General features: G+C 39.7%; 2 protein-coding genes, 1 long non-coding RNA gene and 1 other non-coding gene across 6 annotated transcripts; all 4 read right to left on the reverse strand.

Moving 5' to 3' along the window:
* Positions 1 to 32127: 32127 nt before the first annotated feature.
* LOC116326983 (ADP-ribosylation factor-like protein 4C) lies at positions 32128 to 33829 on the reverse strand. Its single transcript, XM_031748436.2, has one exon. The coding sequence runs from the start codon at positions 33347 to 33349 to the stop codon at positions 32771 to 32773; it is 579 nt and encodes a 192-aa protein (XP_031604296.1). The 5' UTR covers positions 33350 to 33829; the 3' UTR covers positions 32128 to 32770.
* Positions 33830 to 48568: 14739 nt separating this feature from the next.
* Positions 48569 to 53931, reverse strand: LOC120433483. 2 transcript variants are annotated; one of them, XR_005608594.1, is made up of 7 exons: positions 53860 to 53931; positions 52157 to 52285; positions 51889 to 51993; positions 50815 to 50867; positions 50315 to 50353; positions 49639 to 50109; positions 48569 to 49452 (listed from the first exon to the last, which is right to left on the reverse strand). It is a non-coding gene; the product is annotated as an uncharacterized LOC120433483 (long non-coding RNA). The 2 variants fall into 2 exon arrangements; XR_005608593.1 differs by having other exon boundaries at positions 48569 to 50109.
* A 5739-nt stretch (positions 53932 to 59670) lies between these two features.
* On the reverse strand, positions 59671 to 106451 carry LOC116326977 (SH3 domain-binding protein 4). 2 transcript variants are annotated; one of them, XM_039600107.1, is made up of 6 exons: positions 106168 to 106451; positions 93654 to 93745; positions 82672 to 82894; positions 79370 to 81726; positions 63214 to 63402; positions 59671 to 62395 (listed from the first exon to the last, which is right to left on the reverse strand). In XM_039600107.1, the coding sequence occupies exons 3-6, from the start codon at positions 82793 to 82795 to the stop codon at positions 62171 to 62173; spliced, it is 2895 nt and encodes a 964-aa protein (XP_039456041.1). In that variant the 5' UTR covers positions 82796 to 82894; positions 93654 to 93745; positions 106168 to 106451; the 3' UTR covers positions 59671 to 62170. The 2 variants fall into 2 exon arrangements, with proteins under 2 accessions (XP_039456041.1, XP_039456040.1); XM_039600106.1 differs by lacking the exon at positions 93654 to 93745.
* LOC116326986 lies at positions 93775 to 93876 on the reverse strand. Its single transcript, XR_004199969.2, has one exon. It is a non-coding gene; the product is annotated as a U6 spliceosomal RNA (small nuclear RNA).
* Positions 106452 to 128316: the final 21865 nt, after the last annotated feature.

The raw sequence follows: 128316 nt of genomic DNA on the forward strand, positions 1-128316 counted from the left end.
CTACATATACATAATGATGTATATCATAAGATGACTTAGAACGTGAGTTTACCAAATTTGCTTTGCTTTTTATGAGTACTGTCAGTTTTCATCACGTGTTTTAAGATGCTAAGTTATAGGCTAAGAATACAGATTGTACACCTTTGCAGTGATATGCCTTCCTTAGCCTGTGAATATCACCAGAAACAAATGCAGAAGGCTTTACCAATCAATCCATGTAGTAATGTATGTAAAGAGTATTAGCTTTCAGCTGCTCCGTTATTCCCAAGGGGTCATCACAGGGGATGGATCCACGTATTTGGATTTTATTTCAGATGCCCTTCCTGATGAAGCTCTCCCATTAATCTGGATTTGGGACTCCAGCTAGGAATACACTAGCTTGTGGCCCCATGAGGCTGTACAGTGTAACAATGGAAGTGTTACTTTACATACAGTCATATTACATCTTATTCAGTGAAAACATGAAACCAGCTTTAACACTGAAAAAACACCTTCCACTTTAACAATACCACTCACAAGATGGAGAGAGATGCCTGAATAATAGAGGCATGATAAAATACCAGTGGCGTGTAATATTTCAAGTAGGTGATTATGATCAAAATGGACTCTTCTGGAGCACAAAAATAACCACTAAAAATGGATTTAATAAAAAAAAAATATCATCAATAAAACATAAACAAGGCTTCAAAATATTTTTTCTTAATGTGATATATGAAGATATGGAAATTAAAGATGGAAACCGCAGATTATCTTAGCAGATATTTACATAACACAACTCATTTTTCTGTCTTTCTAATGTCATAAAGATGATGTATCTTTGGTGCCTCAAACTGCTTTAACAACCATCAGTACAACCATTTTTAAAAACTAATAATTTACTGCAGCTGTCTGAAAAATAACAGGGAATAGCTTTCTTGTTTGAAAGCAGTGCTTCACTGTCATTTTGTGGTTGCCCCTTCCAGTAAGCAGTGCCGATGTGTAAAGCAGGAAGCAGTGAGCTGTTATGTGTGGGCTGCAAGAGTGAGTTCTCAAGAACAGGCCTAGCTTCTCTTAAGCACTGTTTATCGCTTTGACAGCTCCCTCCCCAGATCTTAACTCACACCCTCTTTCCCAAACGTTCTGCTGAAAAACACATTTTATGGACTCGGTAAGATTTGAGTCTTGACAGACAAACAAGTCAGGACAGGAGCGTGTTCCAGCACATGCGTGCACACCCCTCACGTGACGTGGCTGCAGCCTCATAGCTCACCGCCGCGTCATCACTTTTTTCCTTCCCGCAGCACTCAGCTGTGTCGCAACTACTAATTTCCTGTAACATCAGCATCATCCTCAGAAGAGATGTGAGAAAAGAAAAGAGTAAAAGAGAAGCCTGCTTGCTTTGAGTTCCGAAAAACACTGCCTCACCTGATTTCCACAAGCTGTCACAAAGCAGAAAACCCACTGTGAGTGACGGGAAGTTGTACATACATGAGCCAAAGTACATAAAACACTGTTTTTATTCAGGTTTTTGCCAGTGCTTAAACTTGTTTTACATTTCTTCATTCCCCCGTGATCGTGCAACTTAATATTTTAAGCTGATATTCAAAGTGGATATTGATGTGTTTCCAAGATCACAACAAAACATGCAACATGTGTAAAACCTAGACTAAGCAGCTCTGAAGCTCCCGTACAGTGTGTCTTTTAATCCTGAATTAAAGGGTACTTAAATTATCCTTTAGGTCTTTTGTGTTTAGCTAATTTCTCCTTCAGTTAATAAATTAGCTAAACCCCCGCCTGCAAGTGTTGGTGCTGCTCAACTCACTGACTACTCAACTGCTGTTTTTTCTTGGTGCCCTCTCTTTAACGTCTATCATTCTCCCATGGGTTACGTATTAAAGGCACAAACAAGCTAGTTATATGATTAGGCTGGAAGACTTGCTGTTTTCAGTAGAAAAATAGTCCCGATTTGCCAGTAATAAACTTTTCATGTGCTTGTAATTGGTAACATTAAATAACATCCTTAATGATGACAAAGGCTTTCCCTTTAAGTAAAAAAGCAGGAGTCATTCATAGGTGGTTTAGTCTGGCAGTGAATTTATATCCTCCATCTGGAGACAGCTCCTCCTCCCACCTTCTCCCTCCCCCTGAGCTCTCTTGACCTCTCGACAGCCACGCCACAAAGGGAGGGGATTCTCTTATCTAGGGCCTGGGTCTGAATAGCAGTGCTTTCCTGGGAAACCTCTACTCCAGTGGGAAAGGACAACAGATCTTTTGTGTTGTTTCTCTTCCACTGTTCAGCCCTTCAACTAACCCCCAACCCCACCCCCCATAATGTCAGGCCTACAGGGACTACTGCCATTACTTGACCACCCTCCTCCTCACCCTCATCTCATTATCTGCTCTCTTAAAATTCTTCCATCTTCCACCTGTAGCGGCCACCGATCCAGCAGACTGATGGTGCTACTGTATACTTGATAAATGTTATTTGAATCCAGAGTGAACCAGCCTCTGCAGTCCCCCCACCCACCCCCATGCTTGTTTGGGAAACAAAGACAGGTCCACCTGTCCCAGTTCATACAATAGCTGAAAGAGGCAACCTCATAGCAAAGCATGTTTGTTCAGCAGCTCTACTGTAACACTAGCTGCCCCAAAAACTGAGATCACGTAGAACATTTAGAACACGAAGAACGTGACCTGGAAACACGGGTTTAGCTCAGTGAAAAAGCCTCAGTAAATAGAAGAGACTAGATTTACTCACCACAGATTTGACTTTTAACCTAAAGCACTTCTTAAACTAGCACAATGTCAGTCTGGATCCTATATGACAGGAAAAAATGTTAAACGTAAATTCTTTCCAGTTTTGCCCGGCTCCCTTTTCTTGTACAGTGTTCACTTTGGTGTCCCAGATGGAAATTTCTGAACCATCACTGTTTGTGCAAGTATTTGTGACGCAAAGAGGATGATGAGAGGGATGGTAGCTTTAGAGGTCCTCTGGCCTATTTCTAGTGCCAGTTGTTATTTCCACTTCTGATAAATACCTCTACAAGATGGATCACAGATCATTTTGGTTCATTCATAGTTTTGACCTGCAAAACTAGCAAAATCTCTGTCTGTATCAGCTATATTTTGTGTACATGCAGAACATGTACATACAAAAGGTGGCCCTAGTTGCTATTGTTATCCACTCGTTTTGGACTCTGTATTTTACAGTCTCAGCTTTAGTGCTTTGTCCATTGTCATATTGGTTTCACAGAGCCAGGAGTGACCTTAGTTCTACACGGGGGAGTCGAATGCTAATTTATCTGCTAAAGCCAACAGGCTAACTACTTTTCCTATTCAGGAATGCAAGTAAATAACTGTAATTTGGCCTCTTAGCAAAAGCGTAATAATGTAATTTAGTATTTTTTTTAAGTTTTTTGTAAAATACTAAATTGATAATTAATAGATAACAGCAATAATCACATCTTAGCATTAACAACAATGTTTTGGTTAAAGGCTTAGCGGTAGAGCGAAGATGAATGAATAAACAGTGACATCCTCACAACATATCGCAGGTTTTTACTGTATATAAAAATGGCTTTAATTCTTCAGCAGTTAATCCAATGTGTGTCTTCAACCCAACAAATTCGCACTACAAGTCGGCATTTTAAGCCCAGTCATAACCTTTAACTTTAATTTGTTTTAATCTATAGCTACAACGACAAGAATTGAACCCAAAAACATGAATCTTTAGTCAGGGAACACTTTATGTTTTTAAACCCATCTACAAACCACTTGGAAAGTCAAACTAAACCTTCATCCACAATAAGTGGAACAGTGGAAGATTTTCACGTGACAAGCAATCCCACAAAACTCCAAGGAGAGTGTGTTATCAAAGGGTCATCTCCATGTTAATGTTTATTGCTACCCATCTCCTCTGTCACTTCAGGTTATATTTAGCTCATGCAGACTTTTTACCCATTTGGGTCAGGGCTGTCTCTGAGGCTGGATCACTTGTGCCTAGGCTTTTTGCTCTCAGACTACAGGCATCATGTGAATTTTAGAGGGTCTTTAGACTGCTCTTCCATTTATCTAATGGCTGCTGGACTTCACTCAGTCTCCAACCGAGCGTGACACCAACACTTCTTTTTAAAGGAGGGCATCATTTTTTCAAAGCTAAGAAGGGTAGATAGAAAATGGCCCTTCTATGTCTGGTTTTATTGTAATGTTCAAATGGAAAAATGAATTTCAACTTGAAATAAATGTTTAAGATTGGCTCACGGTGTGCTGCATAAGACTGGATCAAGGTTAAAATTGAAACTTTGTTGGTGAAAGTTCAATTTGTGTCGAACATTGGGTCCTACTTCTTGCACACTACCATCCACAGAAATGCATGCTGGGATTGCTAATAAAATATATATATATATATGTATATATATATATATATATATATATATGACAATAAAGGCTGCAATGGAATAATATTTCACCCTTACAAATATTTCAATTCAATTCAATTCAATTTCAATTCAATTCAGTTTTATTTATATAGCGCCAAATCACAACAAAAGTCGCCTCAAGGCGCTTTATATTGTACAGTAGATAGCACAATAATAAATTTAGGTCAGATTTCCTGCACAGTGCCACCAAGAAGTTTGAATTCCCTTTTTAAAGGAAGTGAACCATGACACATATCTGATATCCTGTTTGAGCAGAAGTAAAACCTCACATTACTGATTATTCATGATTATTCTGACAGTTATGGTATACAAAGAACTGTCGACTCAGAGCTTGCTTATATAGAGTATAAATTATTATTCTGCAAGACACCATCTTTCTAGTAACCTTACTAAACTTTTTGAATTTCCATTTGATTTCTCCTGCCATGACCAGCATGGTAGGATGACTATTAACAATTATCTCTACTATGGTAATAAAATGTTTTCTGTAGGAGTATTTTTTAATAATAGGACTATAAAACAAATCTGAGAGTCGGAGTAAAGAAGACCAGTTTCAATAATCAGATTAGGGATTAAAGCAGCAAAAGGCAGGAAGAGGAAGCTGAAGACTTGTAATTTCCCCTCACTGAATCAGCGAAGGGGCTTTCAAGCATGACAAGTCTCAGTTTGCATTTTTTACAGGCTCAGCCCTCCTTACATGCACACACACTTTAATAGCCACACATAGTTGGGATGGTAAGCAGGGTTTTCGACAGAGTACATTCATGGCTTGAAGGCTATCCTTGTGAAATGTCTCAATGATTCATGGCAAACAGCTCATTCTATAATTTAGAGGTTGAGGGTTTACATGTTAAACGAGGAGAGCTTTATTTTGAACACTTTAAAGCTTTGCTCAATCTCCAATATAAGTGCAATTTGAAATTATAATAAGCTCACTTTGTAATATGTGCTGGCAAACTGTTCAAAAATCATACAGTCCTATCAACAAGGTCAAGGAGAACTGAATTCATGCTTTTTCTATCTCAATAGTAACTCAATGTTTTTCCACATTAAGGTTTTTGCATTTGATATTTTGTTTTTGTCCTTTTAGAAGCATTGCTAAAAAAAAAAAAAAAAAATAAAAAATGAAAGGCTTTCTGTGCATATGTCAGAATACGCAGGTTGTATTGTTTATCTAGAGAAAAATTCAATAGGAGATGGGATACACCCTTCACAGGTTGCCAGTCTGTTGCAAAGCTAACATGGAAAGAAAGATAACCATTCATGCTCACATTTACAGCTAATTTGGACTTTGGAGGGAAGCTGGGATAATCAAAGTGAACTCATGCAGGCACATGCATGCACCACACAGGGGGGCCTCAGCTGGCTAGCAGATTCAACCCCAGGAACTTTTTACTATTAGGCAACAGTACTAACCACAGTACACACCACCATGACAACTCAGAGTACAATGCAAGTTCCACTTTTGCATAAATCAGTTTTAATGGAGTTAAATTAGAAAATGTGTTCCTGTGGTAGAAAAAGCAGGTAGAGGGTATGGGCTCCTTATAAGGTTTGTGTTCTCTGAGGAATGCTCCTGATGTGGAAAGGATGTTTGAGTCAAAAGCAAGTCTGCTAACATGGCTAATGACAAAGATTCAGTAGTATATGTGCTCTGTGATATCTATGTCTTTGGTAGCTGTTGCAGCCTCATCTCTAATTGAATTATATCATGGCTCCAGAGGCACCAAGACATCTTTCTTCTACTGTGCTTAGGCTGAGGTTACACTTGCTTGTGGACTCACAGACAAGCAGTTTTTTTTTTTTTTTTTTTGTTATAAGATTTTCTGTGAATTATGAAGAACTTTTAGTTTTAGCACAGTCTTTGCGATGAGCTACCAGCCACTTTTTCTAGTTTATACATTTATTTATTGATGCTGACCTCTTTCATTAATACAGCAGCATCTATCATGTAAAAAGAACATATTGTTGAAGCTGCACTCTTTTTCTTATGTTAAGATATCACAAATGTGTAATTAAATGTTTTTACACCAACAGAGAGATTTGCTAGTTCAGCCCATTTAATATAAAAGTGAGCTGTACGTGACCCATGACTAGACTTGTAGTCAAGACTGCCTAAAACAAGACCAAGACAATACCAAGACCAGAGGGTATCGAGACCAAGATAAGACCAAGACCAAGACCAAGACAGACCGAGTCAAGACCAAGACAAAGTCGAGACCAGACCGAGACAAAAAAGTCTTTAAACTGCAGCCAGATGCTGCTTCGTTTACGGGTGTCAGGCATATTTATTTATATGTTTTTGCGATGCACTCGCACAGCTCTCCTCACTGTCTACTGTCTCACTCACTTACTGAGAGGACAGACTCACGCTCCACTTGACTATCGCGTCTCTCACCCTCTCTGTTTTTCACATAATGATATTATCCTATATCCTCGCATGTGATTGGCCACAATGTGGAGGGATTGGAGCATAGCTGAGCCACTGTGTGAGAGCTGAGAAGCGAAAGGAAATTAATTGAGGAGCCGGCTCTCGCTCAGTGGGAGTCGACTCTTCTGATTCACTACAAAGCACTCTCTATGCACGGCTCTAGAGCTGATGCTTTTGCGCATGACACATTATCGAACGTTACGTTGTGTGCCATGGATACTGTTGACTCCAAATCTCCCGACCACTATGTCGATCTGAGACAGCAAGACCGAGACAGCGAGACCAAGACAAGACCAAGACCACGTAAAAGTGGTCTCGAGACCGGACTAAGACCAAGACCGGTCTTGAGACATTCAACTCTACCCATGACATAAAATAAATTTGGCATCCCCACCTTAGATGATGACATTTGTGATGTCACTGTGGCCAAAATGGACCCTCACATATTTGCAGACATGGAAATATATAATGCACGTTTATTGTTTAAGAGTTGAAATTTAAAAACTATCCTCAACACATAACTTTACTTATAACCTCTGGAAAAGTGATCATTTGCAACTTTTTTTTTGTTTCAAAAGTGGCAACTTTGTTATTTGATTGTAAATTAAATATTTGGGAGGTTTTGTTTTAATGTTGTATTTTCTTGTAATGTTGATCATGTTATAATGGCGACTACATCGATCACTGTCCATGTTATATGCTGCACATATATTTAGCCAGCACATGTGATGGACTTAATGACATCACACCTTTTAGCTTCCTTTTGTAAGCTTACCTTGAAAGGGTGTGGGAGGTTTTAAATTCCCCTCCTATAGATCTGCAATGCAGCTAATGTTACAAGTTCAGGACCAGCTAACAGTATCAAACCCCAGAGTAAAGTGCTGATAAACGCGATCTGCTGGCTTCACATCTGTTCTGCCATACCCTGTAATGTTTCACATTTCGGGACAGAACACAAATTTTAAAAAAACTTGATGAGGATTTTTACATCCAGCTTTTTGTTATCAAACTTAAGATGATCATTTCACAGCAGAGTGCATTGTTATTTAAAAGGTCACGTATCTTGAAAGCTTGTTCCTGTAATAATGTAAATCAGCAGTAGAAAAATGTGTTTAAGTAATTGCATTCTTCTCCGGGACTTGAATTACCAGCAGTGATATTAAAACCAAGCAGATACTGAACACAGCAGCTGGCATTCCCATTTCTTCACCCAGCATGCTTCTAACGTGCACATCACATCATCATTTAAACGAAACCACATGCTCCGCTGCCAAAGGTCTGTGACTTTTTTACCACGCACCATATAATGCAGCTCCATAGCAGCTCCTTACTGTTGCTGCTTTCTAAATCTGGTTGTAGCTCGAGCTTCAGTTGAACTGTTTTTGCGCTGCATCATTTTCAGAAATGAGTCACTGTCTCAAAGCCACGACTTCAAATACAAGTTTTGATTACAGTTTTAAAATGAACTGTGCAACCATTTCCCAAACGTCTTATCCAAACACTCCTGATGGGCGTTTTGTGCAAAGGCTTTGGCTCCGGATCAGTTCTGACAAAGCGACCTCAAACAGATGACTCAGTGCATCAGCTGCTCACAGCGGTAAAATTTATGATTGTCTTAAGTGGGATATTGTGATACAGTAATTCCTAAACAATGTCTGAGTAACTGACAGTCCTTTATTGTAACACTGCATTACTTCACCCAGTAACATTACTTCTGGTTAAATATTACAAATTAATTTTATACTCTTTCACTTTATACTTCTATGTAACGACATGTCAGAAAAAAAATCATTTTTACCTTACAAAATATATCTGACAGCTTTAATTAGCTTTAATTACTGGTTACTTAAAACATTAAGACTTTTTTTTCTAAGTAAAAACTTAAATTCCTATTTAATACTAATAATTACCACCAAAGCAAATAATGTATGTTGAATGTTCTTAGAATGACATTTTTGGCTTTTCCTTTAATTGTTTGATTCACTTTAATTATTTCAAGCTCATTGCTTTTCGTTTAAAAATAACTGTAATGATATTTTTGCTTTACTGGGGTTGGCTGCAGCTCAGGATGTCATCTACTAATCGGAAGGTTGGTGGTTCGACCCCTGAGGCAAGATCCTAACCCCAAGTTGCTCTCCGATGCATCTATCAGAGTGTGAATGTTGGAGCTTGGAAAAAAGGAACTTAGGAAAAAACATAGAAAAAGGGCTTGTGTAAATGGGTGAATTAGGCAAGTTGTGTAAAGTGCTTTGAGTGCTCAGTTAAAATAGAAAAGCACTATACAAGAAACAGTCCATTTACCATTTACTGCCTGAATCCATTCAATTTCTTCCACTGGAGCCGTCTCCAGCTGTCATAGGGCAAGAAGCTGGGTACACCCTGGACAAGTCACCAGTCTATTGCAGGACCAATACATAGAGACTGACAACCATTCCCACTGACAATAAATTTAGAACCACCAATTAACCTAAATGCATGTCTTTGGACTGGGGAAGGAAGCCGGAGTAGCAGGAGAGATTTATTCATTTTAGCTGGTCCAACTGGTGACCTCCTGGGAACCGCTGGTTGCTATAGGGAAAAATGACGAGTATTTCCAAACTAATTTGCAAGTGGCTGCGAGAGGTTGCAGCGACCTAGATTGCAGTGTACAGTTGAAATTGGTTGCAAAGCGGTATACAGTACTAGAGAGAAAACCTGATTGTAATTGCTTTGGTTGCTAGCAGCTTGTCATTGTCATCCATAGTTACTATGAAAGATACAAACTGGTTTGCAAACATGTACTACTCGCTAACTGTCAGCGATACTGTGAAGAGTGCAATCCAGAACAGAGTCAATACCCCTTCAAAGTAAAAGTTGCACATTTTAAAACATGTTTGTTTTACCAGGCTGGTTTTTTATTAAAGCCAACACTGCGTGTTGAGATGTGACTTCAGCCAAGTGATGCAACAGAAAGACAAACAGTGCTGGCAGTGTTTCGTGGTTGTGTCACTGTTCTTGGAAACGTGGGCACACAACTGTGAGACTGGCAGGTGTGTTACCCTAAAGTTCCAAAGTGGGAACTACAACGTGGAACTGGAGTAACTTATGATAGTTAAAGACAAGCAAAACACTCACTTAAATCAGAGGGAGAAAATCCAGTTTTAAAAGCACCAACTACACAAGATCCTAACCTTCAAAAACAATCAGGAAAAGATTGTGTTTTTACTTGAGACTGTGACTGTTTGATTTTCAGAGAATTTAGTCTTTGCGTGATGAAACAAGCAAAAGTACTTGGTTAGAAAAAGGACTAAAAAAATTTAAAACTTACAGGACATGGATGGATGGATCAGCAGAACCAGATTTCTCTGTTATCAGTTAAATGTCATAAACAGAATAGTATTTAAAAACAAGGGCAAGCTTCAAAGCTGTCATGTAACCAAACTCAGACAGAATCCAGTTTGACTTTTAAGTCAGTACCTCTCTCCTTGAGAAATCTGGCCTGGATAATCAGGTTTCTTTAATCTGCTTGGCCCTGATAACAGAAACCATAACAGTTTCCTTACAATAATCACTGCGAAAACCCAACTCTAGCACATACAGTTTTTGTAACATGTTTTCATATTGCAAGCTTCTTCTTTTTTTAGAACTTAGCAAGCCTAACCTAAATTTTCAGACCATTTTATCAGCAGTGCTTTAAGGACTCAATCCATATCCAGAATGAACAGTGCATTCTAAGAAAGCAAAGAGCTATTTTACCTTGAAGGCAAAGGGTTCAGGGGTGTTTCAGCAGTAGGAAACATGCAGAAAACATGGAGTCACTCAGCTGGACAAAACCAAAGGTTATAAAAACACTAATTCACCCACTTCTGTCTCTGGATGGAGCTCACCTTTGCATGACCTCTTTCAACATGTCACTGCTTAAAGTACAAATGAGTTTTCCATACAGTTTTCCTTCTACCCCTGCTTGTATTCTATTTTTAAAACCTCGTCCCGTTAATTAGCTTACAGGGCTTAGTGTGTGATATCAGTGTCAGTGAGTTCAGTGAGATCAGCTGCTCATGTTATTAAATTCCTAATGAGTTGCCCAAGAGGCCCTGATGTCACACAAGGACACTTCAACAACACCGAGTACCACACAGATATCAACCCACTCAAGGTTTTGTGGCGTGCTGTCATGACCTTGCATATTCATGGCAAGTTTGAGCTTTTGTGTCTATTTGTGTGATATTTTTTATGAATGTTGTGATGATTTTAGGTATTTCATGGTCAGGTCTGGTTTGAAGACATAACCCATGAGAAACAGTAAAACTGAAGATCAATCTTAAATCATTTAATGGTTTCAAGAAACAGAAAGAGCAGATAAGCAGTCTTTATTTTTAAAACAATAAAAGGCATGAGGAAACCAATCAGAAGCCTGTTAGGAAGCCTTATATTGTTTACTAGCTGAATTAAGGATTTTTTTATGTGTAAACTCCCCAACAGCAAAAGGGTCAAATTTACTAAATGGGGCATAGTGTGTGAGCACAAATCCGTAACTGGCACTCATAGGTGTAATTTATAAAAATTGTGCTGTTTTCTGAACACAGATGCAGTCAGTTTGGGGCAATTATCAGTAAGCTGTGTATGGCAAACATTAATAAATCAGTAAATATTGTCTTATATTTTGTGCCTTGAGACAGGAGCTCCCAGAAATACATATGCAACAGGCTCAGTTGCAAAAATCTCTGAGCTCCCATCGCTTACACACAATCTTGTCACGGTACACTGTGCTGTCTTTGTAAATACCAATAGCACTTTTATTTCAAGCCAAAACCCAGTGTGAGCTGGCACAACTTTACTTAATCTCAAACACTCTTTAAAAACTACTACAAAGAAGAACAAATAGCTAAACACTTTTTAAACAGAAACAATGGCGTGTGGAAGACCCTGCTATCTTACCAAAATGTTTGCACTGACTTTTAACGTGGCAGGGACACACACCCACCACACAAGTGCACACATACTTAAGTGTCTGCTGCACATGCCCCAGGAAATCCAGTTTTTACATTCACCCCAAAGAAGTCTGTTGACCACACAAATCTACATCAAAGCTTATAGCAAAAAATGACTTCCGCACTAATGAATAATTTGTTAAAATGATGGAGTGCAAACATAATTTATGCTTTCATTAGATATGATTTAACATTATTTTGACAGAACCCAGACGAGCAGAGAAAGCAAGCCTCCCCTGACACAAATGAACATATAGTCTCTAAACAGTTTGCCCTCAGTTACTCCTCTTGCAGTCAATCTTTGTCTGGTGTGTGAATGGATTGGGGGGATGGCCGCCTGCCAAACAAGTGCAGTCCCTAAGATGTTTTGAAGGGGGGTTGACATTCCTGTATTTCTGAAGCAATCCAACGAAAAGCCAAAGACAGCTGGACAGGAACCACCTGACCGGTTGCTATGTGAACGCCTTTCTTTGCTTTCATCCTAAAACAATTGATGGTGACCGAGTCAGTGGCCCATTAATCCACGTCTGCTCTGGCTGATCAGCAAAGTCGCAATCTGACTTCAGGTCTGTGTTCTTGTTGTTTGAGCTGAAGGTGTCTGCTAAACTTCACTACAGTCCCTGTCAGCTACTCTTTACTGCCATTGGAGAGAATTTCTTACTTACACATTAAGAAGTGGCTTTTTGAATTTTTCATTAACTACTCATTTCCTTTCACTACAGCTCTAATATAACAGAAACTGGTGGTTACTGTGGTGATAAATATTGATTTAGAGTTGAATAGAAACTTGAGAAAATTAACATAAAATGATCCATCCAACCATTAATTTTCTATATTATATTAAGGTCCAGTCCAATCCTGGGTCTGCCCTGTGGGTGTCCTCCCAGTTGGAAAGGCTTGTTACACTTCCTTTCAATGTGGAGGGATAACAGTCACAATCTTATTCTTTCAGGCACTACTAACAGCCCATGGCTGTAGGTGAGATGTCTTAAGACAAATCATTTCTGAAGGCATAAACACTGTGGCCCTGTCTGCATCAATTTATAGTTGAGAGCTGGTAGCTAGCAAACATTGTTCTGGTTGCATAACCCACTAATGTGATTTCCACACTGCCAGTATCTGTGGTCACTTTTAACAGAGTTACCTCACAGTACCATTTTATCTGTTAATCCTGTCGATTTCACAAACAACTTTCTGTGCATACTGGATTTTTGCCATATAATCCAACAGTCTGGTACAAAACCAACTCAATTAGCACAATGCTACAAGCTCTTGTATATTATCTTGAATGTGTACATGTTGTCCCATGATTAATATCTATTTTCAGTTTTGGTGAAATAAACAGCAGCTTTGTTTAATATGCAAAGATGCCATAAAAGGTGTGCAGAGACCAGGAAACAGTGGACGTTGTAGGCAGTTCATCCTACAGTGTCACAAATGTAAAAAAAAAAAAAAAAAAAAAAAAAGACCATTCATTGGACTTTACCCTTTTATCCAGCTAACAGTCTGTGTATGATTATCACTGTATATACATATTTGAAGCAGAAATCCTCTGTGAGCATGCAGAAGGAAATAATCTCTTTCTCCCCACGGACTCTCCTCCTTCCTACTGAGAGGTGATAATGACTACTTGATATCATCGGTGAGGTGTGAAGCTTGGAGTCACATGTCGGAATGGTTTAATGTGCTTTTCCTCCTTCACATGCCAGTTTCTTCTTCTACATGCAGAACGTTACCATGGTAATGGCCTAAACTGTCAGCATACAGACAAAGACTTAAATGAGATTAGGGATGTGCAGATCCAGAGAAAAGACGGTGAGCACATGAGGATGAAATGTGGGTATTTAGCATTGCGTTTCCAAGTGTAAACTGTAAGCCAGTGTGCTGCTTGAATGCGAACGCACTCACCATTCCCATCTCAGTAAAGACTTGTGTAAACACTTCTGATGAGCATCTTTGCCCCCATTTTCACCTCAGCGGGATGGGCAAGAGTGGAAATTTCTATCTACAGTGAGCATCAGCTGCTCACAGCATGGCACTTTTTCATAACCACAAATCTCTTCCTCTCATAAACTGCTTGTTTTTCCATAAAGGTTTGTTCAAATAAGTTTTTAATTCATTAGCATTTAGCACTGAAACAACTTCAGCAGAATCACAGTGATCAGTGGATTTGTTTGGAGCTAGCAGGACAAATACAGGCAAATAGTTTTTTGGATTTATTTTTTATTTATCAATTGTTGACCACTAGCAAAGAAAGATTCTAAACCAGAGGGCACTAGTTTTGTCAAACTTTCTTTTGCTATACAAAAGAGTCATGGTTTGCAGACACAACACGCAAGGTTTGCCATGTCTGAGAAGCTCTAACCTACACATATGGAAAAAATCTAGTGCTCATGTTGACTATAGCTATGTCAATGTTCCAGTAAGGTACTGCAGCGTGTTTTCTTTGCCTCCAAATTACAAAGCCCAGATTTTGTCCCCAGAGTGTGGACAGGCCTAATCAGGATTGTTTTTTTTAATGTTATCCTTAATGCAGTTCATATTCTTTCTTCAGCTCTGCAACCATTGGGATAATGGTCAATAAAAACTTTATGTGTTATCTCATGTGCCCAAGTTGCCTGATGTCATCAAATGCATGGGACACTTGTTCAAAATCCTCCTCTCTCACATTTTAAGGATAGAGATATGCTCTTATTGTCTTTTTTGACACACCTTGTGTTCCAGTGTAAAGCACTTTGAGCGCTCAGATAGAGTAGAAAAGCATTATATAAGAACCAGTCCATTTACCAGTGTAAGGAAAAACAAAACCGATGAGCAGAAATAAGTGAGGTAGTAGGTTTTACAATCACATGGTGTGATTCAATAGTTTGCAGGTTTGCATGCTGCATGCACTGCAATATTTGCAATTTCGTTTTACCTTTCTAAGACACAGTTTGATTAGGTTTAGCTTGTAATAATAGAATAGAATAGAATAGAATAGAATAGAATAGCCCTATATTGTCAATGTACATATACAGCGAAATTGTGTAGTTTTATTAAACTACACAATTAAAACTACCCAGATTAGATTTAGGGGGTGAATCATGTTAATCAGGTCAGCGCTAAATTGTGATGATCACAATCATATTCTCTGCTATCAGATTATAAAATTTTAATTTTTCTTCTCATTTTTCTCCATATTCTTGGCAATTGGAGGACAAAGTAATCATTATAACTGAATTATCTGCATTTTTTTCCCAAAGCATAGAATTTTTTTGTCCAAAGCAAGAATTAGCAATAGGCTTCAGAGGTAGGCTTGGGTTCATCAACAATGATGACTTAGACCTCAGAGGAGGAGGTTTGAAATGTAAAACATATGTAAATAATGCAAAGTTTTCCCATCTGCAGCCAGCTTCTGCAACATTTCCTTGGTTACCATGGATACATGTCCTTGGTTACCATGGTTATATGTCTCGCAACAGTAACAACACTAGGAGAGCACTTTTAACCACAATGTCTCCATGCCAATTTTACAGATGAAGAGTGTCCAAACAAACTCTGTGAGTCGGCGCTGCACATTAAAAAAAGACCCTAAAGACGTCCACAGTGCACTATGATATGAAGCTGGACTGTGATATATGTGATGACTTGGGACCAGGTTGAGTCTTTCGGCGTTTGAAATTCACATTCTGGAAAAATAATCATTTAGGGCATTGGTTAAAGGTTCTGTCCAAGCCAAATTGGAACAATTAAATCCTTGTTTGTTTGTTTTTTGCTAGTTTTGCTTTGCCTGATCCATGTGGATCGTCTGCCTGTGGTTTTACTGTTCTAGTTTTACTGCCCTCGAAGCATGAGTGAGGAGGTTAGATAACTGTGAGCAGACGACATTTGATGAATCATTGTTAAAAAGGCATTTTACCTAACCTTAACTAAGTAGTTTAAGTTTCCTAAAATGAATCAGACTAGACCATGGGCTAGTGAGACACTGGAACACTCACATGAGTCATTGATTTGAAAGAGTCATTGTTGCTATAACCACACTTTGTTTGGATAGCAGCTGAGTTTAGCTTCTCCACAGATAAACTGACCCAGAGATACACACAGCAACTCAGTCAGTGTGAGACCAAACAAAGACTCAGTTGTTTCCATGTGTCAGCTGCTGACCAGCAAGTCTTCAGACAGCATAAACACATTTCTTGTAAAAGCTTTGCCTCCACTCATGAGTACATTAGGTCATCAAGGATATCACAGTTTGTCACACTGGTAGGCCTATAAAAGCAGAGGGATTTTCATCTACTTTCATTTCCACTTTTGAAATTCTTCTCAAAGGAAGAAACATAAAGGTTACAGATAAAGAAAGCACTAAAGGCATTTACACAGGTCAGCTTTCGGGTTACAAAGGTCATAGGGTAAGAAAAGTTATTTGTTTTTTTTCTGCTCAGTTTCCACTGTGATATAAGGAGCTACTAGCTGCCAGATAGAATATGGTAGAGGTCTACTGATGCTATCCCTAGTTTTTCCCTGACCTCGGTCACAGTCATATTTTGCAAGAAGGGCTTAACACAATAAAATTGTCTTTTTTCTGGCTAAGGTTAATTAGCATTAGCTTACTTGCTACCAGGGTAGCAGCTAGCTTGCTAATCTTGCTTGTTTTTTCTTGTTGTACTGACGTTACCAGTAGGAAAATATTATCTAAAGCCTCATCAGTTTTTGTCCTTATGTGGGGTTTCTGTTATAATCTGTGTTGTGCTTGGAGCTGGTCACTTGTTGACCTAAGTGATTAGTGTACCCATTTGGCTAATGTTCGCAATTGTTGAGAGGTATTGAGACAAGGTGCTTGGGAACTGGCATGAACATAACAATATTTGAATTTTCATGAAAAATCCATCAAGCAGCCTTCACATAGAAATCAGTCTAGACTCTCAGAGGCAAAAAAGAAGTAGGGAATGACTCAGTAGAATAAATTTTAAACTGCATTTAGCCTGATCTATTTAAATGACACATTACGCATGTTTAAAAGCAGTCTGATGATAGTGCTAGATAAATTTGAAAATCCCTCTCTGGGATCACTGGATTATTTTACCTATCTTATTTCTGTGAGTCAGAAGTGTTACATGTTAGTCTAACAGCTCTAGCTGTGAGCACAGAAGCTCCACCCACATACTGATCAAATCTTCTGTTTACAAGGAGCAACCAATCACACAAAAAAGCTAAGCCAGTTTGTTTCAGACAGGGGGTAACGTGAACGGTTGCACCAAGGGCCAATACGAGGTAAATAAAGTTAATTTTGTAAAGGTTCTGTAGTAGAGTCCTAAAACTATATATTAGGCAACATTGAGAATAATAGTCCACCTTTAACAACCCATTCAGAGCAGAAAAAAACTTCAGAATAATTATTACTCTTTTGGTGCCATCATCATGGATAAAATGTGATGTTCAAATTTATCTTCTAATTCTTTTGTTTTATCATCAAGATGAGAAGCTGCTGCTCTGCTGCGAGGCCTTTCTTCTGGTTTTTAGCTTTGATGTTGGTCAATGAAATTAAGTTCAAAACAGCCCCACTCATTTAGCTTTTAATAGATTCCAGCTCTGCTTGTTACATAAGAACATGACAGGGTCATGATTAGACGATACTGTAACCGAACCAGCTCCTCTTGCTGCATTTCATTAAGTCTATAACCAGCTGCTGACATTTTATGGATTCTACAAGACAGCAGACCTTTTTGAAGGGCACGTGGAAATCGTCCTGGAACTTATTAGCCTGAATCATCAATTAGTCCAAACAGTTTGTAGTTAATTTTCAAACAGCCCACAGCAGTACAGAAGTGTTTTTGTCCTTGCGCTTGTTTGCTCTTCACTCCTTGATGGCGAGCTCGCAATCTGCTGAAACATTTAACGGTTAATGTTCAACGCTTCTCCAGAGCTGCAAACAGAAACACAAGTGGCTGTGAGTTAGCAGTAAAAGTCAGCTCGTGTTTACTCTGCAAGGCTGAGCCCTGGTGTGCATTGACATTTGACCTCACCCATCCCCCACTTGGCCAGCAGGCTTTAGTGTTTCTGGGAACTACTCTCAGTAGCACAATGAACTTCTGCCGTCGGTGTTTTTTTTTCTCTGAATTTTCATAATTTCTGAATTTTTAAAACACCAAACTGCAACAGGGTTTCATGAATATTTGATGATAGGTTGCAAATACTAAATACCAGCTGATCTGTAGGAAATATGGGGAATTTCCAGGAAAACAGCAGGTCTGTGAAATAAAACATTACCAAAATAGCATGAATAAATCATTAAATAGGTAGCTAGTGAGGATGTGGGCTCATGATTCAAGATAACATGAACCTTAATGGGTCACCAGAATGGTAAATAGAGTTTTTCTTTCAGTATATGAAGCCTGTATTCTGACACAAGGTGAGTCAATTAACTTTTGGTTGTTTTTCCCTGCTTGAAAAAAAAGATCTTCAAAGAAGGTTGTTGGGTTTCACCAATTATCAAAGGTTTACAAGTGTTTAATTTGGTAATGGGAATGCTGAGGCAGCGGTGGGATTGCGACCAGGATTCCTCTGTGAAGTGATTTTGCACATGTCAGACAGTAACAGAATTTCATATACTGCTGTCAAAGCCACTTTACAGAGGAGCCATCTCATCTATTAAGCAACAGAGAATGAAGTAGTGGAAATGTAAAAATATAAATAGCAATCCAGTTTTGAAACACTGTGGTAAATAAAGAAATAAAAATGTAAGGAAAGAAGATTTCCAAGTGAAAAAAGGGCAGATACACTTGAAAAAGAATTTGTTAAAACTCTTGTAGCATCACAATAGGACCAGCACTTTAAATATCATATCTCACAGCCAAACAGCGCAATGGTTCAAAGGATAGATTCAGGGTTTATGAAGCTTTTAAAAGCAACCCTTCCCAGACTTCCCAGCCATTAGTAGGACACGCCTCCTGTTGTAAAGCGGACACCTGGAAAGGTCTTTTTTTTATAACTGGGGCACAAAGCCAGTTGTACCACAAAAACAAGCAATAAACTCATTAGGCAGTCTCCACCCAAACCTGCAGGACTTCGTCCAAACAGAGCAGTCAGTGTACAAAAACAGATTCAGATACAGTTTAAAGACTTTCTGATGGTATAAAAGCACATTTAGAGAAGTGCTGTGTCCTAAGTTCTTGGTGCTAGAGGCGGCAAATTGCTCTGCAGCCACAGTTATCTCCCCTAGGCCACTGATTAACCATTATTTGTTGATATTAATTTAACAGTTATTAGCTTATTTTGTGGTGGTCATGCAGCCTTGATTAACAGAAATATGGGTGTTTTCTCCGTAATGTAGCAACAAAACCCTAAGTAAGGTGAAAAGGGGGTTTAGCAATAACTTGAGATACTATTTTTGAATCTTTTCACTTCCTCTTTTACTCTGTAAAAGTTAGATTAAGGCAATAAAGCTACTTGGTTAGGAAACGGTCATTTAAGTCAGTTTATCACTGATTTTAATGGATGATAACACATCATGGGAAGCAAACCCCAGAATGTGCTGGAGAGATTTTATATATATAAGTCATTTGGTTTGGGAGTGCCTCAGAATCTTCAAGAAGGAACTGAAAATGTTGATGGTGATCTAGAATATCTTGTTTGCTTGCCTGCTACAGCATAACCCAATAGATGGAAGAAAATGCATGCATGAAGAGAATCCTAGTTAAGATAAGATAAGATAAGATAAGATGGCCTTTATTAGTTAGGTTGATTTGTTGAAAATAAGTTATGAGAATGCAATAAAATACAATAAAATAAAATAAAAACCTATCAATAGAATAAAATAGAATAGAATAATATACAATAGAATAAAATAGAATAGATGTTGAAAATAAGTTAAGGACCAGTAACCATCTATCAGGTCAGATTGTATGTAAGATTCAGGTCAGATTTCATTTGTTTTCACAATTCCTCAATAAATATCCATTAGTTTGGGTCTAAAGATGTAGAAACCAGCAGTTGCCTTTCTTTCTTTCGTTCTTTCTTTCAGAGCAAGGCTGGCTAAGTGCCACATTTTTAAAAACAGATTGAACAAACAGAAATGACAGATAATGTGAGAGTCTCTGGAAAGCTGCAGGATGACAGAAATGAGAGCAGGAGAAAAAGAGAGGGTGAGTGGGAGGAGGCTTAGAGAGTGAACAAAAACGGGGGCAACAAAAAGTCTGCTGCATTTCCATCTGAAAGACGTTTCCCGTGGAAGAAGGATGTCCTTTCAAGGTGTCTGCTGAGGGCAGCCTAAGCAGGGAAGCTAGAAGATCCCTCCATATATGCACACTCTGACTTCCAGATAACCCCAGCACCCCTGCACGCACTCCAACATCAAAGTCACCACCTCAAAGCTAAAGCAACTTATTCCTATACAAAACTAATCTTCCATTCATCTTGCACTCTTCAGGCCCTGTATGCATGTTAAAAATTGTGATGACATTTTATAGAAGTCTGAGATCATTATCGAGCATCTGTTATGTATGATGAATGACCTAATTCTGTTCACCAGAAAAAATAGAAAACATTTACCTCAAATTCAAACCAACCACAGTGTGTAACAGCATCATTACACAAGCAGACATGAGCGCTGCTTTTTATCCAACAATCTAATGTGGCTCCTTCACTCAACTCGCCAATTATATCACAACCTTTTTCACTGGAAGGCTAAATTTCCGCAAGCAAAAGAATTTCAAAGGAACTGCACAAAAAAGGGCAGCAACAGGTCAACAGATGAACTTTTCACTGGCTTGGGAAAAGTACTGATCATTGTTGGGATCAAAATTTCCTCATTGAGAATTAACAGTACGAGGGTAGTGGTGGGAAACTGGGACACACTCCGGTCTTTAAAGCATTAAAAAGCATTGCCACTGCCCAAGAAACAGTTACAGTTATTGATAATTAACAGATCATTTTGGATGAGTCCAAAATTGAATGGGTGATGTCACGCTGGCTGCTGTATATTCTATGTACAGTTTGTTGTCACGATGAAAAGCAAATTAACACAAATGTCTATACATCTGCTCAGAGTATCTGCACATCTGTACGTTTTTATGCACTATCACAGTAATGCAGTGACATGTCAGTAGATTCATTATAAAACAAAAAGGAATTGATCATGACACACATTCAGTGGCACTCTTTTTTTTGACAAACTGTAAGCTGACACAGCTCACAACCTACAGCACTAGCTTTTGTAGCTACTGTACCTTTTTGGTGGATTGAACTTGTGTGAACATTTTTCCACCAAACTGGAGAAATGATTTGACTTTTGTCTTTCACATGAAGCTGATAAATTGCAAAAGAATTTTTTTTTAAAGTTACAAATGCACTTGTCACTGGACACAATTTAAAGATCTCGTAAAGGGAAAAAAATCAGGCTGACACTGGGTTTCATTCAAATTGTAGCTCAACAGTTTATAAATCTCTATCTCCAATTCCTTTTTAATCTATTCTAATGTAGTAAAAATGAAAATGCAGTCTACATCATTCTACAGCATACTCTGAATGATTCATTTGGTCACCCGATTGTCTTCCACTGATTGTCCAGCCTTGCTGTATTGATCAAGAGCTCCTCCCAGCATATCTGAACCCCTCCTTTCAAATGTAGTCTGACTGTTACCTGTGGCATGTGTTGTCTGGGTGTTGGTGCATTCTTTTCCTGTGTGCAAGAGTACCTTAAGTCTCTTTTAGTTTAGCATCAGCAGTGTTTCAATGAAGTCTCCAAATATAAAAATACACATACAAATCCATACAGTTCAACATGATCATAAAACTTGACCAATGTATGTGTGATGTTTCTTGCTGGTGATAGATTACTGGCAGCATCACTGAGTTGCTGTTTGATTATGCAAAGTCTGACAGGCCTCTTTTGTCATCGGATAAAATGCATAATTTATCTTCACTTTACTAGGCAGGAAGCAAAAAGAATAGATTACCATTTCCCTTTGTGTGTATGTGTGTGTGGTACTGGGGGAAGATGAGTCTTGGTGCCAAGATTAATGGTCTGGACTGGTAGCGTCAGCGGCTGGAGGAGCTTTTGTGTCCCTGAAGGCCTCGTCTCCTTATAGAGGCATGTTTCTGCTCTCAGACTAAACTGCAGCAGCACGACGACACATTCATCAGTCTGCTGCTGAACACATCACAGGAACAAGGGAATAAAAGCAACACACAGCACAGCACAATGTGTGGAAAACCTCCCATATCTCACTCATTGTCTCACTGCCTTTAATCTCACATGTCAGCAATGGTACATTATTGATCAAATACAACGTAACACACATCTACTGCATACATTCACATCTTAATTTAGCCCAAATAAATACAACATCATAATAAATAAATATAGCTCAGAAAGATTAAAAAAAACTAAACCAAAACAGAAGAAGAAGAAACAGAAAAAAAGTGAGCTTAGGAAATCAAAATCTGAAATATACCCAGTGGTCAGAGGTAGTCCGCACATATTTACTGTACGCAGCCATTTCCCATATTAATTTGATGACCTTTGCCTCCACCAATGGGAACATCCAACAAGTGTATTGATTCACTGAATTTGAACAGCAACACCATTACTTGAAAAAAATTCCTTCAGCATCACACTACTTGGTTTTTTTTGGTTACTACTAGTAACTAAAAAACTCTTCCACACTTTTCCACATTATTCCACATAATTCTTCCACATTTCTTTTTGATGTTCAGATCAATGTCTCTGTCTGTTCTCAAAAAATCTTGGCACAGTGCCTCTGTGGTCTGGAAAATGTGAGTGTGGCAACTGCTCATGAAATACATCAAACTACACACACATTATTCCCTCTGGTTCTTTATCAGCTTGCTGAGCTCATCAGTCTTATTCTTCAAGCAGCTCACATTCCTCATGATGATACCTGATCTATCAGAGAACCAAGAAGATGCAAGTCTGAATGAAACAAATGCAATATGATTAAACCTAAACAACAATATTACAATAGTACATAGTTTAACCAATTAGCTAGCTAGTTGTGGACTGTTTCCTTGTTTTTCTTGGAACCAGACAATACAAGGACAGCTTTTTCAGTGGATACTAAATTTGAATCATCCAATTTCAAAGCTTCCGTGAATGGCAAGTTTTTTGAACACTAGCCGTTCATGGGTAGTGTTCAAAACACGTACTGTTAGACAGAAGGGATACGTGAGTTTCACACTGTCGGTAGGTAGAATAACAATGAGTGTAATAAGCTGATCTGCCAGGATTACAGTGAGCTTGGCTGAATTAATGCTAAGATTAATTTTGTTTAGGTACTTACACTGTAAGTTAGGTACAATAATTTTCTTTTGGTTGTGTGTGTGCACTTTGTCTTGTTTGGAGACTGTAGGGGTTGGTACCTTGTGACAGCAGCTTCATTCCCTCTGTGTTGTATATTGTTGTGAAAACAGTACTCACACATGCTTTACATATAGCATGGGGAGGGGGCAGAACAACAAAGAGCATGACCTATATATGCCCAGGACATCTGAACAATGCACAGCTTATCAGTCCCCGGAGCACACAACAACAGCTGCAGGAGCTAGAAAGAGATGATCCACCAGAGACAGAAGCTTTCTGTTCGAATCCTCCTACACCGTCCAAGTCTCGACATGTTTCATGAAACCAGAGCGGTGAAGTAACCAAGTCTACACACTTAGTTCAAGACCACTTATGGTCTTTCTTTTGTTCCTTGAATATTTCCATTTCAAGAGGTTTTTGGTTTTACATTTCAGATGGATGTGGGGTCTGACCAAAAAGATAAAAGGGTACTTTTTAACCTCACAGTCTGACTTTAATTACAAACTGGACTCGGAAATTTGAAATTAGTTTTGTGTCAAAAGATTTTCCCATCACAGTACAATTATAATATTATCTATATCATATTTAACATTAGTTAAATTGCCCACATTAAGTTTACTGTGTGTATTCATGGTGCCGCCAGGAGACAAAGACAAGTCAAGAAGGCTGTTGTTGACAGCATTTACAGTGTCAGCTTATTATCTTTTAATTTTCTGTAGCGACTGAAGCTGCACAAAGACACGATGCTCTGTAATCAGCAGTTTGTTTTGCACCAGCAGACAGCTCTGCTCCTGCTTTAAGTACATAATTGGAGAGCTGAGGGAGACACCAACAAAGACCAAAGAGGGAGGAAAGAGAAATTAAAGGAGGTGGTGGGGAGTGAAAAAATGCAGACTGCAACTAAAATGCTGCTCAGGCATGAAAGGTGTGAAAAATATAACTGCCTAGTGCTTTGTTTCTTCAATTTTTTCTTTTTTTTTGGTTTTTAGTTTATCTGACTGGTTAGGTACTGTCTGATCTCACCACTGACTGCAATTCTGACTTCTGACTGCACTTTCCTTCAATGCAACTCTAAAGAAGAAGATATATTGATATTATATCATGTGATATATATGTTTTTACAGTAGGATTAACCTTCTGTCTTTAGATAAACATTGGTTTGCCCTTTTGACCTGCACACAGGAGAAGTTTCCCTGCAAGTCATTCTGCTAAACATGTTCTTCTAGAAAGAAACCAAACCCTGATCTTTCCCAACCAAGTTTGTTTCCTTTTTTATTTTGTTTACTATTTTTAAGGTAACTACAAGCTTTGCATGATGTCAAAGAACAGAGAGAGGTTGGCCAGAAAGCCCTGAAGGTATAACTTCTATGTGCTGTGTTGATCCCAATCGTGCATGTGCCGTCTCACTTCACAAGACAACACCCAACAAGCACTCCAAAGCAGATTTGAAAAAACTAATGGAATATCACTGGAGAAATATTTGGCAACATTTGGAGGTTCCAAGTTCTCAGATGTGAAGATTTGCTCAATTTCTGTTTTTCTGTAATAGAAAATATAGATGATAATGGTAAGTTGGTCAAAGAGAGGTTTGGATTTTTTGAATTTTTCTGCCATGTTATACTGTTAATTTAAAAAATGACTAAAACTCTGGTTCCAGTTATATACTGTAGTTCAGTGATGGAATAATGAAATGAAATGTTACCGTTTGAAGGAGCATAGAACAACAATTAGAAACCAAAGGAATTCAAGTACTCTTGTAAAACCCAGGTCTCAAAATGAATGATGGAGGACATCAAAGCTGAAATTCTACATCAGAGGTTCCAGGTTTTAAAAAAGAAAGTAGAATGAATTCAATTATGTCGTCCATTGGGGCAAGCTTTTGGAACAATGGTGTTGGTGGATATTCAAGCAAAGCAGCTGTATCCTTTGTGCATAAAGTTTTTCCACATTACTGTTTCTGCAAGAGTAATGATGGCCAGTATAACAAGATAATAGGATGTAGCATGGTGGCACACAATAAAAGTAATAAATTTCGTACCTAAAACAAAACTTTAGCACTCATTTTTTTGGTTGATTGAGGTATTGGGCTTCCATGAGGCACTAAGAAGTCAGATCAATAAATCATGTCAGCAATTGGTCAGTTGGTCAATCTAAAACTGTAAAAAATGACACGCTTTGTTATTTCCTTTGTTTTTTTGTGTTCTCCAACTACTGTGTAAAGTTAACCAAAGGCCTGGTTTCTGTAGACAATAAAGCCATCCCTTCAACATAAACAAAGACAGCCTCCTCTGGGGGTTGTGCTTATTTGGAGGAGCTTGGTTTTACAGACCACTCGTGTAGTTAAATGTGTTGTACACATGTGGCCTTGAGAGATGTTTCCAGCTGCAGCTTCAGCATGTCTCAATCTGAGAAATGGGTCAGATGAAAAGAGGCTCTACTGTCAGTGAACTTACATCAAGTAGAAGGAGACAAGTACATTTTTTGGGCTTCCTGGCATCACTTTTGACTTTGCTTTAAATGATAGGCTCCCTACTGATTACTTATCATTTACATCAGCTGAAATATAAAGATATTTTGTGTGTTTATTTCTTGTGAAAAGTGTGAGCCTTTGTTAGCATCATTCAGAATATAATATCAGAGGTAACGCAGTGATTTTCACACCACAGCATTCTGAAAGCTGAACTTGAGCCAAACCCTGCTGGCAAAGAGCAAACAGAGACTGTAGGTAAATGCAGACTGCTATAATGATTAACTAAACCTGGAAGCCAACCAGACATGTGTCTCACTGAAATGAAAGAAAAAAAAAACACATATCACAAATCCTCACAGAACCTCACAGTGTTATTCCCACTAACTGCCCACGTGTCTTTTTAATTTCAGATTTATTTTCTTGAAGTCTTTCTTATTGCTGTCTTCTTAATGTATAAAGTACTGCAGCCAAGAGTCTGAATGACTGTTTTACATGTCAGCTCAATAAGCTGTAATTATTATTTGAGCACAAGCTATTAAAATTTGGGCCCCAACTATGTCCAAAGTATTTAGAGTACTCGGTAGAATGCTGCAGCTTTTAAATATTTTACTCAGTGTAAACATTGTATAGCTTCAAAGAAGAGCTGCAACAAGATGATCCAGAATATAAAAATGTTATCAAAAGGACTGAATGTTTTAGGAGTTTTTGTCTGGGTTTGAATGAATTTCAGGGCAAATTAAAAGAATAACACACCATTATGCCATCTTGTCATGATAAACAAATGTTAACCCCAAACACAATACGGGAAATCTGTTGTGTTTGCTAAAGATGGACTGGGTTCTTTGTGGTATACTGTTGCTATGGTGATGGGTAGTCCTGAGATGACAAGGCTGCCTGTTTCCTTTTTTTTTTTTGTGGAAAACCACTCTCTGTTTTCCTGAGCATCAAAAAAGAATCAAACACATTTCTCTCAAAGTGAGCTTTATAATGAGGATGTTTGTGAAACTCTAACATGCGAGCTTTTGTTTTTATCTATTTTAAGCCCAAAAGTCTTAGAAAAGACTTTAATTTGAAAGTGCACAACACATGGATTCTTTTTTTGACAATTATAATAATAATAATAGAGATTTTCCTGCTGCTGTGACATGAAGTCATTTCGCAGCTAATTCATTTTGTCTCTAAATATATATATTATTGTGAGTTTCCTTGGTCTAAAATATGTAAAGAGAGAAAAAAAACTTTCATTAGGAAATATCAGTGGCCACGGGTACTACTGCATTCTGATTGGCTGGAGGCTCTTCATTATATATAGATAACCTTGCAGTTCTTGTGTATCATCATCTTTCCTTATATGAATCCTCACAGCTGGAGGCTTTTAGTTTCAGCTGTTACTAGGCAACATCTTCTGCTGATGGCAGAAACACAGATGTTTATTTTAGGCCTGACATAGATAGTGCCAATAAAATATTTATTTTTTGCCAGTGCACCGCCTCAGTATAAAATCAAGTCTGAAGCCATGTTTAGTTCTGAAGTTAAAGTCAGCTCTGAGCGCCACAGTCATAATGATAACATGGTGAAAGTGAGAAGGGTGCAGTGTTTACTGTGTTTAGCATCTTAGTATATCACGTTAGCTAGCCAACACAAAACCAAAACTTTACACTTTTACTTCTTTTGTGCTGTGTTATCCTTTTTTAAAAAAAGAAAAAAAATTGTGCTGCCGTTTCTGTGTGGACTTTTATGTTCTCCTAGTGTGTGAGCTGATTCTCTCGGAGTTAGCATCCTATGTTAGCTAGGATAGACTAGCCCATCCACCTCTTGAATTGGATAACCAGTGAATGGATGGATGGACCATATAAACACTGGTGACTTTAAAAATCTGATTTTAAAAATTTGATTTTTAAAATCTAATTTTGGCTTTGAAAGCTTGATGTGTATTATTTCTGTAATTGTAAATTTCAAAATTCAGTGTGTTGCCAAAATATGGAAAACACAGCTTTAAAAAAATTAATAATACAGGAAATGCTCAATTTTACAGAACACAATTTTGTTTTATTCATGTGCACAAGCACAACACAAACATACTGATATGTTTGTGCTTAATAAATGAGCACCAACAACTGCAGTTCCTCTAACATTCATTTGGACGTTGCTCAAAAAGCAGGTCAGTGCTCAGAGCTTCTTTAGTTAAAAGGAGCAGCTTTATAGCAGTAATGAAGATATTTACCTCCTGTTACAAGGGATGATTTTGGTGTCTACAGTACATTTTTCATTTCTTTTTTTTGCTTCTTTGTTTTAATTTGGTCTTTTAAACTCCACTCCACTGTTTTGAGTGACAGGTGTACGTACCAACACAGGAAGTTATAGTCACTAGCTGTCTGCTGCAATGAACTGTCTCTCTACTGTTTTTGAGAGGCACAGTTCAGTAGCAACTTATGTGGCCTTTTCACTGACGTTATCTAACAAACAATTTGGTTTGCTGTTTGGTAAAGACAACAAGCCAAGAACTTTGTGCTTGAAGTTTGTGTTTTGGTGAGTGACTGTTTCAGCCTATGAAGAGATACTTTGTCTTAGTTTTGACTTAGCTCAGCTACAACAGAGATACCCACACAATGACTTAAAGCCACATAAGTGTACATGTAGTTGCTCTTAAACCTCCCCCAGACTCCCCATCTTTACAGCACACAGTCATTATTCTCTATTTACTACATAGTGCTTTATAGTTACTGTCTGCCACTTTATGAGTGTCTGGATTCATGGAGAAACATTTTACTGAGCCATGAATTTTCAGTTTTTGAAAAATAAAAGAGCAGACAGTGCAGTGCAGTAAGGAAATACACCTATTATCAAATTTGTCAAATAAATATTCAATACAAATACTATGTAGTTATGAGTCTTATGTGGTCACATGGTTATGTGAAGCCATAGCTTTAAACAGAGCTTAACAACTACAAGTTTTACAAATTTAATATAAATTTGTAAAACAAGTACAGATTTTATCTAATAAAAATCATATCTTAGTATTGATTTAATAGGATTATAATCAAACTCTAAATGATTACTTTCTTAACTGCAAAATTTTTTTAAAAATCCCAAAACATGTAATCCTGGTTGGATGGTCTCGCTTTGGATGATGTTTCAAATCTGCTAGAAGATGAGTGTAAGACCTTTAGAAGAACCTAACAGTCAGTGAATACAATACAAAATGTATTTTACATAACATCTTTGTACTCAGAGGTGATCTGGGCTACTTACTACATTCTGGGTAGTTTCTTTGGGCCCAGAATGGAATTAAAAGAAAGCAGAAATCTCACACAAAAAAGAAAAAGTCACTAAATCGTTTAGATGTTGATTCATATTATCAGGCAATCAAAGGATGGATGTAAGTCTACATCAACTACAGCAGGGATCCCCCATCCCAGTCTGCGAGGGCCGGTGTCCCTGCAGGTTTTAGATCTCACCCTGGGTCAACACACCTGAATCACATGATTAGTTCATTACCAGGCCTCTGGAGAACTTCAAGACATGTTGAGAAGGTAATTTATCCATTTAAATCAGCTGTGATGGATCAAGGACACATCTAAAACCTGCAGGACACCGGCCCTCGCAGACTGGGATGGGGGACCCCTGAACTACAGATTCAGTTCCTCCAGTTTTAACTGGAAAAATCTGTACAGTAAAATGTCCTGTTAGGCTCAACGAGTGTTTTTGGGATGTTTTTGGCTCATTCACTCTAAAACCTCTGTGTCCCTGAGGCTGTTCAAAGGCTGCCTGTAGTTTAAGGGTTTTCCATTTCAGCTTGTGTTAGAGAATCCATCACAGTGAATCACAATGTCTGTAATTATTGCTGTTAAATCTATAGTGTTTCCCTGGTCCAGGACTGCACTGTATCTTGATAGATTATGTCAAATATTTATTACAAGCTAACACACACACACACCTCTGCACACACTACTTTCCAAAACACAGTTTGAATGTACTTTAGGTATTTCAACAATGATTAAACGTTATACTTTCTACTTGCAGTCCACAGTATTTTGGAAGCAAATATTATCCTTCATACTCCAAATTTTGCAGATTTCCAAATATTAATATACTCTAATGCACTTAAAAAGAAATATAAAGCATGCATCTCCAAAAGTTGAATCTGTTCATCTGGACGTAGCGTTTTGTGGGAGAAACGTTTTGTCACTCATCCAAGTGACTTCTTCAGTCTCAGCTGACTGCAGGTTTCCCCAAACCTTATAAACAGTACATTTGCATAATGACTGAAACCAGCCCAATGAAGGAACAATGGGCTGTGAGGTCAGTTCCTTAATCATAATTATGCAAATTCCCATGACCATTGATCAACAATCACTGACCAAAACCCACTGATCAAAGAACACTGATCAATGGCCATGAGTACCATTCACAGAGAGTTGGGGAATGGCTGCAATCACAGCATTGTAAGATGGTGAAAGATGTACCCTTAGGCCCCTCCTCGATTCAGAGATGGTCTTTCCTCTTCACGTAAATGGCCTCCTTGACTCCAGCGCTCAAACCAGCGTTCTTCCCTGTCCAGGATGTGTACATCCTCATCATTGAAAGAGTGTCCACTGGCCTGTAGGTGTAAATAAACTGCAGAGTCCTGGCCTGACGAGGTAGCTCTTCTGTGTTGTGCCATCCGCTTCGCTAGAGGTTGTTTGGTTTGTTTGGTTTCCCCGATATATAAATCCTGGCAATCCTCCTGGCACTTAACAGCGTACACTATGTTACTCTGTTTGTGTCGGGGGACCCGATTCTTGGGGTGGACCAGTTTTTGGCGCAGCGTATTTTGGGGTTTTAACGCCACAGAGACCCGGTGTTTAGAAAAAATGCGTCTCAACTGTTCCGATACTCCTGACACATATGGGATCACTACAGGTTTTCGCCTGGGCAGCGGTTGTCCTTCTCTCTTGGATCGGCTGGAGCATGCATAAAGCATGCATATGCATTATTGTTCTTAAAGCTGCCCAGAATTATTTGAAGATTTAGGATTAGAACGTTTATCATCTAACACAGAGTAAAATAGTTAGTCAGTACAAAACAGCATTTAAACTCTTCATCGGCACCATTTTTGATGCAGTACTATCAGTGTTATAACACAGGGCTTCAAATGAGTCTTAAAACTGTATCCAGTGTTTTCGACACCAGTTTCCTACCCTGTATGGATTTCTGATCAAACATTCTGCTCTCTTATGAACCCTCCCTGTCTTGTTTTTGGTCCTGGAAATGCTGCTGCTTAAAACATAACAAGAACACAGTCAATGCAAAGTGTGATGCATTTAGAAGCTACCATGCAGCTAGGACAGATTCAGGTACGACATGTGTTTTGTGTTTAAAGTGAAAAAGCATGCGATACAAAGAATATTAGCACGTTTTCTCATTATTCTCACAGAGTCATCGGTTTGCTTCTGCCTTATTTAGTAATGAAGTTCTTGCTCTGCAGAGATGGAAGATGATTAACTTTGGAGTAATTTACTCACACAAAACGAACAGAAAACCTCCAAACACACAAGATTGACTCACGGTGGATTCAGATATTTTACTCAAGTGAAAATATCATCATATATAGAGCTGCTGCTGGTGAGACTACTTTACAAGTACACTCACTCACTTACATACTTGTCTAGTTTATCGCAATGGTTTCCAGTTTGAAACTGAAGCCCCTCATATCTTTCTTAAGGTTTGTTTACATGATTCATGCATCTCTTTGCATCACAGTGCACAGCACTGTAAAAAGGTGGCCTGGTCTTCAGAACATTTCTCTGCAAAAACCACCTCTTCTCCTGTGTGCTCTGCTCTTCTTTACACTCAGTACTTCCGGTTACCGATCACAGGTTTTCAAACATGAGTTTTTCTACAGCAGCTATTAGATATATCCAGAAGAATTAAACATATATGAACATATTTCTTTGACTGTGGTGGAGTTGATGTAACACATGTGCATTTTCACTATTTCTGACGTTTTATGAGCTAAGTATTTTTATAATGAGCAGATTAATCAGTTATATAAACAGTTACTTTCAGTTTAGCCCAAATACCTCACATCCACCCACAATTTGTGACTTGTATGATGAGGAAATATTTAAATAAACTACAAGATAAATGCCCACATTAGTTACAGAGTGATGTGAAATATTTGGGACAGAAATCTATACTGTCCTTGGGCGCATTAGCCCAATTTGATCACTGCTTGCTGCTGTAAACAGAGCACCGCAATGCAGATCCATAAATTTCACAAATGAGTTCCGGCTTTGCTCCAAACATTTATTTCATGTGCAGATCATTAAAACAAAGATCTGAGCTCAGGCCGTTATTAGCTTCTGCCTGAACTCTGTGACCCCGAACTTATCTTTGACCCACACCTGTGATGGTATCTTGATGAAGAAATCACTATCTCTGCCTTACTGTCAGCAGTCATGCCAGCCTTTTTTCCCCCACCACACATCCTGCTGCCACTGTAACCTCCACATCACCTCTACTTCTCAGCAGTGTGTAAATGAAGAACGTGACCCAAAACATTGATTTAAAATCTTTTTAATATACAAAAAATACTTCAATTTTGGCTTCTTAGTACATGAATCACCTGAAACTGCTCCTCTAATAATACAGTGTAGTTCTCTACTGTCTGTTAGCAAATGAAAAGTGCAAAGTAGTGGACTCTGTCCTCTGTCCACCACGCAGAGGAAAGGCTACTTCAATGCTCCAAAAGCAGTCAAGATCAAACCTTGATCCTACAGATGTCTGTGTTCAAGACAAAAAGAGCAGGGGGCATGAGTGACCCGAGCCACGTGCAAAATCAAACTCGTTTCCACAAAGATGTCCTGTGGGTGGAAATAATAATAATAAAAAAAAGAGTCCAGGGTGAGCCAAAGCTTCAGTTAAAGTGGGTTCAAAGTCTGAGATAAAGCCACAGATAAATGGGCCAGCCCGTTTATCTGTTCCTCTCTCTCTCTGCTGCATCTCCAAACAGCCCAGTCAAGTTTCCTGTCTTGATTTTGGTTATCCTGGTGTGTTTTCTGTCCTGCATACTCTTGCCCGCAAAAGCATCTGAGCAGGACTTCAGTGGCTGAACAGCTTTATTCCAAAAATGAAAAAAGAAAAGTCACTGTTAAGGGCAATACTGGTAAAACCCGGACTCCTTGCAGTAATGTCCAGCGGCTGTTACCGCTTCTTTTTCTGCTTTAAGGATTTCCTTCTTTTCAGAATCATCTCATACAGCTTGTCCATGCCCTCGTGAAGCCCCTCGCCTATTATAGCGCAGGCAGGTTGGATGTGGTAAGTGGTGGAGGGGGTGAGCTCGTGCAGTGCCAGCTGCTTCTCGATATCCGCCACCGGGAGGGATTTGGGCAGGTCCTGCTTGTTGGCGATGACCAGCAGCGGCGTGCCCTGGTTCTCCGCAAACTTGGTGACTTTGTGCAGTTCAGTCTTGGCCTCCTCCAACCTGTCCACATCTACCGAGTCCACGACGTATATGATTCCGTCAGTGCAGCGGCTGTAGGACTTCCACAGGGGCCTCAGCTTCTCCTGCCCCCCCACGTCCCAGAAATGACAACTGATGCCCTTCGCAGTGCAGTTGCTCAGCTTGATCTTCTCCGTGTTGAAGCCGATCGTGGGGACCGTGTTGACAAATTCATTAAATTTAAGTCTGTAAAGAACCGTGGTCTTCCCAGCAGAGTCCAAGCCCAGCATGACGATGTGAAGAGACTGGAAGGCAGAGATGCTGGAAACGCTGTTGCCCATTATGGCATTTATTCTGCAGCTGCTGGTTTTATCTCCCGATTCAAGGGGAAGAAAACTGTCCTAAAGCTCAGAGCCTTCCACTTCACGGGTAAAAAAAAATCCTTAGGTTGGGAGAGTGGAGAGCGGAGAAGCCCCGGCGCGCTGTGGATGACTGATGAGCTCTGCTGTGGCCCTCAGCAGCAGCAACAGAGGACGCAGAGCTCCGATCATTAGTATTCTCCTCACACACTCGCATCCATTTGGCGACGAAGGAAAGCTGCGCTGTAAGAATACTCCAGAGCCGGAGACAACAAGGATGACACCGAACAGCTCTCTGCTCCTCACCGGGTCAACGATCTCTCTGGAAATTGCGCACAAACAGCTCCGCGGTCCACACCTGTGCGAGAGAAAATAACATCCACCGCTTCCTTCACTCACTCCGGAAGCACACTCTCCTACACCCGCAACGCTCTCCGTGGCCGTGCTGTTGTGAGGCTGTGTGAGGCGGACAAATCAAAAGCACCCCGCTACGCTCCACCCAGCCGGGACATGCGCCAATGAGAGGGCGAGCCTCTGCGGCGATCGGGTTACTATAGACACGCGAGAGCCACAACTGACAAACATGCACAGGCAGCGTTCATAGAGCCATGGAGGAGTGTTTTTGCATGAAGCTTTCTTTTATTTGATTATCAAGCTGACCGGAAGAAACACAAACAGGCAGAAATGGATGGAATGAAACAGGAAGGTGTGCAGATCAACGGTGTTAGCATGTTAAAGAAACTGGGTGTAGTTTAGTAATCGCATGCAAACAGTCATAGTCAGGTGCGCCACCTTCTGGTGAAACACAGGAGGCACGCAAACGCTGAAAGGAAATCTTTCGGTCTCACGTGGGTTAATAAAGATTTCCTGTTGTGTAAAATAAATAAATAAATAATAAAGGTTGCCCGTATAAATTGCTCGATCTATTTCTATTTATATTCTATATCTATTTCTATCTCGATCTATCCATTGCTCGTGTAAACGACTTGTTGGTCTATAATATGTGAATCATACTCCATACAAGTCATTTTGAGCCACAAACAGCATTCCTATCACAAAGTAGAAGCTGGTAGAAGTTTTTGGAACGGTCACTTTTATATATAATTTATTTATTTGTCCAGCTAAAAAGTCTCACTGACATTAAAAATGTCTTCTTTAAACGTGATCTGGAAAAAATAAACAATACAACAGTAGTTATTAATCTGTTATCTGTTCATTTATTGAAATTTGATGATGATCCATGACATCAGAGATGTAAGCGAGTGAACATAGTTATAGTCTGCTGCATTGCTTTCAGAAAACAGAATAAAAACACATTTTCTTACACCTGGTCTCAAACACTGCCTTCCATTAGGCTCCACCCTAAAAGGAGGAAGTCTTACTCACACAGACACCTTGTTCACCTCTGTGTGTCACTTACAGAACTAGACTGCTCACAGGAAGCCCTTTTATGATCATTTGTACTTGTACCTTTGGGTTAAGGGCATGAGCACAAACGAGCTGTGCTGTTTGCTGTTATGCACATCGGTTTGAAATGACTTTGACCCTCCTTTGAAGGATCTGTGCCATGGTTTCAGAGAAAATGATATTTTCAACACACCAGTCAAACCTCATGTTCAGGATGAGCAATGGGGTTTTCATCAGTTAGTTCTGAAACAGTGAACCAACTGTTCAAACTATTGAGGATACCTAGTTGGTCCATCCAGTTTACATGTACTTTGTAAAAGAGAGAAAAAAAAATCAAAAGTCCCTGAATCACATGAAATAACATAGGGTCCTAGTTTTTTGTTTGTTTGTTTGTTTACTTAAAATGACAAAATCATAAATTGAAGTATTGCATATTTACACTTAATGACCTGACATTTAATGCCATTATCACTCAACATCAACAAAAGTATTATAACAAATGTTATTGCTTTCAGTCTCCCTGGTTTCGTGGGTGCAGTTTGATTTCTGCCTAACCTCATGTTCATCACTGACCCCTCCAGACCCTCCTTCTGTGATGTAGAGGTTTGTGCAGGCCAGTCAATAACGTTCCCTTTGGTCTTCTGGAGGTAGTTCTTCACCAGGAGCAATGTATTGCTGCTGACTGCTTGAGGTTTTCTTTTAAAATCTTCACATAGTCCTCTTCATGATCCTTCCACCTTGACCAGATTCCCAGTTCCAGACACACTGAAGAATCCTCACAGCATAATACTCAACTCAGGATCACAGCAAAGTGTGTAATAGACATGTCGGTCCACTGTGTCCATTTCCCACTTTGCTTCTTCAAAGCATGAAATGGAGATTCTTTAATCACCATAAGCAATTAAGGCTAATATGTGCTAATATGTGCATATGTGTAAATATGTTAATAATGTTTGTTTTAACACCTTCCTGGTTTGAAATAAAGTATCTCCCTCTGCTGTTACTGCAGCCTACTGCAAATTACATTTAAGGTTTTTGAGAGGCAAAGCATGAAATGGACACAGTGGACCGGCATGTCTATTACAAGCTTTGCTGTGATATCTTGCTGTAATACTCCCTACACCGTGCTTTAGTGTAGGGACGGTGTTCTTTGGGTTGTACTCCTCTCCTTGCTTTTTCCAAATATAAGCAGTGTGACCAGTAAGCTCTACTTTTAGCTGAACTTCCAGTATAAGTAATCTTTCTCCGGGTTGTCCTTACCATACTTCAGTCTGGCTTGAAGGTCTCTCTTCTGTAGAAATTGAGATTTTCTTGGTCAGGAACCTCACAGTTCATTCCTGTGCAGAGTTCTATTAATTAACTTCTTTTAGACTAAAATTCCTGACTTGGCTAAGTCATTAATTCGTGACACATCTCTCACTAGTTTTCCCACAGTCAATTTTTGCCAGAACACCAGAAACCCCTCCTGTAACCTACGTTACATTGTAAGGTCTCAGGGGGGCGTAACCTGACGTGCACCTCTTAGAAATGTAACCACTACAACTATTGTTATATAGCATTTATAAAGCACTGTACCACAAGGTACTTAACACATAATGCACCAGCACAAGTATAAATGCAATGACGCTGGCCACTTGTATGTATGTTGGCTACCCTGCTTTGTGTCCCGGCAGTCAGGCAGACACATATGTGGCCCATGGTGCATTACCGCCACCGTGTGGTAAGGAGTGTCACTATAGTGCAAAAAAAAAAAAACAACAACAAAAAAAAAACCCCAAACATTGGTGATATCCTGTGCAATAAGGAACCACGGAGACTATGTCGACCTCACAGTCATTTCTTTATTTACCGAACTGGGCCATGCGCAACAAAACACTGACACTGCTCTCCAAAAACTGTTTCCCCCCTGTGGACAAAACCCTGCCCACCCCGTTACATCTTAACAACAATTTTCAGCTGCTCCCTTGATTTACAGTACCTTATCACATCAGTGTTATTGACATAGCATCTTTCAAGAAATATCACAAAGTGCTCTACAACAAGAAATTCTAAAGGAGAATTATTACAATTATTATTGCAATTATTACATAAAAACAAGTTTTAAAAGATGAGTTTTTCACTATGTGCTCCACAGATCTCAGGCTCAAATGGAGAAAGTTCCAGAATCTGGACAAAACCTCTGTCCTCCTTAATTTTCAGCCTTGTAAGATACACACCCTGATCACAAGACCTCAACGACCTGCGTCTGGATGTTCAAGGGTGTGACATGAGAGTACTTAGAAGACTTTGTTAAAAGTCTTGCATTTTCGTTCTGAACAACTTCAGAGGCAAGTGAACAAGGAATTACAGTAATCCAGACGAGATGAAATAAAGGCATGAACAACAATTTCTAATTCAGAGTGTGATATGTGTTACACACACTCTTAACAGATGTGTTAAGAGAAAAAAGCAAGAGTGAGCCAGAGATTTAACATGATCATCTAAAAGGAAAGCTGTTTATAAAGTTACCTCCAAAGGTTTCTGATAGAAGATTTAGTAAATGTGGCAAAGGAGGGCCTACAGTGTCCATTACCTTTGGCACAAATCTGTCAGGGGACACAAACAAGGACCTCTGTTTTTTCTTCATTAAGCTGAAGAAGACTGTCAGTCATCCCATTTTTAATAGAATCTGAGCACCTATGTAAGACCTGTAGCTTTTCTTACTGTAACTCATATGTGTACACGCCTGTAATAGGCTGTGTAAACATGCTGTAGCAAAAAGGTTCTCTGATAAATCTATATGTATACCAATATGCCTAACATGTAGTTAAAAAAAATCCTAAAAGAAACAGAATCCCTATTTTTTACAATATACTATTTTATAACAATGTGCAGTACAAACTTCATCCACTAGATGGCAAAGTCCAACAATAAAACTTGTGAAGGGGTTTCCTTCTATAGTCAGCTGTCATATATTTTTATTTTATATGAAACATATTCACGTGACTCAAGAGATGTGACATGAATATCAAGTAAAATGTTGCCTAATCTTTATTTTAGTACATTTTCCCCAATTTATGAGCCTGAATGTAACATAGCTAGACTACAGAATGGGTAAACTTGTCATAGGTCAGAGAGGCTCTGGTGGTCAGAGCGACTTAATAATTGTGGAAGAGTAAATAGTTCATATTTAAAAGTCACCAAAATAAAGTGTCCTCTTGCCCAGGGTACTCATAATCTGCCCATACCAGCAGTTTTGAATGAAGATGCCTCAAAACACGGACACACACATACCACACAGTTCCAGGAAACGGACGTTAAATGTTAGAAGAGCCAGGGAACATGTGCATACACGTTTTCCAGCCCCTTCATTTTGTATTCCAGAGAGGATACCTGCAGGAGAAGCGCTCCGCCCTCCACCTCTCCTCTTCTCTCTAAATGCACACACACTACTCACACATACACAAAGCTCACACACAAGCTTTGTCATTTTACTGTATGTGGAAGAGCCCTCTGCTGACTGCATGTGTTCCCTGAAGCCTGATTTATTTCCTGGGACATTATTACCAGGAGTATACTGGAGGTAAATAAACTCTATTTTGCTGCGTCTCAAAAAGCTGAAATGACAATCAGGATATATCTGCTCTTCTGTTGCTGGATATCGTTATCTTCACTGGAGCACAGTGGAGCCATTAAACCAGCACCCACACATAAGAAAACAAAGTCACCCTGCTGTGCAGAAGCACTGACCATTGTTAGTGTTTACATACAGATAATACACCTACATTGTTTCTATTCTTTTAAACTAAAGGCACAAAATACACATCTTTATCTGATACACACACACACACACACACACACACACACACACACACACACACACACACACACACACACACACACACACACATATATATATTTGTGTTAGATAGATATCAAAGATATTAAAAATTTACAAATATTAAAATCTAAAATCTAAGTAAAACCTAATAAAATACATTAAATCAAATTGTTTCTAAATAGCTGTTGTGTTAAAATGTTTTTCTTTAAATATTGTTGTAGAAAGCTCCAGTATAGTATAAATGACAGTGAAGCAGTAAGTTGGTATTGTGGGTTGAACTCTTATAGCCAACTAAGCTAGCTGGACTTCTCTCATTTTGTTTCTGTTTCCAGACATGATTTTATTCAGTAGACTCTCTCTGAGCCAGCTGCCTTTCACACTCTCAGCTGAACCTGACAGAAATCTATCGATCACATTGAAATTTATAGCATATACTTACTTGTTTCTAAATAAAAGGGGGTTTTCATCCAAAGGGCCCACATGTGTATGCACCAAATGTTAAAAATCATGATTTATTCACTTCATTAGAAATGTTTTTCAGAAGCGCTTTCATGTTCTCAGTGGGAGTTTTCTAATCTGTTGATGGGTTACTTTGTATCTATGTTGGTATGTTTATCTAGTGTTTCATGGGTGTGTCAAAATTCTCCTGCAGACCAGCTACAGCTCCGCAGAGTTATGTTAATTTGATGCTTGTGTTTCTACTAGACATAACTTTGATTTGCGAGAGGATATTAAACATTCGCATAAAAGGCTCAAAGTGGGTCACATGGGTAGAAACAGCATTGAGAGAATGAATGTTTTCAAATGAATGATGTGGAGCTGCCTCGCAGTCATAACTATCACTGTGAAATGTAATTTTGCAAACAGACGCGTAGTAACAAACTTATGAAAGAATAATAAAGATAAAATGAATGTTGGACTTTTTCTCAAGGACAAACATGAAACAGGAACCATGTCCATGAAGACATGGTAAAACATGTCAGATCAGCTTCAAAGGCTCTGGCTATCACTTCCAGCCATTTTTAATGACGCTGAAGTTTGAAACGTTTCTTCTTTGTCCAGTTTTGTCAGAAAGGCTGTAGACAATCGGACTGCAGCTGCCATAAAAGATGACTGATGTAAGAGAGGTGTTTGACTGTGAAATCGTGCTAAATGACTCGTGGGCATGTCAGGTTTTATTCAAAGCTCTGCCAAAGGAGCATATCAGGAAATGTCTCTACACTCATGTGTATGATTTGAGCTCCCTTTTAAATTCAGTGAAACTCTCCACTGTAAAACGAAACTCTGAGAATAGTTAGCTCTTTGCACCTCCTAGGCCAGTCACAGCTCACCAAACAGCAGTTAAAAAAAGTTGTACTAGCGAAAAAAATGTTGAACATTTCTACTTTGCCGACTTAAATATTTTTCCCACTTTAATGAAACGTAACATTTTTTGTAATTAACTACATTTGCTTCATACACTATTCAGATATTAATAAGCGAAACGTGATATCACAGTATATATTCCCATAGTGTGTTGGTGCACCATCTGCTGTTGGTGCACTTCTCCATTAATATAACGCAATCCAGAGTGGGTATGTGAAGTTCCCAGTTTGAAATGAAAAACAGTGGGTTCTTCTTCTTTTAAGTACTCCCTTTAAGGGTCAGCACAGCACATTCATCTGCCTCCATCTAACCTTATTTCCTAATATGTTAGCTAAAATATTACACATGTTCTGTCATACTGGCTTGTATATTTAATCTGTTTTAATTTTGACTAGCAAAGCTGTAACCTTGTGAGCAAACTGGGTAGCTCTGTTAATGTTACTACAGAGATTATATGTAGTAACATTAACAGAGCGATAACATTCTAAGAATATGAGGCTCCATAAACACACGATGTAATGAGTAATGGTTCCAACAAAACAGCAGTAGCCACGGTACTTACTTTGAGAAGTTATAGTTAGACTACTTAAAAGTATTTGTGATCATTTTCTTACAAAACATAACTGAGTTTCCCAGCGAAGCAGGATCAGAAATCCTAATGTTTGCCTTTTAAATTTAGCACCTTAAATGAATCAAATTTTTACAGTGTGGATCATCTTGCCAATTTTTTTAAAGACCCAAGCAGAAAATGTTCATTATTCATAGGTAAGGCTTTTTATATCCAGAAGTGGTGCTGCATGTTGTTTTCCAGCTGAATGGAAACATTGTAAACTGTAGGAGGTTGTCGGTGGAGCAGGTTGATTGCTGCTGTAGCTGCAAGGTGCACCGCATGTCTTGTGTTACCCAACATGTGAAACAAGTGAGCTTTGTATTAGCAGCTCCTTCAACCTGCTGTGGGGAGATAAAGCCAGAAGCTCTCGATATCAAATGTGCCTCCAGCAGAATGGAATAATGGAAGCCGACAAGACGGGTTCACCTCCCTGAAGAGAGCATCTGGACTCTAGCAGCCATTCAGATAAAAAGACAGAGAAAGTGGAGAGAGGGCCTGAATTCGACTTTCATGCTTCACATCTCAACTCGAGTGCTTTTGTTAGAAGTTGAGTGTTGTTTTTCCTCTCTCTCTCTCTACCCAGAGGAAAGTTCTGCTGCTCGTAACAGCCCTTTCTCAGTCTCCGAAGAAATAAATCATCTTTTTTTATTTGAGAATACAGCAGAAATAAAATACGCAGTTCAGAGGGAATGTAACCGATTTCTCATTTTGTGTCTGGTCATTTATAAAGCAATCATTTTTTCCCCCTGAATCTCACTGTTATCTCATGAGCTGTTTATTTCAGACAAATAAAGATCAATGTGGGAAGAGAAAAAAACAGAGCATTTGAAATTGGGACTGGGCTGAAATGAGATGAAGGGTTTCCTTAGGGCTTTGCTTTAAGCAGTTTGAGAGAGTGCTCAAAACTGAGCTCCATTATGTTTAGAGGAAAGAGGCTGCAGTAAGAAGATATCTGACTTTGAATTTGCCTGTCATCTGTTATTTCTGCCTGTTTTTTAACGCAGGGTTCAGATAAACAAAAACACCTGATTATGACTCTGCAGGTCCACATGACCTCTGGGGTTGTCCTGTGCTATTTGATACTCTCTACACTGTAAGAAAAAGTCCTAATATAAAAGTATTTTACTAGAATCTAGAATATCATTAGAATATCATTACATAAATAGACTGTGATTTCACATTTCAAATGTAGATTAACGTAAAATCACTGTAATGTAATAAAACATAATTTTCTTGTTTTTTAAATGTATCTGTCTGTACATATGCATATTTAGATTGTTAAAATACATTCACAAATGTATCATGATTTCACAAATATTTGTCCGTTATTTGAAAGATTGAACTGTTAAATTCAAATGTAATGCTATGGAAAAAGATATGAAATGATTCTTATAAACTTTTTTAACATCAAATAATTATTACTATTATTGCTATTTAGGGCGATCGTGGCTCAAGAGTTGGCAGTTCGCCTTGTAATCAGAAGGTTGCCGGTTCGAGCCCCAGCTCGGACACTCTCGGTCGTCGTGTCCTTGGTCAAGACACTTCACCTACCTACCACCTACTGGTGAGGGGCCGATGGTGCGATATGGCAGCCTCGCCTCTGTCCCAGGGCGTGCAATCCATTATTATTTAAACCAACTGTTAACTGTATATTTCTGTACATTTACGTATTATTATTCATATTGCCACATTCATTGACCTTGTTTATAGGTAATTTCATTGTTTAATCACATTAACATGTTCCTAATTTAATGTTTAAAAGCACTTGAAAAAGGCAAAATCCCATGTAAAATTGGGGCAACAAACTGTATTGTCATTACTGAAAATAACCGTATTTTTATGAGAAAGTTATTTTCTGTTATTTATTGGTATTATTTTGGCGCCCCAGCTGCCAGAATATTACTGTTTTTCTAGGATTTTGTTTTTAACAGTGTACTTTTAAGATTAGGCTTAAAACTTCGTGTTCTGATAGGACATATAGTTAGGGCTAGATCAGGTGACCCTAATTTCTCCTTAAATTGTAGGCTGCGGGAGCTTCCCATGATGCACTGAGTGTTTTTGTTTCACTCCCCTCATTTCAGTCTGTCCTCTATTCTTCCTGTGAAAAGGTAGATTGTCTTTCCCACTGTCACCTAGGGCTTGCTCATAGGGCAGAGGTGTCAAACATAAAGTACGAGGGCCAGAATCAGGCCGACAAAGACTGGACAGCCTTTGAACGAGCGCATAGAGCACATAGATTTTGGACGATTAACTGTGTGTGCATGGGTTTTTAAAGCTTTTTGTATTGAATAGCTGGGTCCAGAGTGAGCTTTAGAGCTGTTGGTATGTGGGCTTTAAAGCCAATTACCTCCTGTCTCCTGCTGTAAGTGGATTTTCTCTGTGTAAGGAGGGGAAGATGGTATGTTTATTTATGAATGCATTACATAATGTTTTACAAGAAAAAATAAAATCACCAAAAAATGTAAACTTTTATCAGGGATTTTTACCTTACAATGTAAAGTGATTTGAAGCGACTGTTGTTGTGATTTGGCACTAGATAATTAAAGCTGAATTGAATGTTAGATTTTACTGATTAAAGGCTAGGGCCTCTGAGTATTGTTCCTGAACAATGGAGAGTTTTAAGATCTGGGCTCTTTATTGTGCTCTTTGAGCCATTCCTTAGCAATTTTGTGGCTTTGATGTGGCAAAATGTTCTCCTAAGATAAGGTGCTGCTGTCAGTGAGTGTGGTTAGTAAAATGGGCTTTACTTACGTAGCACTTTTCTACTCTAATTTAAAACTCAACACGCTTTTTACCACAAGCATCACTGACCCAGTCACACGGTGCTTTAGTCTAAAAGTACTTTGCCTAAAATTCATGCACATACTGGGGAGAATTGGAGTTCACCATTCTGCCCAAGGGCACTTCCAAATGAACCCGCTCTGCCAACAAGCTGTGCTTGGTCTGCAGTGTTTAAGTAAGTAATGGTGACCAGTGTCAATAAATGTCATCATTCATAGTTAAAACTGTCACATCCACACATTTATTAACCCTGTTTCAGTCACAAACATTCAGATTTCTACTGGTATTGGTTTTCCTTATGCCAATTTAGGCTACTTTGTCTCTATACATTAAAATAAGAAAAGCTAGTGTACTGTTCTGGCAGACTGAGGGAAATAGCTTCCTCCCTGCAGATATTTCCTACACAGTGTATATGTAGTAATGACAAGATTGCATTTAATCAAATAAGCTGCTGTGGGCAGGTCATTATCATCAATCAACCACCATTTCTAACTACATAAAATGACCACATAAATCTGATTTTATCTAGGGGACATGTGCAGTATATTTCCTCTCCATTGCCATTACTGACTGACGCCACACACTTGTTTCCTCAGTTAATTTTTAACAGAGTGAGAGGCAACAAGCAGGAAAACAGGTAAATGGATCTTTGTTCCTCGTTTTCCATCTGTGATAAGAGTACAAGACCTTGTGGTGCAAATGTACAAGTATATTTTTGTACCAGGCTGGCTGACTGCTGCTAAAACTCAGACAAGCCTACACTCTGTTCATTTTAATGTTCTCTGTTTTGTCTCATTTAAAGATTGTTGATGCATTTAATAGTTGCCAATTTGATTCATTTATCTGCTTTATCCACTTTCTTCTTGCTTAATTTAATTTAGAGGATATTATCTAAGGCTTTCACTGTATGCCTCTCTGCTTTAATAAAAGTGGCTTTATTTCAGACTGCATGTGTTTCAAAAGCACTTCTATGTAAATATATGTCCAGTATTCACGCTCTTTTAGATCTGTTTTTGGTTTCTACTACCACTGCCTCTGCTTAATAATCTTGCTGTTTGCTGCTCAGTCTCCAGCATATTGTCTCTCTAATAAGAGACTTTTGGTGCAGCAAAAAAATGACACTGCAGAAGGAGGGAATTTCAGAGAAGCTCCAGATTTAGCTAATAATTCTCTGTAGGTTCAATCATTTATGACATTGTTATTGCACTATATTGTTTTAAGCTGCTTTACCTAAATTATTTTCCATTTAAGCCAAACTAGCAGTTATTGTGTCATTTGTATCCATATCTGTTGGGGAGAAAACCTGGTGACACAGTTAGCATTGTTCCCTTACACTGAAAAGGTCCTGGGTTCAAAAGCACCTGCTGGCCTGTGTGGAGGTTTTATGTTCTCCCTGTGCTTGCATGGGTTCTCTACAGGACCTTTGGCTTACTCAGTTGTTTGTAGATGCACTTTTTCTTCTGGCAATATGCTGGCTTGTAAGTCCCTGCAGTAACACTAACTGATCCAAATGATGTAACAGTGAATTTACAAGCTGCAGGTCATAGCGTCTGGAAACCTGCAGGCAATTAAGAACATCCCTTCCCTCTAGTAAAACTGTGTGTCGTTGCATGTTGTATATTTTTCCCTGTTTTTCATAGACAAAAGCCAACAATGAGTTGAACCATCTGTTGATGCTTTGGTAAAAATGCCTACTCTGCCTGCAGCCCTCAGCTGTCACTGTTTACCTGCAGCAGGATGATTTAGCTTTTAACAAAAAGCAGGAAGTTAGAGATGTTTTTTCCACAATGAATGAATCATTTGGTAGTGAATATTTGGGGCAAAAGGAAGGTGTGTTTGGGATTGGGTCAAAATATATTTATGTATATTTGGTTGTTTAGGGTAATAAAGGAACAGTCACCACATCCATTCACATTATCCAGAGAAAGTAGGGCTGCTTAAACAGCCATCCATCCATTTTCTTACTTATCCAGTTCAGGGTGGAGGTGGCCTATCCCAGCTGTCAACTTAAACAAGTTAAACATAAATGAATAACGTATTTCAAAATATTATGACAAAAATATATTTAAAAAATTGGAAGAATTTGGTATTACCTTTCATATTACTTTGCAATAAGTTATGCATTACTGTCCAAAACTTTGGATGAACTCACAATTTGCATTGGCTTAGAGTAACATTTACATTTCCTCTTACTCATGGAGAAGTGTCAGCCACAGCAGACGGTGGCTGGTTGTAACTACAGCAAGTGTCAGTGCACCCAAGTTGTGGTTCACACATGAATAGGTCTGCAACATGTCATTAAAGAAGAAATCTAGAGCAGTGGTACCGGTCCGTGAGTCGTTTGGTAGTGGGCGGTGAGAGTTGAGGCCCGGGTGTGAAATTTATGGTTTTCAGGAATTTCAAGGTTTCCCTGGGTCTTTTCCCGTGTGTTATGAATAAATCTCCCTTTTTGGTAGCTGTACTAGTTTTATTTTGTGGTATTTTTCCGCAGCACCTTAAAGGCCGGTCTGTGAAAATATTGTCGGACATGGCACAAAAAAGGTTGGGGGACTGCTGATCTAGAGGAACTAACTCTGAGAACTGGTGAGCTAGTTAATTCAAAACTACTTTTCATATGTTAAAATAATTTGTTTCTTCTTTGTTTCTTCTTTTAAAACAGAAATGATATTGTACATTTCACTGCCCTTTCTGTGGTGTAGTGGGAGGAGAAACTGCCAAGAAGGTGTTTGTGTATCATCTGGACAGAGGAAATAGGACAAGGAGACTTGGTGGTGGAATGACAAAATGCTGGAAAGCATTCAAAGGAAAAGGAGGCTAGGCTTGGAGGCTGGGCATACAACAAAGATAGAGGTGGCAAAGCTAAAGAAAAAGACTTATAATGAATTACATGGGAGGCTAGATACTTAAGACAAAGAAAAGTACTTGTATCAATTTGCCAAGTAGAGATATTAAGCTGGAAAGGATGTGCAACACGTTAGGGTGATTTAGGAGTTGGAAATATATAAACAAGTGAAGAGAGTGTACTGAGAAGATGGAAGGAGTATTTTGAGGAGCTCATCAATGAATGAGGGAGAATGGAGGACAGATGGAGGAAAGTTAGTGAATGATGAAGTACAGAGGATTGTGGAAAGGCAGATGGTTCAGATGACATGCCTGAGATGTCCAGGAGAGAGGGCAGTGGACTTTTTGGCCAGACTGTTTAATACAATCTTGTAGAGTGAGAGGATCCCTGAGAATTTTTAAGGACAAAGATGATGTGCAGAACTGTAGTAACTACATGACATGAAGATAAGAAAAAGAGTTCTAAGAGTGCTAAGAAGAGAGGTGATGATCAGCGAGCAGCAGTATGGTTTCATGCTGAGAGAGAGAACTACAGATGCAGTATTTCCTTTCAGTGTGTTAATAGAGAAGTATAGAGAAGAGGTTGAACTGTGTCTTTGTAGGTATAGAGATAATACAAGGTATAGTAACAAGAGAGGAACTGTGGTAGTGCATGATGAAGTTCAGTGGCAGAGAAGTATGTCAGGGTGGTGCAGGACATGTATGGGGACAGGGAGACAGTGGTGAAGTGAACAGCAGGATAACAGATGGAAGACAATGTGATGTGTATTTAGAGTAGGAAGCAGGTGGAGGAGAGCCTGGAGAGGTGGAGATGGAGCCAGAGAGACTGGGGTATTTTGAGAGCGTTTTCACACCTGTAGTTTGTTTCCTCTGGTCCGAATCAGTTGATGAGTTTGTAAACTTGTAGCTTTTTCTCACGATTTGGTTTCTTTTCACACAGAGAAAAATCCAAGTGTGAAGGCAGCTTCTGTGACAGAACTTAAGTCCACAACAAATTTCACTAAGGGGACAATGAAGTATATTTATCGTATCCAAGCGAACCAAAATGTGTCACTACAAACCACAACGTGTGAATATTTAGTGTGCTTATTAGCCAGACACAAGTAAATACAGGAAGAAGGTGCTGTTTTCTGGACTATTGGAGAACACAGAGAATTTATGGCTAGTGGCCCATACAGACCTTTGCACATATATAGTACCTTCCTGCATCCCAGAAGACAAAGCATAACTGACTACACAAAGTTTTTTAGCTCTAATTTGCAACATTTTTCAGAATATTAAGCAGCATCCCAGGTCATAACCAAAAACACCTTTAATATTTTCTTACAACTAGATTACAACGACATGGTACAGAAGCAGCTCCCTCATCTTGATCCAATTCCAGGCATTCCCACTGAAAAGAAAGAAAATAGGCCCAGCAATTTTTGTATTTCTTTTGGCATTAACAAGAAAGTGTCAATCACTGTCATCAGTGACCATGTGACGGACCAATGCAAGCAATAAACCAGTGATTTGCAGATGCAACCTTCAGATTCTATCCAGCATGTTTTCCTCCCACAATAATTACTTAAACTTTCCCCCAGACAATGTTCAGTTTCCAAACCAGTCTAATTATAGACTGGTTCTCAAAAAGCACCAAGGAAGAACTGGCTCTGCAGAGGCGCCAGTGTTTTCTGAATCCGACCCTGGCTGTGCCCACTCAAGGCAATACTTGAGATTCTGCATCTCAGAGGCAGGGTGCTAAGAATAGTGTTGGGCTATATTTTTAAGAATACCGCATAAAGCTGCACAGAGCAGATGAGGGGGGCTGGAAGTCAGACACAGGAAGAAACTCTAGTAAAAGAACCCACGCAGAATAATCTGTCTTCACAATGAAGACTGTGGGAGAACTCTCAAATTAAATACACACACCAAGGCGATGGATAGTAAGGTCCAGGTGAATCAGGAAAATAATGGGGACGGGGAAAAGGAACAAAAGTGGGAAGTAAAAACACAGAAGGCTGCAGGAGGAGTTAATGTTAACTACAAGATGGTCTAAGAACAGATCCAGACACATGATACAGACAACAACAGGAAAAGACTATGGAACTGATGGCAATACCAAAAACACTGGCAGCCATCAGTGCTACCCCGCAGTCTTCTAGTAGCTCCTTCTGTTACCCCAACCGGTCACGGCAGATAGCCGCCCCTCCATGAGCCTGGTTCTGCCAAGGTTTCTTCCTGTTAAAAGGGAGTTTTTCCTTCCCACTGTCCCAGAGTGCTTATTCATAGGGGGTCATATGATTCAATTCAATTCAATGTTATTTATACTTTATACAGCACCAAATCACAACAACAGTCACCTCAAGGCACTTTATATGATTGTTGGGTTTTTCTCTGTATGTATTATTGTAAGGTAGACCCTACAATAATCCATACAGAGAAAAACCTAACAATGAATAAAACTGAATTGAATAGATGCACTAATGGTATAAATTTGAAAATCCTAGGTGACTTTCTTCTTGATTTCACAAGAGTCACAAGATACTAGACCTCTGACCTTAACCATGATTTAAATCGTCTGAGACTTTTTGTAGATGCACCTATAATTTGAAAATCCAACATCACCTTTGTCTCAAGTATCATGTCCACAAAGTTGGGTATCCACGCCACCCACCTGGCAGGGTGATGACAAAAGCCTATCAGCCTTTCTTGGCTGATGGGTAAAAAGTAAAGTTTAATTTCTTCAGTCATTTTCCTATGACGTATAAAGTCCTTATGAAATTGAGTTCTGTGCTTTGGCTGTAGTCCTTTATTACCTCGTAAACCTTGCAGTGGATGAAAAGTGATGCGATGATTAGATCTGTGAGAGATGTTTGGCATCAGGGAATTGTGTTGCAGTTGTTGTTTACCCTTCGTTGCCCTGCAGTTCTCACATTATTCATCTCCTGGATGTTGCAGTCAGAGTTGTACCATTAGCACATTGATAAATATATTTTCTGTTTGCTGACAATATAATCATTTGTCTCGACGTCTTTCAATCATTGGCTCCATCTCCCCCTTGCACACACACAAAGGTTGCCATGGAGATTTGCGTCCTGCGCTCTGGAGGTTGCCATGGCACCAATGTTTACCGGTGTTTTGTTGGCACGGTGATCTCTCTGCCTCCTCCAGAATGAAACAGTTTAAGTTTGTGCCTGTTGAACACAGTGCTGGATGTTTACCGACTCCTGAAATGGATCATAATGACTGACATCGAAAGAGAGGAGGATGCGGGTGAGACTGAAAGTGAGGGGAGAAAGGCGTGGGCTATGGATATGATCTGCCAGTTGAAAACATCATTGAAGTGGCTATGAGCGCCAAGCAGAGCAATGAGGATACGTCAAAGGAAAAGAGCAGCATTGTGCTGAGCTATAGCTGCGCATAATAAGGAATATATGATTTTTCAGTTTTATCATAGCATCTTACCATTGGTCTCCTTCTTCAAAGCTGTACACATATTAAAAAATCCTGCCCTCTGTGGTGCACATTAAAGGAGAGTCTGCAGAAGGGACACAGAGAACAGACTACTCATCCGAATCCATTTTAACACTCAACATGACTTCACATTTTTAGATAATAGCACCAAAAGATTTCCTCCCTGTTTGGTGTAAGTTCAAAGACAGTGTCATAGTTTATTCAGTTTGCATAGAGCCTGACTGTTCTTCATCCTGGTTTAAATACAAACAATCAGATACCAGAAATACACTCCAGACTCAAAGACTGGAGGGAAAAATAAGGTTAATATATGAAGACTGTGAAATGTTCAGCTCAGTTGCTGTCTGCTGATAAAAGGCAGTTTCTTGAACCTAGTCTCCGGTGCAATGTGATGAAATGCCTTTATCTCTGGCAAACGTATCCTCCTTGAAACCAAGTAGGTTTTTACACAGATGAGGTTTCCTAGGAGACGAGAAAAGAGAGAATAAATGGAGAGAGGGAAAAAGGCAACCTTCACTTAGCTGCTATAGTACACAGTCTGACACAGAGGTGATGCCTGTAACGAGTGATATTCTCACCATTATGTGAGAACTTTGACCTCTTTTACATTTTACCCTCACAAGGTTTTAACAGCAAATCCTCCCCCAAAAACAACAAGGGTTCAAACCTGTGGGTGAGACATCCATCCAGTCAATACCCTCCAGCTCTGCAAAGCATTTCATGGACATAATTATCAGAAGTGCTGTCAGTGTAATTTAATTAACATGCTAAAGGCGAGAAGGAATAATAGGAAGACAAGGCATGTAAAAAAATACAAACTTAACTCATTTTGTATTCAGTTTAAGTCATTTTTTCTATATACTGTAGCACCAAATCACAACAACAGAGCCTTCAATAATTGAGAGAAAACCCAAACAATCAGACAAAGCCCTATGAGCAAGCATTTGGTGACAGGGGGAAAGAAAAACTCCCTTTTAACAAGAAGAATTTATTCAACAGAGCCAGGCTCAGGGAGGGGCAGCTAAAAGCCACGACCAGGTGGGGGTGATGGAGGAAGACAGGACAAAAGGCACACCGTAGAAAAGAGCCAGACATTATTAATGATAATTATTAATGATTACAAATGATGATTAAATACAGAGTAGTGTATAAAAAATAGAGATCGACCTTTTCGAAGGAAGAAACCTCTGGCAGAACCAGGCTCAGGGAGAGGCAGCGATCTAATGTGGGAGGGAGACAAGATAGACTGAAATGAGGTGAATGAAGAAGAAACACTCAGTGCATCGTGGGAAGCTCGCAGCAACGTATCTAGGAGAGGCTAGCTGGTTCCACAGAAGAGGTTTCTGAAAGCTGAAGGCTCTGCCTCCCATTCTACCGTTAAACGTTCCCAGGATGTTTAAAAGTAGAATGGGAGGCCGCACTTCACTTTCAGCCAGCAGTCTGAGAGTGAAGTGCTCTATTGGGGTGATATGGTACTATGAGGTGTTTAAGATAAGGCGGTCTTATTCAAGCGGAGACAGATTTGAAATTTGATTCTGGATTTAACAGGGAGCCAATGATGAGATGCCAATATGGGAGAAATATGTTCTGTCTTTCCGATCCCTATCAGTACTCTCACTATAGCAACTTTTGATTTACAATAGTCCACCCTAGAAGTCTTAATTCTTATTCTTTTTTACTTTTTAGGGTGATAAACTCTGTTTCCATATCAAATGGCTGTTCCTCTGAATACACTGCCTTTCAAAGATTTGTAGACTGGAGTAGTTCCAATAAACTTTCTTATAGAAACCAAACCCTGTAAGTGCGGCTGTAAATATATTTATGTTGCTGTAAAACTGGGCTTTTTAACAAAGAGGTCAATCTGTTTAAAATCAATAGGTACACCCCACCCCACAATAACAGTAGTATATTCATTGAAGACATTGCTTGGGTTTTGACTTCTGATAAGTTAAGTACCATAGATAGCCACATGAAATTTAAGGGTTGATGAACCCATTTAAATTTTTTTAAAACTGCAAACAAATCAATTTGAAAATGTTTCCTGCTTTTGCCCAGCATAATAATTTTCTATAGCAGTACCAGTATTGTACGATAGTTATATCATAGCTGCACCGATTTAATGTCTATAATGTAGAGTATCACACAGTAATATAATTTTTAAAAACTTACCCAAAATATATTTGGGGCACATAATAAATATGTGTTTGTTAAAAAAAAAAAAGTAAAAAAGAAGTGACTTACCTTTAATTCTAAACTCTGATGCAGTCCATGAATCTGTCAGCTTCTTCTGTCTTTGCTCTCTTCTCTGTTTGTCGCTGCTCCCAATCTCCCCTCAAACTATAAAACCTGATTGTGTTTAGCGAGCACACACACACACACACACACACACACACACACATAAAGGATAAGGATTGGGAGTAAACAGAAGAGGTTTTGGTTTGTGGAGGGGGCTGACGGGTGCCGAGCAAACAGAGCCTCGGCCTCCCTTCCAGGTTTCGATCTTACTCACCTTTCTCATCAGAGAGCTGCTATGAGAACAAACAGACTTCTGTTCTGTTCCTGTTGGCAAAGACACAAACTCCTGCTGCGGTACCGACACTTGAAAACATGCTGGCCTCCTTTTATTTATGTATGAACCCTGAAATCTCCACCAAAAAAAGGAAAAAGTAGAGCAGGAAAAAGCAGTCCATGAGTGCACAACTTCAAGTAACATTTTGAAATCAGAATACTTTGTTAATCCCTAAGGAAGTTATTTAATCACTTTAATAAATGATTTTTTGGGTGTACTGGATGGTACCACCACGTTTTACAGGCCAGTGCTAATGAAAAGGAAAAATGACTTTTATTTGCCTAAAAAAGCCTTCATCCCTATCTCAGTGATATAAAGGCAGAGCAGTAGGTCTCTGAAGTCAGAAATTATTTTCTCTACTTCAAGTTTGTTATCATAATAATCTTACTATAATGATCATAAAATATATCTGAATGGCTTTTCCCTAAATCCTCCTAGACACATTAATCTGGATGAAACATAATTATATAAACTATTTTGGGTACCAGGACAACATCTGTATAGCTTTTGGGAAATATTTTTATAACACTGAAATCCTTTATTATTAAATATATTATGTTTCGTAAGTGATGTCAGAACGAACACTGACATTACATCTAAGTTACGTGTACGTGTTTGCGTGTAAAGAACAAGTCAGGGTGACTACATGTGTAAAAATCACAGTATATTAAATTATTTTTTCTTCTCAGTTTTTCACGTCCAGATAACCAAAATAGACACGTCATTTCTCCAAATGGAGTAGACTGTGGCATTCAATGTTCATGTCCTGACAACATCATAAATTATAGGTCCTGGTTTACAGAAGTCAAACCGCATAGCATGTCTAAGCTTCTGTGGCATCAAATATGTTTTCAAAAGCTTTTAGATGGAAACCATTTTTTGTTTTGTTTTGTTTTGTTTGAAGGAAAAGAAAATGGATTCATCCTTAGGGGAGCTAAAACGTGGGTACTGAACTGGTTGTGCAGATTTTGGTTTCTTGCATGTATTTTCGTCAGTGATGGCAGCACGTGAGGAGGAAAAACAGGAGCCCATCATTATAGTTAGATGTAACTTATTCTGAACTAAGCTGACAATTAAAGCCTAATTGATTGAATCTATTGGGATCTTGCATAGGCAAAACAACCTAAATTTCCAGTAAACATCCCTTTTTTGCCATTTTTACTTTTTTTGTACCATTTTTTCATCCATTGTGATTTAAAATCTTGATTGATGTTTTCTACAACAGAGTCCCCCATAACCCACCCAGGACTCTAGGCCTGATGGTACAACTTTGATAAATCATGTAAGTAATTTTTTAGTTAAATGTATCAAAAATGAGTGACACATCTAAACACTGAAACTATCGTGGTGAAAGTATCAGTTCTGTACAGTCACTTTCTTATGTAAATATACTAGTGAACAGCTTTTTATTCATTTATTTATGTAATTATGGATCTGAGACAGCAGAACGTATCTAATCTCTATTCCCAGTATATTAACACGATTGTCACAGTGAAATGCAAGAGGTTATACATCTGTCATTTGCTTTGGTATTTACTTTAATCCACGCAAGACGGTAAATGAAGGCGGAAAATCTAAACAAACAGTCTTTTACTTTGCATTGCGTGAAGGTTTGTTAGTTTAAGAAGCGTAGACAAACTTACCTCTAAAATAAGAGAAGAGAACTGTGGTTCATACAGCAGGACGAAACTAAAAGCTAACTCCTCATTTTCATGACTCACTATTTAGATACACATGAAAAGAGATCCATCAAGCTTCTGTGAGAGCCTTGTTTGAGTGGTTCATTCAGACCTTGACCTTTCCTTGGTGCTCTTGATAGCTGCCACAGCAAAATGACAGCATAATGATAAAAAATGACTCGAATTACACTGAGCTCCTCTTCAACTGGCAGGAACGTCAAAGCCTTTGTCACAGACTCAGCTGTAGTTAAACTGACATTTGGCCGCTGCTGTTGACAGAAGGAGCTGTTGCTCTTTATGGAAAGGCGAAAAAAAATAAAAAGCACAATCGCTGTAGTCAGAGATGGCTGGTCTCAGTCTTTGACTTCTTTGTTTACATTCAGCTGAGGAAAAAAAAATTGTGACCGGTTAGAGAATCTAATGAAAATGTTTCTAAAGATTCAAAGGAAAACCCACCAACTGTCAAGTCTATCAAGAACTAGCTAGTCTCGACTGAGCTGTCTTGCTGCATTAGTAAATAGGCGTTTCATGGTGTCTGAATTTCAATGTGCAGTTTAAGAACATTCTCATTTCTTAAATAAGGCTGCAGTGTAAAGCTGTGGCTCCTTGACATTCCTTTGGCATTAGGTTTATGTTATTAACTGGCTTTTCTAATGTTATATATGTTCCCTTTAGAAATACTTTGCAGAGGAACAATACCTTGTGACTGATAGGCTGTTACATACCACTGAACACTGTATTTGGTATACCTTGCTGGTACTGGGCTGGACCCTCTTTTGCCTCCAACACTGCTTTGTTCTTGGCTTAGTTTCAACAAGGTGCTGGAAACATTGCTCAGAAATTTTGGTCCATATTGACTTGATAGCATCACATTGTTGCTGCACATCCATGAACAATTCTTCCAGTTCCATCACAACCTAAAAGTGCTCTATTTGATTGAGATCTGGTGAGTGTGGAGGCCATTTTGTCATGTTCACAAAACTAGTTTGAGATGATTTCAGACATGTTATCCTGCTGGAAGAAGCCATCAGAAGATGGGTACACTGTGGTCACAAAGGGATGGACACAGGCTGCAACAATACCCAGGTACTCTGTTGCATTTAAACAATACTCAGCTGGTAATAAGTGGCCCAAAGTGTGCAAAGATAATATGACCAAGAAAGTTACAGCACCACCACCTGTCTGAGCAATGGATACAAGGCTGGATGGATCCATGCTTCCATGTTGTTTGTGGCTAATTCTAACCCTACCACCCTAATGCTGCAGTGGAAATAGAGAGTCATAAGACAAGGCAATGGTTTTCCATCTTCTATTGTCCAGTGTTGGTGAGCCTTTGTGAATTACAGCCTTAGTTTCCTGTTCTTCACGAGAATGGCACCTAGTGTGGTCGTCTGCTCCTGTAACGAGTGACTATTTTAGTTACTGTTGCCTTCCTATCAGCTCAAAGCAGTCTTTCCATTCTCCTCTGACCTCTGACATCAACAAGGCATTTTTGCCTGGAGAACTGCTGCTCTCTGGATATTTTCTCCCTTTCAGATAATTCTCTCTGAACCCTAAGGATGGTTTCGTAAAAAAGATGTGTAGTAGATCAGCAATTCTTGAAACACTTGGACTAGCCCGTCTGGCACCAACAAACATACCATGTTCAGAGTCACTTAAATCATCTTTCTTCCTTCAGTTTGAACTTCAGGTCATTTTGACCTGCATGGCTAAACTGAGTTGATTCCATATGATTTGCTGATTTGATATTTAGGTTAACAATCAGTTGGCCAGGTACAGCTAATAAAATGTCTGAGGAGTGTGGTTTGGATGGACTTGAACTTGTTGAATTCCTTCACTGGATTTTTAAATTAGTGTGTATTAGTGTATCATTCCTTTATCTGTGACAAATTCCATAATCTTATAACTATAGTTTTCAGTCCTTATTGTATAAGAAGAGGTTTAGAGATCACAGTTATGTCTTACTTTGTATAGAAGGAATGTATTGCCTTAAACTGAACCTGCTTCTGAATGCTAACAACTGTTCATTCACATAGTTATAAGGCTGTTTGTCTATTTTCTGCCAATAAATCATTAAGTTGACCTATAAGACCTTGGTGGACGTATGCAAAATTGTAATGGATTGTTAACATGAGCCCACTCTACACAAAGTTTTATCAGAATTATCTCAAAACTTTTTGATCTGCCATGTTTACAGACAGAATGGCATAACCTCATTCCACTTATAGTAGTACACAGGAAACATATCAAATGTTTAAGCTGAGAAAACGTACCATTTTAAGAATATTAGAAAGAATTCTAAAATATTATCTCACTGAAAGATCATTAGCCCATTTTATGAATTTTATGGTAGCCACATGTCTGAATAAAGTTGGAACCAAGAATTGTCCAATTCTTTTCTCATGTGGGATTCTAACTGCTTAACAGTTCTGGATCACCTATGTTATATGTTTGGTGTAATGATGTTCTCAATATTATGATGAGACTCTTCTACTATGAAGCCATGCTTTTGAAATAGATGCAGTACACAGTTTAACATGGTTTTGTTGAAATACACAAGACAAAACAAAGTGTGGATAGGAGCATATGTTGCTCTGAAACCTGTACATACCTTTGGTGCTTTTAGACATGTGCAAGCTGCCCATTCGATAAGCTGTATTGAACTGGCAGCTTATAATCACAGATGCAGGCTTTTGAAATAAGAGCTGATAGCAAGCCGCAAGTTTGTTAAAAGCTTTGCTCTGTAATCCAAAGAGCGCAGAATCCATCTAAGTGTCGATTTGTCTGACCACAGAACAATTATCCAGTTTGCTGCAGTCTATTTTAACTAACTAAGCTTTATCCAAGAGAAAACAGCGTTGTTCCTGGCTCATGTTCAAATACAGCTTCATCTTCATAGCTTTAAGTCTCTGTTCATGGCCAATTACTTCAGATTTTTGGAACTTTTCCTGATTCCATGCAGTGATTTCCAATACAGAATCACGTCTGTTTTTAATGCAGTGCTGCCTGAAGACCTAAAAGATCTCAAACATCCACCACTGATTTTCAGAAGACAGAGATTTCTCCAACTTCTCAGAATCTTTTGATGACATTATGTACTGTAGATGATGAGATACTCAGTCTTTGTATTTTTACATTGCTTTTTTTTAACACCACTAACTTTTCCAGCTTTTTCTTTCCCTGAGTGCCAACTTGTATGAGATGTGTTGCTGGCCATCAAATTCAAAATGAGTTTTTTATGTTCTACTGTGTATAAGTTAATTACATTTTTCACAGCGTCCCAACTTTTTGGTGGTAAAAAAGGGTTAGAGATTTCTGATTTTAGGCAATGGATGGCTTCTCAACATTTCTAGAGAACTTTGATTTCCTGCATCATGCGCCACACCACAATGGGTCCAAATTTAGAAGCAGCATTATGGAAATGGAAATGTCATTCAGCAAGCATGAGCAGAACGAGAGGCAAAGACATAAAGACTCAAACCCCAGTGAAAATGTACAAAGTGTGCAAAAATTGAGCAGATCATTGCTTTTAACATGTCTTTTCTGGTTTGTACCTGTGCATACTGTGGAACCTGCAGACATTTATGAGGCTTAGACTATAATCCACTTAGTAATATAAAACAGTAGAATGTTTCTCTGGAAACCAAAGCTTTATGCCTATTGAGTGCAATGATTAAAAATGTTAAACCCCAGCGAACGAACATCCCGGACACATTGGACACGACAATAAAAAAAGTCAACATGTCGAGTGAGTCGTCTCTTTGTACAGATTATCCCTGGATTTTGAAGCTAAGTACAGAGCTGTGTGCTGTTCTGTAAGCCCTGTCACCCTGGGGGAGCTCATTACTGGCACTCCAGGCAGGGATTTGAAGCCTGTCAGCCCATACCCTACTGTAATTAATTCTACTCCTTTTGGCTCTTTTTTCTCCTCCATTAATCTGTGTATTTAATTAATGTCTGCTTGCTTTTATGGCACAGAGAGTGAGAGAGAGAGAAAGGGATAGAGAAAGGAATGGTAAGAGAAAATGAGATACAAAGTTACAGACCTTTTTTATATGGAAATCCTCTCAATTATCTGAGTAAAGAAGCAGAGACACTCATTTTTGCTCAGTCAAGATCTGGTGGCTCTTTGCTTATATGCTCTATAATTAGCTGTCTTCATCTCAACATAACACTAAGCTGGTGTACTACTATATGTAACAAGTGATTAGTAACATATGACCTGTGAATTTTGGAGACACAGACAGAAGCTGGTTGTCTAGAAAAGTATTTGTTAGTGCCCAAGGCACATGATGTGCTTTGAAACTAAAACTTCAAGGCACTGCTTTATTTCTGTCTAGTATTCTGCATAACATTGTATTTTTGACAGCACATTTTGGCATCTGGGTCTAGCAAGGCATCTGCAATTTCTTTGTCACCAATTCACAGAATTTATCAAACACCTTGGCACAATCACTCTTGCTGTTTCTGGGTTAAAGTCCATAAAGTTTCTTTCAAAGGAGATGCCAGTTTCCAAGAGACTCTTTAAGCCCAATCACACAGGCCTAGAGACTGGTTGGCAACTGCCTGGCTACCACCAGTTGCAAGGCAAAAATAAGTATTGCCTGAACAGATGTAGTGGTTGCTGACGGTTGCTATGAAATTAATTGCTAATTGAGTCATGCACCGATCAGTGACACTCCCCATATTCACCACGAGTTGCTAGGGGAAAAAAACTGCATTCCTCCAACTGGTCTGCAAGTGGTTTTGGAAGTTGTGTGCTGTCGCTGAATGAGATTGGTAACATAAAGATCTAGGCCTGACTAACTCAGACCTTAGCTTTGCCATGCACCATTTTAACATTAGCCCAACTTCTCCCAACTTTTTGCACACATGCTGTCAGGCCTGTTAACAATAGTTTTCTTCAAGACAAGAATCTTTCCATTCTTGGAAGACTGAGCAGTTTATCAAAATGAGCTTAAATTTCAGATGTCAAAGAGCCATAAAACTGAAAAGGCAGAAATCAAAAAACTTTACTTTTACCACCAAAGTAACTTTCCAGGAAATTATACTTATAAAGTCTGTGCCATTCCAAAATTCCAGTATTCTCCAGTACATTTATGTTGAGGAATTTTTGAGTTCTATATGTCTCTCCTTTAAAGTCTCTAGTTAAAATCCTCAGTCCAGATAGTCTTTTATTTGGTGAGGACTACACTTGATTACCAAGACGGGCATGGACAGCTGCTGTCACTGCAGACTATGGTCCTTCCACAGATGGCTGCTAAAACTCACACTCATCAACTGATGACAAAATTAATTTCATACTGACCCAAGTGGACCCCAGTAAATTTGCAGTTGCGGAAACTATAAAAGCCTTCCTGGTCATCTACACTGGTGATTTGCTCTATGCACGTGATCAAGAACCTCCAGCCCCCATCTTTAAGAAAATGGACAGTATAATGAGAGCAGTTCAACAATGAGAACAGGGACTGGTACAGATCATCAACCCTTTTTTAATGCTACCTGAGCCACCCTTCTAGTTTCTCTTGGTCTTGCTATGTATAGCCAGAAACTACCCAGAATCTCTCCTGCATCCCTACCACCTTCAACTGCACACTTTCTCAGCCATTGTTTTTTTTTTTCCACAAACAGAGCACTGATAACACCTGAAACATGACGGCCTGTCTCCCATGCTTCAGATAAGAAGTTTCCTGACTCTGGTGCCCTGTTTGTTGGTGATGGTGGTGGGGGTGAGGGGGTTGTTTGCGCAGCCAGCAGCAAGTCAATTCTCACAAATGTCGTGTACAAATATTTACATTTTATTTAGAGTCTCTTCCGTAAAAGTATGCAGTCACAAAAAAGGTTTTCAACTCAACACTGGCTGTGTCACTAGCACATTATACAGTATGCAGCACTGGGACGAAAGCTAGAGAAGCTTTGATAGACAGTGTCATTACAACAGTGGTCTCAACATTGTACATGGTTATTTGTGTAGAGCTCTACTCATTTTTGGCAAGCTTTATAAAAACACAGAAAGGAAAAAAAAAGACATAACAAAGATGAGAGAGTTCAGAACTAAGAGATGCGAGTTTGGTTACTATATGGAGGTACAGGCTCAAGGTAATCGTTAATCAAGACGTAAATCCTTGATGGACCAATCCTAACACTCAGTCAGTGTTCTTGATTGTTTAGTTTATTGTGACCCATATTTCAGCCAGTTCAGTTTAAGGTCCCCATTCAACCGGACACAGTGTATCATGCCCATCTCCACTGTCCCCCTTCCATCTCTCTACTTTGTGCTTTTAGGGCTAAACATGCTTCAGTTTTCTCCCCATAATTTACGCCAGTGCTCTTCTCCTCGACTTTACTTTATCCTGAAATAAAATTAGCATCTAAACCCCACTTGCAGACACACACACACTTCATCATGATACTACCGTGTAGTAGAACAAAAGCACTCTCCCAAAGCACAATGCAAAGTTACAAAGTTTTCTCTCACAAACCTAGCAGTTATTTAAGGTAAACCAATTATGCTATTCCCTTTTTTTTCTTTGAAAGTGGTCATTACTAACAATGAACACGGCCAAGGTTTCAGATAATGAGGTCAGCATATGTAGAAGGAATCCCTGTGTGTCAAAAGCTCAGGCTTCATGCTACTCTAAATACTCTTTCAGACATTTTATTTTACTTTTGGTGCTTTTTTAATGTCAGTATGAAGCAGTGTTTCTACGCTCACATCTCAGGCTATGAGGATAGAAGCTCCACCTATCTGCTGTTCATGCGTTCTTTACGAGGGGCAGCCAATCAGAGGAAAGCTGGCTTAAAGAGGTGAACAGAGAGCAAAAGTAGCTTGTTTCAGACAGAGGAGGAACTGAGGGGCTGCGGTAAGGCCATGTATAAACTCACAAAATGCTACTTGAAATTAACTGAGGTCCACTCTGAAACAGAGATTTTTCAGATGTGCAAAGAAAGGCAGCAGGAAGCATTTGACCACCTAACGTTAGCAAGCAAGTCACATGCATCCTGTTGAAGTTCCTTTAAAAGAGAGTCTCATAACTTAGCAATTCATTTGAAATGCCTCCAGGCACTTATTTGGGTGAGATAGAGACAAAAGACCTGCTGTGGTGATCCATAAGATTTGAGTGGATTATCTAAATTAACTTTGATTTCAATCATCTGCAGGGAATAAAAACTACATGTAAAGACCCACTTGATTTAAAAAATGATTCTGTCTGAAAATAACGTTTTAAGCAGCTCGCCACAGTTTGACTTCTACTACCATCTTGTCTGCTGCACAAGTTTTGCACAGATTTTAATTCAGGACTCTTTGAGAGACCTTTCTCTCCCACGATGCATTCACACTCCTCACACAAACTGGACTGTGGAGGGTTAAACATGCTCAAAATTGCCTAACGGGAGTACATTCTATGTCAAACATGGACTGAGGATGTTCATGTCTGACATTCTCAGTCTTGGAAAGGTTGGGGACAAGTTGAGTGAACTAGAACAAAGTGAGTATGTCTCAGGTCGAGGCTGATTTATCAATTGATGTTTAAAAGGTCAAGTTTGTTACAATAAATTTAATCAGAAAACAATAACATTTTTTAGGAGCCCAAAACTCAAAAGATGATTTAAAACTGACACAAGGGTTTTAAATTTTGCTGAAATTAATAATCAGTTTAAATCTAATAAATCCACTGATTCATGTTCTATGAAAACACTGCACGTTTCAGTGTAAAACTGAGTGTACAATATTAATAGATGATTCTGTCATCTTCAGTCTCAGATCTTCGAAAATAGAGGACACCAAAATATTTGAAGACAGACCAAAGGTGATGCTTCTTAATGTATAAATAAATAGAACAGATCTGACACGTGAGGATATGAGGATACAATATCTAAAAATGTCTTTTCTTAATAAAAATGTCTTTCTTGGCATTCAATCCACAGATCTTAACCAAATGGTTGCTTAAAAAACTGCTGTGCCATAATAAGAGTACAAAAATACATAACTGTGCAAGACTGAAGCTATTAAAAGAGTCTCTGTGAATACTGCGAGCTCCATACAGCACTGTGTTGTTTGCTGGGGACATGGGGCCTGTCTGGTGATGTTGCCCTGGGCACGAAGAGCTGAAGGCAACGCTGCAGGAACAATCAACAACGTACGACAGCAGTAGTGGCATTCAGAGTGAGCAAACAGCTGATATGCAGCATTTCAAACGGTGCAACTTTAAAAAAGAAAAAAAAAATTTGCTCCTGAAGAGCAAGGTGTGCTGGTGTGTGGCAATGCTAGGGTTCAGATGGCGTAGTCGTCCTGAGCAGAGGGGCTGAAGGCGGAGCTCCGCAGGACATCCAAGCAGTTGACCAGGATGAGTGTGCCGGTCAGGTGCTTCCAGCGTTTGGTGATGGGGTTCTTCATCTTGTCCAGGCCCATGTGAAGCTCTTGGATCACATCCCTGTAGCTGTCACCAATCTGAGCCGCCCACGTGACCAGGAAGTCGTACGCTGGCTTCCACATAGCCTGCAAACAGGAAGAGAAACAAACGTCTAATGATCTCCTGGGACACTGACATGTCTGAAAACTGTCATCTGCTGACAGAATGATACAGATTCACTCTGTCCTCTTGTGATTTTGACAGAAGGGAAAAGTGAAACATTTGTATTTCTCAAGATCTCTCACTGTTCCTTTAAAACAATAATCAGGTCAGGAATCACCTACAGTTTGAGCTGCTTAGGTCAGCTGATTTCATCCTCTGGGGAACATGAATATCTTAATGCTACAGATTCAAACAACAGACAAGCAAATAACTGAGTGTTCACTCCTAAAACATCCATCCATTCACTTCCGCTTATCCTTTTCAGGGTCGCGGGGGGCGCTGGAGCCTATCCCAGCTGTCATAGGGCGAGAGGCGGGGTACACCCTGGACAGGTCGCCAGCCAACGCACAGGGACAGACAACCATTCACGCTCACATTCACACCTAGTGACAATTTGGATTATCCAATTAACCTATCCCCTCAAGCTGCATGTCTTTGGACGGTGGGAGGAAGCCGGAGTACCGGAGGAACCCATGCAAACACGGGAGAACATGCAAACTCCACACAGAAAGACCCTGGCCTGATGGTGGAATTGAACTCAGGACCTTCTTGCTGTGCGGCAACAGTGCTAACCACCGTGCCACCGTGCTATTTGCAACAGACAAGCAAATAACTGAGTGTTCACTCCTAAAACATAATAAAGCTAATCAGGCTTGTACAGAATGGATTTGTTGTTTTTGCCAGTTGCAACTGAAGTTGTTGTTGTGTGAAATCTTTTTTTTGGATGTTAGGACATGCATACCTCGCTGTCCACCACCCCGTTCTTGTCACGGTGTGGTGCCTCGTAAGCATCCATTTGTTGGCGCGAAATCTTGACGAGCCTCTCGGCCATCTCCCTCCAGCGGCCGGCTACCTCCACGGCGGTGGTGAGGAGGACAAAGTCCATCACCAGTCGGGCTACAAGACCCTGACAGTCCATCTTCAACAGGGCCTGCAGAGAAAGGAGAGGGAGAAGATTTCGGACGTGGGTTCTAAATAAATTATTCAACTTTGAGTGATGGAGGTCGATTCAGATTCAATTCCTGATTCTGAAGAATTCTGGTTTGGAATCAGTGTTCAATTTCAATTCAATTCAATTTTATTTATATAGTGCCAAATCACAACAACAGTCGCCTCAAGGCGCTTTATATTGTAAGGTAGGGTTAGACGCCTGACAGAAATCACCCTCTACAAAGACACAATTAATAAATAAATGCACATCTACAGGTTTCAGTCCACTAACATGATCCCATGTTATTTTCCACAGCTGGCCTCTCTAACCCACTGCAAATCTCAGCTTTGTGCATTTTTTACGAGCTTTGTGTTGGATGTAGAAGTGAGAGCCTTGTGCTGCTTCAGTAGCATATGTCATGTCTGGATTTATGTGAGGAATGCAGCTGCTCAACACTGATACACACAGGATCCAATATGAGATCCAGTACACAACAGTGACATGTCTGATGTCCAAAGTGTCCCAACATTTTCTTACAAAATTCCTCAATCTGGTCAAAAATGTCTCTGGTCTTTTACCATGTTCATGATGTAGTTGGGTCTAAATAAACAGTAATTATCTGACTTTCATCTAACTAAAAATAGGACAACTGAGGACAGAGAGAATAAAAACTAAGAAAGAAAAATGCACGACGCTAAAGTGACTCCTGTTTGTTTGAATTTAACTGGTTTGGACAGGAGCCCGGCCCCTCCCATCAGCCCCTGCAACCTCTCTGTCTCTGTCAATTCTGCCCAGATGACTGGTGATTGTGGGAAAACTAAAGACTGCGGAGACTCGGTGTGTTCCTACGGCGGAGAGGACCTGCAGCATGTCAGAGCAGATTTGCAAATCCAAATGAGTCTCATGCAAATAAGCGCATTTCCACTAATGTGTGCTGACTTTTATGAGTACACTTGTGAAGACAGTGTATTCTAGAGGCTTATATCCATTTATGGAGGAATTTTCATAAAATGAGTTGCAAAGTGTTTTTTGAGCTTTATTTTGTTAGACACAGTGAAGAAAGGTCAGGAAAGCAGGGGAAGACATGTGGTAAAAGGCCACGGGTTGGACTCGAACCCAGGCTGGCTGCTCTCAGCAGTGTGGCATGTGGTCACCCACTCAACACACTAAGCTGAACTGGCACCCGCGAGGTGCAAAGTACTTTACTGAGAAACGTGTCAAACAAAACAACAAAGAGGGATGTCACACCTGGAGTGCTAATCTTCAAGCAGTGCAAGTTCAGAACTAAGTCTGAACTTAAGTCTGAATCCAGCCCTTTACGGAAGCTAGAAGGCCAAACAGCACTGATATTAACTTTAGGCCCAGGTTTGTGCCAACAACACTGATTTCTTTTTGATAGAAATGCGTGCAAACTGTTTCAGACTGTATCACAAAATGAGGACCAAAAACCTTCTATTCCCAGTGTCCTCACAAAGACAGAAGTGCCGGGACACACTCGGATGCAGCCTTTGACTTGCAGACTCAACAGAGCGTAGGTGAGTTTAAAGCTCCACTTTGGACCTCAGCTGGATGTGCAGGAATGTGTGGAACGACAGGATATGAGGGGGGGTGGTTTTGGGGTGAGGATGGAGGGAGACTGGGGGAGGGGGTAAGGAATGCAGATGTCATGCTCCAGCAGCCTCTCTCGCTCTGAGACGAGACCAGAGGATGAGATAGCGGCAGCTGGGGGCCAATCAGACGGCGTTTCGCTGTTCTGCTGGAATGCTGATCTGTCGCCACATTACATCAAAGACGGAGAAGCAAACTGAGTCGATCAGACACTTCTGGACAAAATCTGCAGCTGAAGTTTGACTTGGACTTTGAGTGACAGACAGAATCACACAATGTTTGTTTGGTATTTTTCTGGATATCTTTGTGAATGTTAAGGGGAAAAGGATTTTAGCAATACAAGCACCTGTTTCCTTGCTAGATAACAACAGGAAATTCCTGCCAAAATAAAGGAGAACACTTCCTGTCTAAACACAACTTTAAGTCTCTAACAATATTAGAATTTGTTTACTGCGGTGGAAACAGTTGGACTGACAAAGTCCAGCAAACATTAGGAAAATAAACACATATTTATTGCATTTCGTAGGTTCAGAGTTTTTGATTTTATAAACAAGGCAAGTTTAACTGAGATGTTTTATTTTGCTGTATACTGGTATTTTAATGTTTAACGTTTTAACGTATTTCCAAAAAAAGAGAATAAATATTCACATTCTGGACAAGGAACTTTATGAAAACACACAAAAATAGAAAATAAACACATGACACAATAAACATAAAAAGAAGCGACTGGTCACTATAAAGATAAAAATGCAACAGCACAAAAACCAAGAACAATGAGCTAACACACCACCCTGTGTCCTGCCGCAGAGCACACAGCCATGTGGCGACCAGAGACCGAGGAATTCCAATGAAGGCTCATGAGTTAGACGAATCTCAGCTTTGAGGTTACAAGATTGAAGCAACTACCATTACAACAGGGTCACCAACAGCCACTTTAGTACCAACTATAAGCTACACAGCAATGGCTAATGAGAAAATACTTTACTTGTGGACAAAGGGTTAAAGGGGCGCTCACACAGGGTGACTTGACGCAGTGACGTGGTGACCACACACCATACAAGTCAGTGACATTTAAGCCCCTTTTCGATTAGTACCTACTCCGATCAACTCGCCACGGTTTTCAGGGTTTTCCATTAGGTCACAGTAGGGCTGTTCGATATAACGATATATATCGGATGACGATATAAAAACGTCTATCGTTTCAATCGTTTGTTTCGTGGTGTCATAAAATAAACACGACAATATTTTTCATTATTTTGATGGTCACTGTAGTGGCTATATTAATTTCCTAAAGTTCTCTCTTTCTCTTATATTTAATATAACCACACTACAGACGGACAAGCGCTTGTTTTTATGCGTTGTCGTTAGCAACAACGACGGTAAAACCACCTTGTGTCCGCTTGTTTATTTTCCACATAAACCTTTCACAATAAAGCTCAAGATCCTGTTGAGACTTTTCAAAATAAACTGAATCACGTGAAAGATGCAGAGTATTTATGGATGAGAAGCAAAAAGAGCCGTCAGGTGCTAAAAAAATAAACCTTAGACTCAAACGTTAGAACAGGCTTTCCCCGCAGCACGCTGTGTAATAAATACTCACAAAGAAAGCGGCGGCCGTTACAACTTATGTCTAAAAATGTATCGTTTCATGCATCAGTTAAAACACTCGACTCCCATGCACGCGACGCCCAGCTGGAAACACTTCACGCAAGTTGAGCTGCCCGAGATTCACAGAATTTACAGAAAATGTTACATTTTTGTGATTTATATCGTTATCGGACGATAGATGTCTTAATATCGGGATATGAGATTTTGGTCATATCGCACAGCCCTAGGTCACAGTACATGGGACAAGGTAGCTCTTTAGTACCTGCTCGGCTGGGGTTCCAAGCAATCCAAACAAGCACTAAAATGTGACGTTGTCAGACTGCATGCCACCGATTGGCTGGTCAGTAGCTTCACTCGATGAGTCATGAGAGCATCTCGTTCACGAAAATCAAAACTGCCAACTGCTACAAAAAACAACGCTGTGGTCCCTGAGGCTGACGAAAAGCCACAGACTGAGCAGCAGGTATATATTCGCTTCGATATCCACCTTTGTTGTAGCGTTCATCTTGCACATTTATTGTGTAGCGGGACGCACAGACAAGCATGCAAACAAGGTACTCCTGGGTTGTAATGGAAAACCAGTCGATCCGAGACGAGTAGGTACTAATGGAAAAGAGGCTTTAGCAACTTCAGGGAATGAAATAACTGCTGTTGGTGCAAAGTGGGCGGCTCCAGAATTAATGTTTTCATAGCTTGAAGTCAAGTAATTGAAGCAACTATCAACAAAAGTAAAGGATACTGCTGATTGACATATGAAAGGTTGGTATATAGATTAGGGGGTTACCTAGGCTGCTTATGTCTGGATTGTCCCCTAGCAACCACATATCAGCTACAAAGCAATGCTGAGTGAGCTAATCACTTGCTGTTCCACAGGGGCATCTGAACTGAATGTGAATGACTGAAGCAGCCTACCTGCTGGTGCTACCTTCCCTACCATTGGCGACCCAGTGAGGGCTAGGGTTGGAGGTAGGGTTTCGTTAACAACCACCCCTTTTTAAAAGTCTGAAACTTCATTGAAAATGCAACATCTTCTAGTTTCTGAAAATGTGCCTATTTAGCATGTTGCTAAAACAAAACCTAATAAAACCCTTAATCTAACCCTAGACAGGTCATTGGTCACCTGGTAGATCTTATCACACTTTTCTAGGGTAGTAGCACAGTGGTGTAATAACTGTTGGCTGTAGCAATGGTCCTTATAATGACCACTCAGTCCATTACAGGCATGATGCCTGTAACCCTATCTTACATGTGATCTGTAATGCTGGTGTAGCTCCAGACACAGTACAGGTTCTATGAATGTTTTTTCCCCGCAGTAATGAGGTCCATTTCACTGTCTGAGTTTAAAGAAGATGTTCTGTAGATCCGCACTTTGGTCTCTTTTTGGGGCGTCTTGGTGGTTGGAAATATTCTCCTTGCTGTAAATTTTTGATGGCGTGTTGTAAAGTATTTATCACAGAGCGTGGCTCCCTCACGAGTCACCGAGTCTGATTCTAAACTAATAATTGCACTGCAGAAGGCCGAGCTGGGCACACTGTCATTATTGCCATTTAAAAAGCTTCTATGCAGTGGGATAATACTCTGCCTCTATAGAGGAATCAACTGCTGTGCTGTGTTTTTCCAAAATGTCAGCTGCTTTATGTGTTATGGGACTCTCTGAATGTGTGTGTGTGTTTGTTAAATGCCACCGAGTTTGTTTCACCAGCTCAGCAATCAGTGCTCTGAAGCCCTGCAGCTCTCCCTGCTGCATAAATCATCTGCTTGTCAAAATGAGAAGAAAATTCCTGCAGACATATTTTCAGAGATAACGGCGATGTGGAAACGAACGAAGCGGGTGGTTTCGGTGTCTGTTGTTACACACCAAAACACACACACAAACACACAGAGAGAGAGGGTGCCTTTAGACTTGTAGAAAACAGCCAAACTGAAGCTTAGGTGTGACCAGCAATGACAATTTTGATAAATGATTTGTTTCTTCCATTGTCCTGTTGCAGTTTTTTACCCTCACCTAGAAAACTGACAGTCAATCTCTCCACTTCAATCTCCTCTTTATTATTTTTCTATCCCATCTTCATTTTCCATCTGACTTCCTCCACCTCACCCATTTGCAGCCTCTGCGCTCTATCTTAGGCGCACTTCTTTCTTTCTTGTCTGTTCTTTCTCCTCTCTTTACCACTTTGCGAGCAGTGGCATCAGCCTCAAAAACCAAAACCTTGGTGAGATTGGAGAGCCCAGCTGCTGGTTTTCACCCTGCATCTGAACTCTCCTAATTCTTAAATAACTCCCCCCAAAAAGGCGGAATCTCCTGAGAGTAAGCGAGCTGTTGTTCAGACAGTTATTCCAGAAGCAGCAACTCACCACACCCAACCACTGAAGGAGGGGGAGGAAGAGGAAGTGGAGGGAGGGAAAAAAAAGAGGAAGGAGGCCAGGGATGGTGAAAAAAACCCCTAGACTGATCTGTGTACAAAAATGGCATAGCAGAGAGCAAATCGCATATAATGGGCCTAGCCATTTTTACAGAGCCCTCCTCCAGAAATAGGATGTTATTATTATTCCCAAGCTCGATTTGCTCCACTGATCTCACTGCAAGTAATTCAGTGGGGTCAGATGTTCAGCTGCAGAGCTGAGTGAGAGCTTTGAAATGAAAATCCCCTTTTAGCTCTGAGATACAACAGAGGTCCCCCACCCCAGCCCCCATGTGGTCTCACGCCTCAAGATCTTGTGGAATCTCTACACCGGCATCTGACTGAAAGGAAGAACAGGACGTGGGGTTTCTTTGGTGCTGAACAGAAGACATTCAGCTAAAAGAGCAAAGCTCACAGTCTTTTTTAAGGGTGACAGAAGGAAATGTGTTTATTACATACTAAACTTAGTGAGCCACTTATCGTGGCGGGAATTCAGTATTTTAGTGTACTGAGTGAAAGGAATGAAAGCTAGGAGATGAGTGTGGCATCAAAGACCGTTCGCATACCCCACATGCTCACATAAGTCATGAAATTTTCGACTTTTTGATCTTTTCTCACACCATAATACGGACGTTGGTTTCTGTTGCTCTATGTCAAACAGTAATAGAAACCAGTGGTTTTTTTTAATTGAATCTATGATATAGCTCTTGACAATGTTGCTGTGAATGAATGTAGAAAAAAAAAGACCTGAAAAAATCTCTAGATCTCTATATTGTGATACTTAAATTGGATTCAAAGTTTATTTGGTTGTACAGCTTTAATATGTTTTTCAGCCATTATAATTTTACAGTATTAAGAGTAACATTTTGCATGGCTTCATTAAATATACTGAAACCACTTCACTATAACTGATTCTGAATATTTTTGTACACTTTCCTTTTTTAGATTTGCCTGAGTTTATATGGAAGTACCCTACTCATCTATAAGGCATTTATCTTGACCAGACTGATATGGTCCACAGACCTCAACTACTTTGAGCAGGCACAGAGCAACCCTGAATCCTAATATCAGAGATGCATTTGAAAGTCCTGACAAGAAAAGCAAACTAACATCAGTGTTACTGAGGAAGCCAGCACTGACCTGCCACCATCGGGAAACACCAGAGATGGAAACACAAAAGCCTAATCAGACTTAAATGATGCTCAGAGGATATCTGGAGAAAGCTCAAAAAAATTTACACATCATACTGGGAATACCTCACAAAGTTGCAAGGAGATTCTTTTTTTTCACTCTTTCAATGAAAATGAACAAGCTGCCACAGAAAAGCTACAGCACACTCACATCAGTGTCCACACTGAAAAGGTCTGTGGAGTTGGTCTTTTCAGTCATTTAAAGACCCATTTTAAGAGCACCACAGGAGGTCCATCACACTCTACTACTTTCTTTAAAGTGATCACTGATGATAATGGTGTGTAACACTGTTACATTTATTGTTGCATTACTACTGCAAATGACCATCAACAGAAGGTACTTTCAGCTGATCCCCTATTTCCCAAGAGGCCACCACAGTGGATGGATCCACATGTTGACTTGCCACGTGTTTTTCCTCTTCCTGATGCAACCCTCACATTTTACTCAGGCTTGGGAGAGGCACTAGGACTACAGCAATGTGAGACCCAGTTAGGCTGGGTTTGTTTGTACCCCTCAGAATCGAGCCAGGGGTCTTTCAGACGTAAGGTTAATGTGTTTAAGTAATAGACTTAGGTGTCTATACATTTCCCTTTAACCATCCAATCCTTGTCATAACATAAAATGACTGCATTTGCAAAAGAATTTTAATAGTTGTAATAATACATGTTTTGTCATTGTCATTTATATTTCTAACACAAATGCTGGCAAATTATCATAAAAATTGGATTTAATCAGTTTCCAACTCTGTGCGGAAGAGATAGACAGAAAGGTTCTGACACTAACTTGTCAGAAAAACATTAAATATTTACAAGTTTATTCCCTCAGATTTTTATGATTAAGCTGCAGAGAGATTTTCCTAACATCGCTACTGCTTTAGCCATTTTCCATTAAAATGCACACTATTACTGCAAAGGCAAATCAATGTTGGCAAACGAATGGTGCCTGAGTAAGCATCTAGCAGGCAGGTTTACAGTTTAGTGTAAAAACCTGAACGTGCCCAAACATCATGTTGAGGGAGAGGTTACAACAGGCCATGAGCAGATAAGGGGAGAGGAATGGAGTGAGTTAAAAAGAAACTTAAAGGGGAGTGCAGGACAGAGAGAGCCTGTAAAAACTTGTCCAGAATTTCTCAATCACACAGCACTCAGTTTAGGACAACATAGTGTTGAAATCATGTAATTTTCTTATAACACCAATAAATATTGTTCAATTTTTTTGATATGGGTGGGTCTCTACCAACCCCTTAGGGAGATGTCTCGCTCTTTGATGTAAGCGTACTGTTATCAGGAAACCTTAATGTGTCTGAAGTATGTGAATCCCTTGCAACGCCCTAGAAAAGTAGAATTGCAGCTTTAAAAAATAAAATGATTTAGGTTATATGTTAAAATTCTACTTTTCTGCTCTTTTTCTTAGGTTCACAGCAGTAGTATCTCCCAAAACATTAAATCTGAATGCTTGCATAGCATCTACAGCATTTTATTGAAGATTAAGAAGTGCTGCTTTATAATAGCTTTGTACAATTTGAATAAAAGCATGAAAAATTAATAGAAACAAATACAGTTCATGACAAGACTTTGAAACCCTCAAGCTGCAGAAATTCCTCTTCAATCTAATTTCTTGGTGAACAGAATGCAACCAAATGACACTGAATGGATTTGGTGTCCAGCCCGACACTATGAAAGCGTCTGCTGAGGTTTTCCTGCTGCTGTGGGTGAAGCACAGGAAAACACCAGCAGAATCAACACTGAGCTGAAAATGAAACCACATCACATCATTTTCTCTCTTTGCTTTTCCATAACAGTTTCACAGGGAAGGTCTCACATGCACCGACATGCACACACAGATTAGCTACCAAAACATACAATAAAAAAATCTCAGATTACAACACACACACAGAGGGAGAGTGACTTCATTCTCTGCTCCTGTGTATATTTTCATAGGAAAAAACTATCTGCTGCTAGATTATATTAGGCTTCTAATTCTCACTTATAGAACCTTTAACAGAAACTTGATTATACTTGGACCTAATTGCAGGTTTCATGAAAGAAAATCAGAAAAGTCAGAAATCTGTGATTTTACACTGTGTCAGACATTTTTCGTCCTACATCTCAATTTTTTTCCCCCGACATGTTTTTATCTTTGTCACAAAACCCTTACTGTCACACTCTCTTGCTCTGGAGAGTGTTCTCGTGTGTGTGCAGGTTGCCGCCCTGGTGCACGGAAGTTAATAAGATTGTGAAGCAGCTGGATGCACACACCTCATGCCCATTCTTTATCACACTTCTGTGCTTTTAAAGGCAGGCTTCTCCCATCCACCTCCCCCAGCAAGTTCAGCTTCAGTAGCTGTAACATTAGGCTCTTCTTTTCATGCTTTGGTTTTTTTCACAAATACATACCTGCTGTTTCCATCTTTAGGAAACTCTTAGTGTGTGCTTCATATCCATGTGGCCCCCAAAAAGAATTCACAACTGACTTCCAAGTTAAACTGGAATTGGACTTTGATTATCAACCTACCTGCCTGCTTATCAGTTAGTTACCCTGCTTTCCTGCAGCAGAACTACAGCAGAACTCTGGCTCCTCTAGCTATGCTCACCACACCAACTCTCTCCTTTCTCTGGTCTCCAGAAGCCGATACAGACTTCCAAACCTGACTATTCCCCCAGGTTTTTAGATTATTGATGTAGACGCCTCCCTTACTCAATCAATCTCCCAGAACATTGCCTCAGATGGTAAGCTACATCCTGTCTATCTTCATCTGAAAAGAACGACGATGTTGTCATTAAGCTAGCACCAGAGGGAGTGGAAACATTGGTTCCTTCTTATTGGCAAAGCACACCTGATCCAGGTAATCAGCAGCAGGTAGGGCAGGGATATCTCAAAAACAAGAAGGATGCTGGCCCTTGAAGACTGGAGCTTGACACCCCTGCTCTAAGAGGTCGAGCCCTGTCATGCTGGGTAGGGACTGTTTTGTGGGTGTTCTAAATTTCCTTTTACCTATTGCTCGATCTCCAGGGATATAAGACCAGACGCACATTCCCAAAGAATGTCCCGATGCTCCTCCCATAAATATGGGTGAACTAACATGGAGAGACTGACATGAAGCCACAGTCCACCAAGACTAGACAACATGATCCAGACCCAGGAGGCGGCCCTCCCAACTGCCTTCATATTCCCTCCTCCATTCACTCTCAAGTAATCCAATGAGCTCAATGCTGGGAGATTTGCATGCCATCTTCGAGTGAGTTGAACCAGAAACTTTATTAAACAAACATTCTGGTGGCCTGCTCTGGAAAGGGAGGTTTGTTCTTATGTGTCAGCCTGCTCGGTCTATGCCTTAAATAAATCCTTCCTACAACCCCCATCAGATCTATTATAACCTCTGGTCCCTACCAAAAGACCCTGGCATTGGAATAGGTTTTGTTACTGTAAAAGTCTAAGATTTTCTAAATCTTTTCACTTCAAAGCACCTTCTAAATTGCTCAACAGCTTAGAGATAGATAATTTATTGATCCACCATGTTTTTCACCTTCCCAGCATTCCTAATGACACTGGTTCAGACTGTGAGTGTCAGTCATTTAAGGTGTGCAAGGATTTTTGTAAAACGCTGGGTGCTTAGGTTAGCCTTTCCTCTTGGTTTTACCCCAAAGAAATGGCCAGACAAAGCGGTGTAGCTCTGTGCACTGTACAGCCTTCTCCAACCAGTCTACCTAGAGCTCACAGTTGCTTTGGATTGAGTGCACATGCAATACACTCACGCCATCAGCAACAGGAATGAGAGTCTTTAAAGCATCCCCGTTTCAAACCAAGGAGCAAGAGTTGGCAGTGCCATCAGTCCACCACCACCTACATCACTGCTATAGGATTTGGAATCAGACTAAGGCAGTGCTTCTTTAGACAGCAGAGCAGAACAAACAACTGGCAGACCACAGGAGGACCCTCCTCTCCCAACTATGTGGCAGGTCACAAAGTTTGCCTCTCTACTAGAGAGATTCCACTCAAAACTGACTAGGAAGATGGCTCCCATATTATCGGACCCTGTTTTATTTTGTTATTGAAAGACTTATAAATCATGCAGCTATTCTTAAACTCACAAGGTCCATGAAATTCACCCCACTTTTCATGTGTTTGTTAAAACTCGTCACCTCCAGCCCATTTCAGCCAGTAATGTCTGGGTTTTGTCAGAATTGAAGTAATTCTGAGCACAGAAAAGTACAGTCAGATTTGCTTCAGCTGGAAAGCATCTGACTGGTAATGCTTTCATTTTTCCTGGATTACAATTATCCCAAACATGCAGTAAAAAGCACACCTGAATATACGCAAATCAACCACACAAATGTTATCAACAATTGATTGGCCTTCCCAGAGCGTGGACCTCAACATTACAGAAGCATTGCAGGATCATCTTGATAGAGCACAGAACATAAGGGAGCCATCGTCCAAAGAAGAGCTTTGAATGTCCTCCAAGAAGCTGGGAGAAGTATTCCTGAAGACTACTTAAAGTAATTATAAGAAAGCTTGCCTAAGTTTGGGGTTTGGAAGTGGCCATCGCAAATAGTGGCTTTCAAGCTCATACGAACTGAACAAACTTGCCTTTACCATATATACTGTATATATATATATATATATATACTGTAGCTCCATATATACTTGCACATCTTTTAATAAATTAATGCACCTATTTCCCATTTTGCACAGTACTGTAACCAAATGATTATTTGCTCTTTTTTACTGTTAAAATATCAATCTGTTCATAGACATCATCCACCTGCTTCAGACAAGTTCAGATTAGTCCTATGTGCAGGGTCTGGGTCAAGGAAGACTAAGGGAAGGACAATGGGGTCGTATGGATTGCAGGCGCCTGCTAGTCCACAACTGCATCTTCTGTTTAGTTTGGGAACAATGAGGCAGGAAACATCTGCAGGTTTGAGATCCAACAGACATAACTTGGATCATTTCCATTATCCACAACAACAACAAAACTCTCTTGACATACCAGCAAAACTCACATCTGACTGTCCTGCAGGGCCAAACTATTACATGTGTGATGGAAGCTATATTCACACCACTATTTGTATTTACACACTGAAACAATTCCACATAAGATGTATTAAATGAAATAATAGTCAAGCACTTTTTATAATTTAAAACTTCACTAAAGCTCCAAGCAGCATCTGAAAGGGTGAAATTGAGCATAATAATAAACACACCCCAGTTTGCTTCATGATGGTTGTTTGGCTGCTACATAAATAAATGGTTTGTAGACAAAGTAAAGGAAAAGTACATTGATGGTGTAAATGTTTTCTTTTTTTATACATAATGACACTTTATTTTTCTGTTGCCAACTGAGCTTTCCATAAATCTGAAATCACTCCCCATTTATTACACTATTTAGGGTGCTAAATGTTCATGTAGTCCCCAGCATGTCTCCCCTTTACTTCCTTTAAAACATCTACCATCTATGGCTGTTTTATTATGAGAAAAAAATGCTTATTTTGTTTAGATGAGACATTTTTACAGCATTATAACACAGATTTTTTTTTCATAATGACTGATAAAATCACAGACTCCCAGTTAGTCACACAGAGACTGCTGAAATAAATCTCCAGCTGTACTCCCGAGGTATCGACAGAGATGTCAGGCTTGTCCCTGCCTGTTGATATAAACAAACCTTATGGAAAAACCACTAGAATGCACTGTATTGCTCTCTGAAAATCACTCCCAGCAAACCCCCCAAAAATTCACTCTAATCCTAGTTTAGTATTCTGACTACTTTTAAAACAACAACAACAACAACAAAAAACTTAGTTACACAAAGTTAGTTACACTCAGCAACCTTACTGGCAGTTTAGCTATTAGTCTTGCCAGGAGTGGTGTTAAAGAGTTGATTAAAACCCTATGGCTTCATGGTCCTGGCAGCAGAAAACCAATTTTAGTTCTTCAGAATTACTTAGAATTAAGCTTGCAGTTAACAGTTATATCAATTCATTCATTTGTTTGATCAGGCAAACTCAATGTGAAAATACTAATTTTACCATAGCTTACCATTTACCAAGGCTGTCAGAATTGATGGAAGATTTAAACAGCTGTCTCATCCTTTACTTGAGATGTAACCACTGCAACTAATTCATTTGTAATCCTGTGCAAAGAGATGGCTGTGGCTTTGAGTAACCAACTGATTGGAAGGTTGGTGTTGGTGTTCGAGCTAACTCTTCTATTTTCCCTGGGTAGAGTTAACTGCAAACATCCCGCTAGATGAGTTGGCTACCACGTCATCCAGTTTGGCAAATTCAAGTTAAATAGTACTGTTATCTGTTAGTATCGTCTCTGTCAATACTGTTATCTGTTAGTAACAGGTGTACTAAAAATAACTCTGCACATCCTGCACTTATGTTGTAACATTACAGTATGTGTTAGTGTGGTTACTAGCAAATTATGTAGCACTGGTCAAGTCATGCTTTGATATTGTAATGTTGAAATGTTACCTATAATACTTTGAACAAATAAAGAAAAAACATCAAAAATGTTCAGTCAGTTAATAGATTTATCTTAACAGAACAGAATGTCATTTATCACGAAAGAGAACACTCCGACCTGATGGTGGCGCCAGAAAATACCCGCGGTTGTCGTAATATTAAAAATAATATTTTGAATTGAAACCAGCTGATGGGTTTGAAGTGTAATAAACACTCAGACAATCCAACATGTTGTGGAAATTAAAAAATGTAAGAAAAGAATAGATGGATTTATATGAATATGAGCCCAGCAGTACAGCCCGTACTGATTTTACTCCTGAATAAAACATCATGCAGACGTATGGGGAATTAGTCTGAGTGACAGACTTCCCTGCTGCTCTGCCTTCCTGTTATGGTTTTAAAAAGATCTGCAAGTTACTCACATGGCAGAAGTAAGTCTCAAATCGTTCTCTTCTTTCTGCCTCTCCAGTGTGAAGATTTGCTCAGTTTCTGTTCTAAATTACAGAAAATTAGTTCTGGACTGTTGGTGGACCAAAACATGGCTTATAAAGATGTCACCTTAAGCACAGACTCTTGAACACAGGATACATCAGTGGCCAAGTTACAATATAAGCACATAACATAATCATCACATAACCTTCTGTGCCTCTGCAATACAGGTGCAGCTTAAACTGAAGCTCATAATCGTTGCGAAGGAAAATGTATTGCAGGACCGGATGTGTGCATATATGCATATGATGTTCCTTTTCTCTACTAATAATCAAAGCACACTAAAAAAGCATCAGACATTTTAACACAAAGGCTGCTCTTTGGTGCAACCACAGTGCTTTTGATTTGGTTCTCTTTCTTCTAAAAATAGACTTCAAAATGGCACGTCAAATGGCACACAGGCGAATCGTTGGAGAATGTCCTCCCTGACACAGAAAATAGCTCACTTTCCAGAGGAGAGGAAGATTTCATCTGACAATGGTTTTATACTCACTCGACTTGAGGCTCACACACGCAAACGATTCTGCTTTCCGGGGGCGGGGGTATTTGCACATCGGTCAAACAAGAATATTTACGCTGGTAAAACAACCGTTCGTGATACCGAATCTGAGTGATCATTGCGTGCTTTGATTGTCCTGAGAGTAACCAGTAGTTTAGGTGTAATCCAGACAGGAATAACATAAAAACAGGCCTATGTTCAAACTACCCAGCAGGGCATATTTTCAGTCACCACCTTTTATTATGTTCTTTTCCATACTGCAGTTTCTCTGTCTATAAATGTTTCTAACTAGTGTTTACAACCCTGTGTAAATTACAGTGTTTCTGCTCGGCGTTACTTCAGCTGTAAGATGTCTGTGACCTCCGAGAAACTCTCAGGAGGATAATGTACTGATACAGAAACAAAGTACAGAAGCAGTGCCTCAAGTCAAAAGGGGACACGGCCCTCTAAAAAGGCGGTAATATTTCAGGGGCACAGAGACGTGTAAAATATAAGTCATAAAATGAAAAATGCCAAATTTTACGGAGCACAGTTCCACAAACAGTGTGTTTAGGCATGTAAGGATGAGGCTCGATATCCAGACAGCCTGAGGCGCTGAGGCGAAAATCCACATTTCCATGACAGAAGATGCACAACCGAGTGCCAGACAGAGCTGGTTTGCACATTTACAGTGAACACAGCTCAGCATTTTGGCCTTGTCTGAGAAAAAAAAAAGGCTGAATGCACTGAAAAGAAAAAAACATAATACATAAGCATAATGACCAGGCTGCAGACACATCTGTTCACTTTAGAAGAAAAGCCCCAGTAAAATCCCTAAAAATGTTAAACTTGGCTGAAGCGTTCCACATTTGATATTCTACTTAAGGCCCAACTGAAAAAAGAGACGTAAAGGAAAGGGTTTTTGTTATGAGCTGACAAGCACCTGTGTTTCTTTCTAACTGGCTGAGCTGTATCGCTAACCCTAACCTCTAATGATAACCTAAGAATATGTGATTTTGTTTCCCAAGTTGTCACAACAACTGGTCAAAAACATAGTAATTGGAACTGACACAAATGAAAAACATACATTTTTCACCAAAAAATAGTTTGGGTTACTTTTCATCATCAATCACACGTTAGCCTCACAGAATTAATTCATTCAGTATTATTGTATCAGTATATTAAATTTGCCTGTTTCCATTCCTGAAATGTCTTAGTGTACATACCAGAGTAAGAGCCAGTTTCATTAAGCTGTTCACACTTTTTTTTTCCTCGTGTTTGATTTATTTGCACATAAAGTAAAAAATTTATTAGTGCAGTCTATGCTATCTATTGGATTTGTACGATCAGCATACTCATGGGGACAAAGTATTCTGCTGCTCTGCATAGCTCCTCGGTCCTGATTAGACCCCATTGCCTACACAGCAGTTATTGACTGCACTCCCAGCAGAATCAGTAGACTGGACCACAGCCTAAAGCCTAAGGCAGCTGTGGGAAGATAACACAGCAGAGGGATAATTTTGCTTTAAGAAACGAGTGTCCAACCAAGGGGATAAAGAACAAATAATGCCTCTAATTGGACCAATGAAGGCCATAATGTATCGAAATGAAACTGAAAAGTTAAAACAGAAAAGAACAATTTTCATTTCTTCAAATCAGTTGCTCAAAGAAAACGCTATGTCACTGCTACAGAGGAGGATGCCAAGGTAGTAACTTACCGTCAGGAGTTCTTTCTGGAAGGACTTCCTCTCTTTGCTCTCGGCATTGTTGCAATCTTCCTTCAGCCTCTCCAACACTGATGCAACCCTCTCTGGTTCGCTGTCCAGCTCAGCGCGGCAAAAATGCGTTAAGGGTAGGTTGACATATCCAAGGGCATCTGCGAATGCTCGCCAGTTGCCAATGTTCTCCATCAATATAGTTCTTACAGAGGCGTAAATGTATGTGAGGAACTTGCAGGGCTTCAGTATCTGCTCAAGTAACAATGAGGTCGTGAGGTCAGGCCCAGTGAAGTAAATTGGCTTAACTTTGCCGACCACTAGCACATTCTTACAATGAACAAGTCCCATTCTGCCCTGATAATACCCAATGTACCATTCTTTTGTCCACAACTGGCCTTTCAGCTTGATCTTCTCCTCACTTAACAGAGCTACAAAATCTCCTTTCCTATATTCAAGCAAGTACTGATTTTTTGTTTGTCGTATGACAGTTTTGATTAACTTTCCAAACTTCAGGTTGTTTATTCTCCTGTCCTGAAAAACAGGATACTTAGTGGCAATGGCGAGAGGAGACAAGACAATCTTACCAACTTCCTTCTTCTTCAGGAATCGCCGTTGCGCTGATGTCTTTGGCCCTGATTTGGGTGGCGGTGTTGGTGTCTGGACACAAAACTGGGCCAGTATACAATCTTGGTCATCTTTGACCTGGATTCTTAGGGTGAAATCCGACACATCGTCTGCGCGTGATGCAATGACATAGACAAGCCTGCTGACTTTGCCTAGCTTAACTTGGAAGCCTCGAACTACCCTGGCCTGCTCACTAGCCTTTACCTCATAATTGGCCATGTTGGAATAAACTCCAACACGAAGGTCCTGCGGTCGGGACAGGATAAACTGGTGTTTGCCCCAGAGCTGGAGAGCAACTGGTGGTGCAGACTGGGCCTGCTTGCCAACTTCACTCACCAACAGCGTCTTTGGCGCACAATCATGGCCGAACATAGCCACCACTGTTTTGAAGGATGGATGGATGTGTTTGGGACCATACACTCCTAAAGTGATCTTCTTAACCACATGCTCCCAAACTGTGGAATTTGGAGATAAGGATTGAGCCTGAGCTACGACACACACGTACATACATGGTTCAAGGTTATCCAGGCACACCTGGACTGTGTCTCCATACATGTATGCCTGAGGAACAGGAGTGTAAGGTCCCTCTTTACAATCACTTCGTACACACAAGACTTCAGTAGTCTGCCTGCTCTCCATTTTTACCACAACAGACACTTTCATCTCCAGGGTAACAGTGGTTTTGGTTTCCATGTTGCTGAGTTTAATCTCCACCACAGGGCTGACAGTGGTACAGCGGTCACTGTTGAGCTCTAGCGGCGGGTCTAGCAGAGCTTTAATTGAGATCTGCTGTGTATCCCCAGGGGCGACATGGCCCTCTGGTACATGGATGCTGATGCTGGTGTCCGGAAGCTGGACAGCTCCGCCTGAGCTGTCTAGTCGACAGACGATGTTAGTCTCCACCGGCTGCGTTTGGCCCCAGCCTGGGTTCTGGCCAAGGGAATCCAAATCGTGGCAGGACCTGGCCAACTTGCGGTGCGTGAGCCATGCAGTCCGGAAATCCTCCCTGCTCTGGAACTGCTCTGGCGCTGGTGCTTTAAGGGCTCCAAAGAAACTAGCAGAGGCCTGAGGAGCATCGGACTGTGCCTGCAGGATGGATAACTCAGACAGACTGTAGGAACGTTTGCTTCTAAAAAACGGGTTGTCTCTGCGTATAACCTGACCAACCCCCACAGGACTTACAGGGTTCAGACTGATAACACTGCTGCCAAAACCATTAATGTCAGCAGTGCTACTGGTGGACTTGGGCAACGATGGAGTGACGGTATCAAACAGAAGAAGGTCAACTGATTTTTCATTACTGTTTTGATCAAGTGAGCTCTGGGGACCCCCGTTTAGAAAGGGATTTGTAGAGGTATGGTTAGTTGCAAAAGGATTTCCATTTTGGAAGGTGGTTGGTTTAAGAATCACTCCTGCCCACTCTCCTAGAAGGTCCATTTCTTTGGCTGCCTCCTCATTACAGTCTCCCACAGTGTCAATCATCCCACTGTCGCTGAAGGACGAGTCTCTGTAGTTGATGGGCTCCACATATGCTGCAGGAATGTAACCCATCTCTTTGTTATTGTGGGCATACCACCACTCTCCTCCTGACGAGTCCAGAACATAGAGGCGATCTCCTTTAGAGAACTTCAGGGTGGTGAAGCTAGACGGGCAGTAGTCCTTAATGGCAACGACCTCCCTGGCAGTGCCAAAGGAGGCAGTTGTGTCCAGTCGTAAGGCACTGGGAGAAGGCACTGGAAAAAAATAATAAATAAAACATGAAAGTGTGATATTTTTGTGGTGAAATACATCATTATGTATATAAGGCAAGTGCTAGTCATCAACCTTTCAGTGTTTCTATAGAGAAGTAGGGTTAACTTCTAAAATCCTAGAAATAGGGCTTTAACAAATTTTTATTTATTACAAATTATTTCAAGAACTAAATATTTTTTGTCTACATATGCAGAACCTGGTCCATTTAAATTCAGCTATGGAGTGTCACTACCAGATGCGTAGACATGGAAGGAAAGGTCTCTGACTTATTCATGCCCCTGTTTTCTGGTAGAGACTGATGCCCTTTTGATAACAAATTTCCCACGTGTGGGACTAATAAAGGTTATCTTATCTTATCTTCCTTTTCACCTCTGTAATCTGCTATCTCTCTCTTTCTCCCTCTTTGGTTCCTGTGTATCTTACCCTACAATTAACAACAATATGTATGGCAGAATGATGGCTCAATGCAGAATGACTTAGAATGTTCTTTGTTGAGTTGTTTACACAGGATTTTACAGAGAGCTCTAAAATTATCAAAGATAGTACCTATCATCCCCATAAACACAACCACAAAACAGAGTCTGCATCTAAAGAAGTTCACTACTGAGTCTGGGGTTTATTTAAACTTTATTCCTAGTTTTAAAAATACTGAAAAATGGTCTAAGGAGCTTGGAAAGAAAAGCGTCTGGACTTCTTTAGGTTGCTTGAAGACGTTTCACCTCTCATCCGAGAAGCTTCTTCAATACTGAAAAATGTACCCTAAAAAGCACTTAAAAGTATTAGTTATTAAAGTTTATCTCTGAAAAACTATAATCAACTTATTTAAAGTTGCTTAAAACTACTTCAAACCTGAGAGAAAAGCAGAGAAAAAAAGAAATAAATGACTCTTGTGTCATTAATTTCAATACGCTTTCAGGCCTGCTGACCTTTGACATCGGTGAGACTGGCTTCTGACACTCCTTCGGTGAGATCGATGAGCGTTCCCTCTGATTTGCAGCGAGGCAGGGAAGCGTTGTTGTTCGTCGTGGCTCTGATTCGATGGGCAGCCATGTTTGGACCAGTGACTGCGCACCCGGCGGTGTGTTCAAGCTACTCTAGCGTCCTCTGAGCTAACGGGGGAGATCAGATGTCAACAGCCTCCCATGATCACTGTAAGACAGAGAATATATTGAGTCAGCAGTTATTAATTATTATTTAGAATACACCAATGCGTCCTCTCTAAGTAAGATTTTCAACCATCTTTTAATCTGAATGTTTTTGGTTTTCTGTCTTCTTTAAGACAAACTAAATACCAGTGTGTGTACATATAGTGGATGTTCAAAATTATTTGGATGATTAAAGTCTCCTAAAAGTCTTTGATGCTCCTTCAGGAGTTTAGGATCTTCATGTACAGATTCAGCCCAGAAAAGCAACATCAGTAGAATACGAAATTAAGCACACGCATGAGTTTTGGCTGCCTGGGCGATGATAGCAATTCATCTTCATAAATGTTAACTTCTTTATTCAGATTAATCTTCTCCTTAGTGATAAGGCTATTTCTGTAATAATTAACATACTCAAAAGAAAAAAGAGATTATCTTGTTTTTGAGCTTCTAAAATCTAAACCGCAGAAGGGTTATATTCAGGGGACAAGTCAGCTGCCAGATATGATCAAGTTAAAACACAAAATATTCCCTCATCTTTGGTCAACAGAAGGTAAACTCACACTGCTGTCCACTCTTAGCTGTTGGATTCAAATTAACTAAAACACATAAATATAACACAGGATCAGTGTTTCCTCCAAAGTGATTACTATCACGCTGATAAAGGTTAAAGTTAGTAGTCTGTATTTTTTCCTTCTATTAATAAATCCTCCAAAAATACCAAAACAAATAAATGTTAGTTTCTCATAACTGCGTGACATTCCTGCCCTGTTTCAGGACCACAGCCCCAGGCTGTTTGTTTACTGCTGAAGACACGAAGCTTTAAAAAGTTGCTACAAATATAGTTTCATCTTAAAACTGAAACTATTCTGTAAACAGCATTTCTATATAGGTGGAAACAACAGCAACTGATTTATTCACCTTCGATGCTCCAGCATGTCTGTGGTGCTTGGAAAAAAAAAGTTTTAAGCACTCAGTTGCTGTAGTTCTGTAACTGCGTGTCTGTCTGTCAAGAAGTTTATACTTTCACAAAGGAAAATGTGAACGATACAACATAGCTTGTGTTCAACATCCTTTAGTGCATTACCAAATATTGAATTAAATGTCTCTTGGTACAGTTTTAGGATAGAATAATTGGACTTTTATTTTCTCTTTGTGAGTTACACGTGGCACATATTTCCACACATTGTAATATTTCTTGTTTTTTGTAGATGCATCATGCCAGGTTTAGTATAACTTTCTGTCTGCTCTTCGAGTCCTTGCCAGGCATCAGACAAGAGTTTAAACCCACTGCAGTCAATATAAACACAAGGCTTAAAGAACAGGAGCATGAAGAAATGCAAACAGCAGATATGGGTCAGTGGAACATAGCAGTTTGAGAGACACCAGGCATTTCACTATAATCCATAATTTATAACACAGTCAGCTCAAAGATGGCATAAAGCGCAAGGAGGAAGAGGCCGAGGAAGACTTGCAGCTGTACTGCACTATACAAGCCAACATCCAGTCTTTCACTGGGCTGTAGCTCAGGAGTTATAGCAGGTCATCTACTAATCTGAAGGTTAGTGGTTCAATCCATGGCTGCTCCAGTCTGTATGCCAAAGAATCCTGATACTGAACTTGCTCTGATGCGTTCATCTGTGTGAGAATGTTAGAAAGAGAAAGCACTTAGGTGTAGCTTGTGTAAAGTGCTTCGAGTGCTCAAGTGCAAAAGCACCATATATTAACCATTTCAGTATTCTGGCTTAAGTTAACTTTGCCAGATGTCAGACACACTTTGTCTATCATTAACATCAATACGATGTTAATATTCATGGTTTTGAATGCCACCTTCATAAAATCTGGTAAAGCCAATTTCCTGTTCTCTGCTTTGTTAACAGTTATCTTAGTTTGAACTATTTTGATTGAGCTACTGAATTAAATCCGAATTTCTAATGGAAACCAAATAGTGTTTATGGAAACCTATACAATGTGCGATGAAAAAGGTGACTGAGGGTATTTCATCACATAACAGCAGGAGATCCTCTTAGACAGCTGCATGCAACCCTTGTGTGCTTCTAACTCACACACGTACACCAAACATTAGATCAAAAACATTGCAGCCAAAGTTTTACAGGCTTCTTTGAATCTTATGTGCACCACGTGTGTTACTGCTTAATTAAACTGGGACTCTAAAGTTTGTCCTCTCAGACTATCTGTGAGCGCTCCAGTTTAAATTTGTTAAATCAGGACATGTATGTTCTTTGCTTTACATCACACTCATTGAAGCATTTAAAGATTCAAGTTCAGTTCATTCTGTTGCTTCACATAAAACATGGATATACAGACTGTTTCAGACACAAAGGGGATAGAAAGAGGTTCAAACAAACAGCTGTTCTGCTTTATGTTCTGCTTTTAAAGTTTGATTTTAACTCCAAAACAAGAAGTCACAGCTTTACAGCTTCCCACTGTCAGCTGCTGACATTTAGAACATCAGGGGAAATTACTGTCTTATGCTTTGGAAACCATTAACAGCCCATTCATTGAAGCCAAATTATTAATTTGGTATATAAAAGCTGCAGCATCAGCTACTTTATAGTATCCCCATAAAACCACATGCAGGGTTTCTGAGTCCTAACAGGCTAAACAAATACCAGCTTATGATTAATCTGTATCCTGCTGGGAGACAAAGATTCACTTTATAGCTGTAGCAATGCATAAAGGTGTGCGTGATTAACCTTCATTACTCTCCAGCACATTAAATATGGTTTTGTTTTGTGCTATAACCCTTAAAACTGTATCTGTGTGCCATGTTCTCAGTATTAGCACAGGCTGGGCAATGGAATTTAAGGCACATTAGCAATAAAGGCCATTATCACTACTGTCATAAAAATGACTTTATTGTCTTTAGTTTAAACACTGACATGTTCTTGTGGGGCTACTCTTTAGTTAGTGTTCTCAAGAAGATAAATTACTTGTCAAACAATATGGCCAGTTTCCTGTGGGAAGGTTGTACATGTAAATTCTGTGCATACAGAGCTACAAATACAGGTAAGCATTTACTGACAGGTAAGGTATTTACTGACTGTAAGTTAATTTAGGATAGATTTTTTAACTTTTTTTTTTTTAACTAGACTTTTTAACCTCTTTTAGTTGTCTGGCCCACAAATGTTATAGTTTTTGTTAGCTTAGGCCTCATTTACAATGGTTGGAAACTCCCTGGCAGTCTCTGGCCACTAGGAAAAAATGTGCATTCTCCAACCAGTTGGTGAGTGGTTGCTAGAAGCTGTTGGTCATCGCTGAGTCACAGTCAGAATTAAGGTGCTGCACCAAAACCCTCCCTGAGATTGTTTAAGTCACTAGCAGACTGCATGGAAGATGTTAACTTGTTTGCAAACACTCGCTACATACCTAACCTAAGTTACACTCGAAAAAGTGTGACACAAACCAGAAACAGAGATTGTTCGCCTTTGTTTCACTGGTGCAGCAGATACATTTTAAACGTGCAACTTTTAATGAACGGTCTCTGTTCAAACCAGTATTAAGGTAAAGCATATAATAGACACATCGGTCCACTGTGTCTATTTATAACACAGTCACGTATGCAGAAGCTGAGTAAGCTCAGTAACAGCAGAGGGAAATATTTCATTTCAAGCCAAAATGAAAATTATTAAGGGACAGCGTTTAAACAGACATTATTAACATATTTACATATAAATACACATTAGCCGCCTAGCTTAATCGTTTCTAGCATAGAAGGCCTGTACTTCATACTATCCTTGGTGGCTAGCAGCTTCTTGGCTTTAAATATATGATCTCCCCTGCTGGTACTGCAGCTTGTACATGAGCGTTCACTTCATGCTTCAGAGAGGCAAAGCACGAAATGGAGTGTTTAGCGATATCTTCCATCTAAAGAAATGGCCGCCAATTAAAGATTATTTTGGTAGTCGACTAATCTGCCAATTTTTCTTCAATTAGTCGATTTGTCAATTAGTCAATGATCATTGCAATAACTCTCATCCTGTGGGCAAACCTCCTGTTCTAGGCTCCAGTGCCTCACCTGTTCAAGTCTGCCCACCTGTGAATATCACCCTGTTGTCTCGTCTCACAGCAAATTAAAATAATGACTGAGGAAGCATATGAATTTGAAAATAATCAAATGTGTTTTTAACATTACTCAATAGGATCATCAGAAATAAATAAATAACTAAAAATATTAACTAATATATACTGATACATTTACGTGGTAATTTACATAAAATTTCACGTCGACTAAATTTTATAGTCGACATCATCGATTATGGCAACGAACTGCTGCAGCCCTAGTGGTGACACCACAGCAAGCAACATCCCACAAACATTTGCCTACCGGTCGAGGAATACACATTTTTCACTAATGAATGGTGGTTACTGGGGGATTGACTAGTTTCTAGTGCTGTGTGACTGGAACTTAACAACTGATTTCACTGCACCTGCCAGCAAGCAGTTGAGGAATACTTATGACCCTACCGGGTACACGCCAGCCAGTCTCTAGACTTGTGTGAATGGAGCCTTATGCAGGTCTAGCACATTCATTTTTGGCCAGAATTTTTTAAAAGACATTTTTCAGGTGAACTGCCAGTAGACCAGCTAAACAGTATTTTCTCCGGTGTTGGAGGCAACCAAATACAATGAAATGAAGTGAGTATCAGATTCCCATTCATGAGCATTTTTTGCCACCAGTAAAGGTGATATAATATTGCTATCATAATTCACTTCTGCTGCCCACAAGTGGCCAAAGCAACAGCTCTGAGGCAATTTTAATTAAGATGATTACTCATGTACATTACACCAATATTAAAGCTGTAGCACTGGTTGTAATTGTATCGGTTATAAGAATGCCTCTTATGACTTTACACAAGACTACATGCTCATGTGCCAAAATATAGTCCATGTCTGAGTTTTTTGCTGGATGAAGCAAGTGGGTCCCTTGGGTCGTCTGCACGAGCCATTTTTGGGTTTTCCAACGTTCAGGCCAAAATCCTCTGGTGGGGCACATTTTTGCTTGGCAGCTCTGAGCTGCTGAAACAGCCTCATGAGGCTCTGAGAGGAGCAGAGTGTAGTGACAGCTTTATACATATTTTAAATCCACTCTTTTAGTACAGCTTCGTGTTTTTGACCATTAATTTTATTATTTTTTTAACCTTGTGTCCCCATTTATTGTTTTATCTGTCTTATTGGATTTCCAGCCATCCTTAAAGCTCCTTTCTGAATATAAACTGCTGCACAAACAGCTTCATGAAGAAAAAAAAATAGCTTTAATCCAAAAATATTCACTATAATCCACGTTAGTCCAGCCCCAAAGAGTTTTCTCACTATTAACTCAAAACCAATGTTAGCATGCTCTGCTCAATGGCATAATGTCTGGATCTCATCTGAAACGAGTGGGAAGACCTGGGTGAGGTGAGGTCAGATGTAAACTTTGGGTGGTCTGCAGCAGCAGCTATCCAAACCTCAACCTGACCACCCTGCACTGTTTAACTCCCACCGCAGAAAACAATGGTGGGCGAGGTCCTTCTGGCATGTAAATCTGAGAAAGCGCAACAAGAAGACTCTAGTCATGCAAATCACAACATGCTGCCTGGTAATAAGGCACTTGGAGAGGCCATAATGAGGCTCAGCCGGCTTCTTTGCTAACAACATGTCAAAAACTCTCCCTCCAGACTTTTTCTAATAACATTTCTGCAGAGTGTAACTGCTTTAACTGACTTTCATAACAGTTTCACACAATTTCATGTTTCTCATCGGGAGGATTGTGTCAAAAAGGAAAGCTGTTGGCTGGTATTCTCCCCTATGCCACAGTAGAACAGACACAGATAAATGCAGAACAAGTGACCAGAGAACACACAGTAACAGTCTTTTGTTTTCATCTATTGTGAAGAATTTTATGTAAAGACCTAAAGCCTGACCGTGGAGGCAGTTCAGCTAAATAAGGCTCTCTGAAAAGAGTAATGCAGACAAACCAAGTGTGTGGACAGAAATACTTGAGCAAATAAAGACTTGATGAAGATGTACAGTATATGAGCAGAAAGCTGCATGAGTGCAAGGTAACAGAGTTAGTAGAACCGAAATAGGAAAAAGTGGGAGACAGTTTCCAAGAAAATATCAAGCGTATCTGGATCCAGGGACTAATTCATGCTTAGAGTGGAGGTTATTTCCAGCCTTGGTGGGGGTATATAGTCTCAGCCTGTTCTTGACTTTCAACAAATTTGGCAGCTTTGTTCATCTAATTGACATTTAAAAATACATTTTCTATTATTGTCTAAAGTTACAGCAAGCATTACATCATCTATGAAATACATGTGCGAACTTTCAGTCTCTCAACGTATTTTTTAGTTTCTGGAACCTTTTTTAACTTTCATTTAACTGAAAAGTTTAAACTCCTGACATGAACTTCAGATTGTGTCCTGGGACAAGACAGACAGCATTAACTTACCATGTTTTTAAAGGTGAAAGAAACCGGAGCTCCCTGAGAAAAACCATGCTAAAAACCCATTCTCCACACACAGAAGGGCCCTGCCAGGGTTTAAAAAAACTCTGGCTTTTTGGAATTTAAGAAATTTTGCACAGACCAAATGACCAAAAGAAAGGTTTATCAGGAATACAATGAAACTTTAGTAGCAACTCCAGTTTGTCCCCTTTAGCCCCACCTATCAACCATTGGGTGCATCATTCCAAATTTATGCTTGTCTGTAATTTTTGTTCTAAAACAACACAAATTTGTGTAACTATGTAAATTTTCTACGTAATAAAATGGTGTGGCCATAACAATGACAAAGACCTGGTAGTAGAGGAGTGGATTGACATCGTGCTGTGCTCACAATGTCCCCATGCTCAAGACGGCACATGAGGAGGCCTGTCTTAAGTTTGCCATGAACATCCAAATGATTCAGAGATCGTTTGGGAGGAAGTGCTGGGGACAAACCAAGCTCTTTGGCATCAACTCAACTCACTGTCGATAGAGAGAAAGAACACTATCCCCATAGTCAAGCATGGAGGTGGAAACATTGAGCTTTGTGCTGTTTTTCTCCTAAGACTAGACCTCACCGCTCTCTTGGACAAGAACCTCCTTCCTTCTGCTAGAACACTTAAGATAGGTCACTGGGGGATCTTCCAGTATGACAATGACCCAAAATATATTGCCAAGGAAACAAAAGAGTGGCTAACGAAAAAAAATACTTTATCAGTGGCGTAGCCAGTCTCCAGACTTCAGTTTTACAGAAAGTCTGTTGAGGGAACTGAAGCTTTAAATTGACTGATATTCCGAATATTATATTATTCTGTCTCTCTCCATTAGAATGAAGCTACCATAAAAATAAGAGACTATTCATTTCTTTGAAAGTGAGCAGACTTACAAACTCAGCAGGAGATCAACTAATTATTTCCCCCAGTGTAAATGTCCAAAAAGAGACTTCTTGTCGCCTTTAACTACTGTTTGGCTTCTAGCTTTAAAACGTACATCCTTAAAATACATCTTTATAGAGCAACAAGCAATAAACTCTAAATTATTTACACACCCCATTTAACAGGTTCAAAATCGTCCAATAAACTCTGGTGCAGTGGACTGTACTGCAGGCAGCGAGGAGAGATAATTTGGTCATATCTTTTGTTTTGCTGTCTTTCTCTGCGTACTTGTTTAATGGTACTGATCCACTGTCAGCCCAGTTAAAGCCCAGCCGCCCTCACGCTGTCTGCTGCTCTGTCCTTTAAACTATCTGCAGAAGGAGGAATAAGAGGAGGAGAAGGGCGAGTAGGAGGAGGAAGTGTTAACTGCGTTGCAGCGTGAGACGATTCTCCCGATGCAAACCAAGGCCATGAATATAGAATTATAATCACATCCGTCATTCTCTAACCTCTCCTCTCATTTCCTGTCAGGGCAGTGAGGTGGTCAATTTAGGCAGGCAGCAGGAACGGCAGATAGTTGACCCTGCTGAGGCGCCTTAAGCCGATTTCCACACCTCAGTTCACTGCAGCGGCCGTGGGAGAACATCTCAGCTTGAAGAAAAAGTCAAGTCACTCAGCCTTCCCTTCACAGTCCCTGCAGAGGAAGTGCTCTGCAAAGCTGTCAACCGTGCCACTCCTTTTATTCAGCCGTTCACTTCCTGTAGGGTGGATGTCCCTCAGGAAAATGCTGGTGCCAACTGGTTTTTATTACAGATTCACAGGGAAATCACAAAGAGCCTTTGAACAGCTTATAAGGCACAGTGGGCATCTTCATTATATAAAAACCCACAGTTTAGAAATAATGTGCTCTCCCTGTGGCTCTTAGTTATGAAATGTTTTGTTTTTCCCAGACTCTCTAACTTTAATGTCCGTATGAGGTTTGTAGCATACAGAAGTGTTATTAAAGCTATAAAAAAAACAACACAACAACTTTTTTAGTGTCAGCATCCACTTCCTGCACAGCAGTTGGGGTGGAGTTATCATATGTTGTTAAGCAAGCGTCTGTACTGCAACATAAACTAATTTCAATCCCGGTACAGTTTGCCTTTATTAATGACCATGCCAGTATGCTAATTAAGCATGTGTAATTTTAAATTAGTTTCCTAGATTAGTAGAGCTGTCAGAAATGACAAAGAAATTCAGCACGTGTTAATGATAACAGTCGAATCAACCACTGGATAAGAGGACAGGTACAGTAACTAATATCAACTCCAACACTGCCTGTTTCACTTGGAAACATATAAGTGGGTTCCAAAGGCACCTTCACGTTCACTAGCAACAAAATATCTGCTTCGAAACCATGACAACGAGTGCATGAGTGACTTTATGAGTGGACTCAGCCTTAAGTAGGCTAATGTTTGTTAATTAGCACTAAATGTTAAGCAGACCCAAGGCTAAAGAGACAGGGCTGATTATTGCTTTGATGTTTACTGTCACAAAATATGAATATTTCGGAACGTCTGGGTGCACATATTTACAAGTACCACCGGTAACAGGATCTTCTGTGTTGGGTTTTAAAATCCCGACACCAGACTGTGCACGGTGAGCTAATTAAACACGACTTCGCCTTGGGCACAAAGCCTGCTAATAAATTAAACATATGAAACAGTGATTGTGATTTTACATTAATGACACATTTATTTTATTTTTCAAGTACAAAACCGTAGGAAATTATTTTTCTGGCCCCAAGTTTTTGGGTGGATTTGAACAGTTGCCAGTCAATTCATATTACAGATGAAATGTCCCATTGGACTGGTGACATGTCTGTATTGTGTACTACTCTGTGACTCTTTAATTCCAGCTTCATAAAACAAATCAAATCCAGTTTTGCTGTTACTAACAGTGAGATTGGATTTAGCATTTTGAATATACTTGGATCACAGATTGTGGCTTGAAACAGACCCTGCCTTCCTGCTTGCTCATCATTTTTTTCCTTTTATGCTGTTACTTTAAAAAGGAGAGTACACCATTTGTAAAGAACAGGACTGCAGTGGATAGCCACTAATGATGCTTTAGGCTATAAAACCACCTACTGTACAAGGTTAAAGATGTTTTCCTCACAGCAATAAAAGCAGCCCGATGACCAAATGACAGGCCTCATATTGACCGTCAGCGTAGCCTGGGCCTCTGCTGTGATTTTAAGGGCGACTGCTCCTTAGCAGGAAGTGGCTGAGGAGGAAATGCCTTTGTGATGAGAGGCGGCCAGATCTCTGCTTACTCTCCCTGCCTGTTGCATTTTCTTCAAAGAGCCGCCTTCAATACATTGATAGCATCTGCTCACTTGCAATCATAGATCCTCAGTACACACCAACAAAGAAGATGGCAGAAAAAAGGGCATCATATTATGGTTTCCCTAACACCAAGCTTTTTCTTATTTCGAAATGTTAACAAAACATTCTTGCATAAGTTACTTTCTGACTAAAGACGGACTGAACAGAAACAACAGTGACTCCACCATTGCGTCACATTTAAACCCACTAACACGCACAGCCATCTGAGTGTGTCTCCAGCGAGGGAGGATGAGGCAGCTGACGAGCGCTGGCTGTTAAACAAGCTCTCAGACCTTGAATTAACTTGTGAATTCATGAGATAATGAGAGAAACCCAGCTGCTGTGTTTGCAGGCAGCAGCCCTGCGAGAGATGCAAGAACACAAACACTCTCATACTGAGTCAACACTGCCGAGGCCTTGAGTGTGCGGAAACAAAGCTCCGGTATTTCATGTCCCGCAGCGAGGCAGAGCTCTGGCGCAGGGTATACACAACTGTCAGGGAGACCTGTTTCTGTGCATCTGGAGAGTCATGCTTCGCTGTCACAACTACACCTTAAAAACATTCAAACTAGGTGAAAACTAGGTACCGGAAAACAATTGCAAAAAAGAAAAAGGGGGGCTGAAAGAGGATAGATATAGTGGAGGACATGGGATGCTCTGGTATGGCGTTAACGCCAGTGTTTGCCACCATGGGACATCGTGCACACACACAGCAATAAAAAGCAGAGCCAAACAACAACTCAAACCTAACTTGTGGTGATTGCATTGGTTGTGTCTCAAGACACTCATGACATCACTATAGCCCTGTCACCATTTATGCAGGCATCGCTGAGTTTGTTTCTCTGAGATAAAAGAGAGATAAGGAAATGTTTTTAACCACTTTTTAACAGAAAAGGGAAAATAATAATAACAATAATAATGTATACTTTATTGATCCCCGTGGGGATTACTCTCTCTGTATTTAACCCATTCATTCAGTTAAGCAGTGGGCAGCCACTAATCAGGCGCCCGGGGAGCAGTGTGTAGGGACGGTACCTTGCTCAGGGGTACCTCAGGGTAGCCGTTCAGTGGATTCGAACCCCCGACCTTCCCATCATGGGGCCACCATGTTACCTACTGAGCTATCCCTGCCAAAAAAAAAAAAAAAAAAAAAATTAAAAAAGAGGAACGCTTCACGAATTTGCGTGTCATCCTTGTGCAGGGGCCAAGCTAATCTTCTCTGTATCGTTCCAATAAGGACACGTGCTACCGAAGTAACACGTGTCCTTATTTTTTGTCCTTATTTTTAACACAGTTTCACTCAAGTACAGAGTTCTTTGCAGATATGTTTTAATTTCTGTATTCTCTGAAGAAGAGAAAAAAGAAAAAGAAAAAATATGTGTGAGATTGTTCACAAGTGGCAATAGATAGTAGCCACAAGGTGATAAAATGTCCAGGCAACCAACCATTAACCATTAAAACAGAATTAAATTCACTCTGAATGAAAACAAATGCATTTGTCAAATGAATGAAAGAGTAATGCTAAATAGAAACAAGTAAAAAAAAAAGGACAGTTGTTACTAGGGATGGGTACCAGTATGTTCTGACATAAGCGGTAGTAACCAGACCGAAAAGCAGCGCACATTTCGGTGCTTTATTTCGGTGCTTTTTTTTTCTTGAGATGTCATACACTTTGGATTCTAGCCAATCATTTTACCTTTCCAAGGATAGTAGGCGGGCCCAGGTACATACATTCTTTTAGAGCAGAGCTACAGATTAAAAATGCCCAAGGCGAAGAGATCAAAAGTCTGGCTGTACTTCACAGCAAAAGATGCAAACTCAGCAGCCTGCAACAAGTGCTTTAAAGTGATACTGTGCAAAGGAGGTAACACCTCAAATCTGATGAAACACCTGGCGACGCATAGCGGTTTTTTTAAAAGCCGAGAAATGCACCGTATTTGATAGCTTGCTGCGAGACCTCACACCGACCACATCTACTGCGGGTGTGGTGCCTGTTATCGGACCCGGAGTTAGCAACATCCCCCAAGAACCCGAAGAGTAGAGTCCTGGCCCGTAGCCCTGCCAGTGTAGCAGAAATGATGACGGATGATGATGGCAGCAGCAGCCGTTCTTCTCTGCATGTGTAGCTTAATGTTGTTCGTGTGTAATTTACGTTGAGTAGGCTAACCACGTTATTAAATTAATGCACATAAGGTGAACTAGCAAACACCGTCGTAGTTACATGCGGCTGTCTTCTTGTTTGATAGTGTGATACCATATATGCCCTATAGCTGCAGAAAAGGCTAACATTGTTATCTTTTAACAACAAAATAAAACAGCTAAACATGAGCGGTTTTAGGACAAAGTTTGTGTTTTCCATTGTTTAAGCACCGGTTCCAACCAAAGGAGGTATGTTGTATCAACAGAAAAGGGTAACTTGGTTATCATTTTGCAGAAAAAAAGAGACTGCTAAAAATAAAAACATAAGAGGTTTTTGGACAAACTTTGTGTTCTCCATTCTTTAAGCACCGGTTCGAGCACCGTTTAAGCACTGGCACCGTTTTAAAAGTACCGGTTTGGCACCGGTATCGGATAAAACCTAAACGATACCCATCCCTAGTTGTTACAGAATTTTTTTTCTCTAATGATTGGCGACATGTGCAATTAACATTTTACACCTCAACGACAGGCTAAACTTGCTGACATGGGAAGGCCCAAAGCAAGAGAAAACACCCAGATAAGTGCGGACACCTAGGACAGATGTTTGTTCATGTACAACATTCTAGTCCATTATGTGTCACCGTTGCATTGGTACCTTTCAGTGTAGTAGTAAAAAAGTAAATGACCACTAGAATTTACATCACACCAAGAAATCCTCTTAAAGATACAGTAATAACACTAGTGTAAGCAGTGCTCTGTGCTATTGAAATTAGGACAAAGTGCTGCTATATAGGGCTGTGCGATATGACCAAAATCTAATATCCCAATATTGTTATGGCAAATGCAGATGGACCCAGGGAGCAGAACGCACGGAGGCATAGTTGCGGTGAAGACAGTTTATTTACAGTGAGGGGGGGAGGTATTTACAAGGACAAAATATATACAACAGTGTATGAATGGGGACGCGGAGCCAGGACGTGCAGGTGACGAAAACACACACAGGTAGTGCACTCGATTTGGTACTGTTTAATGCCAAAACCTCCAGACGGAAAACAAACCAGTCGAGGAAAAATCCTAGGGAGGAAACAAAACTCCTTACAGTCACCAGAAATAATCCAAGGGCTCCAACAGGCAGGGGCAGAATTTCAGACTCTCCAAAAACGCCAATACTCCGACACTAGTCTTCTGTCAGGTAGCTCCTAAAGAACACTTCTGAAGAAAGCATCTGATGAGTAACAGGTGTGCCAGGTTCAGTGACTCACTGCCCCACCTACCTATGCAAAAAGGGAGGCACCAAAAAACACATACAGACAAAAACACCACATAACCAGAACCCAACTCCTAACAAATATAAGATATTTCCCCACAACGATATAAATCACAAAAATTTTACATTTTCGGTAAATTCTGTGAATCTCAGGCAACTCAACTTGTAGGGCTGTGCGATATGACCAAAATCTCATATCCCGATATTAAGACATCTATCGTCCGATAACGATATAAATCACAAAAATGTAACATTTTCTGTAAATTCTGTGAATGTCAGGCAGCTCGACTTGTGGGAAGTGTTTCCAGCTGGAGTCAAGTGTTTTAACTGATGCATGAAACGATACATTTTTAGACATAAGTTGTAACGACCGCCGTTTTCTTTGTGTATTTATTACACAGCGTGCTGCGGAAAAGCCTGTTCTAACGTTTGAGTCTAAGGTTTATTTTTAGCACCTGACAGCTCTTTTTGCTTCTCATCCGTAAATACTCTGCATCTTTCACGTGATTCAGTTTATTTTGAAAAGTCTCAACAGGATCTTGAGCTTTATTGTGAAAGGTTTATGTGGAAAATAAACAAGCGGACACACGGTGGTTTTACCGTCGCTGTTGCTAATGACAATGCATAAAAACAGTGGCTTGTCCGTCCGTAGTGTGGTTATATTAAACATAAGAGAAAGAGAGACCTTTAAGGAATTCTACAGTGACCATCAAAACGATGAAAAAATATTGCCAGAAACAGTTTATTTTACGACACCACGAAACAAACGATAGCATAATATGAAGCAATAGACGTTTTCATATCGTCATCCGATATATATCGTGGTATCGAACAGCCCTACTGCTATCTATAGCAATAGTTATAGAAAAAAATAAATGTATGCTGAAAAGGAGAAAATTTGCATACGGTTTTTCAGGTGGAGCAGAAATGGAAACGGAAATGGAAATACCTGACATTCACTTGTTTTAGTTTAAATTTGTATACGCAATTCCTGGAACCAGGAAGATGACAAAATTACTAGTAAATAAATAGTTGTTAATGGATTTCCTGTTAACCAACAGATTAATGATCTAATCAGCACTCAGACTTTAGAACCAACCCTGATTCAGACTTCTCATTTTGCCGATGCTCCACCACTCCACCAGGTTGAAAGAAATTCAGCCTGGTGGTTTTCTTTCAATCTTGCTGATTAACAGACAAACTGCAGTAAAGCGCTTGTCTGGAAGCAGTTTTAGCTATCACCTAAAAACCAAAGAAGGAGTCTGCTCATCTCATTGAGCCTGCACTGAGTTAGGTGTCTCATACCGTCATTACTCTTGTTTTATGAACTCTATTAGTTATTTCGTTTTTTTGACTAACAGAACTCTCCAAGCCAGAACTCCTGATTGCCTTAGGGCCTGAAGTCCACGTGTCTGATTTTAGAAAAACCCACATGAATGCCGAGGACAAAATTTCAGTGCACTTATTCTTTTACACTCAGACACAGACTGTGCTGGCTCACAGACTCTCCTTAGAGTACTGCGATGATGACCAGGGGCAATAAACCGTGCATGTTTGAATATTTTGACTCCAAACTCCTCTGTCTCTGGCAGTCCCGGGTGCATTCTCTTAAGTACATATTTACAGATAAAGATTGGTTGTAGATACCAGTTCAGTTTTCTTCTGACACCACAAAACTATTCTGTGTGATGTGTCACTGCTGCAGCAGATGCCTCCATCATCCAGTCTTTTACTTCACTATATAAACACACCAAGGTGGAATGGAGCTGCAGGAAAATAAAGTATGGAGGAATGCGAGGAATGCCAAGCTTCAAATGAAATCATGCACTATTCAAGTGAAGGAGGAGGGAGAAAAAGAGGAAAACGTATTCTTCTGATGACAAAGACGAGGTTAGAGATCACACTTTAACTGTCACTCTCTGCCTTTACCAGCAAATTCACTGGGCTGCTTTCAGTGTTACCAGTCTTGTCACGATCCTGAAAACAATGGCAGCACACACACAGACACACACCCCTATACCCTAGCCCCAACACCCCCACACACTTCATTCCCTTTTGCTTTCTTTAACAAGTCCACAGACTGAAGCCAATAATATGTAAGCTGTGAAGCTTGAATCTATATTACACATCCTAAAAATCACACTGATGGACACGTCAAACAGTCCATCAGTCCATCATGATCGTTTACTAGCTTGGTCATGTTTCCCACTCACAGTATTAATTGATGATACTGAACAGATCAATCACAATACTTGCAGGCAGTAACATTCTACACTGTAGGCTGTGTTGTAGGGTTTCATAGGGGGTTGTGGTTATGATGGAGCTAAAGTGTAGCTTTCCCACTTATTCCATGGTCCCTGGAGAGGTGATACTTTAAGAACTTCAGCTAGAAAAAAATGACAAGGAAATTTGCTATTTTCTAACTCTTTTAACTGGCCAAACTGTGTAAAACAGCTAACAAAAACAGCAGGCTAAGGAAATACAATAACTAATGTTATGGATGTAGCTTAAAAATAGTTGTAAAAGTGCATGTTAAATAAAAAGTGCTGCTTAGCTGTAGCAGCGGGTCAACTTGTAAACTCTGCAAAATATTGCAAATACTGTATGGTCATTTCTATTTTTTTTTTACAGTATTTGTACTATAAATGCAAACAATATAAATACTGAATGTATATATGGTCATTTGATTTTAAAAGATATATATGTGTAAATACAATATATACACATATAAATGAAAAAAATTGGTGGTCATGATGAGGGACAGTGGCGTGCCCTCATTAAGAGGTGTTTCTGACCATCAAGCCCACCTCACAAGTGTCCCTGCTGGTCTGCAAGTGTATATCGGGAAGAAAAGAGGACCAGGTTGGGCACATACCAGGGAAGCTCTGCCATAGGGCCACAGGTCTCTGGTCACTAAATCGCAGCTAGTGAATTCTTGTGTGAAGTCCCATTAAGCCAACAGCAAATGTTATTGTGAAAAACATTTGTTCATGTTATCTCCTACAAAAAAGAACAGTTTCCAAATTTTTTACAGTCTTAATAACCACTCAGGAAGGCTAAAAAATCAACAAGCCACACAGAATTTGTCACTCTAATGAGGCTCAATTAGCATCTCATCAGACAAAGTACTGTGTAATCTAAACAGATTTACAGGGTGTTTTAATCTCTGTACACTCGCCATGTACCTCGCATGTTGTTGAATTCCTGTCAGAAACGTCACACTCCTCTCATAACTAACACAAATGTCTGACCATCAGACACTGCCATCCTTGGAGTCACCTCTAATGTGCTGCAGTTCTGAATACCAAACAATGTTGCAGGGACCCTGATGTTCACACAGACTGTCATACAGCACGGTTTAAAAACCTTGAAGCAAATCAATGTGATAAACACTGTGTTTCCTTCTTGATAACAGGTGGCGATGACTCGCGTGCAGCAGTGGAACATTCACTCTAAGCGCCAGCTGATGCTGAGTGTGAAAAGAGGGGAGGTAGTTAGGGAAAGACCGAGCTCCAGTATGACTCACCCCTGATATAAAGGCTGGCTTCAGTCCCTGACAAGTAAAGCTGATGATGGTGGCCCTGTGCTGCTGGGTGGGGGTTGGAGGTGAGGACCAGCTGCCTGTCTGATGCCAACAGCAGCAGTGCCCATGCTGTCATAACTCATGCTGTAATCAGCTGGAACTGAGCTAGAGCGACACCAGGACACGCACGTTCACCCCTGGAGGGGAGAGGGAAGGAGGGGAGGGGTGGGGTGGGGGTGATGCTTATCTGGAATCACATGTATTCATTCACACAATGAAGTCCGTTCAAGTCCAGCTGAAACACAAGACCGGGCCTCCAAGTGATAGAAAGATGAAGTAAGTTTTGCTCCGGGTGATAAAATGTCCAGAACAAACAGACAGACCTGCAAATGACGTTGAGCCACGTTAACCTCAGTCACGCTGCACAAATCAAATTTACACTGCAATCAGCCATATGACTGTCAGTGTATCTGCAGTGTGTGGCTCATAGAAATGTCTGAGACAAGGAAGGGTAGCCTGGAATGAAATAACAACACACGTGGTATGGTAGTTTCGGATTCAGTAGCTGCTGTAGAGGATACTGTTTACTTAGTTTTGTATAAGCCGCACACTTCAGATACATTACAGAAATATTTAGAGTTTTTCAGTAATGTCCTTTTTAATTTATAGATTTGTTTTCTATCTCTCAAACTTCTGGTAATATTCTAAATGTCTCTTTTTATACTTAAATATTGTGCGTGCATATCTTATTTCTCTGTGACCTCCATTATCATCCAAAAACTATTAAAAATACATTAGTGAGCCATAATGTTGCACTGGGTGACATGTTCATTAATTATGATAAACACACACACACACACACACACAAACACACACACAGAGTAGTTATTCTGACTTAATCACACATACCCCATCGTGTTGTCACAAAGATGCATTAATCCCTCACTCAAAATAGTCCCCAGTAAAATGGTACATATTCTCATTAGAGCAACAAAGATCATTTGGCTTCATATATTTATAAAGGCTTTATATTGTGCTCTGAGAAATGTGTATAAGGGGAAAGTGGTAAGCTTGGAGTGGAAAGTTACAGACAGGGCAGTGTAGTCAGTGAATATTTAAAGATGGACTGACACGCTGTTGGGTTTTGTGCTTTCATTGTACTTGTTAACTATGGAGAAAAAAAAAAGAAAACTTCAAGCCTTGTAGCAGTCTGAACAATTCAATTCAATTTAATTTTATTTATATAGCACCAAATCACAACAACAGCTGCCTCAAAGCACTTTATTTTGTAACATAAAGAGCCTACAATAATACAGAGAAACCATAACAATCATACGATGCCCTGTGAGCAACCACTGTGGCGACCGTGGGAAAGAAAAAAACCCTTTTAGCAGGAAGAAACCTCCAGCAGATCCCGGCTCAGGGAGGGGCACCCATCTGCCACGATGAACACTGTCTCTTAAACTAACAGCAGTCCTATAAAAGTTCATATTTTTTGGTGATTTTTGTTTTAATGCAATATGTAATGCACTTGTAAATAAACTTACCCTCTTCCCTTCCTTACACAGAGAACCTTACAGCAGGAGACAGGAGGCAACTGGCTTTAAAATCCATGTACCAGCAGCTCTAAAGCTCGCCGATTAACCAAATATGTAAAAAAGAAAAGCTTTAGTAACAGAGCTATTCTGTGGACTTGTTTTAATCTGTTGATCTTTTCATGCTCTATTTTTATATCAACTTATCAGCAGGTATGACGCTCAAAGCAACGGAGCTGTGAATGAAATTTGACTATATTTTCATGATGTCAACAGATGACAAGGAAATCACACTCAGCGTAAAACACCGTTTGGGCTTTGAGACGTGACGTACATGTGATTACAAAAGAAAATTAGAAAGATTGCTCTGAAGTGTTATTTAAATCCAAAGTGGGCGTTAATTCATTTGTAGCAGTTTTTCAACCCAGTAAAAGAATCATCTGATTTTATTTGAAACATGACTCACTGACAGAAAAACAGCCTTCCTATTGACAAAAAGGAAAAAGATGCAAAAAAAAGAGAGTGAATCTACAAAGTGGCATTTGTTAACAACATCAAGGAGCCACCACCAGTACACCACATAGACAAAGTGACTCTGGAAATGTAAATAGCTGATCGGACTCTCAGCACAGAGAAGTAAATAGCACACTGTGCCGCATCAACCCATTACACGCCAGGTGTGCTCAAACATTCAGCTCAGAGAGCTCAATATTTACACACTCAGTGCATTTATATATGTGCACATCACACACCATGCCACCTTGTATGCTCTCATATACTGTGTATACAGGGAGAAAATGACAAAAACAAGAATAATTCTCCACAGAGACTTATGAGATCCATATTTGCCAAAGTTTAATTATTTTATTAACTATTAAAGTATAAGCTAGTAAACTGTAGTTGCATATTTTTTAGCGCTGAATCTATTTTTTATGTAATTGACTAAGCTGTCAGAAAGAGATCTCTTATTTTTGTGACAATTAAGTCTGTTCAGCTGTCTTGAGTGAGCGATGATCAGTCTGGCTTGCAAATATGTGTTCACTGTCAGCTGACATTTGGCAGTCATTTATTTTTAAATATTATTGGGAGTAAACAACTCTTAAATCTGCAGTTAAGATTCATGTCTGTCTGAAAAAGTTTGTAATATATTTCTTCAAATTTCCTTAAACCCAACTCTCTTCTCATTGGCTGCCCTTCATGAATAGAAAGTTTGAACAGCGGGTGGGTGGGGCTTATGTGCTTACAGCCAAAGCTGTGTGCCTGATGTGTCCTTATGAAGGATATCAACTTTCACTAACACTATACAGATTCAAGATCAGAAAAAGTTAGCATGCTGTTTTTGTAGGCACATTAATTTATCTCAAGATTCTTTACATATTTCTCAAGATTAAGATTAGGCTACTTTTACCTGGGGTAGTAAGGGCTGGGTTCCAGATAACGAATGCCCCAATGGAGCAAAGAGATCATAAAATATGTGTAAAGTTATCAATTATTCTACCAGTTACAATCACAAAGTCACCTGTGATCAGTGTTGGGACTAACGCGTTATTAAGTAACGCGTTACAGTAACTACGTTATTATTGTGGTAACGAGCACGGTAACTAGTTATTATGCCAAAACCAGGAACGCGTTACTCGTTACTGGGATTTAGATAGGCTCGTTATTCGTTACTTCGTGTGGTGGCATATCATCATATTCACTAACATTAGCAAGTGGTGGAGGCCAGCAGGTGGATGAAGGAAAAGGGAGGCAAGAGGAGGAGAGACCCGAAGCGGCCGCCGGTCCGAGTGTCAGGTGAACTGAACTTCAGGTAAGAAGTTATGACCTGCAGTCTATCTGGGTCAGATATAAACCGAGTTTAGTTGGAGTTTACTTTTGTTATGCTGACTTTTTCGTACTGCGTACTAGCTAGCATGACGGAGTTTCTATACAGCTGGGTGGGTGCTATGTTACTGATGTTGAACTTTATTTTGTTCGTAAGGTTAATTATTAGAGTTGCCAACCGTCCCATAAAAAACAGAATCGTCTGGTATTCAGAGAAAATATTACGCATTTCGTATTGAGGTGAAAAGGAACACAGCTTCAGCTACAATGAAAAAGACACAAAGCTGGAGTTATTCTGTGTTTACGCTGCACAGCTGCCTCTTCGCCTCTCATTCTCTCCCCTCCCTCTCCTGTTCCTACTTCAATCATTAAACTGATCAATGATCAGCTGATCGGCTTTTCTCTCTTGTTTATTTATCGCTCACTTTGCGCCAGAAAGCCAGAAAACCAGCAGATGTCGCGCTAAACAACAGCAGCACGTTTAAGCTTGATCAGCTGTTGTTAGAATTTATTTAATATTACTTTCTAGTATCAGCTGATGTTTGCTGGAGCCACAGCTGTAAAGCTGCTGGTCATGATATCGGTTTGTAAATCTGGTGAGAGGGAAACATGAAGATGAAACCAGGAGATGTCCTTACTGAATCATCAGAGCTGAACAGGTGATGGAGAAACAGGTTTACCTTTTAGGTGACATGAATGAGTTGAAGGGAAGTTATGAACTGTTTCTGAGAGACAAATAACACCAGGATCCTTTTCTATGTAGCTGACAGCTGGTAACTGTGCAGGGGCGGGTCTAGCAAAGTGTTGCCAGGGGGGCCAGGTAGGGCATTAACAGGGAAAGGGGGACAAAGAAATACTTTTCTTTCTTATTCTCATTTAAAATGTCTAGCTTTTAAAAAATAATTATCTGAGTCTTACAACAAACGATTGACAGATTGATACATATATACCATCAAAAGTGTGTACATCACTGTCACAACAGTGTTTAATTTCATTCAAAGGCTTTATGATTTTTCCTATAATGGTGGGCCGGTCTCTAGTTAAAATGCCCGGGACGATTTTTTGTCCCAGTCCAGCTCTGTATGCAGCTCATTTGCAGTCTGGTGTTACCTACATCTTCCTATTCAGAAGGCAGAATTTCCGAGTTCTGAGTACAATTGAAAGCACCATGACTGCAGTTTTTGTGTTGGATGTAAAAAGCACACATGACGCTGTGATGTAGGCTAGAATCATGGCGGCGGTCAACGACAGTCCAGGCGTGGGATTTCTCTCGTGGAAATACGCACATTATCTTTTCCTTTGTATTGGTAGGTGGCACAGTGCTCTTGTGGCAAGTAAGCAAGCTAGAAGACTGGTACTCTTGCTGGGTATCCAGTTACGGAAGCAACACATTAACAAGAGAAGTCTGAGTAAAACCAAAGTTACTTTCCCTAGTAACTAGTTACTTTGAAAGTAACGAGTAACTTGAAGTAACTGAGTTACTTTTGATAGAAGTAACTAGTAATGTAACTAAGTTACTAATTTAAAGTAACTTACCCAACACTGCCTGTGATGCTAAATAACTTAAGCTAACCCTGGACTCCCTGAGAAGCATTTTATTCAAACTGTATTTTTGAAAGAACAAGACGACTCCCAAACAGCTTCGAAGTGATGCCCAACAAGTGCCGACATTTTATTTAAGATGATCGGAAATAATGATGACCACAAAAAATGAGTTTACACTAGTCAGGGCTTAGGACCATCATAGAGACGTATAGAGAATTAAAACAACCACAGCCTGTGGCCCAGCGGGCAATTAAAAAGGCAGTTTCATATTGTTTTTACTTTTAATACCCAGAAACTACACCCATCCTTTATACTGTACATATATGAATGAACTCCAGTTATTTTCTGTTTTGTTATTACTGCTGTAATACTTCAGTCAAACTGTTTTTACTTGTGTAGGTTCCACTGCAGGACAGATTTGCATTACTGTATAAATAAAGTACTTTATGCAACACACAAGTGGGGAATTCAGCACTATGTTATCTAAATTCTGTTGGAATTCAGATAACATAACTCTGCTTTTCACCTAATGTTTTTGTGGGTTGTTCCTTTTTGTTCCATTGGACGTCAGACTGAGATGTGCACAGAACATATTTTGCCTGTATGTGTCCTAGAACCTACTAGCTTCACTAGATGCAGATAACAAAAGGGTGACAACATCGAGCAAGTGACTAGAAACTGCCACAGCTTTAAAACCTGTACAAAGTGAATCCTACTGGCGATGAGCTTTTCTTAAACGCAGCATTTTTAAATTTTATACAACAAAATTTTACAAACAAGAGTTTTTACTGACCCATGGGAGAGTGGGGCTAGTGCTAGGACTGCATTACAGTCAAATGTGTTCTGTAGTGATAGGGTGGATTTTTCTCCCCTTGGGCCAGTGAAAATTAAGAGGGCCAGTAAAGCTCTGATCTACTGGTCCAGGTGGTGAGTAGGTGGCGGAATGATACGTGGGGCGCTGGTTTAGGGCCCTGGAGGTCAGGGACGCCAATGCAGGAGCAAGGGTGATAACCCAGTGTGCATTGTGTGAAAGCTCTGACCCAGAAAACTGCAGCTTGTAGTTATTGTGAGGATGATGATTGTGGTGGAGGTGCTGGTGTCGAATCTTCAGTAGAAATCAGTGTTGTGTTTAATGTGTTGTCATGGAAACCAGTGTGACCCCCCACCACCACCCACAATACACGCACCCACAGCCCTATTTGAGCTAGGAACTGAACATTAGCTTACAGTGAGACTATCAGGTTGTAACACTGCTACTGCTCGCTATCCGACATTTATTACAGCTTACCGAGGCTTTACCTGTGTTTCCGGCGGATTTACACTTGAAGAAGAGTCACACATGACTTTTAGCAGCGCAAACGAGGCAAAAAGAACCGCTACGTGAACGGCGGAAAGACCCGTTACTGTAGTTATTAGGTAGGTATGATAGAGTTGCACTCACAGAGAGGAAACAGCGAGACGGGGAGCACAAGCCAAATAAAGCCGTGTAACTGTTTAAGTGAGAACATTTTGGAATTAAAACCCAGCTAGAAAGTGCCGTTTTCTCCCCTAACAGCCTAAATGTAAGCACCGCTCTCCACGCTGAGGTTCATAAAAAAAGAAAAAAAAAGTTGCTGCTTGTAAACTGCCGCCCTCAGGTAGAGTATCATTGTCTCTTAAAAATCATTTCTAACTGACGCGGAGGAAAATGAAGACGAAAGAAAGATGGAAGCTTACCTGGCGGGGAAGTAGTAATATTGTTTTGTCCCATGAAGAAAAGCGGTTAGAAAAGCCGAGCAGGCGCCCTTTCCATCGAGCTCTCCCGGTGGCGGTGCTGGATGTGTATGCGCGGATACACCGAGGACTCCTGGAGGAAAGCAGCCGAGCTCCGGCTGATGTCACCCGGACAGGGAGGGGCCTCACCGGGAGACATTTCCATAAGAACATGATGTCACGATGTTGCTGCTTCAAATGACTCTTCTAGAGCAGCAAGCAGCAACAATGACATCTACAGATACTACAGCCACATTCAGCATTCAGTGTTAAAGTCAATAAACGGCTAAGCCTAAAAGCTTTTTTAATGTCACTTTATGCTTTATCGTCATGTATATGTAGTGTTGATATTATATGCTTGTTGCTTACTTTTAGCGTCACTGATGCTGTCTTTAACTCAGAGTTAGTATTGTTACATCAAACTATGACGTTGTCTGTCTTTGAATATTTTAAAATGACTTTTAGGTTATTATAGCTGACTTAAGCTAAACTTCACACATATAAAAATACTCAGTGTCTCCATCACCTGAAAAAAATCCTGCCTCACTGACAATATCTGTGGTTTCCCCCATTTTCAGATGGAGGTGATAAATACACCCTGTGTGAAGAGGACTGCAAGAGTAGTTTGATGCACTCTAGAACATTTGTCTGATTATGGCTGCAATGATACATCATGACCAGGGAATATTTTGCATATCTAAGAATTGTGTGATATTCACACTGTGACTAATATACTCTTCTGTCTGTGACATTTCAGAGTATTACTGTTCATCATCAGCACTGAATTTGATTTCTTGCTGTTCTGATTTAAAACTGTGCCCAGAAAGAATGTTTGATTTATAGACAGGTGTTTATTTTTTTCTGCTTTAAGTGTTTGGCCAGTTTTTACAAACTGCTGTTGCCAAAAACATCCTAAATGAAAAACAAAAAGCTGCATTTCTAGATGTGGATTCCAACCACAAAAGCTTCTAAGCCAGTTAGAGTTGAAGGATCACTATTAAATCCCAAGTCGCACTGAGGATTTTTGGGACAACTTCTCCCAGTTTGGGTCACAAACATTCCCTTTTACATCGCAGACACTGTTTTTCTCTTTTCCCTAGTTTGATGTGCTTTGCTACTGTGGCAACAAGTGCCTCAGTTTCATCTCTTGGGTGTGATCTCTGCTGTCTCTCTGTGTAGCTTTGCCTCTCTCCTTTGCATTATTGTCTTTTTCTGCAACATCCAAAACAAACAAACAAACTAAAAAAAAAAAACAGATTCATGTTAACGACAGCACAATCAAATTTATGCAACAGTTTTTATGACAATGTATCAATACACTTATTAGTTACAGTATTCAGATTGGTTTTGGCGTTCACACAATCAATATGGCCAAAAAAGAAGCTGTGTTGGCATTATAACTCTAAGGCTTTGACTTCCTGTTTACTTTCTTTCAATGCAGTGTGTGTCCAGCCACCTCTGGTCAGCCACACATAAATAGATTGTATTAAACCAGATTGTAACATGTAATCTGATAATAAATAAAGCAAACAAGTATTTGTGTATTGAAAGCAAAAGTAAGAGGAGGCTGGAGATCATCCACGTGTGATCTGGCCTCTTTCTCTCCTATTCTCTCTATCCATCCCTCCTCCTCACTTGCAGGTTCTTTACTATTATTGTATGCTCTTTACCTTACAATATAAAGTGCCTTGAGGTGACTGTTGTTGTGATTTGAATTGAATTGATCTGAATTGAATTCCTCTTTGTGCTTTTGCCAAAAGGCAAGCAAAGTATAAGCTAGACTCAAACTGATCACCTATAACCTATTAAAAGGTTTAAATTAATCCAGATCAATTAAAAAGATTAGAAAAAAATATATCCATCCAAACGTGATAGTAGCAATGATTGTTTTGTCCAGTTCTTTAATTCACCGTCCATAATTGCACTCAAACACAATTTTCACCTTCAATAAACATGAAATAATCATTTTAAGTAGAATGCAACTTAAATGACTTAAATTACTTATGCAGTTTAAGTCATTGCAATAAGTAACAGGAAATGGTGAATTGCCAGAGGAGGTGTTCAGAAAAATATACAATATAACATTTCAGAATGAACAACAAAAAAGGGACAACAAAATGGGTTAACAATTTAAAACTGTTATAGCAATATATATACTGGTATATATTTTATTTATATATAATATATATAAATGGAACACACTGTGGTACCATACCCTTGTGAGCATCAGTTGAACAGTATTGTACTGCAGAAAGTCAAAAAATGGTGAGAAAGGGGAAATTAACAATGGAAGAGACAGACCATCATGACACTTAAAATGTAGGTCTTTCCTACACAGAAAAAACCACAACTGAATCAAAAGGCACTCAGAACAAGATTCTGAGAGTTAACAAACTTGCTGAATGATAGATTCTGAGGTTAACAACGTGATCAGCTCAGAGGACAACAGCTTTAACCGCAGCTTAATAGTGGTCCTAGTAAGAAAGTCTAAGCTTCGACTGTGAAGAGAAGACTTCAGGCTACAGGTGTAACAGGGACTAGTTGCAGCAAGAAAGCCATTACTAAGACATCAGAATAAGACAAAGAGGCTTGCCTGGACCATGAAACACCATCATTGGACTACTGAAGACTAGTATTATGGACTGATGAATCAAAATTTGAAATCTTTGGTTCAGGATCTTTGTATGCAGTTGAGTAAGCGAAAGGATGGTTCCAGAGTATGTGCCATCAACTGTCAAACATGGAGGAAAGTGTGATGGTCTGTGTCTGTTTTACTGGATCCGGAATTGGTGACAGAATGGCTACCACAGCATTCTGCCATGCAATACCCTTTGGTATGCGCCTAGTTGGTCAGGGGTTCATCCTACAGCAGGACAATGACCTAAAACACAAGTCCAAGCTATGCCAGAACTACATCAGAAAAAAAGAACAAGATGGTAAGCTTGAAAATATGGAGTGGCCAGCACAGATTCAAATAAAAATCAAAAGTTGATCAGTCCCATGGTTTAAAAACTTTATTGGCATCATGTTTCGTAGAGCGTGCCAGTCCACAGATCACACACAGTCTAGACTGTAAGGTGCACTGCAGCTTGTAGCTCAAGTTCAATTGCATTGCTTTCACATTGTGCATTAGAGGTAAACTGTGAACTGTTCTTCTCCCAGTACAAGAAATCGAAATTAATCAACTCTTGTTAAAATTCAAAGTGAAGATTTTACTGGAGCACTTGCCCCAATAAAAAGTGTCTGTCGATGGTTTTAAGGAGCCACTTGGTGTCAATTGTCAGCCCAGGAGGTTTCCACTTGGCTAAAGCAGGAAAATGGGAAAAATGTCAACATCCTCTCTGTTTTTGGCAATGGTGGACAGCTTTTTGGGACATAAGTGCCACCTTCTAGATTAGAGTGTAAATCTGATTCCTCTGTGTTGCCCCCCCAAAAAAAACCTATCAAGCAACAGGAATGTGAAGAACTCAACAAAATTGGAGGGGACAAAAAATATCACCATCTATGACTTTAATTGACATAATGCACAAAACAGACAAGCCTGGTGTTAGCCATATACTGTAGTACCATCACATTTCACAGAATTGTAAGGAAGTCTGACATTGACACTAAGTATAGATACAGACTCCAAATGTCTGAAAGAATAATTTATGATTGGAGGAGAAAAGGTGAGAAACAGAATCTTTACTTTAGCTTCCACAGAGATTTCTGTCTGGATTGACAGCTGACCAACACTGCCATCCCTAAAATAGTGCTATTATCATGCTTTAAAAAAATAAAAAATATAACTTATTTATTGTCAATATAAGTCTTTCAATCAACGTGATTAATGACAAAGTGGAAATTTAAGGCTACTGTCTGCAATAAATCAAAGTCTGGGTTCCTATCTGTCACCACGTCCTGACAAAAGCAGGCAGCCAAAGCATGCCTAGGAAAGTAGATTACATTACACTCGGCGCGATAGAGCTGACAGCTGATCTACATAATCGCTAACAACACCTAACAAATTGTGCTATGTTTCACAGACCTGAAAATAAGCAGACTTCTATCTCTGCAAACACACAAACAGCTTCACTATGAGTGAGCAGCCAGAGTAAAACCAAAAAAATCCCTTTAATTATATTCAGTGGTAGAACTGAAAAAATGCATTATCTTTTATTATATACAGAACTTGCTGTGCAAAAGTTTTGGGCACTTTGGATGTTTAAATTCGTAGCCGTTACTAATACCATCGAGGAGGTGTCTGATCATTTATTCATTTTATATTGCAAAGTGCACTGAGGTGAAGTAGTGCACTTTCAAAGACACAGGGTGCAATATAACTATTTATTTTCTGATTATTGCGAGTTTGGTTACAAGACCTGTTTGGGGTTTATCAGTACACTCATTTATCCTTAACCACTCGGCACAATATGAGTTTTATGTTTTGATATGTAGAGGTAACTACCCTTGGTCTAAACTTAAAACCAAAAGTAAGGAAAATTGTGTTTGGTGGTTTATTTCTTTGTTCTAACAGTGCTTATTGGCAATAAATCTCATACTGTTGGAAAGCCTGTTTGTTTCCTCTTAAATGGTGTCACATTTGGAAGAGCAGCAGTCATTGTGCAGGTTTGTTAATGTCCACCGGGTCACCATGGTTCCATTTAGGGTTAGGGGCTTAAAAGTCTGGAGTCTGACTATTCCTCAAAGATGAACATTACACTAAGTAAGTCATTTAACCCAGTCATTACAAGCAAATTAATCTGTGGTTCACCAGAGTGCAGCACAGCTCAGCTCCTACTCTCTATGAGATGTTAATTCCAGCTGTCGCTCTAGAAGAAATGCTGGAAGTAGCTGAACAAAAGAAGGAAAACCAACCTCTGAGCAACTATTGACATGTAACAAACTTTGTTTACCTCCACTTCCCACCAAACCTGAATTAGAGCGCATTTCCTAACTTGAATCTGCTGTTCGAATGGTGTCACCAGTAGAGATTTTTAAGCTGTCCTTCGGCTTCTTGTCAAACTGCAACATCCGTTTGTATTTACTCTCAGCTTGATGTGGGTCAGTGTTTGTCCAGGAAATGAACACTGGGCTGATGGATGGATATGAAAGAGTTGCAGCTCCACATTCACATCCTGTCTCATTGTAGTGGGGTGTGTAGCCCTACCATATGGAACCTGACTTTAGAGACTTGTGATTATATTGTTGTGAGATTAAGAGTGCTTTTCTTTTTCTTGCCAATTATAATTATTTCCTCTATGTCCCTTCCAGGGCTCTGTGGTTTCCGTCAGTCCCTGTCCAGGAAGAAGATTTTGCCTCTGGCTCACCAGCTCTTCACCTGTCAGAACAGTTTCCTGCACAGTAAATAGAGCACAGCGAAGAGGACTTCTTTTATCTGAAATTTACTCTACCACAGAATTTAGTTTAACTTAAAAGCTGTAAAGTCAAAAATTAATCTGCCATCTACATCTAATGTTGAAGGCACCTTGTTGTGCGTAAGACAGAAATTTTTTCTGACTATAAAGGAGAAATTCTTCTCTTCAGCTCAATTAGAAAAAAATGACTCTGAAATACTAATATCAGCTGACGTGATGGTAGCATTGGGTTCAAAATCTCACACTAAGTTAAGAGACAAACTAGCACAGCTGCAGGACAAGCAAGAGTGCAAGTACATACTCTGAATCAAAGCAGTGATTCCTGTGAGGACAAACTTAGACTGTAATAACCCTGCAGTTGGGAGGCTGTGTAAAAACTTTAATTGAGACAGGACTCCACAGATGAACTTCTCATCACAGTGGCAAGTACAGCCGGCATGTCTGCATGAAAGGGAACGTTCTGAAAACAGCATCAAATATTTAACGAATCATCTTTGAGCCATCAGTCATGCTGTTGTCGGGTAAAGGAAGCATAAACACACTCTGAGACTCCTGATCTCTCACAGCTTGATGAAGAACAGGCCTAAAGACTTTTTTTTCTCTAAAAGATCCGATTAATGTTTTGTTTGAAATCAACCACTCACTGTTGTCAAAACAGAAAGTCTGACTAATTATTAATGTTTGTATTTTTGACAAATTAAGAAAAAAACACCAGAAGATTAGGCTCGAATTTACGAATCTCTTATTGGGTTGACCGACACGAAGAGTCAGGTTGATTTTTATGAAGAGTGTCTCACTTTACCAGTTTTGTTCTGTTGTCACCTACGGTCATAAGATGCGGGTAGACACAGAAAGAAAGAGCAACACGTGGATGATCTACATACGTTTTTGTTATGTTTCTCTAATTTTGCATCTGTACACTAACACAGCAGATCTTAAACCAGACAAGCAAGATGTGACTGGCATGCAGATGTTCAGTTTTAATTTGGGGGGTTTAACAGAAGTATTGCATTAATTGTTTATGAATTACCCATGTTTATACATAGTCAGTCACTGTCAGAGGCTCAAAATTAATTGGTGAAACTAACTAAAAAAAAAAAAAAAGGGACTGTTTTTGATACTTGGATGAAGAGGTAGTCAGACCACCACTGAAGAATATCCCATTTCTTTTCCTTTTGAAACCCTTGGCCTGGTTTTGCAGTATGCTTTGGGTCATTATGCAGAGAGTACAGCCCTTTACACTACTGAATCCTGTTACTTCTGTCAGCAGTCACATCATCTATAAACACCAGTGGCTTGGTTCCACTGAGCCACACGTCCATGCCATAATACTGCCTGCGATATGATCATGAACCCTTTCTCTCCTTCTCCACACTTTTCTTTTCCCGTCTGGTACAAGTTCATCTTTATTTCATCTGCCCAACTCTGCAGGCTGTGTTAGATGTTTTCTGGCACAGTCTAATCAGGCCTTTCTGGGCTTGAGCGTAACCTTTTGTTTGGACCTTGTTGTAAACCCTCTGTATTTGCAATCGTGAAGACATCTCTTGATTGTAGACCTTGAAAATGATGTGCGCACCTACACAAGATTGTTCTTCAACTGAAATAATTCATTGCAAACTTTAGCTGGTCAGTGCATTCATTCTTTTTTAACAAAGTATCAGACTATTGATTTGGTTGCTTCTAAAGTTTTCCTGTTTGATAGATTTATTCTGGTCTTTCAGCCTAACACTGCTCTCCTTCACTTGCACTGACATCTCTTCGGATGTCTTATTGAGAGCTCCAGTGAACAACTAACAAAAAACTTAATGATTCACTTGGAATCAGCTCCAGATCTTTGAATTGCTTAATTTGCCATGAAATACTGAGGGGGCAGGCCCTACTTTTGAGCCTCTGACACTGGGGGCTATGTATAAAAATGTGGGTATTTCATAAAAAAATAAAAAATGCTTTTGTTCCTTTTGAATTAAAACTGAACATCTGCACATCAATCACATCCTGCGTGTTTGGTTAAAAATCCTTTGTGTTGGTGTGCAGAGGCAAAAATTATTATTAAAAAATGTCATTTTACAAATAAATAAAAAAGCATATGGACCTACCTGTAGGTAAATTCTTCTCCTGATCCACTGTTGGTTTGCAGTTGTATAATGGCTACTTATGCAAATATAAATACTGACAACAGTCATTCTTCAATAACAAAGTTAAAACACCTTCTTTGGTCACTTTTGGTGAAAACAGCGATTTAAATTTTCATTGCCCGGTTATCCAATGTGTACAATGAAAATTGAAAAAGCATAATGCAAGCTGGAAACAGACACACTGTGCTTTCAGAGAAAAAGTTTCATCTTTTGAAAAGTGTTGGATTCATTACACTTTGGAAGAGCTAAAGGAAAGAAATAACAAATTACCTTAATAATCAACAGACAGAACTCCATCTTTTATTTTGTTGACACAAACCAACAATAGACACCAGAGAGCAGCCTCTGGATTCCCATGAAGCTCTGTGGAAATGTTGCATGACTGTTTTCTGAATGAAGCAGTCACAAAAAGGAATGACTTTCTTTCCTTTTGGGTTGTTTCACGAGTACAGCATAGCTTTGTTTTTGAGCCTCATTAGTTCTTGAAGGTTGCATGACAACAATAAGTCTTGAGCTTTTCCTGCACTATGAGGCTTGTAAGGTTCGGATTGTTAATGAATCAAGTCAGTAAGGGTATATCACCATGCTCTGTGTGGCTGTGTTTGTATACTGAAAGATAGACAGGACTCCATATTTATGGCCAAGGCAGTTTAGCATGTTTATTTACTTAAAGGTGCTAATTATCATTATCAATGGAGACCAAATTAACTGGCTGACAAACATGCGCTCCCATCCCTAGAGCCATATGCCACATGGATGGTAAAACATTCATTTAAACTGGAGATTTGCTGGAGGAATGCAAAGCCTCTGTGTGTGTGTGTGTGTGTGTGTGTGTGTGTGTGGGAGGGGGGGGATGCTAAAGAAAACAAGCTGCACTGATGCTAAACATTTGCCTCTGACTGCTGAACAAACTTTAGAATTGAATCATTTTTCCTGGAAATTGCTAAAATTGCCATGAATTCTCACAGCACACATGCTGACTTACCTCAGCAGCTGAAGCACAGGTGTAAGCACTGATAACACTGAACCAGCTGGTACAGTGCAATGTCCTTGAAAGCGTAAGGTGAAAAGAGAAAGCAGTCATTGATGGTGTTAGTTATACCTGTGCGTGACAAATCCAAATGTGTGCTGTGACCAAAAAAACCCCAAAAACTTCTGTGCCTCATACCAAAGTGTTCAAAGCATGTAGTCTAGCTGACCACGCTGCTGTTTACTCTGAACTGTGCTGCACCAAATTGGATGGTCTCTCAAAGGTCAACCGGCACAAGCAATCATCCCCTGGGTGTCAGAGTCTGGTGTCAGAGAGCAAAATTACAGCCCTGCTTTCATATTGTCTCTTCTTGTAATGCATGAAGTCATGCTTGATATTTATGCAACTTCCAGAAAAAAAATGCTTGCACAACAGTTACTGTATGACATCAAAAAATACCAATTATGAGTGTACACGCAGCTGCAGCACTTGTGAAAGTTGGAGATAAGAGCCAAGTTGGTATTTTAAAACTGCTGATAATGGGCCTAAAAGATGGTGAAATCAGCCTGACTTGAAGGTCGATCAGTCACAGCCTTTAGTTTTAAGTTAGGGAGAGATAATAATGAATAGCAATGTAAATTTCTTCCCTTGCGGGCACTGGTGCTGCACAAATGCAGTACATTCTGTGGAACATTTAGCTGTTTTCTTGCTGAACACACATCAACTGCGCCTCAGTAATTAGGCCCAGTGAATGTGTTACTCTAAAAGGACAAAAAAACATCTTAAAAATACCCCTCTGGGAAATTTGTCCCAGTGGTGGTTCACTGCACTGCAACAAAAAAAGCCCTTGCCCTCGCCACCTTGTTTGGACAAAAGTGTGGGCCTCATGAGTAGAACTCCAAAGCTGATTTGGGAAGCCTCCATTTGAATACTAATATTTAATTAATAGGGCTTTCTTTTCAAAAACGAACCCTAGCCTGATCTCTCATCAGGCTTGGAAACAATCTTGAAAACGTATTTTCCTGAGAGACGCAGATGCTGTTTGAATATGAAACCACTGCAGCCAGGACCTTAGTTGTACTGTTCTGGCTTCACTGTTCCATCTTCGAGGATACATCCATCTTTACCATAAACTATATGTGTCAAAACAAAGGCCTGTGAGCCAAACAATTTTTGGGAGATAAAAAGCTTCAAATAATTATTTGGATAAATGAGCTAGTTGAATCTATAATTTAAACACTGGCCAAGTAAGGGCATCACTTGGTGCTGTATTATATCCTCAGAAAAAAGTAATCAGTTAGTATAAATATAATTGATTACTTGCCTTGTAATCCCGGTTCGAGCCCGGCTTGGACAAAAGTAATCCCGTTACTTTACTAATTACTTATTTTCAAAAGTAATTAAGCGCTTTGGGGTAGGCACTAGTAAAACCGCTTAGCAAATACAGGCCATTTTTTACATGCATGGTTATGTTTTTTAAAAACATGATTTACAATGGTCCTGACTAGGTGATAAAGTGATAGATCTTTCAACCCAATTCAACTTATTCTGCATAATCCATCATACAAAATGTAATCAAATGGATATTTTAAAAAGTTTCTTTTTAAAACTTGCCATTTTTATCCAATAAATTTTATTAGTTTTAATGTGTTTCAACGTAACTTTTTAACTTTATGCATCAAGCAAAATTAAATTATATGTCATGCAACCCTGCAACATTCTCTGACTGGAAGAAATTTGTTTAAGATTTAAACCTATTTTCTGCACATTCCAGCACATAAAATCAAAATTTTTTTTGTGTTTATGGACTCACTCTTTCAAATAGATGAAAGTCCAAAACACAGCGGAAAATGAATAAAATCATCAAGACTCAGCGGTCCTGTTGCTCTATTTTCACCTGTAAAGCAGGACTGGGGTAGTAGCTAATAGAGGTTTACCCTGGTGCAGGCGAGTGTACGCTGTGGGCTCTTGCTGGTCAGTTGAAGAATCTTCATTAGTGAGTTTCTCGTCCACATTTTGGCAAATCCAACACTGAACCAGTTTCACGAAACGGTGCTTGCTTGGAAGTTTGAGGGTGTCTTGGGGCAATGACCCGGTTTTTCACCAGCTGTCATAAATGTTTGTTCAAAGAAGTTTTCTTAACTCCACGCACAACGGACACTAATGTTTTTGTCACAGTGTTTTTATGGAATCAAACTCAAAATAAGGTCAGTACTTCCACGCTTAGTTACTTTTTTAAACGCTGCACGCTCATACTCTCTCCGCACTGGATATATTATCCATTGTTGATCTGCACACAGCTGTTGTCACGAACGTCGCACTCGCTTTTTATTAGTTTTAATCTTTTTAACTTTATACACGTCACTGTCATGAGACACTCTAAAATCAAAGAAAAAATCACGGTAGGCGGAGGTTTAGTGCAAGCGCAGTTAACGCAGCGTTCCTTGGAAGTTTACGCTGTAAAAGAAGTTTTCTTCCACGAAAGTAAAGGTAATCTAATGACCGTTTTTGCAATAGTAATCTGCAGACCTTACATTACTGTCATGAGACACTCGCTGTAAAAAATTACTTGAAAAAGTAATGACCGTTTTTGCAATAGTCAGATTGAAAAAGTAATCAGATTACAGTAACGCGTTACAAGTAACGGCAAGTAACGTTACTGCCCATCTCTGGTCACATGGCCCTCTTCCTATTGAAAAAACAAAAGTTGTATCCAAGATGGCCGACTTCTAAATGGTCACCATGGTCACCACCCATCTTGAGGAGATTGCCCCCTCACATATACTAATGTGCCACAAACAGGACTTTAATATCACCAACCATTCCCATTTTATTACGGTGTATCCATATAAATGGCCCACCCTGTATAGGGTTAGAGTGAAGGTTAGGAGGTTAGGCCCATCGCCAACTCAGAGGATTAAGGCATTTAGTTATTTATTTATTTTTAATGAGAAAGAACTAACAGAGTAAATGTGAATTATCTGGGTATCAATTTGTGGCGGAGGTGTGGTCCCTGACTCAGCTGCAGGGGAGGGGTGCTGCAATGAACTCAAGGAGGCTTTTCCTGTTCTATAGTGAAGCCGGAGACCAGATAGGAGGAGTGCGTCCGTACAGTCAGCTGGAACGTTGGTGGATGAGGTGCCAAAACATGAAAACTATATATGTGCAGCATTAATAAACACTCCTAAAACTGTGTGTTGGGTCCCGGTATTTGCAAAATTATTATTAGATTCTCAAATGTTTACTTTTTACTTCTTTTTGCTATTTGTTTTATTTTTTTAAATGAGAATTTCGTAAATAAAAATATCACAAAAATAAAGTTTAATAAAGAAACCTGCTGAACATTTCAGGACTTTGTACAAGGGCACCTCAGCAATCACAAAAACGATTGCTACGTTGTAGATTTTTCCCGCTTATTTCACAGCTGTGTTTTACTCTTGTAAAGAAGAGACGAAGCTCTCCTTCTCTTCTTTGTATATTCTATCTGCTGGTTGGTTTCACCTTTTTTTGCATTTCATACATCACCTTTTCTGTAGCTTATCAAACACGCTGCTTCACTCCTCAACCAAATGATTGATATTCTGTCCTCACCATCAGACAGGAGACTGAAAACACCCGCTGCTTACAACCAAACACCACCTGAAGAAGCAGCAGGCATTTGTCTTGTTCAGCATTCAGTTTAAGGTCTCTCTTTCAGCAGTGGCCCACGTCTGCACACAGAAAACAGGCAGAGAGATCACTGTTTGATTAGTTTAAAGTGCAGTTGACTTTCACTTCTCCACAATTAACCCCTCGCTGTTATATCCAGGTACTTTCTTTAATTCCTTCTTTTGCAGCTTGAAGATGAGAAAAAATCATCTTGTGCAATAACATCAGTGCACAATATCATCCTGTTGCTCCCCTGAGATTTGTTTTATGGCTGCATCATTCATATTCTGAATGCCTTGTGAGTCATGTTTTGCGGACTGCCCTAAAATCCAACCTGACAATGTGTAATTTTTGAAAACTTTTGGGTATTTATTTCTGTCATAGCTCTCCCCGTGCTTCAGGAGAAAACCCCATCTTTCTTTTCTGTCCCCTGCCAGCTTCTGTCGGTTTTGTCCCTCTTGTGCATGTGTGGAATAATTCTGTGCCAGCTCTCAAAAACAGACTCAAAACCCGTTTGTTTGCACAGGTGTGTGTGTAAAGTTTTATTTTGCTTGGACTTGTAAACCTACACAGGTTTTTATATTTACATCTTCTGTTGTAAGCACACTGAGTTTACATGTAATGAAATACACTATAGAAGTAAAAACTGTCCCTTCTGTAATCCTGACCCTTGTCTGTGGTCATCACCACATTGCTGACCTCTCAGAGAGATTGTTACAGTTAACTAAAACTTAACTACCCCGCAGCCTCCCAGTAGCTCTACCTATGGTATAAATGTGAAAATCCTGTGTAAGAGCTAAATGTGGAAAAATGTTGCCGTTAATTTCGGCATGTTTCAGTTTACAAATGGCGCCCCATAAGTTCCTACTCGACATAATATAATATATAATAACATTCACAAGATTTTCAGAAAACCTGACCTCTGACCTTGACCTTGTCCAAGATTGTGAGAGATGCACCTATGGTATCAATTTCAAAATCCTACGTCGGCTCGTTCTCACTTATTGCGTTTACAAAGTTGGGTATCGGATACCTCATTAGCCTGTTAAAGAGGGTGAAAAACATTTAGTTAACTTGTAGCTAATAAGGAATTGATGGATGTGTTTTTGAGACCTGGATGTCTACAAGTTTGCGATTCAAAGTTATTATAATAAAAAAATGTTAAAACTAACACTAAAGCTAACAAAAACAAGTAAAACTAAACTGAAACAAGATAACTCACTGTGGAAGGTAAATGAAACTTAACTAACAAAAAGTCCAAATGAAATAAAAATAATAACTGATGAGAAAATAAACGTTTTTAATGAGAAAAGAAAAACTTGCTATCATTCTATGGCACATTAAAAACTGTTGATGTTTTTCGAGAAAAAAAATGTTTGCATTTCTTTAAAATTTCTCTAAAGTATACTATAGGGCCAAATCTGTAAACAACAGGACTTATGCTGGTCACTTAGGCTGGGTGGCAGCTCAAACCTGTTCTGAAGGGTGCAAAGATGCAAGGCAAGGAAGCATGCTACTGTCCTACACGGTGCAGATAAGTAAGTAGCAAACACTAGGTCGACTATTCTCTCGATTTGATTCATTACCCAAATTCTTGTCCTTGTTGCCTTTCACCTCAAGGTGAAAGGCAACATTGACTTTTTTTTCAGGAAATCTACCGAAATTGAACTCATAAACTTTTTCACCCATAAATGTTGGGAAGAAGTATTGATTTATGATCAGCATAAGAACACGAAACAGGGAATCAGAAAATCTAAAGAAATAGCGGATTTGACTCCACATCTTGCCCTGTCACCATAAAGATGTGTTCAGTTATTTTGTCCACACATGCACGGCAGAAACAAACAGATCCTCTATTAGGAGAATGGGCAAACACTCTGGGAGATGCTCCACATTTTCATTGCATTAACACAGTCCAAACTACTGCACAGGCTTATCGAATTTTCAAGATAGAAACTAAATTACAAATTCAATCAGCTGCTTATGACTCCTTCTCTCCATTTCGCGAGAGACTTGAGCAAGTAAGAGAAAGATAATAAATATTTGATTAAGGAGATTAATGAGAAAATCCACTGTATTCTTGGAGCATAAAACAGATGGGCTTTGCAGCATGTTAATGTCAGACTGTTCTCTGTCATGAAGATGTCATCTATTCCCATCAGAAATGCAATTCAACATGACCCTCAATATAAAATCTCAGTCTGTCTGTAAATGCACATATCTTATGTATCCATCATATACCCATTGCAGCCAATACTCCCACAGGAATCTCTTCATTCTAAACTTATAAGCATGCTGAATGGTGATATGACACATGCCTGGGAGCTTAGCACCAGACTGCAAAGCATTAAAATTCAGCTCACAGGTGAATCTGAAGAGCAACAGAAAGCCCTGGAGTTCAAGTGCTTTCAGCGGAGACAGAGACAGATTCTTTTTCTTTCTCTCCTCTGAACACAACAGGTATGCTCAGACACACGTGTGTGCACAAATGCATTTCTGCTTGCATGGCGTGCACATTCAATCACAAACATGGCAGCATATCCTCACAGACATGCTGATGTTTCTGTTTCTCTCAAAAGACAACAAGACATTTGTAGCCCAGGTAGCCAAAAGGCACTACTCTAAATGCACCTCAAAATATAGGAGGACAATATGACACACATTTGAGTTAAGGTCTCAATTTGGTACAACTGAATGTGTCTTTACAAATTCTTAGCATAAGATAATGAGATAAAATACTCTAATTGAACCTTACATTGAGGCACATTGCTCGAAAGTTGTCTGCCATATTGGAAGTGATACAACCCCCAGCTGCTAGGGAAAATTTGTGTCTTTCCCCAGTGGTTGGCAATGGTTCTTGGAGGTTGCTGGCTCTTGCTGGATGAAATCAGCAAATACTCCCTACCTACTACTGAGCACTAATACATCTTGATTAAAGTATGATGTAAACCAGAAATTATTTGCCTTCAGAGAAAGACTGGTACCTCAGCTTTACATCCCACAGGTTTCAAAGGGCACAATTATTACTTTTGAGGCAACGGTCTCCATTTCCAGTGTGTGTCACACTGGAACGTAGCTGGCCAGTGTTTGTAGACAAGTCCATCACTTCCATTCAAACTATGACAACATATGCTGGTGACCAAAGCAGTCACAAGGAGTCTTTTTCCAACCAGCAGGTGGTTACCAATGGGTCAGTGACTAGTCTGCAGGTCTGTATTATGGGCTTTGAAAATGATTTTCCCAGTGACCACGATTAACCTCCAGGAACCAGTCGCAACAGGTTGGGAGCACTCATTTTCCACTCATGTGGTTTCCACAGATCAGTCCGTAGGTCTGCATGACTGGGGCTTTATTCACTTGATCCTACAATGTCACCACGATTGTCACTCATCCAAAATGGCAGACAAGTTAACGTCACATGATTAGTGGTCACATGTCTGCAAAAGCTCAATATAAACAGTCCGAAACTAAGTAAATAACAACCACGTCAGGCTACTAACTTTGCAGAAAAGGCTTCTTGTTCTGATTAACGTTAGGGTGGGAGGCAGACAATTAGCCTAGCTATGATATGTCATCACTACTGCCAGTGTCATGACAGTGATGACTTACTTTTCTACAAATCTTCTGTTGATCTTCTGATTTGATACATCAACTATGATCCCGTCTGATTAATACCCGGCACCCACACTCTATATTACTGGTAAACAGCATCTTTCCCAGCCACAGACAGTAAAGATGTAGCAATCTGTTGGATGGTGATGTCCCATTATGAAGCCGTGCAATAAGAATTTTTACACACACTATCTTGGCATTTTGAAACACAGTGTGATGAGCATAGACGGTATAAAAGATGGACATAACTTCCAGGTCTGAAATCTGAAGACAAGGCAGCATTCTCTTTAGTAGCACCCAGGGGGCGATAGCTGTGGTTGCAATAAGACATCTATGAAATAGAAATCTATGGGGAAACAACTGTCAGCCCTGAACTCAGGAAACACTTTCTTTAGAGTTTCAAATACTTTCATTAGTTTTTGGGCTAGATCACTCATTTTGGGTCAAATCGAATTAAAAAAATTAACCCATTTTGTAAATTTTAATGATTTTAAGTCTCAGAAAAGGGTATACTCAATCGTGGTTTCCCTATTCTTATTACATACTGGATCCACCAGTTGGTTATTTCTGTACTGACATCGTTGTCCTTCTTGTTTGTTTGAAACACCAGTATAGCTGATGTCAAAAGAAAAGAGTGTCATGCCAGAAGATAATAAATCAGGAGGACAAGGAATATAAATCAGCCCAGTGTCCATTCTGTGTAGCCTAGATGTGCTTACTGTGCAGGACATAAATAAATGTATCAATACAAGTAGTTATACCTTTTGTTGCACTGGTTAGCCAAGAATATGTATGGGAGTCTTTCTTGTAGTACAGCTCATTCTGGCTGAGGTCCCTAAATCTTCATTAGGTAGATTTTCCACTGAGAGGTGATGAAAAATACACCATTTGTTTTTGAGCAAAAGTACATTAATTTTCTATGAATTCCAGTTCAACGCTTTCCTATTCCCATTTTACCCTGATGAGCATAATTTCTGTGCAGGTGCACCACTTTGTTCGTGAGCAATGAGGATTAAGTATGGGTGATGAAACAGTGAATAACATTCTCTTTCAGCAACAAACCAGACTCTATTCAAAATCCAATTATTATGAACCTCAGTGTGGCAGGCCCTTTTCCTCCCTCTCAGTTTGATGGCATTAGTCACGCCATTAGCCCATATAAAGAACAGAAATGGTGAGTGTCAACAGTGAGACAGGCCCTTCATTCACATAACCAGCAGGAGTCATTCTCTGATAGCTCCTGATGATCTTTTTAAACTACTTTCTTCTTGCATAGTTGTTTCCACAATGGCCATCTAGCATTAGCACAGTCATAACAGCGGATGTGAGAATGTGTTGCATATGTACACGTGTCTTCATTTGGAGGCTGTAAAAACTGTTATGTGGAAGGAACCGGAGCCAGTTTTTACCCTGAGTTTTATTCTCAAGGCCAGCTCACTTAAATAATTGAAGCAACAGTTAAAATCTTACTATCCTAGTTTGCCATGTTTGCCATGTCTCAGCATCAACACATCTGTTGTGTGCACATTCGAACTAATTTGACCATATATCCATGAGTTTCCATTTTTAATAGAAACAGACAGAGTCAACATTTTTCATCTGTTAATATGATTTTTTTTTTAATGTGCACATTCAATAGAACTAATTTGACCATATATCCATGAGTTGTAATATTTGCTGTTCAAAGGGAATAAAACCTAAAAATGAGAAGAGTGACTAATATGCTGGTTTAGACACACTGGTTAATCTACTTGTGGGAAAAAGAAAACATAAATGGCAAATCATACTCACTGTGATACAGATCAATACAACACGTTAAACTCCAAATAGGAATGAAAAAGCAACAGAGCGTTATAGGGTTAGCAGTGTGTTACCCTGCGAGAAACAAATTTCACAGAAATCCATCAAGTCATTGTTAAAATATTTTCTGGATCAATATGATGCTTAACTCAAAAATTCATGAAGGAACAATTAATCCAGCATTGCTGAAATATTTATAAGTTTTATTGTATGGAGTGAGGAGTGATGGTTCCCTTTTAGACGAAAGATGTTGGTTCAGTGGAGCTGAACGTTTTTGAGGTTTTTTCTTAGCTGTTTCTCAGACCGTTCAGAGGTACCTCAGTCGATATTCCAGCTCAATGAATGTGAGTTTTGAGGGCAATAGTCTTTAATTGTACACTATAAACTGGACTCACTTTGAACTGTTTCGTTTTTTCCCTTTGAGTTTAATCAAGTTTTCTACCAGGCTTCCAAGTTCCTGCCACTCAGATGTCATTTGTCCCTCCTCAGCTGTCAAGTTTTAACTACATCAAGTGGTTTCATTTGGACAAGTGACCACCAAGGTTAGCAGACGAAAGCTAAACATGAATAACAGCCAGTCTGAAAAACCTAAGTTGACATTATCCACGTCCCACTGAAGGACAGCCATTTGTAGGCATGTGCTTCCCCAACGTCACTTCAGTGATTCAAAGGACATAAAGTGACATAAAGATAAGCCTGCAAACAAAGAACTGAGAGATATCTTAAAGCCAACGTCACTTAAATGTGTACAGTTTTCACAAGGACAGCTGGAGTGACATAATCGTTTTATGTAAGCCTGTGGGTCAACAGAACAAGCAACAGCAAACTGCCTCCCCACTTTTAAAATAAGTGATGTGCTGCTTAGCCTATGTATGAGAAATTATCATTAAAACTGTTGAAATGATCATGAAATAAGGAAAAGATGGAAATGAATACTGTATATAACTTATGAGTTAGCCTACTGCTTCCATAGGACTTAGAAGGGTCAGTAGCAGGCAGGTACTGGTGAAGTTCACCAGGACTTAATTCGGGATCTCTAATGACAGTTTAATGTTAAAATGGCAATCCTTCATATTATACATATAAGAATTTTCTTTAAAGCCTCCAACACATACAAGTATTAAATGCTGTCTATCTTTTTAAACTGCAGTGAACTGTACGACTGCTAAGTAGGCTCTGAGGTGGAAGGCATGCCAGCTTTATCATGCAGGCCTACAAATTTAAATGGTTTTGAACATGTTTTTTTTCCTCTTGAATAAAATTTGAATTTTGATCATCCATCCATCCATTAATCCATCCATCCACTGTTTTCCACTTATCCTTATCAGGGTGCGGGGAGGCTGGAGAGGTCTTAGGGCGAGAGGCAGGGTACACCCTGGACAGGCTGCCAAGCTGCCGCAGGGCTAACACATAGAGACAGAAAGCCATTTGCATTTACATTCACACCTATGGGCAATTTAGAGTTACCAATTAACCTGTTCCCACTGACTGCATGTCTTTGAATTTTGATCATTATTTACACAAAAAATAATAATTGGAGATCACAAATGAGGAAAAAGTTGCCTGTGGATGAAAGTCTTTGTCACCACTTTCCTCCTTATGTCTGGGTGATATTCCACTGTGTTAAATCCCCCAACTAAATGCTGGAGGTCTCTCATTTATGTCTGACAGATCAGATGACCCTTGTACTCTAGCTGTGTCTGTTTTGAATTGGCTTTAACGTTAAACCATTTCTTTTTAACTTGAGCCACAGTCTGCGTCTCAGAGGATACAATGGTAACTGTCTCTGTTATTGTAGCCCAAGTTTCATTTTTCTTTACCATCGTCACACCTGCAAAAACACTTTTGAAAAGTATGGAAACCTTTTTTTTGCTTCCACCTCAGAGACGATTGTTTCGATTTCTTCAGTAGTAAACTTGTTTTAAAATTTTGCTTTCTTTTACTCACCACATTTTTGTAACTTCACCACTTTTTTGGACTCACCTGGAGGTAAACTTGTTTCCTTATACAGAAAAATGGATGTATGGAGGTGGTGGTATTCGAATTGCAGGCAGCAAGCACGAGCCTGCTGATTTAAAATGAGTGCACTGCGGTAAGAACAAAATTGGCTGGTGCATACGTCATAAATCTGACAGTAATTTTTCATGAAAACTCGTTTTTTGCACAGACTAAAAATGTTTCCACACACATATTGGTAAACGAGGGATGGCTGTAGCTCGGGAGGCAAAGCAGGTGATCAAAAGGTTGATGGCTCAATCCCCATCTGCTCCAGTCTGCATGGCAAATATCGCTGAGCAATATACTAACCCCAAGTTGCTCTTTAATGCATCATTGGAGTTTGTGAATGGTAAATAGAAAACACTTACATAGAAAAAGCTCAGAAAAAAAGTGCTTGTATGAATTAGTGTGAATGGGTGAGACAATGAAGTGTTTTAAGTGCTAAGAGTAGCTAAGAACCGCTCCATTTACCATTTGCCATGTCCTTTGGACAAATAAGACCAAAGTGGAGATGTTTGGACATAATCCATAACACTACATGTGGAGAAAACCAAACCAACATCAGCACCTCACACCAGCTGTCAGGCACAGTAGTTTAATTTGGGTTCTTTTTATTTTGCAGCCTCGTGGCCTGGGAACCTCACAGTTACTGAGTCAACCATGAACTCCTCTTTATTTCAATACAATATTTAGCTGTCTGACAGCTGAAGTTTGGCCCAAGCTGGCTCATGTAGCAGAACAAAGATCCCAAGCACAGCAACAAGCTGAAAAAGAGAAGAGCCAAGGTGCTCCAATGGCCCAAAGTACAGACCTCATAGGCATCCTCTTCTTTCTGAAATCAATCACCATGTCATGAGTTCTTCAAGACTACTCAAAAAAAAAAATCATCAAATAGTGTTCTGTACTTCTCCTCCAGCCCATCACTAATACTAATCATGTAGATGATTACATCATCCACTTAAAAAACTAGGTTGGTATTTTCACCTGTGGTCCTGCCATGGCATCACATGTGATGTGATGAAGGTACTGGTTTAATTTTAAGATTAGTCTTAAAACTTTTTTTGATAAGGCTCATAGTTGGCTTTGATAACACTTAGTTGGATCAGAAGACCCTTGAACCATCTCTTAGTTGCTGCAGGCTGTGTGGCTTCCTGAGCACTTCTTGTCCACTGTGGTGTTTTCACTCCCATGTGTTTATGCTCCACTACAACATTCATTACCTTTTGTCTCCTCTCTCTTAAAGTTTGAGTTTTGTTGTTTCTCCCCATGTTCTCATTTTTTCTCTTCTCTTTCCCCAAACCTTCCCAACTAGTCATTATAGATGGCTGCCCTTTTCCTGATTCTGGTTCTGACCGGTTGATGAAAAAAGGTTTCTTCCTGTAAAAGAAGAAACAATCACTGGGCAAGAGTTTTTCCCACTGTTGCCCAGTGATTGTTGGAGATTTTCCTCTAATATGGTTGTTCACTTCACTAAATAAAGCACCTTGAGGCACCGTGAGGTAACTGTTATATGAACTGGTGCTAAGTAAAGCGATGTGAAACAGAGTCAGGTTGTCAGGATCACAAACAACTGGCTAGCACAGGTCCTGAGAAGCTTGAGGTTGATGCCATCAGGACAAGCAGTATGTTTAGATTCTCCAGCTGTCTCCTGACCTGGCCAGAGTTCACCTTGGGGGAAGAGAGGGAGAAGGGCAAAACCACTAAAGGTAATAAAGGTGTGTGAAGTCCAGGGTGTACGGTGCAGGAGGTAGCAGAAAGCTGTGAACTAAACTTGTTGAAGAAATTGTTTAGCCCATTTGTTCTCTCCAGGTTCTACTGGTTGTCTCCATTGGTTACCTTGAACCCAATGATTTTCTTCATTCCACTCCACACATTCGTTGTGTTGTTCTGCTCGTGTCTGGCCTCCAACATCCTCCTGTAGCAGTCCTTGCATTTCCTCAGCTTCACCTTTGCTACACACTGAATTGAAACTAGTCCATAATTAAAATCACTGGAGTTCACTAAATTCCCCATCAGTTTTCAATTGGTTTAGTTTGCTACATATTTCTAATAGAAGTTTCTGATTTTAAAATGATTCTTGATCAAGCCAAACCAACATACTGGGTTTGCCGAGGAGAGAGAAGTGAAATAGGATAAATACAAAATGACTAAATGTAGGGTGATATTGAGAACACGTGCTAGAACACAGAAGCAGTGATATTTTTTCAGCTTCTTCTTCTTCTTCTTTTGCTTCTTCTGCTTTTTTCCTCTCCATTTCCTTTTTCCATTCCTGCCATGGCAGTTATGGAACTGATTACTCTTTCAGCAGAGGAACTGCTGCTTTATGTCATTAGGTGAGGTGAAGTGAACTGGACCCAATGATCTGGATATAGGGAAATAGACAGTGGTAAAAGTGACTGCAATTTAAACCTGTGTCCTATTAAATAGCACACTTACTTTGGTTAATGAGGTTCACTGAAATTTCAGCTACTCCCTGTGCTGTTTCGGCCAGTTGTACAAAATTTGTAGTTAAAAAAAAAAAAACCCATACGCACTATTGCTTCAACAGATATACACAACACATAAACTTCATGTTTTCTCTTTGTTTTTTTTT

The sequence above is a fragment of the Oreochromis aureus genome, linkage group 16, assembly GCF_013358895.1.
Source record: "Oreochromis aureus strain Israel breed Guangdong linkage group 16, ZZ_aureus, whole genome shotgun sequence".
In the NCBI taxonomy this organism is placed as follows: Eukaryota; Metazoa; Chordata; class Actinopteri; order Cichliformes; family Cichlidae; genus Oreochromis; species Oreochromis aureus.

Coding starts and splice junctions, on each gene's coding strand:
- LOC116326983 (XM_031748436.2), bottom strand. CDS start 33,349: ATGGGCAACAGCGTTTCCAGCATCTCTGCCTTCCAGTCTCTTCACATC.
- LOC116326977 (XM_039600106.1), bottom strand. CDS start 82,795: ATGGCTGCCCATCGAATCAGAGCCACGACGAACAACAACGCTTCCCTG. Junction 81,727..82,671: donor CAGTCTCACCGATGTCAAAG/GTCAGCAGGCCT, acceptor ATTTTTTTCCAG/TGCCTTCTCCCAGTGCCTTA. Junction 62,396..63,213: donor ACGGGGTGGTGGACAGCGAG/GTATGCATGTCC, acceptor TCCTGTTTGCAG/GCTATGTGGAAGCCAGCGTA.